Source organism: Mchenga conophoros, linkage group LG4 (assembly GCF_057382185.1).
Source record: "Mchenga conophoros isolate Kocher_MC1m ecotype Shallow Benthic linkage group LG4, M_conophoros_male_GT1.1, whole genome shotgun sequence".
NCBI classification, from domain to species: domain Eukaryota; kingdom Metazoa; phylum Chordata; class Actinopteri; order Cichliformes; family Cichlidae; genus Mchenga; species Mchenga conophoros.
In genome coordinates this window covers 16,652,053-16,794,059 of record NC_140529.1, presented here as the reverse complement: position 1 = coordinate 16,794,059, position 142,007 = coordinate 16,652,053, and the positions used below count along the sequence as shown (strand labels likewise).

Genomic DNA, 142,007 nt, shown 5'->3' with positions numbered 1-142,007 from the left:
AACAGCTACTGTGATGAATGTGAGTGTCTGCTACACACACATAAGATAAATTAATAGTTTAAACATCTAATCACCTGAACCTAATATATCTATATATCCAGTTCTTACTAACTCAAAAATTTAATTACACAAAGTACAAAATTGTAGAAATGTTTAAGTGTATCACAGATTCAGCAAAAATGTGCAAATTTTGCCTACCAAAAGCAGCAGAAACACAAGTGCATGTACAGTCTGTACTCTCGACAGTGAAAGCACGGCACTGCTTCAAACTGTAGGACTGTGTCACATTATTGTACAAATAAACAGTGCTCTGGTTGCTCTTTAATCTCCTTTTCTCTCACTCAGGTATTCGCACTGCCTTGTTGGAATCAGAGTACCATATCTGTCCCACCTGCGAACAATTAGAAGTCTCTCCTGACACCTTGATAGCCAATAAATTTCTCAGACAGGTGAATTGACAGAGTGATAATAATTATATATTATAGATTAAATGTTTGTAATAATGCTTTCTTTTTCAAGGTACAGTTAATGTTGTATTGTTGATCTGTAACGTCACACCAGAAGATTCAGTATTCAGCATTCACTTTGCTCTCCATCCATTTTTCTCCCACCACAGGCTGTCAACAGTTTTAAGAAAGAACAAGGACAAGACAAAAGCTTGAAAAGAAAACCAGCCACATCCCAGTCTCAAAATCTAACTCCAGCCCCCTCTGTCCCTACCCCGCCCCCTCTGCCCATGCAGAGCCAGCCACAGAAACCTCAGCAGTCATCCCAAAGCCAGCAGGTGAGCCTTTTAATAATATGTTTCATCTGGCAGGCAGGAAAAATAAAGAACCTGCAAATAATATAATTACTGTTTTCTTTTCAGGGTAAGACCTTTGGTAGGTCTCTGCAACATTCTGTATTTGCCCAAAGAAGAAACATGCATGTACACATGTCTCATATCCTGATATAAGTCATCTGTTATCCTGATAATGATATAAATCACAGTATAGTGCATTTTCTGTAAATTCAGTGAATATTTTATATAATAACCAAATCAAAAGTACTTTTTAACATATCAATATCAGCCTTATGTTAACCTGTAGCAACACACACTAAATGACCCCACGCAGTCATATAAGAGCTTCTATATATTTTCTATATATTTACAAATATAAGTTGTAATGGTCACTGTTCTTCTTCTGAGATTTATTTTGAGCACCTGATGGCTCTAGCCCCTCGTTTAGGAATGAGAACCCGGATGTTTTTTGGCTGGTCCTTCCTGTGGTGCCGGGGTGACTATTGCAAAGCGTCATCTAAAGGAACAATAGACATTTTAATATCATCACTTGATATATTTTGCCATGTCGCACAGTCCTAATGTACTATATTCCTCTATTGTAAATTATTGGTTTCGTTTATTGGCTTTGATGAAATGTTTCCCAAATTGAGGTGCAGTGATCCAACTTTCTCAGGCCTGATGTTGATACAGACACCTCAGCTTTGGGTATCTACTGAAAAGAAGTTCCAGTACTATTATTAAATTAATAACCTTTCTCACTGTAAAGAAGAGGCAACATTAGACTTGATTTAACATCATCCCTTAACTTTATTTTTTTTAAAGGGACAAATGAAAAGAATATGAAATGCTAAATTCATATTTATGACTAAAATCATTTTTAAAACTCTTGCAGTTTCCTTTAATTTGCAGTCATGATAGTTTCTTCTTACCCGGTTTCTAGTTTTGTGTGTGCACTGTATCGTATAAGGAGTGTAGCACACAAGAAGAAATTGTTGAGAAAACAATGGTAATAAAGTTCACAACAGCATATTAAGTTTTATTGCACTTATGTTAACAAGCAATAAAAAGCTGTCCAAAAGGTATTTAACCTGAGAGACAAAATACAAAGAGAGCAACAGAGCTGATGAGGACTCGATTCAATTAAGATCTATTTGTGGTAAACTTAGAAAGTTACTAAAAACTAAGAAAACTTTGTTTTCTACTGCTGTTGCAAGAGTAAAATACCTCTGTTTTTTCACCATTTGCTGTTAATTTGCTCTATAAATTAACTCGTCTTATGTGTGGCACAGCAATCGTAAAAAAAACATCTAATTTAATTAAATTCTGTAGATCAGCCCAGTAAATTAGCCATCATTACGAATAATCATTTAAGCTTTGGGATTCTGTTTTACAAAGATCTTCCTTAGCATTCATGCTCCCTTGTTTGTTCCACTGGATTTTGATCTCTGGAATGTTTTCTTGGTATACCCCCTGTTCAGGACTCTCTTCTGGATCATCTAAAGACTGCAAATATACCACCACAGTCTCAAGTCTCTGAGGTTCAACCTGCAACTACAGACCCAGCCTCTGAGAATGACACAGCAGGCACATCCCTCCAGCCTCTAGAAAACCAGCTAGAAATATCTGAGAAGTATGTATAATATTACACTGATTTTTACATGGGTATTTCTACATCCACAATGTGGACGATCTTCATAATATTTGAGGATGTTGAAGATGTCCCACTCCAGCCAGACAGCAGTGAAAACACACTTAAAGCTGTTTGGGAGCTCCTAGTGTTGCCTGACAATGAAGTAACGCTCGTTGTCTAACGATAAACTGTGAATTTAACTACTGTATTTCCAACTTAAAATCAAAGGGTTTTAAAATAGCTGGCGCTGCCATTTATAAAAAAGGAGTAATTTCACTGTAGCTACAGCTTTGCAGTGCTGCTAAAGAGGTAAGAATGAGGAGAATTTAAATGATTGCGATCATGTTGTGCTGACTGTGATGTATTTACTCAGTGAGATTGAAGGAAAGATGTGCAGTGACTCAGCAGGTGCTGCCCTGTCTGGAAAGGTTTCAAACAAAGATCCGACTGATCCACCGTCACAGCCCATAACACCGGTGAGGTCATTCATACAGGAACAGTCATTCTCACTCAATAATAACCTTTCTTGTTTGTGTTTTTTAATGAAATCTTGTGGCATTTGTGTCTGTTTAGGATGATGACACTCCAGCAGCAGAGCAGCCTCTGACAGGTAGCGTCAGTCAAGAGAATCAACACTCCTGCTCAGGTGAGTGACTAATAAACAGTATCAGTGTGTGATAATCTATTCCCTACTGTTAACCTTGTGTTTAGACACATGCCAGTAATGTCACTAAAATCAGGAAATAATGAGGGAAAAAAAACACTTTTTCTTTGAATCAACAGGTGCAACCCCAGTATACCCTGAATCCTCAGTCAGCTTGGAGAGGTCGGTAGTGTGTGTTTCTGAGTTAGGGGTTTGTATTTTCCTTTTTCCACTCTTTAAACACTGACATCTTTTACCTTTCATGTACCTTCCTTATAGCTCTTCTTCATCTTTGGTTTGTCTCACTGGAGGAAAGACTGAATCTAATACCCAGCAGCTTTCTACCATCCCCTCCACATCATCCTCCTCTTCATATTCAAATACTCCACCACCTCTTTTTCCCTCCCCACTTTTTCACACGTACTTATCAGCTCAACAGTTGCACAGCACTTACCCTCCTGGATACCCACCTGCCACACCCATCTGGACCCTTCCAGCCCCCCAGGGTACCCCTATCCCATCCCTTTGCTCCTCTACTACCACCTCCTCCCCCATCCCTCGCCTCATTCCCCAGGAGTGGTACAAGTATCAGAGAAAGAAAAAAGAGAGGTGTGTACCTGCTTACAGCATTATGTTTATACTATCCTATAGATGTACATGATGAACTGAACATAATGTATATTTTATATCTTTACATGTCACTTTTTGTCACTCAGGTCACCTCAAAGAGCATCTGGCTACAGACGCTCCTCTTCACATTCAAAGTCTTCTACAACCAAGGCCTCTTGCTCCTACTCTCACTCTTCAAGCCGCTCTGAGTCTCGCTCTCGCTCCAGAAGCAGATCAAGGTATTTTGTGGCCCTTTTACAGAAATGTTATTTACAGTATTTTGCATTTTGCTGTTTTGCACCATCCTGAATTGAAAATCTTCAGGACTGACAGAAACTGACTTGTATACTAAAAACATGCAGGACAAATACAGAGCAAAAAAAACCCAACAGCATTGTTATGTTTAAAAACCTGAAAATTCACATTACATTTGTGGAGTAAATAAATAATATAAAAACATTTAGTACAAATGTAGAGTAGTACAAATGTCATTAAAAATAGTATGTACAGTATAAACCTAAGAGAACAGTAGGAATGATTTCCTGAAGCATTCTTTATGGAAGTGGGGTTGAATTAGTTTGAGGGAAGAAGAGCTCCCCTGCTTCAGTAGTGTAGACTGGAGTGGGTGAGATGGGTTGTTTGTGGTGGAGAGCAGAAGACAATAGCAGTACCACTCATGATGATGGAGATCTTCTATCAGTACCACAGGCTGGTAGAAGATCTCCAACATCAGAGCTTTCTCATAAAGTAGAGTCTGCTCATTCCCTTCCTGTTCACAACATCACTCTTGGTCCTCCAGTCAAGTCTGTCATTCAGGTAAATGCCAGAGTACCTGTAGCTCTCCATTGTTTCCACCTTCTAATAATCACACACACACTCCAACACATACCTCAGGGGTAACTTGCCCAAGGGTACAGACTGAAGGGGCCTTCTTGTTAGTGAGCGACCCACTCCTCCACAACCACCTAATAACACCCACCAACCAATAACCATGTATTTTCCATACAGTGAAAACTGTCTTGTGTTTTCTTTTTTTCTTCTTCTTTAGACACCGCTCTCCCTACTCTCATCAGAGAGACCTGCACACACGCTCTCGCCAGCCTAGCTCTTATACCTACGGTTATAAACGCTCGCGCTCACCTACACCGTCCTCGTCGTCTTCACCTCGAAGGGCTCGTCATTCCAGGTCCAAGTCTCTATTAGGCAGAAAGGACCGCCATCACAGTCGCCATCTTAGCAAGAAGTCATCTTCAAGCAGCAACCACTCCCGGAAGCGGGGAGAACGCTCAGGGAAGGAAGCGGCACGCTCTGAGGACAGTATTTCCAGAAACACGTGCACAAGTCGAGCAAACAGCCTGGAGCTGGACAGGGAGTGCTACCTGCAGTGGAAGAATGAGTACAAAGAGTGGTATGAGAAATATTTCAGCAGCTATCACCAGCTCCACCAGCTGCCTGTTCCCCTACTCAGTCTTCCTCCTCCTCCTCCTCCCCCTCAGTGGGTGAGCACAGACAGAAGCAGAAATCAATCACAAGCCAGCTTAAAGTCTCGCTACCAACCACAAGATAGATGCCCTGTTGAGATGGATGGCTGCTCCCCCTCGTCGGAGTCATCCAGTGACAGTCGCTCTCTCCCATCTCATTCTTCAAGCGAGAGTCGCTCCACGCCATCTCAGTCATGCAGTGACAGCAGTTCCTCTATGTCTTATAAGGCTAATGACAGCCGATCACCTCCATCTCAGTCGTCCAGTGACGGTCGCTCCACGCCATCTGAAGACAGAGCTCAGCCAAGAGCATCTACTGAGAGGTGCAATGAGAAGTCAAGACATAAACAAGTCACGCTTTCAAAGAGTAGCATGGAAATGAAACTGCAAGGACCGAGTACAGACAATAAACCACTGAAAAAACTGGAGGAGTCGAGCCCACTGAAACATGAACAAAAGAAGAAGCAGAAACAACCTGAAGACAGTGGACAGGAGACTTCGCCCCCTCATGCTGAAAGCTCTAGAGATGACAGCAGAAAGGACAAAAGGAGGCACAGCAGTGAACCAAAGGCCTGCAAGCATAGTACGCCAGTACAGAAAGATTCAGACCAAACTGTCCTGAAACAAGACCAACCTGAAAGAAAATTCATAGGAAGCAATTCAGAAGGAGAGGAATGCTGGAAAAGAGGCAAAGATTTAGACTTTAGTGATGGGAAGAGACAGCACAAAGCAAAACCCAACAAAGAGCTAGACGGGACGAGCAAAGAGCGAGAAGAAAACCCTGGAGGCAGCAAAACTCCTGACTCTAGATCAGAGAAGAATAGGAAAAGAAAGAATGAGGATCTGGTGAAGAATGAAAGGGATGGTAGTCTTTCTGGTGAGATGCAAAGTGGCAAACACCTGAAAACGAAAACAGCAGAGAAGCCTGAAAACCGTCTTAGTGAATTCCTGAAACCACTTGACAAAGAGAAGCAAAAAATGGAGAAGAAGTCAGAGAAGAAAACATGGCCTCTGACAGCGAAAGACATCTGGGAGGAAGGGATGAAGGTGAAACCGCAGATGAAGATAAGCATCAACATCAACCTGGATGGCAAAAGGACAGAGGAGAACAATGGAAAACACGAGGTTACAGGGAAGGCGCAGGAAAACATCAATTACCCTGAAAATAGAGAGGAGGCGCAGAGGGTCAACAGAGGTGAACTAAATGAAAAGGAATCCAGTAGAAACCAGGAGGACCGTTCTGAAGACAAACTGATACAAGGTGAGGGAGAAAAAAGACTGACATGGGACAAATTTACCTTCAGAGATGATAAGGGAACGAAGGCAGGAGAGAAGGAAGACACCAGAGAAAGAAAAGACGATGAAGACGAGGGGGAATTAGACTTATGGCACTGTGCGCTCACAGGAGTGGAGGAGAGTGAGACAGGAAAGGGGGAAGAAGAGAGTTTGAGAGAGGACGACAAAGATCAAGAGATGGGAGACTCGCAGAAGGAGCAAGAAAACAGAGAAGCGTGGAGGGACGAGCTAAAGGAAGGTGTCGAGATGATGACGAGGGAGGAAGGTACATTGAGGTTCAGCTCATCAAGGAGCAAAAATGAAGGCCACCAAGATGGACCTAACACCAAGCTGGGTGATGGCAGGTCAGAACATTACTGCTTTCATTTTTTTCTCTTAACTGTCTTCATTTTAATCTTTGTAGCTGCATTTTCCAAGAAATGTTTAGATTAAATAATAATCTTATCTTATCTGATCTGGTAATAAAATATGATTGCGTTTCTCAAAGTCTAGATCAAAGTACATTTTCAGACCTTACCAAGTTGTTACAAGTTGTGGTGACATCGTCATGTCTTTTTTTCTGTCTGAACACAACTGCTGAACCTAAACGTGTGTATTCAGTTTAAACTGTTCCTAAACGAAGAACAACAGTATTTGCTTTCACTGGAAAAAGTGGAAGCAGGTAGAAAACCTGAAATGTATCTGAACAGCCATTTAGATTACTATAGTTTTGGGTTTTTTTACATTAGATAATTAATAAGTAAATTAAGTTCAACACTGTTTTACCTGTAATATAAGAACATAATACCCTGGATTGGTCTTTAACAGTCAGGGAAATATTTTCCTATCAGAGCTGCACAGAATTTGCAGTCTTAATCAATTTATCTTCATTTTTCCCACCAGCTCGGCTGCTATTTGTTTATCACATCTTCACAGCAAGCACCTTGTCTAACATTCACATGCATTCTTGGATCTCAGATTTTCCTCACTGTTAAAACATGCTAGTTTAATTTTCCTCAGGTCTTCAATTGAGTCACTGGCTTGTTACTCGAGTTAGTCTCTGCAGGGTGGCTGCCCACTGCTCCTAACACATAAAACACAGGACGTAATTTTCTCCTCAGGGATCTACAAAGACTAAAGAACAACATCCTAGGATGCAATTAAAGACTAAAGAGATCTAGTGTTGCAGCTGTATATCTTCTTTTATTAGATTACCTGTGATATTTAATCTTGTCTATGTGTGTTGGGCAGCCGTGAAGAAGAGAGTCATCAGAGGAGGACAGTGGTGAAAACGTTGGAGAAATACACCCAAGAAAGATGGACGGAGCTGGTACACGTTCAGGTGTGTATGTCAGCCGAGGTTATATAAGCATCCACCACCTAAGTTCATCCATCCAACCAATGTAGAACCCTACTAACTGCGTGCCTTTGGACTGCGGGGGGAAGCCGGAGAACCGGAATACAAACTCATCATAGTGAGGCCCCGGCCAGATGGTGGATTCACATATAGGATCTTGGTATCAGGCAACCACTGTGCCACCATTCTGTCACTCAATTCAGTTTTATTTATATAGTGCTGAATGACAACAAGAGTTGCCTCAAGGCACTTCATACTATAAGGTAAAGACCCTACAATAGTAGAAAGAAAGCCCTAATTAGATAACCCCCTGTGAACAAGCACTCGGTGGCAGTGAAAAAAAAAGAAACTCAAAAAGGAAAAACTCCCTTTTAACAGTCACCTGTCACAACCAGTTGTGGGTTAAGGGAAGGAGACAGGACAACTGATTACATGAGGAAGAGTGCCAGAGATTAATATTAACTAATGATGCTTAAGCTACTATGACTTACTCCCTTAAAAAAAAAAAAAAGTCATGACATCTGAGTCACATTGTATTTTTACTTTTATTTCCCAGGCACCCCGATCAACATGGGAGAGAGATGATGAGGAGGATGAAGGAAAAGTCAGAGTTCACACTGACCGTGTTTCTTTGACTCTGCCTCAACCGTCAGTGACCAACAAAGCCGAGGGTGACGAGGAACAGCAGGGAGAGAGGGGCAGGGAGAAAGAGAGAGACTCTGCTTGCTCCTGGTCACACAGAAGTGTGGCTCCCTCTAGTGGCAAAGACGGAGCTGTAAGCACCACGTCTGCAGATGCAGGCAGGGAGACGAGGAGAGAGATGGACAGGCAGAGGAACAGAGAGAGGGAGAGGCAACAAGAGAGGAAAAGGTCAAAAGAACAAACAAGAGAGGAAGGAAGCGGGAGAGACGGGGACAAAGAGCAAAAACGCACTGCCTCTCTCCCCACCTCCTCTCAGTTTTACTCCTTCTCAACATCACACAATGCAGATAGGACAGATCTGCAATACGGGGGCAGCCAGGCTAGCAACAAGAGTTCATCCTGTCCCAGCAAGAAATTCACCAGTGCCAGAAACAGGGAAAGCAACACAATAAGCAGGGAACCCAACCTGCCTGAAAAAGATGCACAGAAAACACACAGAGACCCATCATTGAATCTCAGATACAAAGATAAAAACTACAGCCACTACCACAGTAACCACCAAGATTCATCAGGGAGTGATCGAAATAAAGACAGAGCTCCAGGGACACACCACTCCCACAGCCGGGGTAAAGGCAGAGACCTGCTCCCCTTTGAATCTCCTGGATACTCTCAAAGATATTCCCCTCATTTGGGGTTAATGCAGAGCAAAGCTGGAAAAGAAGAGCGTAAACCAAACAAGGCTGAGAAATTCGTCAAAGAAGGCAAAGAGGGGAGAGAAAATCGAGGGATGATGGCTGTGCAGGGAGGAAGTGCCTGGTGGGAGCATGAGGCTGATTATAAAGTGGATGGAGTAGAAAACTGGTTCGGTGGAGGGAAGGATCTGGAGGAAGGGGAGATGCTCAGCAGCCGAAGCAGCAGCGTCGGCTCGTCAGCGAGCCAGGGGAACAGCAAAGACGACAAGAGGACAGAGAAGGAGAGGAAACAAAAAAGGCAGAAAAAAGAGAAAAGGCAGGCGACCCCGGAGCAGCCGCAGGACGGAGAGCTGAAGAAACACAAACACAAGAAGTCCAAGAAAAGAACAGATGGCGCAGAAGAGAGCGGAGGAGAGGGGGCCGACAGGTGGAAACGAAAGGAAAACCACTGATCTCCACTCGGATGTGTCACCTCGACTCTAAAAATGAAGTTAAATTTACTTGAATGATGTTTTATTTTCTCTGACCAACAGGTGCCTGGATTTTGTTTTTTGTTGTTGTTGTTGTTGTTACTTTTGTTTAATTTTTGCTCAAAGATACGTTTTGTATCACGTTAAGATCTTCATAATTCATTTATAGCATTCGCAATCCTTGTATAAAATTGTGAAGAAATGGCACTTTATACAAAATCAAAAAAATGAATGTGACTGAAATCACACGGTGAACCTTAACGCTCTTGAATTATTTTGACTTGAAGGATTTTTGCACTTGTTTACAACTTGCTCAGGACTGCCAGCAGTTACGATTCACATGAATCTGCTATGGATGGAAATCTTACATTTTGAATAGTCAGTCAATAATTTGCCTTGCCTCGCACAGGGGTGCGTTTGGATTACTGAGAAAAAGATTGTGATCATTTAAAATGCACAGCCTACTGTGAATATTTAGGATTGAACCTCTGTGTTGCATTTTGTTTATTTATTATTTCTTTTATGTTTAATCTAAAAACTGCTGGATAGATGAATGATTTAGTAGAAGCAAGTTTAGTTTTTCCTGTTTTGAGGGAAATAAATAATAATTTAAAAAAATCTAAAATCTTGGGTTTCTGTCTGGATGTCTGCTGGTACTACTAGTGAGCACAAGTGGTAACTCCAGGCTTAACATACAGTACATCTACTTCACTGCACTTTGGATTTGACTTTCTATTGCATCTTTACCTTAAAGCTTTATTATTTTTGCAGATAAATTCTATTATAATAGATCAAGCTACCAAGCAACATATAATAAGCAGCAGCTATTTATGTACTATTCTGAAAACACTGCAGGCCAATGTCCCTCAATAATCTTGCTTACGTTTTGGCATTGATCACATACCAATTAAATATAAGGCCAATATTGTTTCTTTTAACCCATAAAGGCAGCTTATGAAGGGAAGAGCAGTGTGTCATGATTTATGAGATGATGAATAGTCATCACTTCTGAACACGTTTTAATGACCATGAAATGATTGTGATTTATACTTTCCACAACAATAAAATTAATAATACAACAAAACACACTTTTCAGCTTTTCGTGTATTTTGAAAATAGATTTGTCGGAGACCTGGAGTGTTATTGTGCACTTTGGGTCAACTTCTGTCGTTTAAATGTGCATAGGCTTTTTTTTTTTTTTTTTTTTTAAACCAGACATGCCAATCAACACAATTTAGTACATACTGCACTTCTATATCAATATTTTACGCAAGCGCAGAGCTGCCACCCAGGCAAAAGAAAAATAGAAGTATATCACGTTATAACGTGAAAAGTTTATTGTTCTAACTTTCATACTAACTTTCATATACTTTATATGTTTGTACAATATACTATCATGTTAGTACAATGTACGTAATTATATTGTTCAAACATGAAAAGTATATTGTATTTGTTTAACTATCTGTATTGTATCCCCAGTTCTCTAATATACTCAGTCCTAGTTAACGTTTCCACCCTGCGGCCTTGGCTGCTAACACAAGATGCTAGGCTGTTATCACTGTGAGCACGCTAGCATGCTAAAATAGCCAAACTGATATTACTCGTCCTTACTTTAAAATATTCTAAATAAAGTTTTCTCTTCCATCACAGTCAAACGTGTCTATTTAATATATTATTATTATTCCTTTTATTACCTCTGGCGAGCTGTGTATGTTGAGCATCCATTATTTCAGCCGCTAAAGGCGGTCAGGTGACTTAAGGCTGGAGCACAGGGCAGGTAGGTTGATTTATGGTTTAAATTCTCCGCTTAAACAGTCCCTGTGAATTAACTTAGTGAATCTGTCAAAGTAAATAATCTGTAAAGAGCTTTGGTGGTCTGTTATTTTTGCTTGGAGATTGTTTAGCTGTTTAAAAGTGAGTCGGTCACATCGGAGCCTTAAGAACAGCTTTATGTAGACAGCCATGTTTCTCTTTAATTATCTACCAGTACAGGAGACTCTGTTTTCTTCCGTTTTTAGTTAAGAGTTTGAGGGAAGTTGGTCTGTCCTATCAGTCATATCAGTCAGTGTAGCACTACCACTGTCAGATCCAGGGCTTAGACTGTTGCAAAACTAGAAACCAGTGGAGCATGGTGGCTCTTTTCAACACAAATGAAATTTAAAGGCTCATATTTATGCAACTCATTAAGTTGTAGAGATATTAAGGTGACTTGTTTGTTTTCTCTAGCTCAGGGGTGGAAAACATTGTTTTAGTTCTTGGGCCACATACAACCTATTTTGTACAAGTAATAATGTTTAAAGGGGGTTGTATCAACTTCTGCAAAATAAAAAAAAACACAATCCCGTCTCCTATTACCTTAAAAATTTGCCAGACAAACAAAAGCATTATTTCTTGTTCAGCGATCGAGTAAGAAAACAGGTGGTGGATATATTTCAAGTAAATTTTGAATCAACTTTTTTAAAAATCTAAATGAATTGAATTAATTGACCATCAAACCACATTTGAAAGGTACAAACATTTCACATGTAGATCTTTTGAAACTAAACATCTGGTATTTCATGTCTTAATGATTCAAACAACTAGTCTCAGTTAGAAATGCTCAGACATTTCCCCTCATGTTGAAATGTTTCATACATTACAATGGGTCACATGGGTCGGGTTAGACAAATCGTTGGGCATGTTCCGGCTCCCACACTCTAAAAACTATTGTTTAAGCTTAACAAAAAAAATTAACGCAACAGTTTCCATTAATCTTTTTGCGTTAAGATAACTTGTGTAGAAATTACGTTGAACCAACAAACTACATTGAGTTAGAGGAATGAACTTTTCCTCTATAAGTAAAGGTAATTTTAATTACCATATACTTAATAATTGGTAACTTAAAAACATGTTTTTGTTTACTCAAAAAATTTATGTTTCTCCAACTTTTTTCCATATTATTCAAAACTGTTTTTTAAGTGTTATGTAATTAATGATAGTAGTTACGAAAACATTTTTTTTAAGTTCATCATTTAAAATATTAAGTAGCTGATTTTCTTCATTATCATCATAATTTTAGCTTTTTCTTGTTTTTATTATTGTACTAGCTTTTAAGAATTGAATGAATTCAACATTTTTAAGCAATTAACTTTTTTTATTGTTTGTACAGTTTGTACAATTTATATTTTACTTTAGGCAATTCAACACCTTATATTTAAACAGTGAAAATAAACCAGAAATCCACTTAGAAAACATTTGTACTAAGTGTTCAGTAAATGTTAACTTTCAGTGTTCAAACTTTCATGCAGTAAACACATTTAGGATTAATTTTACACATACAGGACTCAAAATGGTTAACAATTTTTGAAACAGAGTCAACATGTTTAACATAATGCTGGTTCATTCATCAGCACATCTCTTTGAGGATTAAATGCAGGATAAGTGTTAAGGACAGGGTAGTACAACAACTGTCAAGACACATTTCTTGAATATAACATCTAAAAATAACTAGATAGAAAAAAATTAGTGTCTTCCATTTTTTATCCACATTATCATTTTTTCCCAGTGGACTTCCAAATACAAAGCAACACAATCTGAATAAAATTTCTTAGTGCTCAAAACAAGTGACATCTTTAGAACATACTGTTCTTGAGACTTGTTACTTTTGCACTGGCTCTCAGTCCATCAAGATCAAGCAACAGCTTCTGAAAGACTTCGAAAGTATATTTCAGTTCCTTGCAATAGCTCAGATCGAGAGCATATATTATGCCCATGAGTAACGCACAGCAACTTGGGATATCCGGGCCCTCCAGGATTTTGGAGGGCCCACAGGCTGTATATTTGACACCCCTGAGCTACAGTCTAAGAAAGGTTGGCCAATGTGCATTTAGGTCAGAAAGATTTGTGCTAATTGCTGACCGTTGTGTGGAGCATTATCTGCAATACTTATGTAGAAAATGAAAAGTCACAAGCAAGTTATTAAAACGCAGGAAAAAAAATTGCCCTGCTGGTCTCCGTCCAGGACAGTCTTCTCAAGAGCGACTCCTCCTGGTTAAGTAAAGCATTTGTGCATGTCCTTCAAACAGTTCTGTAAATGTGAGTGTAACATGTTTTCCAGATGTCTTTCTCTTTGGTGTGCAACCTGGCACCTCTGTCCGAATGTTCTAGTGCTTGTAATGTTATCTGAAAATCAAATAGTTGCTCTGCACTTGTGCATTACTGTGCAGAACGCTTCAGCCACCTCTTATTTCCTTATATTTAGTTTCTAAGGAGCCAGACTTTCTTATTTTTTAAGTGCAGTCTTGAGCAATAGTTCTCCAGCTTTCTGAAAGTTTTTCTTTGGACAATGGCTCATTTTTCACTCATTTATTTAACATAAATTCCTGAAGACTACTTTAAAAAATTAGAAGAAGGTTGACTAAGAGAGCTCAGGTTGTGTTGAAGAATAAAAGTGGTCGTACCAAACTCTGTTTTTTTCTTATATACTATATTTAAATGTGATTTCTGCACGTTTTAATAAATCACTAAACCTACTGTTCATTTGAAGCGTGACTCAGGACTTCAGCAGAGTTCTGAAAACATTTATCAAGGCTGTCACAATGAATGATCATTTGCTCTGAAATGTGGATTGAATTATCCCTGGAACAGGACACTCTCTTTGTCTTTGCACCGTTACATGTTGTCTTCTCCCCGCTCCAGTTCCAAGTAGCCAACCTCTCAGCCAGCTGACCAGAGACTCGCTTCCCCTCCACTCATTGGTCTACTTTGCCTACATTACCAGGTAAAGATGCTCACACTGAACACAACAAATACTATTTCCCCCCCCCCCCAACTTTACTTCCTAGTTGCACAACAACCCTCCCTTTAAAAAGCACTTGAATCAAAGCAGGAGCCAAACACAGTTTTATGGAGAACAAAGGCATGCTAACGAAGTCGCTGTTTGGACAGGTTGGTGGTTGTCCGCCATGTTGGGTTTTCTTGTTAGAACAAATATGAAAGACATGCTCAATATGCATGATGTCTATGCTGGCGAGGGCTGTTGTGCTCACCGTATGTGTGTGTGTTGATGGTTGAAGTCTATCCAAGCATTTCTTGCTTCATTAGCTCACTACAAGGAAAGACATGGCAGAGATCCAGGCTCTCTGTCTTTCTTTCCATCTCTTCTGTTTTACCGCTGTGAGAGTAATCACCCAGTGTTGTGCCAAGGCATGCTGGGATTGAACAGTGGAGATCGTGTGGGTGTGGGTGGGGGGTGCCCGACTTGGCTTGAGTCCAAGCTTCTGATGGAGGGATGCAAGGACACCGAGGACGGTCGATAATCTGAAATACTTTCATAAGAGAAGACGTCCTCTTCTGTTGGCTTGTTGTGTGCCGCTGCATGACCTCCAAGGTGGCTGCTGTCATGTGTGCAACATCTGCGTTTGCATTTATTAACCGTCAAACTTCACTGCATCTTTTTTTTCAACCGCCAAATATAAAATGTGCACGTTTGTCTGCAAAAATGGGGGGTGTGAGACTGCATCTGTGCATGAAGAAAGCAGACGCACTGACATATGCAGAGAGAGACACATCAGACAGTGAGAAAGACAAAAACAGAGCAGCATGGTGAGAGAGACAAAAAGACAGACGCACAAGGATTCACACAGACGCAGCAAAAAAGTGGGTGGCAGACTAAGATGTAAGGAAAAAAGGAAAGTGACCGGCGCATAAAGGCTTATAAAAAATGAGACATCAGACACACAGAGAGGTGCTGATGCCAGGCAGACACACAGACAACGCTCCAGGCAGGCAGAAGGACGGACAGACAGACAGACAGGTGGACCCTGTAGCAATCAAGAGCAATATCCTGCTCCTCCTCTCCCAGCGTGGCGTGGATCAGAGCCGAGGTACTCTTTTTTTTTCACATTTATTTCTCAGCAGTCTTGAGTTCTCTGTCGTCCCGCCGTCTGCTGCGCTTCTTTTCTTTTTGTTTTGGCTGTTTTTCTTTGTTTCTTTCTGTCTTTCGTCTGCGCTTCCTGCCCTCCTTTGTGCCCGCGATGAGTGCCGACGTCTCAGGGCGCTGTGCCAGCACTGCCGGATGAAGACCAGGCTGTGCGTACCCGTGTGTGTGTTGGTGTATACAGATTGGCTTGTTTTGGTTCATCGGCAGCTGTAAACACTTGTTTGTGGCGTTACACGGATGTGCCTATTGAGCAGAGAACCCACTGCCAGCCTTCACTTGTAATTAAGACCGAGTCTTTACTAAGCAGAGAAATGCAAATAAATAGTTTTTAGAAACAAAGCGAATCGAAGATGAAGCAAAAAAGTGAAACATTCACTCTTTGCAGTCAGCGTGATGTTATAATTCTTGTAATACTTCATTGCCTCTGCAGTGTGAGGATTTTCCTGGAATTTGCTGTTTTAAATGAACTGCCAAGAAAAATGTTCAGTGTCTTTGTCGAGTTTTATTTTAGTTTTAATATCGTTTTAAGCCTCATAAATAATCTCTATATTTATGGAAGGCAGTAACACAAAATTGCAGCTACTGTGCCAACTAGAAAGGATACATCTCTGAATGTATCCCTGCTAAGTTGTGCTCATTTGCAACTCCATAACTTCCATCATAGGTCCTTTACATGTGGGAAACCAAGCTTTTATAGCCACCCTACCTTTAAAACAGACTTTGGATAAGTCTTCATCTTTGCAGAGAGATTTCGAAGAATCCAAAAAACTAACAGTGTGTAGACCCACAGCGACGACGCTGTGCAGGAAGAATGCTTATTGGTTGAAATGTCAGCTTAAGCAGAAAAGGGAACTTCAGTGGAGTTCAGCGCAAAGAGGAAGACGCACCAAAAAATAATCAAAGATGTAAAAAAAAATTGTTTTTTACGCATCACTGCAACTTTGAATGCATAACTTCTTTGTTCTCTACAGCAGAGGCTGAACCAAGGGGTCAACAACAGACCAAACACGAGCAAAAGTAGCTTACAACATCATAAGAAACATAAAACAAACCACACTCCTAAACAACAAAACGCCTCCTTTCAGTACAACTTGTGGCCCGATAACACAACATTTATTTAACATAAATTTTGAATTAAACATCATTACTGCAGCACACAGACAGTTAATCAAGCCTACAGACAAAACTGACTCCTTTGCTTCATGCTGTGTGTCTTTGTGGATCATATTAGAAATATAAGTCATTAACTTCAAGGATACCTCCAAGTAGAAAAGACCTGTGGGATTCGTCATTATTTGAAACACTTGCCATGTTTAATTTGAACATTGTCACTGAACTCGTCTATATGTGACTAAAAATGAGGAATAAGGTCAGTTTTAACTTAAAAAAAAGTGACTTTTATTTAATAAATACATGGCATGTATCTTATACAGAAGTGGTACACAGATTATAAATATTTTGTGCACTTTGGTAAGACAACAAGGACATCATGTTGACCTACAGATGGGGTTTTTTTAAGGCGTGAGGAAGCAAGTTTCCTATCTTTCAAGGTTGGATGGGGCAAACACGGAGTAAGAGTGTGGGATATTCCTGATACAGGCAAGCGGCTCATACAAATAAGTGTTTTTTTTTTACCTCTCAGCTGTAAATGGATGATGGGCTATTGTTGTCACCCTGTAGGACAATGCATAAACGTATAGGTTTTATAAACTATAATGCCGAAAGTATTTGTTCATCTATCCAAATAATTGAATTCAGGTGTTCAAACCACTTCCATGGCTACAGGTGTATAAACTCATGCACCTAGGCATGCAGACTGCTTCTGCAAACGTCAGTGAATGAATGGGTCGCTCTCAGGAGCTCTATAACAAAGTGGAAGGGCTTTGAAGTGGTAGTGTCATGGACTGAGTCTTTTGACCCAGCATTTTGAGTTTCATGCCTTTTTGTATTATGATGTTCTTTGTGTTGTTTGTATAGTTTAGGCTTCAGTGAGTTCTGTTGATATTGAGTTCTGTTTCCTTATTTAGTTCTTGTCTGTCTAGGTTCCTCCCACGTCTGTGTCTTCCCCATTACGTGGGTTAGGGTGTCGTGTCTTCAGTGTGCGAGTCTGTCAAGTCCCCTGTGTTTAAGTCTCTCTCGCCCTTTGTGTGTCTCAGTGATTTCTTTGTCTCCCTTTCTTTCCCATCGTGTCCCTCTTGTTCTCGCTCCCTCTCTTCCGTGTTCCCGTCTCATCCTCTCCTTAACTATCACCATGTCAAGTCTGTGTGTCTTAGTCCTCGACCTTCCTGTTTTATTTTGACAGTCTCATGTTCCATGTTTATTGTGTTTAATTTTGCTTCCCTGTGGCGTCATCTTCATTTGTATCAGCTATTTCCCTGTGTGTTTACACTTCCCCTGATCACCTCTTGTCTGTATATAGTCTGTGAGTTTTCATTTATTCTTTGTCAGTTTGTCTTTTGAGTTCATGTTATGTTTCCATGCCTCCATGTTTCAAGGTTTTTTATGTTCAGGTTTTATCATGTTCAAGGTTTTATGTTCTTTGTCTCATGTGTTTAGGATTTAGTTTCTCCCAGTTTAGTTCTAGTTAGCTTTGCCTTAGTGTGCATCTGCCTTTTGTTTTGTGCATGTTTCCCAGCCAAAAATAAACGGTTCGCCTTTTGTTAAATTATATTTTTCCTCCTCTTTCCACACGGTCTGCCAGCGCAGACTGTGACAGGTAGGCCATGTAGCGAGGTCATCGGATGCTTAGCACTATGTGCCTCGCCTGAGGCATAGTGCCCTCACACTTCATGTGACCTTCAAATTAGCTCAAGAAAAGTATGTAGAGAGCTTCATGGAATGGGTTTCCATGGTTGAGCAGCTGCATCCAAGCCTTACATCATCAAGGGCAATGCAAAGCATCGGATACTTTGCATTGGATGCAGTGATGTGAAGCATGCTGCCACTGGACTGTAGAGCAGTGGAGACGTGTTCTCTGAATTGAAGAATCGCACTTCTCCATCTGGCAATCTGATGGACGAGTTTGCCAGGAGAACGGTACTCCACCAAGTGTAAGGTTTGGTGGAGGGACGATTATGGTGTTAGAGTTGGATGTCTCGAGAACGGTCTTGGTCTCGAGACCACGTTTACGTGGTCTTGGTCTTGTCTTGGTCTCGACGAACTTTGGTCTTGCCTCAGCCGTGGGGCGATCACGGCTCAAGAGTTGGGAGTTCGCCTTTTAATCAGAAGGTTGCCGGTTCGAGCCCCGGCTTAGACAGTCTTGGTCGTTGTGTCCTTGGGCAAGACACTTCACCCGTTGCCTACTGGTGGTGGTCAGAGGGCCCGGTGGCGCCAGTGTCCGGCAGCCTCGCTTCTGTCAGTGTGCCCCAGGGTGGCTGTGGCTACAATGTAGCTTGCCATCACCAGTGTGTGAATGGGTGGATGACTGGTTGTATAAAGCGCTTTGGGGTCCTTAGGGACTAGTAAAAGCGCTATACAAATACAGGCCATTTACCATTTAGCATACCAAGACATTCTAGACAATTTCATGGTCCCAACTTTGTGTAAACAGTTTGGGGATGGTCCCTTCCTGCACAGTCCATAAAGACATGAATGAGCAAGTTTGGTGTGGAAGAACTTGACTGGCTTGCACAGACTCCTGACCTCAACCCAACAGAACATCTTTGGGATGAATTAGCCTGGAGACCCAGGGTTTCTTATCCAACATCAGTGTCTGACCTCACAAATGTGCTTCTGGTCAAAAATTCCCATAAACACTCTTAAACCTTGTGGAACTCATATCTGCATCCGCTGTGGCGACATCATAATAAGCTCTATAGATTAAGAATGTGATCTCACTCAAGGTCATATGTTTGTAAAGGCTGATATTTTTGACAATATAGTGCAGGATCTAATCTGAAAAGTCTGGCAGAGATAAATATGTATGTTGTTTATATCAATCATACAGTCTGTTAGTCCCTTCCAGAGTAAAGGAAAACAACAAAACCAAAGCATTATGGTACTGTGTTTAAAGTAGCAGAAACTCTCAAGCTGCTCTAATCTACTGTGCGTGATCACGTAATCAAGAAGAAAGCACATCATTCATAATCGGTTTGCTGTTAAGTGAACTTTGTACGAGAAAGAAAGGAATAAGTGGAGCATTGTGGAGGAAACACCGATGATATCTGGGGGGTGAGAGGTTGGTCAGCTGCTCCAAAAAACTGTCAGCAATTCTGTGCCCTTGCACAAGGACTCAGGCTCATTATCACACAAACACACACACAGACAGTGAGTGGGCCCTTTGACTTCTCACAGTTTGCCGCTGATCAACTGGCCTCCAGAAGATAGGAGCACAGAGGGTTTCTTTCAGCTATTACAGGACTTTCCTGTCGGTGAAGCTGTGCTTTTTCCAGTCGCTGGCATCATGTTTGACAGCCTCTAGTGGAGAGTTGCAGCTTAAAAACCCCCAAAACAACTATCACTTAGATGACCCTCTTGTCCTTCACGTGGATTTATGGTGGTGAAAGGTTAAGCATAAATCAAAAATACACATGTGGCTGTCAGGGCGGTTCATTAAAAGTTCTCAATTGATGTGTCTGTACTTTCTATTTTTAGCGGTTAGTCGTGCCTTCCTCTGTCTGTTTAATGAAGGCAGATATTTTGCCGTCAGTAGGGGAATGCATTTGTGCGTAACACTGTGTGCAATTATGCGTACATGCACATTTCTGTGAGTAAAGCCTGTATGCTATTTGTCATTTATAATGTGTCCTGTGCCTCGCTGTGCTTGCGCAAGTGTTTGTGTGTGTTTGTGTGTCTGCGTTCCTGCCTGGCCCCATCTGTGACCAGAGCTGTGTGCAGAATAACAATGAGAGTCTCAGGCTACCCAGACTGTGTGTGTGTGTGTGTGTGTGTGTGTGTGTGTGTGTGTGTGTGTGTGTGTGTGTGTGTGTGTGTGTGTGTGTGTGTGTGTGTGTGTGTGTGTGTTTCTTGGCCGAGAGCTGGTGTTGCCCGGTTGAGTTAAATAAGAGATTTAAATCCCACCTCTTCAGTGCAAAGGTCTCACTTTTGATTCAAGAGTGTGTGATTATGTGAGCAGTGCATGTAGAATACATGTTGTTTTGCATGCTTCATCCCATCAGTAATAAATACCTGCTGAAGTTTTTCAAAGTTGCACAAGTTTGCTTTGTGAAAGAGCTTTTTTATTCATGGTACACTTGCAAACTGGAACTATTTTCCCACCCCTGTTGTGTTAATGCTACTTAACGTCATGTGTTCATGGGCTTTGATATAAACAGAAATGCCGAAAACTGAGCCCAGATATGCAGAGTTACTGAAGCTGCTTTAAAAATGATTGAATATCGTGGTTTAATTAATGAAAATGCTTCTGTTTTGCTCTCAGGATGCCTTCGAATATTCACAGCTCAGTGATGACGAGTGGAAATGCTGAATTTGTTTTATTATAACAAACTAGAACCAGTAGATGCTCAGTGGAGGAATCAAAAAGTTAATGCAAAATGATATCTCCTCATGGTTAAGATATCAGTTGCTTTGGAGCTTTTATTGAATGCTTAAATGTACATTTCTTTTTCCGAGCACACAGGAACAACTTCTTGAGCATATTGACCTAAAAGTTTAGAATAGCCACCGATGTTGATCGCTGCTTGCACTCTTCTAAAGGCAGAATATGGTTTGAAAAATGCACGTGAAAGGAAGAGGAAGAGAGTTGAAAATAGTAGGTGACTGTTTAAATACCTTTAGGTGTGTGTGTGTGTGTAAGGCCCAGCAAGGCGAGGTAATCGGATGAATCAGTCTTTCCTGAAGGAGTGCACACATCATGCATATGTATTAACCCCCCCGTCTTTTGTCACTTTGTTGATTTGTATGTTCAACACACCAGAGGGCAGACTGACAACTGTGCTGTCTAGACACCTTATTTATGGTTTTGTGTGAGTGTGAGAGAGTGAGAGAGGGGCAGTGTGCGCTCTTACAGAGCACAACTCTTTGCTCAGGCTGCTCTTTCCCACATACACAAGTTTTGAGGTACAACGTGTCCTCCTTCCTGATTTTAGAGAGATAGAAGAGATTCAGGCTAGTCTCTGAAGTTTGTGTTGTGAGTTCTCCCTTGTCATCCATTTTTAGGTGCTAGTTTGTGTCTGTCTGTGTGTGTGTGTGTGTGTGTGTGTGTGTGTGTGTGTGTGTGTGTGTGTGTGTGTGTGTGTGTGTGTGTGTGTGTGTGTGTGTATGTTTGATGTGTACATTCCTCTGTACTCCTGATTGGGTGAGTGTGCAGCACTCTGTTTAATTTGTATGTCCATGGCAACACCTCATTATCTTGCGGAGGGGATGAAGTAGGGAGGTTGTGGGAATTATGTAAATTGGCGTGCCGTCTTGTCATCAGAATAAAGATGGTCCAAAAACATTATGACACACACAATCATGTGCTTTCTCTCTCTCTCTCACACACACACACACAATCATGTGCTTTGTCTCTCTCACACACACACACATGCACAGAGGACATTGTTTTTTTATTAAACATTTTTGGTGTGTTTGTATTCAACAGGAATATTTTCTTTTATAATAAAATATACCAGTTTATACTATTTTCCTGACCTTTTTTGTCCTTGGCTGGAATAACACTGGGAGGCAGCGCATATCTAATGTGCATTAATCTACCTTAAACTAAGCTGTCAGGGCAACTCGGTCAGAGTTGGTGTACAGCATAACCAATGCGCAGACCATAAGCCCAGCACCATGCCACTGTTGACCTTGTATGACCTTGAAGCGAAGATCATACCATGCAAGGAGCAGTTCATGGTTGAGGTTAGTCTTTGCTGACACTATTGGCCTTTTTCACTTGTAGCTACTCGGGTCGGCTCAATTCAACTCAGTTTTTAGGGGTTTTCCATTAGGTAATATACCTGGTACCAGGTTTGTTTGTTTTTAAGTAACTCCTCAGCCGGGATTCCAAGCAATCTGAAAATTTGTTCCAAAAATGTGACATCAACAGACTGCATGCAACTGATTGGCCAATCATTGGCGTCACTCGATGAGTCATGAGAGCATCTCCTTCATGAAAAATCAACCCCCCCTTTTTTTGAAACCCACACAAAACCCAACAGTCCTCCCGAGACTGACAAAAAGCCATAGAGTGAGCAGCAGGTATGCCATCCCCCCCAACGTCCTCCATTGTAGTCTTGTGTTTGTATCACAAACATGTGGCCACACTTTCAGCCATGAGGTCTATAATGATTCCTTGCACAGTAAGTTATACTTAATTGTAATAGAATATGACTGAAACCAAGTCAAGTCGAGCTGAGTAGGTAATAGTGGAATAAAAGCGCAAGTGTGCCTCTCCTCCATAGATCTTCTGCTTTCTGGATGTTGACCTCCGGAGTGACCAAATGTTCGGCTAACAGCTGTATGGGATTCACTTTGTTGGTGCAAAAATGCAATTTTTATGCCTGTCAAACTGTCATCTTTGGGTTTTTAAAAATAATTCAACTACAAATATGGGAACCAATTATATGATTTCACAACAGGCTGCCAGTAACAAAGTGCATAAATTACAATTTTACAATTTAAAATACAATTCAGAATTGTTTCTTTGCCAAGTTATCTGTTATGTGTAAACACAGCACTGGTGCAGCCTCTGAGTTAGGTGCCTTTTTCATGCCCGAATGAGTCATAGGTCCGTGTTGAGCAACCTAAGAAACAAAAGCCTCTGAAAATGGTCAAGTACAAGGAGCAGTCAATGTCCAACGAAAACCTTTAAAAGACCTTCAGAAAGCCTTAAAAACAATCACAAGAATTTCTGGATCCTTGGAAGCAAAATATACAGACGTGAGAAGTGACACATCCAAAGGGACGTGTCCACTTTGCGAATGAGGTTTTCACAAGGATCCAGTGTTCAGGCCACATGCCGTGATTAGTCGATTAGTACATTGATCTGTGTCTGATGTTTTAGTATATACAGATGATGGGCCGCTCTGGGCTGTCACTGTATTTGAGGCCTTTATGTTGTTTACCGTTCCAGCCTTTCCTCGCAGATGATGAGCGAGAGGCACCCTGAACAGGTCGACACTCCTTCACAAAGCGACAGACGACTACAACGGTCACACCCACACCTCTTTTATGCCAGTTCAGGATATTTTGCTCAGAATCATGTAGCACTTGAGTGGGCACCATGGTCAGGGCCATTTCTTTTTTTTCTTTATAGCAAACACAGCCACCTCAAAGCGATGCTGAAATTTAACAGCTCATTAATCTTACATGAATCAGTGTGCTTTTTGTAGCATTTCCAAGCGCAAGTGAAAATGAATAACTCCCTCTTCTTCTCCTCTTTCAGTTCAGCAGCTTAAATTGTAAACTTAACAAACCCTCACCTTCATCTCACCCTCTCTCCTCCGTGTCTTATTTTCTGTCGCTTTCAGTCTCCATTTCTAATCTGCACTCATTTTGTCCTCTGTGCTCACTGAGATGTGAAACCCGCACAGTCCCTTCCCCCTGTTATTCTCCCTTCCTCATGCACTGTTTTTTCTTTTTTGCCTCTGTCTCACTCTCGACTGTCATTTCTGGTCTTTTGTTTCTGGTGAAATTACCAACTGCCGTTTGGCATCAAGCCAGAAAGCTGCCAAGATGGAAAAAGAAACACACATAGACGCACACACGTCAGAAAGCTTTTTATTCAATGTACATATCTGCCAGTCAGGTCTCGGTTTATATCAACATTATTCGTGTAAAGCATGAATACCTTTAATATAATGTCCTATTATAAATTCCGATTCTCACAGCTCAGGGTTCACATTCACAGAAATGTTTACTGAATCATAAATAAACACAAATCTCTGACAGGTCTCAGGTTCAGTGTCACAACACCTCCTACACAGTTTCTTTACCAACCAGTCAGGTAGAGGCCTCAGTCAGCACCTCGGGAACGCTCCATCTTGAGCCTGACTGACAGAAACCTCTCTGTCGTCAACCTGGTGACTAATTTTAGCTTACTGTGGAAGTTCTCATCTTCATGTGCTTTTTATATTTAAAAATAATAATAAACAAGCACACAAATGTGTCAGACCAAAATTCATGGAAGTCATTAAAGCACGCTCTCTGCTCGCTTCTGTTCTTCATCAGCATTACAGTTAATCATAAATTGGGGGGTCGTGACTGTAGATTCTTCGGGCTCAAACTGAGCCCAAGCCTGTGCGTGACCCTGCTAACAGACGACATGAGGTTAAAATTAGTGTTTGTAGTGTTTGCAGAGGTCAGAGGAAAACAAAAGCAACTCAAATAATCACTTATTACAATCAAGGTAGAAGAGCATCTCTGAACACACAACTGACCGGCTACAGCAGCAGAAGACCACACAGAAAGTGAAAACTGTTTGCATGGGGTCATCAAAATTGGACAATAGAAGGTTAGAAAAATTTCACCTGGTCTGATGAGTCTCAATTTCTGCTGTGACGTTAAGACGATATGGTCAGCATGGATCTATCGGTGTAGTGGTGTGGGGAATATTTTCTTGGCACACTTTGGGTCCCTTAGTAGCAAGTGAGTGAGTTCAAATGTATGATTATGACTTTATGACTACAGTGTACCCATCTTCTAATAGCTGCTTCTAACAGGATAGCACAGCACGTCACAAACATGTTAAACATACAGAGTGACGGTAAGTGATCTGTACGAGTGGCCTCGACAGTCGCCAAAACTCAATCCAATAGAGCACCTTTGGGATGTGGAGGAGCAGGAGATTTAAATCATGGATGTGCAGCCAACAAATCTAGCAGTTGTGCGATGCGATCATCAAAATCTCAGAGGAACGCTATGAGACAAAGAATTAATGCAGTTCTGAAGGAAAAAATGGGTTCAGTACTAACGATCTGTACCTAATAAAGTGGGTGCATTTTAGATACTGCTCACCATGTGCTGCGATGTTTCCTTCTTACAGCTAGGGATGGGTATCGTTTAGGTTTTATCTGATACCAGTACCAAACCGGTACTTTTGAAACGGTGCTTAAACGGTGCTCGAACCTGTGCTTAAAGAATCAAGAACACAAACTTTGTCCAAAAACCTCTCATGTTTAGCTGTTTTTTGTAAAAAGATAACAATGTTAGCCTTTTCTGCAGCTATAGGGCATATATGGTATCACTCTTGGCTGGAAGCAGTGCTTAAACAATGGAAAAAACACAAACTTTGTCCAAAAACCTCTCATGTTTAGCTGTTTCCCACTTTTTCTTTGGTCATTTTAGCCTTTTTGGCCAGGGTGAAGGGAGTATCTGCCATCAAACAAGAAGACAGCCGCATGTAACTACGACAGTGTTTGCTAGTTCACCTTACATGCATTAATGTAATAACGTGGTTAGCATGCTCAACGTAAATTACACACGAGCAACATTAAGCTACTCACGCAGAGAAGAACGGCTGCTGCTGCATCATCATCCTCATCATTTCTGCTACACTGGCAGGGCTAGGGGCCAGGACTCTAATCTTTGGGTTCATGTTGCTAACTCCGGGACCGATAACAGGCACCACACCCGCAGTAGATGTGCTCGGTGTGAGGTCACCAGGTGTTTTTAATCAGATTTGAGGTGTTACCTCCTTTGACAGTATCACAGTATCACCTTAAATCACTTGTTGCAGGCTGCTGAGTTTGCATCTTTTGCTGTGAAGTACAGCCAGACTTTTGACCGCTTCACCTTGGGCATTTTTAATCTGTAGCTCTGCTCTAAAAGAACGTACGTACCTGGGCCCGCCTACTACGCTTGCAAAGGTAAAATGATTGGCTAGAATCCAATGTGTATGACATCTCAGGAAAAAAAAAAAGCACCGAAATGTGCGCTGCTTTTCGATCTGGTTACTACCGTTTATGTCAGTACCCATCCCTACTTGCAGCAAGACTAAAGAGTAAATTTATGGAGGATGAAACTATTTCAGTGAACTGCTTGCTTGTTTAGGTGATCTTACACGTTTAGAAGATACTGCACTAGTTCAGTGTTGTGCTTCGTTGTTTCAGAACGTGGATACACGTTGTTTGTGCTGAGAATTAATCCATTCTTCATTTCAAAACCTGAGAACGTTAATCATGGTTACATTATTACAATGTAGCCTTTTTTGTCTTTTTTCTTTTTTAAGCCAAATTATTTCAAAATGATTTGTAACAATTATGTTAGATCTGACATTAGATTATAGAAAACCCTGTATATCCACAAGCCTTATGCACAAAGTATATTTGCTGTGTCTGCGTTAGTCTGTTTCCTCTGTCTTTTTCTAATTGCTTAGAATCATGTTTTACCTGTACACTCACAGGGCTAATCATTTCAACTGTCAGACCAACAATGATCTAAATATAGATACTAATAAGTCTTTTAATTAGTCATTTTGAGAAGATAAACAACACCCAGAAAAAATGCCTGTAAATCTTCATCAGAGATCTTTCTCACTTTGAGTGTGTGTGTGTGTGTGTGTAGAGTTTCTGTCTGCATGACTTATTCATAGTGGCATAGAATTACTGTCAGGTCACACACACACACACACACACACACACACACACACACACACACACACACACACACACACACACACACACTCAATGATTCAAACTTCTACATATCCTCCCTCCTCTTCTACACACAAACTTTTATTGTCACACACACACACACACACACACACACACACACACACACACACACACACACAGGGGCCTTCACAGTGTGGAGGATTAATAATGTGAATAATGAGGTTTTCTTGTAAGGCTACTCAAGATGGAGGAAAGGGGGTAAAATAGGACGAGGTGAACTGACGAAGAATGAAAAGAAAAGGCTGGAATGAAATGGGAGATATTGTTCATTACAACCACACTGTATTTATTTATTTTTTTTACTTAATCAAAGCAGTTTCTCATGGATGAGTCATTTCACTTTCAAACCAGTAAACCCACAAGCCTCTTCTCGGTTAAGTTTAAAATAACAATCCTCCATAGAGTGATTCATGAAGGACATTATTTTTTCTGAGAGTTTGAGGAAAAAGGTCAATACCATGTCGGTACAATAAATAAGAAGCTGTAGCCAGGAGTTGGTAAGGGGAAATAACTGGCCTGCTCTCTCTGGAGTAAAAAGTATATCTAACAGAAGCTCTGAAGTTCAGCTGCTAATACTTTGTTTAATCTTCAGTCCAGTTTAGTTCTTTTTGCTTAGACCGCTGGCAACTTCATGTTTAACAGGCAGCTATAAGCTTTGTCTTTCCTCTCCTCTAACGCTTTGCCAGTAAGCAAATAATAAACAGCTGCCAAACTGCTAAGCTGACATGAAAATACAAACTCAGTTGTGATGGAACACACTGAACAGATCAGATATTTGAACTGAGATATTTTACTATTTCATGAGAAGTATGATCTTTTTTTTAAATGGTCTAAAAAAAGTTGGATCGGGGGTAACAAAAGGCTGATACTTAAAGGAAAAGCTGGAGGAGTTCATTGGCAACAGATCAGTAACGTGACTGGGTGTACCAAAGAGCATCTTAGAGAGGTGGAGGTTCACCAATCTGGAAAAAACAGTGTATACAAATTGTGGAATAATTTCTGAATAATGTTCCTCAAGACAAAAAAAGTGAAGACTATGAATATCTCATTATCAACATTACAAGATAAAAGATTCAGAGAATCTGGAGAAATCTCTGTGTGCAAGGGACAAAGCCAAAATCCTCTGTCTTTGAGCCCGCAGACAGTACTGCATTAAAAAAACATGGAAATCACTTCCAGAAATCATTGTCTGTGAACACAGTTCACTGTGCCAGACACAAATGCAGTTTACAGCTCTATCATGCAAAGAAGAAGAAGCCATATGTGAACACGATCCGTCATCGTGTGCTCATCGTGGCTCATTTTAAATGAGCCAAAGCTCATTTAAAATGCACTGAGCCAAAGTGGAAAACTGTTCTGTGGTCAGAGGAATAGAAATTAGAAATTATTTTTGGATAAAAAAACATCAATTTGAGTCACTCAGTCTAAAAGCCTTCATCTCTGATGGTTTGGGGGTACATTAGTGCCTTTGGACCAGGCAACCGGCAGATGGACGCTGAAAGGTTTATACAGGTTTTAGAGCAACATATGCTTCCATCAAGATGGCATCTTGCATATTTCAGCAAGATGATGCTAAACTGTAGACGGCAGCTATAACAGCAGCATGGCTTTGCAGTGGAAGAGTCCAGGTGCCGAACTGGCCTGCCAGCACTCCAGACCTTACCAACAGAAAACATTTGGAGCATCATGCAGACAAAGATGGGACAACAATCCTCTGAAAAGTCCAGCAGCTGGTCTCCTCAGTTCCCAGATGTTTACAGGCTATTGTTAAGAGTAGAGGATGCTACACAGTGGAAAACAATTTTTTTAAGACATGCATGTTCCAGCCATCAATTTCAAACTGAGCTGATTTTTTTTTTCTTAAAATGTTACAATATCTCAGCTCAATTTACATTTTAAGCAGCATCCCAACTTTTTGGGTGGAATTTGGGTCGTAGAGGATATAAAAACTGGCGTTCCCACAAGACAAGGGTTTCTAAGTAAAAGATCACCTGCACTGTGCGTCTGTGTGGGTCAGTGCTGATCACCGGATCCTGGCGGCCGACCATCCGCCTCAGAGCGAAGAGAATAAAAGGAGGAATGAATATTTAAATGAGTTGGTCCATCACGATAAAACTAATCTGCATGGCTAACCAAAGGTCTGCCAATTTAATGGGAGTGTGCGTGTGCGTATGTTTGTGCACCGTCCTGCAGAAATATGATGCACTGCATCTGGAACCTGCTCTGGTGTTGCCATGGTAATGCCCGTCACGCTGACAGGCTCCCGTTGCACACTTAAACACACACATACGCACTTATACACACACACACATACGCACAGTGGTAATGAGAGACCGAGAGACTGGCAGCGTGCCAGGACAGTGTGCACACAGACCCCTCCCCCTCCCTCCCTCACCATGCGCTGGAATATTCTGAGCCCACACACACACACACACACACACACACACACACACTTCGGACTGCTTGGACTGGCCCTGAATGGGGGTTGGAGGAGTGTGCGTAGATGCCAATCATCACAGTGAAAACATTTCTTTATTCTGGGGACTTTTAGAGCTTAAAAAATCGTTGTTGAGGGCTTTATGGTTTTGTAGGGTCCACGAGGTTACATTCTCCAACAGAGCAGTGCATAATAAAGAGCAGAGTTGGATTAGCTTTCTCTAACAGTGTTCAAAGAGTTAAAATCATTTACTCTCATAATGAGCTCTTTGCAGCTCTCTTGTCCCCCCCCTCGCCTTTATCTACTACGTCTGTCACTTCCCCCCCTCCCATCACATCATTCTCCTCTTTGTCATTCACACTTTGAAGTGCAGTTTCACAGACTCGTTTTCTCTCTGTCAGCATTAACAAAAGACCAGCAGTGACTCTATCCGTGACAATGGTTTTCAGCTTAACCTGCATGCCACACACTGAATCGTGCCCTAATAGAGGAACTAAACAATGACTTTACATGACTAGCCAACTCCTTGCATTTAACCCATCCAACTCTTTTTAGCAATTGATTAAAAGTTCCTTTGTTTCCTTTTCTGTAAAAACAAAAATTGTTAAATTTTCAGTGTTAAAGTCGACAACTACAACTACTACAGCAGAGAAGCAAGGGGGTGTTAAAGGAGGAGTTTTGTACTAGGCATGAAAGGAATACTGGCAGTTTCCAGATTAAGACGGAAGTTGGAATTTCTCAATCAGAATTTAAATGTGGAATGTTCCCTCAGCTCGGATTTCCTTGGTTTGTGGGAGCAGCTCTATCAAGTTAAAAATCTAAGATGGTGGCACTGAAGGTAAACAGTAGTAAAACTGTAAACCTTTTAGTCTGTACTGCCACTTTTGGGTATTTGTAACTCACTAAATAAGCCAAATGCAGAGGACTGACCAGGCTGTATCTATGAATGTGCTGTAGCAAACCCACCCCCCAGTTATGCTGTATTGCTAGTCATGCAGCAAGCTAATCTTTGCTAAGAAACAAAACAAATCCTGATTTTTCTAGCTTTTCTCACTTACTATTACAACACATCAAACTTGGGAGTGACATTACTCCTCAGTTCCGACATCCAACTTCTGAGGTATCTAAAATGCAGGATAAGCGTTCACCATTGCTGACCAGGAGCACCACACTCATCATTCACATCGAGGTTTCATCAAAGCTGCTCAGCTCTTGACACCAGCCAGTTTCTCCTCTATACAAGGTGTTCACTAGGAGAATTGACTGTTCATTAATAACATAATATATCTCAGCCGTTGACATTCATTTCACTGCACCTTTGTTTTCATGCAGTTGTGGCTCGGGAGTTGGAGCGGGTCATCTACCAATCAATGTCAAAATGCGCTTGGGTGAGATACTGAGCTCAGTGCGTGATAGATGATGGTTAAAGTGAATGTGTTTGTGAATGAGTGAATCTCTACGATCGTCCTTTGATGTTCTGTAAGAGTAGCAGAATGATGGGGTTAGTAGGAACTCATAGGTTTGTATCTGTAGTTTAAATCTATAAGTTCTGTACTTTCAAGAACTCTAATACAAATTTTAGATATTGATCTAAGCATGTATTCTCTGTGAACCTTGTGAGCACATCAGTGGTTTAAGCTGCATGTTCACAACATCGGTGCTATCACATTCCCAATAAGCTTTCTTAAACCTGAAAATAAACCATAATTATCCTAGTTTGGTCTGATTCCATGATACCATGTCATAATTGGCATTAAACATCTAAGACCTCAGTCGCATAAGCTTAGGGACTGGTTGGCAACCCCCTGACAGCTTCCATGTGCATTGGCTGATCAACTGGCAAGAGGTTGCAAGAGGTTGCAGGCTGTCACTCTTTGAACTCTCTCACAAGAGTGACTGGAGCACCAGAAACCTCGTTATGATTGCTTTGCTCACTATCGGGATGCCGGAGTTCTCTGTAGTCTGCATAGAAGATGACAGCCTGCAACCACTTGGCAACCATTTGGGGAACACTTATTTTTCTCTAGCAACCAGTGGTTGCCTTACAGTCGCTAACCAGGAGTTTTCTACTAGTTCCTGCTGACTGAGCCTGGGCCTGTTGACTGAAGCCTAAGGACAATGGGAACGTCCCTAATTTTAGAAGTAACTGCTAAAGTAAGGAGATTATAGAATTCATTTTAAGAGGAACAAGGCTCTCATAAATTTTGCAAAACATCCAGGTATGTAAAGCACGCACCAGCTTCACTTTCTGCATCAGTTTTACTACAGTGTAAATTTTGTAAAGCATTACTGACTTAATATTGATAGTTAGACATTATGCTGTTTTAAAGTATGCTGAAATTATAAATTAAATATGGGATGCTGGAGTTCTCTGTAGTTTGCATAGAAGATGACAAGCCTGCAACTACTTGGCAACCATTTGGGGAACACTTATTTTTAACGAAATACAAAAATGATTAACCTTTTATTCAGCTCAGCTGTGACATGACTTATAAAATGACACTTAACCTCATTAACAGGTAAATACAGTGTAGTGGTGTCTTTGTCTTTATCTACTTGAGTGGGATTGAGTGATTTATAGACATAGGGCAGGTTGTAAACAGTAAACAGGCCATACAATGCTTTTGTGTTTCCCTTGCTTTCAGTCTGTTTTTTAAGTTTTTTGTGTGCGTATAAAAGGTCCGCAAAGTTCAAGAGCCCTGGACTTTGTATGTGTGTGCAGATGTATATGGCAAAGTTTACAACAGTGTTTGTATCTCGGTCCTGTGTCCCCTCTCTCTGCACAGGAAGCATGTACACCAGATGAATGACAATAAGACGAGTCAATCACTATTTCCTGTGACCACTGATCTGCATGAGTTCCTGCGGCAGTAAAGGACAGAGGCCAGCTTTGGATCAGTGATATGAATATAAATGAGGGGGAATTTAAATAAATGGGATACATTTGAATGTTTTATGCAGTCATCCAGCACACTTATCAGGACTATCTGCATATTTAGGGCCTGGTGATGGATTGTTGGGAAAAATGGAAAATGGAAAGATCGGCTGGAAATAATGTAGAAGTACCTGCTTTTATATATTGCACAATAACCTGTGTCTTGTGTGTTGTGGATGCAAAAGTCTGCAAGGGTAAATGAAAGTCATCTGTGTGAAGCGGCAAAACAGTTTGTGTGTGTGTGTGTGTGTGTGTGTGTGTGTGTGTGTGTGTGTGTGTGTGTGTGTGTGTGTGTGTGTGTGTGTGTGTGTGTGTGTGCGTGAGCGCTCTGAGAGCTTGAAGGGGAGGATGAATGTTCAGGTAATTGGTTGAAGACCAGGTGTAATTTTAGCCTCAACAAATCCATTTCAGAGCTGGTACCCTGCAGGAGAGCCGAGACAGAGAGCGATGAGTAATAGACAGAAAGCCTTACATTGGATGAAGCAAAAATCAGATTTTTTTGAACACTTTGTTCTGGCAGCTCTATGCAATCAGCTCACAGTTCAGAGATCAAGCTAGAAAGAGAGAGGCCTGTAAGGACATGAATCAAAGGTCCCACGCCAGACTTAAAAGTTTTGAAACTGGACTTCTTCTTTTTTTAAAATCTGTATTCAGTTCTTCCAGTCACTCCAGTATTTTACTTTGGATTTATTTCAGCTTAGATAATTCTAATTAAAAAAAAATAATAATAATAAAAGAAAAGTGTCAGTGCAATATGTCAAAGATGTCAAGGTGGTTTTCTGTCATCATTCACATTGTAGCTACTGTAAGTAAGTAAGTAAAATTTTATTTATATAGCACATTTCTAGATAGAGATCACAAAGTGCTTTACAAGATATAACAGATTAAAAAGACAAAAATACAAACAAAGTTAGCAAAAGGCAGTTTTAAAAAGATGTGTTTTTAGCTGTTTTTTAAAAGTAATCAATGAATCAGCGGATCGTAAGTCCTGAGGAAGAGAATTCCACAGTCTGGCGGCCACAGTAGCAAAAGCTCTATCACCCCTAGTTTTCAGTCTCGTATACTGAATGACAAGTAGGCCCTGACTACTCGACCTCAGAGACCTACTAGGGGCATAGGGCTGTAAAAGTTCAATAATATATGGTGGTGCTTGTTGTTGAAGAGCCTTGAAAGTTAAAACCAAAATCTTAAACTGGACTCTAAATTCAACAGGAAGCCAATGTAACTGCATGAGCAACGGTGTTATATGTGAAAATTTAGAAGCTTTCGTCAAAAGTCTTGCTGCAGCATTCTGAACGATCTGCAGACGCTCCAAAGAACCTTTATTTAAACAAGTAAACAGGGAATTGCAATAGTCCAGTCGTGAAGAGATAAAAGCATGAATAACAATCTCCAGTTCGGTATAGGATATAATAGAGCTCAATTTAGAAATATTTCTTAAATGATAAAAGCAAGACCGAACAAGAGATTTAACATGACTATCTAACGTAAGAGCAGGATCAAGGATAATCCCTAAGTTCCTGACAGATGGTTTTACAAACGTTGAAAGAGGACCAAGAGCATTTATTATACTGGGTATATGTCTATCTGGGGCACATAAGAGGACTTCGGTTTTACTTTCATTTAGTTGGAGGAAGTTTTCAGCCATCCAGCCTTTAATGGTTTCCAAGCACACATTTAAAAGCCGCAGCTTAGAAGCCTCTTCCGGTTTAAAAGATATATAGAGTTGGATATCGTCCGCATAACAATGGTAACAAATATCCTCAAAAGGGCTCAGAATGTGCTGGAGAGGGAGTAAATAAACTAAAAACAGTAATGGCCCTAGCACAGAGCCTTGTGGCACACCAAAAGACAGGGACGCAGAAGATGATCTATACTTAGAAACTGCCACAGAAGAATATCGTTCAGAGAGATACGAGGAGAACCATTTCAATGCAGTCCCAGAGACACCAACCCAGTGTTTCAGCCTGTTAAGTAAAATATAGTGGTCAACAGTATCAAAGGCCGACGTAAGATCCAACATTAAGAGAACAGAACATTTACCTGTAGTTTCAACTTCTGCTGCCCTCCGAGTGAAAACACAGTTTCCAGTACAGCTAATTTGTAAGCTGTACAAAAATAGTCTTTTCTATCAGTAAATACAATTTCCCCCAGCTGATCTATCTATCTATCTGTCTATCTGTGTGTATATATATATATAAAAACAATAAAACAAACACAAGTTTCAGAAACAGGATCGTCAGACTGGAATACAAATGTGATTGTAATAGTGACAGCTAGTTTAGGCTATAGTAATAATCTCCTGCATGTCTACATGCACACACTATAGCACTATGAGCACTGCAGCTTAGCAGTATACACGGCTGTACTCGGGACAAGCCTATTACTACTTGACATGCAAATCTCTTTTCTGACCTTCTTCTGTCTGTCAGTCTGGCTCTCTCGCACGCACTCTCACCCCCACCACATAATCTCTCCCTCCTCTCCTCGCGAACTTTACGTCCCCCTGCTTCTCCCTGCTCACTTTCCCTCTTCCTCCCACACATTCACATTTCAGTCCAATTTTCTTTGCCCCATCCTTTCTCTACAGAACAATGGTCTCCCCGTTTGTGCAAGCTCCCTCACTCCTGCAGCTGCAATTGATCACTCTGACTGGTGTGCGTGTGCGCTCAGTCTGGATGTGGCCGAGTTAAATCCCCTAAAAAGGCAAACTGAGCAACTTAGAATCTGTTATAACCCCCATGCCCCCCCAAAAACGTATAACGTATCCATGTATATGAGCAGATTTTGAGGATTGCATATAGTTGTACAGAATTGCATAACTTTATCAAAGCTGCCGTTGTTTACCCAAGCCAATAGGGTCTGTTTCCTGCATTTGAACTTGTGTGTGTGAATGATTAAACCTCGGCCTCTCTGTATACACTGCTCTGTCTGTCAAGGTGACTTCAATGCCTCTTTGAAACTGTTCAAACACACAAGCACACCCTTAGCTGCGTGTTAAAATTATAGCGTCATCATTCATTAACACAACCCTTTTCACTGACACATATCTGATCAACATCGAGTTACGTTATTTTATTCAGTCTTTATTTGCTTTTTTTGTTAAATCTCGCTTTGTTCATCTTATGACTCTCCCTGGCTTACCAGCTTAATGTCATGAATGTTTGTCCCAAACATTAGTTTGACCTAGTTTCTTTTAACTGGCTCGGCCACGTTCGGCCTAATTTGAAGGTTAGAAACAGAGGCGTTTATGAAGGAAAACAAGAAAGAAGTTTTCCTCACCAAACGCTGACATACAGTTTTAGGCGCAGTTTCACTGTTGCTGTTCACTGCCAAAACTTTCAATATGACTGTATTTGCTTAAAATAAAGAAAAAAAGCATGACATTACAGGGCCTGATAGGCCTGTGATTTCTGTGCTTTGTTTGCATGCATGAGTCAAAATGCCCCAGCTTTAATGTCACTACATCCTGTAGTCTCCCAAATTTCCAGCTACTAAAATAGAAACATACTATCAAGCTTGCATTCGCTCTGTGAAAACTTGTTAATTCACTTGAATTCAGTTGTGTTTATATAGCATCAAATAGCAGCAGCAGCAGCAATCAAACGACCCTCTCTGAGCAAGCATTTGGCAACAGCAGGAAGGAAAAACTCCCTTTTAACAGGAAGAACCCTCTAGCCAATTTTCTGTGATCAGTTGGAGGTGAGGAGAAGAAGGCAGGACAAAAAACAAAACGAAACACGTGAAGTTTAAAGGAACTCGTGGTTAAAAAATGTTTTCTGAAATCTTCAACTACAAATTAGAGATTAAACAACTGTGAAAGTGAGTGGTATTTTGTAAGATGTTTAATAGTTCTACAGACAGTCAGTAGCAGTAGAATTACAGTAGTACTACAGCATCAGTAGCAGGAATTCATCGAATAGCCCAGGCTTGGGTAGTTCTTTGGCAACAGCCCACAGCCCAGTGTTCAGACCTTACCCAGTGTTTATATGCAGTATAATCTAATCTTGTTGTCTTTGATAAAATCATTACTTGGCGGTAGGCGAACTCTGCCTCTCACTCTGCCTCGGAGTGAAACACACACAGATAAGGGCAGTAATCTGTGCACAAGGCTGGGGCTTGTTTTTGCCATCGGTGGGTCAATGGTCATTGCTTTGCACGCACGCGCTGCTGGTTTCTCGCGTGCAGCGGCCGCTTTTGTTTCATGGTGAAGCGTTGGCAGATTCCACACTGTATTTGTTTCTCTGCAGTTTGGCCATCTCTCTCCATTCTTTCCGCCACCCCCCCCCCCCCCCTTTAAAAAAAAATTTCTTCCTGTTTCTTTGTTGTTTTCTTGAATACCAAAGAGAAAACACGGAGAGAGAAAGAGATACTGAGATTCTCCACATTCTTTATTTTGTCTGGTCGATAGGTATTTTCACTTTCTATTCTGCTTACAGCTACAAGGAAACACGTAGAGCATTATGTTTCTAAGCTGGCCTATCTTGTGTGAGCTTTCGTGGAATTACAGGTTTTGGTCTGGCATTACATTAAAACAAAACGCAGCTTGTCGCATATCTTAAAAAGATGATGTTAGGCTAATGCGCATATTAATAATTAAGCCATTTATTATATGAGTGCCAAAGATGCTCCGATTCCAGATGATTATCTACTAAAAGAAATTAAGGGTCAGTGCGAGAAATTAACAAAGAAATAACGTGATAACTTTGGGGCAAAAACAAGCAAAGGTGTCAGAAATCTTCCTCAAAATCTTTAAAACATAATTTGAACCTTTCAAAAGTAGCATTTCGTGACATTTAATAGTTTAAATGTCACGAAATGCAAGCAAGTAGTAGCCAGGAATCTGCTGTGCCTTCCGTATAGTTTCAAAATTTTACTGCTAGACTTTGATTTTTTTCTTCTTTTTTTTGTTCCCTGTCTGGATAATAGTTGGTGTCTTTATAATCACATGTATATCTCCATGAATCCTAAATTTAGAATAAATTAATCAGTCAAGCAAAATAAATCCTACACTTTACACTTTGCATCTGTGGTGCGTGTGCCTAGATTTCTCGCTGGATGTTTTATTTGCGGGGAATTCATCGCTTATCGTGGCCTGGTTAACATTTGCATACTTTTTACACCGGAGTTTCTTTTTGTATCAGCTCAATCTGACTGTGTTTTGGCTTCTCAGTCAGAGGAAGTGGTGAATGGGTTTCCTGCCCCTCCTCCAGAAACACACACACACACACGGTGAGATGTGTGTGTGCGCAGAGAGAGAGAGCGAGTGAGAGAGCGACGGGGAAACCAGAGAGCCGAGCGAAAGAAGGTTAGCCAGCCAGCGGCGAGTGAAGAAAATGGCGATCACGCAGGATGAATGCCTCCCCTCGTAGATGCTGCAAACGCGTTGAATTTCTTTAGCCTTACAGTCGGCTTTCCTTTCCACTCTGTTGCACTTTATACTTCAATGAGGTATGGATGTTTTTGTGCTGTTTTCGTGCTCAGACGACCGTTTGTTTGTGTCGAGCTAGCGTAGGTAGTGAGGAGAGCGACGGCGGCTGGTGGAGATAAGTTGAGCAAACGCTGTTGTTTAGTTAGCAATGATTAAGCTGGGGTAGCTTTTCTAACTCCTGGCGTTTGGGACTCGATTTTGCTGAATTTGTAAAAACGTCGACGGAAAAAAATAAATGCTGATGTTTGCCTGTAGATGGCTAAAACATTTCGTAGAGTCTTTCAGGAAAAAAATTGCCTTTGTAGGCGGCTTAACCTTGTGCTAACGCTAACTACTAGTAGCACTTATTAACCCTAGTTTGCCAGCTGTGCGTAAGCATTTGGTTCTGTGGTATTGCTTCTGAACTATTTCTGTTTGTTACAAAAGCTTTTCCATAATTGCTGCATGTGAAATACGACCGTGTAAGTTAACTAGCCGCTTCGTAGCGTTAGCTTTAGCACCTGAGCTAATCTGACGACGCAGGTTACTCGTCGGTAACCGGGACGGGTTGTTTTACATTTTAGGAACTTGCATATTCTGTACAGGTTTCTCCGTGACCTAAATTAACCGAAACGGGATGGTTAGAAATAATTTTGATTTGACATTGTGGGGGGGGAATGGTAAACCTGCAAAGTTGTGCTACAATCGGAACCTTTAACCCCCTCTGTCGGTGGACAGACAAAAGCAGCTGGTTAGCTAATCCAGTGTAGACCTGAGCTCTGCTGGTTTTGCAGTCGTATTCCCCTTGCTTTACAACTGCGACGACGAGACTGCAAACAGCACAGTAGCATTTTATGATTTAACTGAATCGACTGTGATCTGATGCCCTGCCGGGGATGTTGTTTTGAGTTGCACTGGAAAAATACCAGGCTCGAGAGAAGCCATGTTGGTTAAGCTGCAAGTCGGGCAACAGCTGAGATAATGGCCGATCAGGACCCGAGGTGCAACTTTGACCTACAGGCGCGCGCACACCCACACACAATTTGTGTGTTTGTCTTTTTTCACACGTTCTCCAGTGGGGCCACAGCTTCGCGGAGGGAGGGGGGCTGGCCATGCATCGCCTTGTTATGCAGCTCGACCTGCATTTCCACATCAGCTAGTTGAAATGCTTTTCATATGATTAGTGCCAAATAGTCGTTTGAAGTTTGTGGCTTTAATTGAATAATGCTTGCATTTTCAGGGATGACGCAGACCTGTTGTGGTAGCGTCCTAATGTTGTCTTTACAAGCTGTTGCTTTACTGATAATAAACAAATTGTAACACACACAGCACACAAATCCAGGTTAGATTTTATCAGTCGCTGGGGGTTTTATTTTATGGCTATGGCATGCAAGTGATTAGGCTTTTCTTATCTCTCCTCTCTCTTTCATAGATTCGGAATTGGAAGCTGTTGCCACCAAAGAAACTGAAGCATCTTAACAGGTCAGTGTGGCACCTTTAGACACACATTTCATATTCAATTGCAGTAAAGTATATTATAATAGCCCTGCAATAAATACTACATGAGCAAGATCTTTGGATTTTGAAAGCATGGAAAATAAACGGGTGTTCTTTGAATGTGTTTTCTCAGTTTATGGTGCTGTTGAATGGTTTTATGTTGTGTGTAATACCGTTTATACCCTATATAAACACATTAATGGGTGTCTCGAAACAGGGCCTGAAAATGAGGACAGTTCAAAAGCTTAACAGGAGAATTTTTGATCCTGTTCAGGTCTGCCATTTATTTGCCCATTAAACATGTGGAGTGCTCAAGGTTAACTCATGAAAGAAGCTGAAGTAGAAATGCCCATTTATGGTTGTTGTGTTGGTCGCATTTGCACACAAACTGCGACATTGCCACAGCTTCGTACCTTTTACACCAATGTAGATGGGGTGACTACCTGCAGCAGTATTTTGCTGAACTGTAGGTGTCACCACTCAGGCGAAATCTTCACACCAGCACTGGTATAGCAGGCGAAGTGGTGAAATTTGAAAGCAAGAAATTCTTATTTATTTATTTTCCCCCTGAAAACCTCATCTTACCAAAATCTGTAAATCAGCAGTAAAATAACTGTGAAAACAGACACAGTGTAAACTTATGCCGTCTCCCCGACAACAATGAGAGACAACATTTGAGTGGTCTTCTCTGTTATGTTAGTTAAAGTCCACTGTCTGGGTGCATGTGCAGTTGCTGTATTGTCATGTATACTTCAAGAACAACTCTATGTGGTCTGTTTAAAAATAAAATAAATAAATAATAGTAATAAAAATCTTCAGGCATACTCACAGACCCTCATAGTTGCCGTCTGATGACAAAATTGACATCAGTCAGTGTGAACTTGCAAATGGGAACCATAATCAGTGCCTTACTATCCAAAACCTCTTTTTAGGGAACATGAGACATGACATGTTCCCTAAAGGTCGAATGTAGTTTTATAGCCAACTCATCAATATACAGTGGGACGAAATATCATCCTCCTGGATCAAAGGTGCAAAACTGAAGCAGTTGTGCTAGGCCCAAGCACCAGATTACAAATGCTACAGCCATAGCTAATGTATCCTATTAGTCTACCTTTACCATTAGATGTACACACAAAATGCCAAAAAAATCCCTCAAAAACATAATCTCAAACTAGATTTGGTGGCAGCTTTAAATGCTACTTTCATGAAGGTTGTACCCTGTATAACGATATATCGGATGACGATATAAAAACATCTATCGTTTCATTTTACGCTATCGTTTGTTTCGTGGTGTCGCAAAATAAACTGTTTACGGCAATATTTTTTTTCATGGTTTTGATGGTCGCTGTAGTGACTATATTCATTTCTTAAAGTTCTCTCTTTCTCTTATATTTAATATAACCACACTACGGACGGACAAGCGCCTGTTTTTATGGGTTGTCGTTAGCAACAACAACGGTAAAACCATCGCATGTCCGCTTGTTTATTTTCCACATAAACCTTTCACAATAAAGCTCAAGATCCTGTTGAGACTTTTCAAAATAAACTGAATCGCATGGAAAAAGTATTATTGACGAATGAGAAGCAAAAAAAAAAAGAGCCGTCAGGTGCTTAAAAATAAACCTTAGACTCAAACGTTAGAACAGGCTTTTCCCCGCAGCACGCTGTGTAATAAATACTCACAAAGAAAATGGCGATCGTTACAACTTATGTCTAAAAATGCGTAGTGTCATGCATCTGTTAAAACACTCGACTCCAGGTACACGGCGCCCAGCTGGAAACACTTCACCTACCTGAGATTCACAGAATTTACAGAAAATATAAAATTACTTGTGATTTATATCGTTATCGGACGATAGATGTTTTTTATCGGGAAATGAGATTTTGGTCATATCGCACAGCCCTAGCTAGGTGCGTGATTTTTATGTGCCTGTTGAAATGAGACTGAAACATCTGGATTCCAAGATTTATTTATTTATTTATTTAGGACAGTGCATGTTAATGAACATAAATGTAAAAAAAAAAAAAAAAATTACATGAATGTAAACATGCCAGATTATAGCCAAAGGCTAATTTCCATCTGTTGTCCTTAAACATAAAAAAATAGACATAATTCATAAAAATTCATCATTCATTCATAATAAAAACTCCATCACCAAACTTACACATACACACCATTCTGTTCCCAAATAAAACATTAAAACTATACAACTCATACATGATCACACACTTGATTTGTCCATAACCAGTTTTTAACCTTTGCCTTAAACAAATTGAATGTCGAGCATTCTCTAATGGGTTGAGGAAGACTACTCCACAGATGGCCTCCCTTAACAGAGAGGACGTTCTGCCCAAATGCTGTCCGTCTGTGGGGTATAAACAAGTCTCCTCGGCTTGTAGCTCGACTGGTCCTGCCTGAGCTTTCTTTATGCCTAATGAACTGCTTTAGTGGTGGTGGAGCAAGGGAGTGTAAGACTTTATATATTAAACTCACTCTTTTAAGTTTCACTAAGTTATTGAAGTTCAGTAATTTATAATTTTTTAACACATGACATGGTGGTGGGAAGTCGGTTTTTTGTCAAGTAGTTTTAAACTTCTTTTATAAATGTTTTCAATAGTTTTAAGTGTTGTTGGATAAGCAAGTGACCAGGACGTCAAACAATAGTCCATATGAGAGATGATCATTGAGTAAAAATAAGTTTTTGCAACATTCATATTAAAATTATTACGTATATGATTAAAATTTCGATTATTAAATTTAAGTACCTGGGACACTTTATTCTTCAAGAGTCACATAAATAATATTGGGTCTAGAATGACCCCAAGATATTTAAGTTCTGGAGCTAATTCAAGCTCTACTCCATCCAGGAATATGTTTGACTGCTTCAAGTTTAAGGGGCGTTTTGGAAAAATACATACAGACAGTTTTTGAGGTGTTCAACATTAGGCATGAGTCCTCCAGCCAGCTATGCATTAATGCTAAAGCAGCTGTAAGATCTTTTGCCACCTGCTGGACACTAGATTAGGAGGTGTGGCCTCTTAAGTGTACTTATTGCGGGAATTGGGCTGTTTTCACGGTTGCAGTGCATCCGTGCATCCCTGCATGTTTCTTGACACTAAATAAAGGACCTGTATATCTAAACAGACATTGTCTGTTCAGACTGCTGGCCCGAAGTCTTGTATAATGTCAACAGAATCACAGCAAGTGAGTGTAAATGCCTCTCTGTTCACTGACCATCACACAAGTGCTTTTAGCTTTTTCATTATTTTTTTTCCTTTTTAGAAAGCAGCGTTTCAGTGTACAAATGCAAGAGTGACGGTTAGTCGGCTTTCTAGGCACTTCTCTTTGGATGACACAGGTCCTACCTCTGTGTGGTGGGATATTAGCGGGTTGTGCATGGGTGGGTGGGTCAGGGGGACACTGGATTGGCAGCTCCTGCTTATGCAAGCACATGCAGTTCCGTTTGAATTGAATTGGTGGGTCTGGGTTGGTCTAGGCCACATTGTGCTGAGTAAGCTTTGCTGTTTTAAAATCACTAAACGAGAAGCCAGAGTCCCGATGTTTTGTGTGTGGAGAGGTGTTTGTGCAGCTCATTGTGCTGGTCTACATGCAGACACACAATAGAGCTGTGGACCACAACTGGTTTATCAATGCGTCCCAGTGGCCGTGCTTCATGTTTTCTGTTTTTTTTAGGTTGAAGTCTTGATTGGGTGCATCTTGTTTTACATTTACACTGTAAATTCTCCACCCTCCACAATGGTCTCATAGCTTTGTTAGGTGGATTGTTTGGAGATGGTTGCTAAAGCTCGTTGATGATGTTTCACATTTTCCCAGCAGTGAAGCATATTTTCCAGCTGTGTATGTGGGAGTGACTCCTACTGAAGGCATGGAAGTGGAAATAATTCCTCCACTTAAATATAAACTCATTTGAATGAATCTACATGGACCGAAGATCCTGTTAAGCGTCTTTAAAATGGTGTCAACTTTTAACTTGACAACTGAGGTTTGTCAAGGCAGTTTTGCTTCGATGTCCTGAACGATAGCATCAAGTTTACAGCTGGTGTTGGATTTTTCTTTCTAGAAAGGAAAGGAGGAGTATGAACAGTTGATAGTTTTGAGGCTCCGGTGGGGATTACATCCCTCAAGGAAGGACTGAATAAAGACTGTGAAGCACTTTCACTTTAGAGCCCCTTAGTTATGTATGAGCATAACTTGACTGAGAGAGTTTGTATACATGGACATCCCATACAAGTCTGGGATATTTATAAGTCCACCTCACTGCATTTATCCTTTTTTGTATTTGTAATCTTAACACAATGTGTAATTGGTTGTGAGCAGTGTTATTTCCTTTGGATCTGCTGTCTCGCTTCTCTTTATTTTTGACTGTCTGGGTCCCTTATCCAAATTATTCTATAAATATGTTTCACTGTTGTCTAAAAGAGTTTCACAAGCGGTTTAAGAAGTGTTAAAGCGGGAGCGCTCAAAATGAGTCACTGCTGAAATGGCCAAGTTTAGACTGTCATGTTTGGAATTTAATATGGCAGAGCTATGAAGTCCCATGAGGTTGCGACATTGCTACATTGTTGCTGTAGTGGTGGAAGCTCAGGTAGTTGACCATTGGACCTCTGAGCAATAAAGCCACACCTGTAAATGGTCATGAGCGAAAGGACCGAAACGGAGCATTTCATGAATTTGACGCGTGCAGGCTCAGACAGGGTGGCAAAGCCAGTTTTACATAAACAAGCTGTTGAGCTGCATCAGTGAAGTTTGAGTCACACTAGTATAACTTGCATTGTAGGTTATTAGAAACGAGACAGTGTTTTTATAAAACCGCAGGTCTCGTTTTATTTTTAGACTCACTTTGAGCTTTTAAAACTTCCTAACCAAATTCCTTAACTTAATATGTTAGTTAGAAATGATCAGTTTTACTGATTTCACCTATTTCCAAAAAAGGCAATAATTCAGTTTTTCTCATTTTAAACTTAAATATTTGCCTGATTACAATGAAAAACAACCCTTAAATTGAAACTCGCCCTCCCGTTACCAGCAGCTTGATTTAATATCATATTCCTCTCAAGTTACCGTGACCTGAAATGAACCCGGCCTCATTTTGACTGCATGAAACTACAGATTTAAATCAGCTCGGCTGGAAGTGCCACACCGTCCCCCCTCACAAAGCCTCTGCAGTTGGTCTGTTTGTGATGGAGACTTGCTCATTTTCATTCCCTAATTGAGTGATGGTTTTCCTGCAGGGAGCCTCCAGTGTCGAGCCTCTGTGAGAACATACTAATGCAAATTGATGCAAATGATGTCCATGTAAATTAGCCACGCGACCACCTTCTGGCTTTTGTTCTTAAGGGACAGAGAAGTGGGTGTGTGCTCGTATTCATCTCTGTTGTTTTAAGGCTACACATGCACTCAATACTGTCTACTCCAGCTTCACTGCATGACGACTACCATATATTAGGATGCAGTAGTCTAAAGCTAAAATCCAATTTTTGATCTCTTCCTCCTCAAAAACCCAGATATAGTTTGATTATTTTTAGTGTTACAGCTTTATTTGATAGCAGGCGTGAAGGAGTTCACTGTGAGGGCAAGTGGGTGGCAGCAAAATTTGTGCTTTACTGTGAAGCTCACAGGAGTAAAAGTGGCTTTCATCCTTTGAAAACAACTCAATGTAGCACTTCCTCTTATGGTTAACAGAGAAATTCATGAAATGGAGGTTGAATAAGGACATGTAGTAAAAAAAACAAAAAAAACAAAACACTTCCACTGTCTTGTGTACATTTCCGTAGTTAAATAAAACGTGTATCTGTTTTAGTTACTGAATTACAGCTATTGCACTTTGGTACATCTTTTCATCTGACTGCTACTTTTTAATCTCTTGGCTTCCTCCCTTTGTTTTTCTCAATATGGAAAAAATGAAGTGTGTGCTTATTAATGGAATGAGCTCTCCAGCTTATCTTATCCACTTGAAGGGGAAAAAAACCAAAAAAAGACCATATTTAGAGGTCAGATATTTTGGGAGAGCAGTCCTGCTTCAGCAGTCGGCTGACGTGTACGTTACAGTAAAAATTACAGCTTTTTCTGTCTGAAATTGTTTGTGGCACAGAATGAAAATAGCTCTAAAGTGTATCTTGTGGACAAAACAAAGTAAATGTTGATCTTTTCAGACTCAAAAGAATCCTGACATTGTGGTTTTATTATAGCGTATGAAGTCCTTCAAGTCAGAACGAGTCGGACTGGCTTATTCACAGCCTTCCAGTAATTTCTTTATTAAACAAAGTTTAATAAATTCTTCAAACACCTAAAATCATTCCAGTTGTAGTTTGCATATGCTTAACTTTATAAAGATGGAGCAATGACAAAAACAACACGTGACTTTCTGACTAACACGGGAGGATGGTTCTCCTGTAACTGTCCTGATTTATTACAGTTTTACATTAACAGACTCATTAAAGGAAACTGAAAGCACATGGTCAGTGTGCTGAAGTAAGGAAGAGGTGCAATTTATGACACATTAGGGTATTTTCTCAGCAGTTGTTGTGGAAGACTGATCTAACTGAAGAATGCTGCAGTTTTGTTAAAGTCAGAAATAAGATGTTTGTTTTTCTTTTTTTGTTAAATCCTCACTTGGCTCGTGTGTTTCTAGACTATTGGTCAAATAAAATGAACAACATTTAGGAAATGTTTCTGTGGTAATGTGTCAGTCTTTGAATGCAGTCTGTGTTGTCTTTGCTATGTTAATAAAACATCTTGTTCAAACTTTTTGCCTTTTTCTTTCCCTCTTCTTCTGACTGCCTGTTCTTCTTTATCTCCTTCTGATTCGGTGACTTGTCGCGCCTCCTCCCTCTGTCAGCTGTAGCCGTCGGGGGGGATGGGCAATTGTTGGCCCATTCATAAACAGATGCTGTCTATAGGGTCTATGTGTGCTCTCCAGGAGGGCCCCCACCATGCCTCGCCGCTGCTGCTGTTGTTATTGAACCTAGAGCCATCTGCTGAAGCACTTGATGGTTAGAAATAAGTGAAGGAAGGAGGGGGGGGGGAGTGTGGGAGCAGAGAGGAAGGGGTTGTGGGTGAAGATGGGAGCAAACACAAAACCCCCCTCAAAATCCATAAGTCAGTTAACTTGATTAGAAAAGGTTAGAGTAGACAATTGATTTCATTTAAATGTGCTGAAAAGAAAAGTTCAGGAGAAGTCTCACATTTAGGATTTGAAGTTGTCATGTACAAGAGCAATACATGCCGTTCAGACTAGTGTAATTCCACACCAGCCTCTAAAACACTCAACACTGTGTGCATGTCATGAAGATGTTATACAGATCAGATTCTGCTCCCAGCAGTAGCAGTGTTTGCCACAGAATCGGTCTCAGTAGTAGCGCGGCTGGGTGCATGTGCGCCCACACTTTCATACATTAAATAACACCATATAGCCTATACGTGGCAAGAGTAAATAAAGGAGAAGGAACCAGTCACATCTCCAATGAGTGTGTCGTCGTATGGAAAAGCTCCAGCGCCAACGTGTTGGACCGCATCTGGGGAAGGTAGACAGTTTGGTTTGCAGTCTCAGAAAGCTACAGCAGAGCAGTACCAGTTTCTGCTGCAGCTTCTGGTTAGAGCGGCCCAGGCTCCCAGTAGGACGCTACAGTCAGCAACTGCAGTGTAAGACCATGGCATTGGAATACGTCCAACCATGGGACACAAGACTGGAAGGTGGTGGTGGCTGGTTAGCAGTCACTGAACTATCATATCTATCGATCGATCTATCTATCGGCTTGGCTTCACTGTAAATGTGACATACTTTAACTGAAAATCTACCATTTTAAATGTTTGTTTGTTTTTTAGTAAACCTGGTGATTTAATGCTTTTTAAATTATTTTACAGATTTCACTTTTTTTTTTTAAATTTGCGATTAAATCGGAAACGAGGTGCCAAACTATATTGTATATCAATGCATCTGTCTTGTTTGTGTGTGCCCGTCTGTGTAAAGCGGAGGTAAGTGCTGTGCGCTAATCTCATTATTGGATTAGACTGAAGCCTGTAGCTTTCTCCTGCGGCCTAAATGGCACACCCACCAGGGCCAGTGCTGCTTAACTTAACACTCTCTGAGCAGGAAACCAGGATGACTACAAAACTACAACACAAACTATACTAATTAAAAGATGTCCCAACATCAGGGTTTCTATTTTTGATGATTCTTTTGAAGTGATATAAAACTAAGGATGACAGTTTTGTTATTTGTACATTTGGGAACCCGGGATTATAGGTTTTTGTGTAATAAAATAACCCTTTTTTGTGTTAAATAAATCATTGACAGAGAAACAATGTCTTTTGTTGTCCACAGGGAACACACCCACAGAGGGAAGAACAGTGGATGGAAGAGAGAGAGAGACGGAGAGTGTGAAAAGGAAGGAGGATAAGGTACAGGACTGGACAAAAGGTGAGGCGTGGTGTCAGGAATTCTTTCCTTTTTAAAAAAAAATTGATTTCAAAATAAAAATAACCAAAACCAGCTGATAATTTATTTACATTCATTTGTATAAAGGATATCTGTAAAATTACGAGACACTTCCACTGAAAGTATTGCAGTTTCCCACTGCCGGGCCAATTTGTGTTGATTTGATATTGCAGAAGTACGTTCTCTGTTAGGAGCCCATGTGTGATTTATCAGTGCCTGCTTCTTCTGAAAGCTCGCATAGAGCCATTTCTCTGTATTGAGCAATGTGCCATTAAAAAGAAGCAAGCTCTCTGTGCTCAATAGGCAAATTTTTCCTAAGCACCCAATGCAATTATGCGTAGTATGATTGATATTGCATATCAACAGAATTCTACTTCAGGTAGTAGAAAAGGTTCACCATAAACTTAATAGTTTCACAACCCCGAGTGCTGCAGTTCTGTGTGGTTGTGGTTGTCTCCTGTCAGGAGATAATAGAAATAAGCAAATATCAGCTTAGACAAGATCTAACCCACTTGTTGTTCATTTCTAAAATTGTTTCAAAGTTAATAATTAAATTTCAGCCTTATTTCCCCTACATTTCCCTGCCTGCTTTGGGTTCTAAAGGTTTTTCTGTCCTTGCTGTGTAGTGCTTTACTCCAGTGACAGTGCTGGTGTACTTTGACTTGTGACGTCGGTGTGTTTTCCATTTGAATTGCTTTTAGTTTCCACTGACTCCTGTTAGCACGGTTCTACTACTGTTACAAGTAAAACTACTGTCATGGCTACTGTAGGCAGGAAGTTTGATAGTGTCAGTCTCTGACCTTGACTATGTCTTTCAGTGCGTCTCTCTCTATTAGTTTTCACTCCCCTCTGCCATCCTGGATATGTAGTTCCCTCTGTTTCTTGGTATAGTAGATGCAGTACTAAATAATCTAGTTCAGAATTTAAGCTCTGTAATGACATGCTCTGTAAAAGTGCCGCCACTTGTTGTTCCTAAATAAAGGCCATGCGTTGATGACACAGAGAGGGGGGACGTTGCCTTGCTGTAACTGGAGTCTGTAGGAGGACTGGCCCTGACTCGCCAGGTTAATCACCAAATATCAGGGGTGTAACTTCGCTGAAATGACAATATAAATGACATGGTCTTGTGTTATAGTTCTGTGTATGTGTGTTGTGAAGCTAAATATAGATTGTACTATTTTGTAATGGTTAGGGGAAAATAGCTTGGGTAGTGCCTTTATGTAATGTTATGCTAATTAGCCATGTGCTCATGTTGCTTGGGCTAATTGTGTGTAACCCTGTGTTTAGTGGTTTGACTGCGTACCTTAAGCACTTTCCAGTTCTCATGGCAGGCTTTTTACTGCATATATAGATTTTCTTTTTTTTTTTTTTTAAGTATGCCACCCACAACAGTGGTTTTTGGTTCCCCCCCCCAAAAAAAAAATCACCAGTACTGTAACTAAATGTTTTTAACCAGATTTACTGAGGCTTAAATACATTTTGGTTTATAATGCAGCCAAAAATATATAGGCTAACAGTTTTTTTTTGTTTTTTTTTTTAAATTAACTAAATATGAACTAGTCGTGTTTGCATGTCTGGTGGCTCCCAAAGGCCCGTTTTAACTCTGGAAAAACCCTGTGTAATAATCGACATGAAAATGTAACCAGATGCTAGTGCAGTATTGTAATTGGTATGATTAAGCCCATGATTGCTCTTTGGTATATCACAATGGCTGCTGTTGCACCAGATGGACAAAGATCCTACAGTTTCAGAACACTGCAGGAGTTTAGTTTTGAGACACAACTTGGCACAAGATGACAAAGCAAATCATGCCGAGCTTCCAGAAGACTGAAGAAAGTCTCCTCGCTGCCGAGGTTCAAACACAAGCTTGAAAGGGAAAATCAAACACTGTTGACTAATTTTATGCTGTTTGTAGTGTAGATAAAACCTGGGTGTGGGTGGATATGTTAGAGTAAAATCAATTGGATGACTAAATTATGGACAAAATGACTGAGTCATATGCAAAACCTGAAGCTGTTGCTTTTAGTTGGCTGTTGGTCTGACCTTGATGAGAGTGGGTGCCCCTCCAAACTCCTCCCAAAGTTGAAGTACTAGTGGTGGATTGTGACGACTGTCCTTATCTGCTTCTGCACACACTCCTGCTGCACATGGCAATCTCACACACATGTTGTTTTGAAAAAGAGATGGACGAACACGACTCAGTCACATCTGCACTTATTTGCTCAGTCCTTCTCATGCTCACCTCACATCTGTCATGCTTACCTTACGCCAAATGGGAGAATTGAAGCAGGAAAGATGCAGATCGCTCGCTTGCATTCGCTGGGTCTCTAGGCTATTTATTAACAAAGGGCTGTTGGGAGTTGAGAGACAAGGGCATGTGCTCCCAGCACTGGCGTCATCTTGCTTGGACAAGCCCAGAGGAATTGGGAGTGTTTTGAAGAATGTTGCCACGACAACAGGGTCTTCCCTAACAGAAGAGTTTTGAGCTCCAGGAAATTTGGGAGGATTTCACCTGAAAATAATCCTTGAACACAGATTTCAAATGGAAAATAATTTTCCAGGCTGTAATAATGCACTTTGTAGTGTTTATGTTACATCTGCTGTTAAACAAGAAGATGAATGAAATTATCGTTCTGTAATCAAATCTCAGCTCGTTGTATCTGATAATGCAGAGCATGCCTGGGACACTGAACACCACTCAAAGCTCAGGAGTAATGATCTCTATCGACCCTTTTCAGCCATACTAATTCTAAAGAGTGAAAGAGACTTGTGCTCATATCTTAACCTCTCGTGACCCGAGCACTTGTTTGGTTTGCATTTTCATCTCTATTGTATATTTGTGATTGGTTGGACCGCAAATATATAAACTACTATATCTTTAAGTAGGTAGTCTTTGTTTTGGTATGTAGTTGTTGGACACTTAAAAGTATGTCCTCGTATGGGGGGACAATTGCTTTATTTTAGAAGAAAACAATAAGGTCAGCATTGCTTAATAATGTATAAGATGCAGAAAATCCAGAATGTCATGTCCCCACATGAGGATGCACGGTCTCAAGGGGTTGTTGCTTCCAAAGAAAAATATCTGCTGGAGAGATGCATGCCCATCAGCGAGGTCACAGATGATGTCACAGCTCAGATAGCTGCTAGTCTGTCATGTTTGATAAAAGCAAATATCAAATGAGCTATAGGGCTGCCACAAACGATTACTTTGATAGTCGACTAGTCACCGATTATTTTTGCGATTAGTCGACTAATCAGATCATCATCCATTGGACGTACAGCGTACAGCTTATTGCACCAGCAGCATCTGGTCTTATATAACTATCATTAGCTTACAGCTTGAAGTGTTTGTGCTAACTAAAAATAAAGACAAGATGGTAGTTTATTAATTTTTAATGAAATTTGCAGATTGTTTCGGTGAAGTTTAATAAACTCCTTGCTATCTAAAATATAACAGGACACCGGAGTATATTCTCCAGCGTCTCACACTTCTGAAAATCAGCTGTCTGCTTGACAGTTTTAGCTGTGCAAAAACTATAACTTTAATCTCAGCCAAACCGATTTACTCAGGAACAAATAAAATACTAAAGAAAGCCAAACAATAACATTTTTAAGTTATCTAAGTGACTTATATATATGTTTAACCTGACTAGCGAAAGACGGCGGTGGGTTTGAAAACGATTTGCCGGGAGTCCGGTGTTCTCACGGCTCTAGTTAGCCTTGCCCCCGCCTAGCTAACGAGCTAGTGGGTAACAGACGTCTCCGAAAACGTCGGAGCGCTTTTGAAAATATGCGGTGTCTTGATAAACTGAGCAGATATTTGAGGTTTACACAGCTACATTCTCGCCTGAAAATATGTTAAACGTTTATTTTGTGACCCAGAAAGAATAATAAGAGTAAAGTTAAAACTACTAGCTGCCGCCATTGTTGACAACTGCGCTGGGCTGCGCTATGAATTCTGGGACACAGCTTCTTCTTCTTCGGGGTTTAACGGCAGCTGGCATCCTTGTACATGCAGTGCTGCCATCTTCTGTTTCAGTCCGTTATTACACTCTTAAATCCTACTACTCATTCCTGCGTCCTTTGTGATCTTACAAAGCTTCAAACGATGCGTCGACTATTAAATTAGTCGTCGACGATTTTAATAGTCGACATAATCGTGACTAGTCGACTAATCGTGGCAGCCCTAATGAGCTAATGATATACACTGGCAGAATTGCTTAAGTAAAGCCTTTAGTGCATCTCAAGTTATTAACACTAGACAAAGCTATATAGTTGAATCCATCCTGCAATGTATATCTACCTGTGTGTATCTCTCCCGCCACCCTCTTAGTGCAACTATTAATATCTTTTATTTCTGAGGGCCTGTTGTGCTTTACTGGGATACAGATGATGTTTAAAAAATGTGTCCGCTTTTGGCAGCAAAGCACCATGCTTCAAATAGATTTGCAGTTGCATAGCAACAGCAGGACACATGAAGAGGGCCTTTAGTTAAAAGAAATGTTGAGCTGACAGTCGCTCAAGAGTCAAATTAAACGCAGAGCAGTCATCTAAAAAAACTATGCGTTCAGGCTAATAAACGTCTCTAACATGTCAGAAAATGCAGAACTTTGGCGGTGACTTAACGTTTAGGTCTTCCAGAATTTCACAACCAGTTAAACGTTTTACATGTTACAGGAAAACTTTTTTTATTAGTTTTAGATTTATACTATCCCATCTGCAGTTTAACAATTTGGGATTAAACAGAAGACTTTCGAATAGCATCAGATTCATTACCATGTGTTGCTTTTTTTTTTTTTTTTTTTTTTTTTTTTTTTTTTTTAAAGGAAAAAAAAAAGAACAAAAGCAGGCTTTTAAATATTCAGATGTCCCTTGGCTTTAATCCCCTTCTCCTTCATGTTTTAAATGTATTTGCGTTAATTGGTAAATTTTGCTGATCTTCTCCATTCAAGGCCTCATTGTCTCTTTCACATTGTTTAATTTGACTCTGTCTGTGAAGCAGCAAATGTGTTCACTGTGCTCGATTCATGTGCCGCTGAATTGAGGAAGTTACTTATACATGTTAGAAGCTGCAGCTGCATTCCTGGCCCATCAGCCTCAGTGACAGGTCTCTGCCTCTCAAATTTCACTTCTCTTATCTTTTGTTTTCTCCTCCTTACCGTTGAGGGGAAAAAAAGGTTTTCATTGTATTATTCAGTTCCTTCTAATCCTGTATCTTGTCCCTAAACTCTCCTCCCCTCTTAACTTTCTGTCTGTAAGGTGATAGCAGCACTTAAGTTGATGCCAACTCCAGGGGCCCCTACAAAAGCCTTACTCAAATGGAAGCAAATAGGAACAAACTGTACTTGATGTTCTGAGCAGCAGCAGTAACAAAGCTTATACACCTCGGTGATGCTGACGTTTTGTTTTTTGCAGTAAAAATAAAACTGGGTACATTGGGAAAAGGCCATTTTAATAAGTGAAAACTGCAAGTTTAGAAAATTACTTGGCATTAAAGGGTTTGGATTTAGAGGCATGCATATATTCATCTACAGATCTTTTAGATGTAAAGTCAGAAAGTATTACACAATAGTAAAGGCGCCTCACCAGTTTCTCCCAGTAATTATTTGTAACTGGAACCAACTAAGTTTAAACCCAGTCATGATGGTGGTTTTTTATTTTTATTAACATAACACAGACTCAAATGTTGGAATGGTACCAAGATCCCTACTAATGTTACATCTGTTAAATTTGACAGTATAAACATCGGCTGTAGCCACCATGACCTCACCCATTATCTTATAAAGTTGTGTTTTGAAGACTGGAGATAAGTTTCTACTGTTACTATCCTTGTCTTTTGAAAATGGATATGACGAAGAGGAGGGAGGGGTGGGGGGTGGGGGGGGTTCTGACTGCTAAATTAGCAGGTCAGTGTGCGGATTCACAAACATACACCAGGTAATCCTCCTTCCTGTAAAAATACTATAGAACAGTTTTTATATAGGTAGAGTTATGCCTGAATTATGCTTTAGTAGGAAATCGACGCTGTGATATATGATGTATCTGGACACCCCTCTCAATCTTAAGCTGTAAATTTCCACACCAATCGGTCGTTGCGAACTGCGCTGACCTGAAGTACAGTTGCATTTCTCGGGAAGTCCTTATGATTTTATGTGGAGGGTTAAGATGCTTCCGGTTAAATTCCGGATTATGAAGTAGATTTTCCGCTGAAGGATAATTCAGGCATTAGAAACCTTGTTTCTTCTATAAACTTCTATAGCGCTGGGAGTTATTTTGCAATCTCTGGCATCGCCCCCTGGTGACCTTAAAAAAGAATGAAAGGTTGAGCCGCTTTTCACATGTGGAAGCTTCGGGCGTCTTTTATACATTCATCTGGTTACATTATGTTATCTTGAGAATTTATACAACATTAGTCATTGCAGCTATTCGCCTCAACAATGTAGCTGATTTCAAAACTGTGTGAGCTGTCTCAAAGAAAATGGCGAGGTGCATTTCAGAAAAACACAAAGTGCTTTCATACCTTACACAGATAAGTAGGTAGGCTTTGTCAGAGTATATCTAAGCGTGTGTGGACACCAAAAGCTGGGCACATGTTGGCACACATGAACAACACTGTGGATAATCTGATGAAAAGTTGAGTAATTTATATATAAATATATTTATAAATGGATATATAGATAAAATATTGTTCTAGTAGCTCAGTTAGTGATGTTCAATGTCATTAATTTGGATTTCACTGCCTTATAAGGATATAAGCGGTTTTCCCTGCATACCTGCTTTGAAGCAGATGCTTCGGAGTTGACAGAGGTCTTTCCATGTAGGAAGGTTGAGCCAAGACTCTGGGAAGTAAACAGCTCAGTTTGCTGGAAGGATCTTGCACTTTGAGTGCCGTGGCTGCCGGAGGGAGCAGGTCTATTCCACAGTAAAGGCTCTGTATTTCTGCTCTGTCTTGTTTTGTTTAACTTTGTTCTCTCTTTTGGATAGCGCTCTCTCTTTAAAATATTTTTGTGTCACTTTCCTGGGAAAGGAGAAGGGAAAGAGTTTTAGTAATCATGATATCATTGTTGTATGTGTTTTTGATTGGTTCCAGAGGGTGCTTAAGCAGCTTCTGGCAGGGTGTATGTCTAGATGCTGGCTGTGTGCCCAGTTTAAACTAGTGAGCTGAGAGTTAATAAAGGTGGGATTAAGCCTCTAAGTGTTTCTGGTCAGCGTGTTGTCTCAGAACACTGGTTGCTGGTCTGGTTGAATCTTTTTCCTGGTGTGAATTGCTGTAGGATGCATCTTATTTGAAGTTATTCTCGCCACAAAAAGCACCCCAGCTGCCAGTGAATACTTAAATTGTAAAAACGTATTTCCATTGCTTCAATTTTGCCAGCGCATTTGCTCGTGTGCACACATGGGTTTGTTTGTTCTTTTATCATGTTGGCTTGTGAACAGACTGGTTGCTATTTGAACTGGAGATTTATAAATAGACCTGTATACTGCTTGCAGCAGGCAGAAAGCTGACGCACTCTATCCTGCACCAAGAAAAAGGTCAGGAGACTCGCACAAACACTTTACTTATTCCTGTCAAATGCACTGGGCCTTTTTCAATGAAGGTTGCCTATGTCACTCTCCCCTTTGTTGATTTGTGGCTTTATTTGTATCCCCATATCTCAATGTATAGTGTTGCATTTGTCCCTTTACTCGTCCTTTTGCTTTGCTCGAGGTAAGAGGTTTTCCTTGCCTTGGTGTCCTAGTGCAGAGCTGCTTTAAGCTTGTTGTATAACCCTAATCTAGTCTTCCCTGTAGATGTTCACCCTACCCCGCCCTTCACCAAGAGAAGGTGGGTGTGTGTGTGTGTGTGTCTGTGTCTGTCTGCTTATTGCTAGTGGATTTCTGACTAACCTGGCTGACTCCACCTGCTCCATAGTCTCTCGACAGGAGAAAGGATAATGCCATCTTCATATGTTAGTGACACAGAATCCAAACAAAGTAGTCTTCATTCAATCCCTTAAGTAAATACAGTGGCTCAGGGAAAGTGGTAGCCACCATGTTTCCTTTACAGCTGTGCTTGACCAAAACGATACCTCTTGAGGCTTTGACTGTAGGAGCAGTGGATTTCTGGTAGTTATCATGTGCCTTAAGCATGTTGTGGTTTAGTGGTTGGTAGGCATGGGAATCGAGAACAGGTTCTTGTAGAAAACCGGTTCCCAGAAAATAGCGATGCAGTCTAGAGATACGGACACTTATTTTTATTGCACAACAGGACAAGATAAATGATGGAGTGGAAAACTGCATCCCGGACAGAAACGACCGCATTATGCTGCTAACACAAGTTTAGTTCTTTGTAAGCATCTGCCAAGCATGCTAACACTAAGCTAGCCAAAAACCCAGAGAAAGGTCTTAGAGATGTGTCTTCAAGGATTTTTGTTGGTGTATGTGGGGGGTTGGAGCCTCAGGTTTATATTGTTAAATGGTGAATATGAGATGATGTGTTTCAGTAATTTTACAGAGTAACGTGAAAGTAATGTAACGAGTAGTGTAACTAATTGCTTTTGTCTGGGAGTAAATAAATAAAAAAAACTTTTTACTTTCAAGAAAAGTGTTCTGTGTAATATGTGTAAAAATTACTTTTGAGTAATGACTCCATCACTGATCACAAAAAGAAGTAGCTCAACAAACATGCACAAACATTTGACCCACAACATGCAAATATCGTGCATGAATTTCTTTATTGCTGCTTTGCAATGGTGGTTACTCTCAAAAAAGAGCCGATGAGAATCCAATGGCAATCAAAAATAGATATCGATATAAAATCTGAATGACTAATTTATCATATCAATATATTGATAATCGGTTCCCATCCCTACCAGTTGCTGACAGAGTCTTTTTGAAATGATTTAAAATGGATATATCCTGTAGCATTCACACATTTTTCTCTCTCCTCTTCTCTCTTTCTGTTCCTGCAGTGCCAGAGCATACCAAGTCAAGACAGAGTCCTTATTCTACTCAACCTCCCCCCTTTTCCCCTCCCCACACATAGCATACACGCACACGTACAGTCCTCAGCGATGCCAAGGGGGGCTGATCAGCCTGCTGCCCGCTCTGACAAGCCCTGCCTCTTCACCTCAGACCCTTGAGGCTGTGCTCTCTGAGCTCTGACGTTTGACCTCCCCTGTTTCGACCTGGGATCCAGAGGTCACCTGTTCTCCAGTCAGCCCGGGGACGCCCTCCTGCCCAGCCAGGTGTCACAGCCACCAGCGGCACTTATAGGTAACCTGTGAAGAGAAGGAAAAGGGAACAGATGTCACTTGCTTAACACACAAGAACATTGTCTTTTAAATAAAGCAAGAAAACGATTATGCTGTTATATTTAAATGGCACTGAACATTAACATGTAGGTATGTCCTCGCTCATAGCTCCTGATGTCTTAGCTCTTGTTCTGCCAAAGTGAGGATTTGTGAAATTTGTATGAGGCTATACTTGATTCACAGTGGCAGCTGTCCTCATCTGCATCCAAAATGATGGTTCATTTCTAAAAAATGGTTATAATCCAACAAAAATGTATGTTATAAGATTATTTGTTGCTACTTAGAGGTCGGCAGTCATTCTGTTACCAGCGCTAAAAGGAAAAGATCCTGAGTATTATTTTATAAAAAAAAATTGCTTATCTTTGTTAAGATGCCGAATGGGGAGTTTTAATTGGGTTTTTAATTCCTTTGAGCTGGATAACCACCTTTACCTGCTAACTTAGATTCAGAAAACAGCATCTCACCACTAAACCCTCTGCACTTGTCTTACTTTAAGCTCTTACTTTCACGCTCTCGTTTTCTTTTGTCTTTGCTTGTCTCTTTTCTTTTTTTCCTTTTTTTGCCATGACTGTTTCTAACATTTTCTCTGCTCTGTTTTCTGCCCCTCAGCCTTTTTGACAGTCTTTCCTCTGTTTCCAGGCATGGCTCCCATTCGGGATTCCGTCAGCCACTCCCCTAATCAAACAGGTGACTACACATGGTCTTCTTTGATACTCTGTCTTCTGCAATTCAGTCCTCCTTCAAGTACCTTCTTTAGTCTCTGAGCAATCATCAGATGAGTTAGACTCAGTCTGACTTGACCTTGGCTGATAATTTTATTTCTGACATACGAGAGACAGAGAGAGATGAATGAGAGAGAAAGTGGGTGTCAAAGGGTGGAAAAGAAGACTTGGCAAGCAAATGCGATAAGCAGCGAGAGCTGGCAACCATTTTATGTGTGAGAGACTTTTAAGTTGGGACCAAGTGGGCAGCCGTTTGGTTAAAGAGACTCGCACGTTACCAGGTTAGGTTCAGGCATCTGGTGAAGAAACATGGCTAGAAAAGGGCAGCTGCTGTTTTAAATGAAGAATGTTGTAAGCTCTGATTCAGATTGTAAAACGGTGCCTTGTTGAGCCGATGCCGTAGCCTGGTACGTAGCCGTAGTCTGTGGTAGCCTGGTTGTGGCTGTCTAAATAAAATTTTCCTTTGATACTTCTTTGCACAGTAAAGTTACTTTCTGTTGCTTTTCCACTCACATCTGAGACTCAATGGGTGTTTGTACAGAAACCTGTATCGCATTGTTCTATGCAGTCTAATTTTAGAAACATGCCAGGTCTAATTTTATTTTTTTATTATATTTTGGGTGAGAAAAGGGTTTAAAAGTCTGAATAATTTAAGTTGCCACCACTTCATTTCCTTTGCCAACTGCTCCCCTCTTTCTTCCTCCGTATTTCCTTTTTTCACACTTTGTTGCCGTCTCCCCTATTCCCTCCATCACTTCTCTCCTGCTGATGCTCATCCTCCACCTCACTGAATCCAAGTTTTATTGCTTTGGCACGCTTTTGGGTCCTGCTGTGGTTACAAAATGGTGGCAGCTGTGTCCAAGCTCAGCCCTGGCAGTGAGCACATCCAGAACAGTAGGGCAGCTGAAGCTTGGAGGGAAATTAAAATAAATAAAATATATATATATATAGGCAACTTTGAGGGATTTAATTATCCTCAGTTTTTTAAATTTGGTAAATGTTACTAATGTTGTGTTTTTAACTTTATTTTTTCCGTGTTCAAACAATATCTTCTGTTTCCAATCTCTCACCAGGTCTGGATCATCCTGGCTTGGATTCGCAGTATGAGCCTCCCCCCTGGTCGTCTGGCTCTCCCTGCAGCAGTGACGGCAACAGCAACTGGGGCAAAGCCCTAGTAGACGGAAGCACCGACACCCCCAATAACCCTTCTTCAACCAGCTCTTCCGTCTGGCCTCCCTCATCTTTTTCTTGCTCATCCTCTTCTTCCTCTTCTGGCTGTGGATCAGGATCAGACCCCGAGTCGGCATCAGAATGCATGGACGCAGACTCTAGTTCCTCAATCGGCTCAGAGAGGAATCTTGCTGCTACAACAGTGATGATGATGTCAGCAAATGCTTCTTCGTCATCTGCAACTTCTTCCCCCACCTCTTCTTTGGGGAATGCTGCCATGATGGTCAGCGTTTCAATGAACGGAGATGGCAATGGCAACAGTCATCAGGTGGTTGGCGCAGGTATGGAAACCATCAGCAGTGCAAATAATGGAAATAACATGTCTGAGCCCTCACAGTACTCCATGGCTGGGTCCAACAGTATTGGCAGCAATAACATGAGCAACCACAACAACAAGCTTGTCAATAACGGTGGTGTATGGGGCACCCCTTCAGGCAGCAATGTGATCCCCACTGGCGGAAGCACCCCCTGCATCAATGGAGGGTTAAACCCAAACACTTTAAACCCAAATGCCAACCATGGTGCCTGGCCACAAAATTCAATCCCAAATCCAGCATCCCAGGGCCAACGGCCTCCACAGGCTCAGGGGATAGGTTCCAAACTAGGTATGGCTCCCCAGCAGGCCCCCTTGCTGGGCTGGGGCGGCATGGCAGCTCCAGACAACAGCAGTATGATGCAAGACACCGAGGTGAATAATGGTACATTAAGCAGCAACAGTGGAAATGGTGGCCTAAAGCCTACCAACCTTAACACTGAATCCAATGGACCAAATAACACTATCACAATGAATACTACTACTACTACTACTAATGCCACAATGACCTCTAGTCCACCAAACTCTACCGCCTCACCCCAACTCAGCGGGGATTGTTCTTGGGGTTCCATTGGAGGAGGGACCGGGGGTCCGCTGGCCAATGGAAACCCCTCGTCAGCACCCCAGCACCCCCAAGGAGAACTGGGGGGCAGTGGGGCATTCGGTACGCCTTGGGGCGCAGCTACCTACCCTGTAGACAAGGGCCCCCCAAATGCAGACACTGTGAACCCCCAAATCCCCTCTACTGCTGCTTATAAGAGTAATAATAACCACAATAACACTGGGGCCCCACGCTGGGACCAGGGGCCCTCCAACACCCCAAACCAGCCTCAGAGCAACTTGTCCTGTGGCATTGGCTCAAATCAAATCCTTGGCTCTACAGGCCAAACAGCAGGAAATGGAAACCAAACGACGATGGGGCCCCCAGCAGCAATACCTCGCCCCTGGGGGAGCAGTGCGTCCTTGTCCTCATCGTCGTCTTCCACAACGCCTAGTAACAACCCTTCAGATGCTGGAAGTCACAAAGGAAGCTCTTCTAACAATGGCTGGAAAAGCCTGGAGGATGACGCCATGGGAATGGGAGGAGCAGTGGGAGGCAGTGGAAGCCATGGCTTGGGGAGTGTCACAGGAGGCTGGGGTCGCTCTGGGGGAAGCGAGGGAAGCGGTGAGAGCTCCGGAGGCCGTTCTAGCTCAGACAGAGAGAGCATCCAGACAAAGGGGGGAAGGAGCAGAAAAAGTCCCAATCCTGCATCAGTACTATCACTTCTGGTCCGGGCTGAAGTGGACCCGAGGGTCCTGTCCAACACTGGATGGGGACAGACGCCCATACGGCAGAACACTGCCTGGGATGTCAATTCTCCAAATAACAATCAGAACCAGGGCACCAGGGGAGATGAAAGAAAGCTTAGCAGTGGAAGCTCCGGCTGGGGCAAAACGACACCGGCAGCTCCCTCCCAGACATCTGGAGGTAATTTGCATGAATTTTTAAAATAAAAATAAATAAATAAATCTTATTAAGAATAAAATTAGATAATACAAGGACAGAAAGTGATGCATCTTTCCTGTATTTGCAGGCTGGGGTGGTGGGCCAGGCAGCTCAGGCATAGATACAGGAAGTTCTGGCAGGGGAGAGCAGAAACCAACTTCTGGCTGGGACAGCAAAAGCCCACTGAATGGAGGAGCTGGGCATAGCGGCTGGGATGATGGAGCCAGCTGCAAGGGTAATAACAGCAGCAGCAACACCTGGAGCAACAACATTAACAAAGATGACAGGTAATTGATCAAATTAAATAAATATACAAGAAAGAGAGCGAGGGAGCTTCAAAGCTTGGCATATTTTTAAAGGCTTCAGGTAAACCCATGTTTTTGTTTTAGATCCAGTACCTGGAGTAATACCTCCAAACCACAGCAGGGCTGGGGTTCCAGCAGTGCAAATGTAAGTGACACCTGGGGTGCCAGTGGAGAAACCACCAGACCAAGCTCCAACAGCCACTGGGGAGAGCCCCAAAAAGGCGCAGGCTCAGTAGGTTGGGATAGCGACAGTGACCGGTCTGGTTCTGGATGTTGGAGCGAGCCGAGCCGTACCAACACCAGCAGCAGTAACACCTGGGTGGGGAGCGGTGGATCAAATACTCCAGACGTGAGCACTCCAAATCCAGGCTCCACCTGGGGAGAGCCAGTCCTCAAACCCAAACCTCAGAGTACCACTCAGGGCTGGGCTGAGCCATCGAAGAACAACACTGCAGCCCAGAACTGGGGTGAGCCCAATCCTAAGCCCTCTAACGAGTGGGGAAAAGGTCCTGAATCCAACATGTCCAGAGGCAGTCAAGGTCAAAACAAGCCCACAGGTAGTTATCGCATCTAATGCTAACTTTGGAAGAGACTTGACGCTGTTTAGAAAAGACTTTTCAGTGGGAGGACCAGAAGTTGATTACTCACTCATTTATTCGTATCACAGGCTGGCTGGGAGGCCCCATGCCCACAGTAGGTCAGAAGGAGGAAGTGTCGACTGGGTGGGAAGAGCCTTCTCCAGAGTCCATCCGCCGAAAAATGGAGATCGATGATGGAACTGCAGCTTGGGGAGACCCAGGTAGACACTCACTTTACAGCAAGTTTGCCCAACCCGCTGGGTTCAAGGCTATAATTGATGACTAATTACTTTTGATTTTTAGATTTATATTTCACCTTTTAAAAGTGTTTAACTTCTCTTGTTTGTGATCAGTCTTTTCATCAAACCTCACATCTAACTGTAGTTTTTCTGTTTTTGACACTATCCTAACCTGGACCTAAAAGCTCAAGTAAAAACACAAAATCCAAGTAAGAAAGTTGTTTGTTTGTTTTTTACTGTAATAACCATAAGCATGTTTATCTGTTTTTATGACTTGAAATTCAAATATAAACAGTAAATTTCAACAACTTGTGTACAAATTTTGCAAATAACAAAATTCAATGCAACTATTTGCATTAAATTGCAGGCAGTGTCTCAGGCATTTGTTGTTGTGTACAACTATTTACAAAACAACCAGGTGTCAAAAAAACATGCCACACAAGTTATTTGTGCCACTCCAAAAGAAACATTTCCCATCCAGTTCCAGGGTGTGTCTTATCTTCAATCTGCCTTTGGTGGCTTTTTGGCAAGCATCTGTGACATTTAGTAGTCGCCTCATTGTTTTGACGCACAACAAAATCAAACAAGTAGACTACACACCAAGCACAGAACATGCACACTAACTGTACACTCCAGACACTCAAAATGTCACAAATCTCACATTTCAACACTCGAAATCGATATGGCTCTTTTGCTCCCACACCTTTCTCTTCTTCCTAAACAACCAAATGCCATGTTGTTGCCATGGGAATTATTTGCCGCAAGTCTGGTTTTACTTGGTCTGTCAGCACAATTTAAACTGATTTATAGTTTCAAGTCTGCACTTTTGACACAAGTTGAAACGGAGACTTTAGCTTTGTTTCCACTTAAAAAAATAAAATAATAAATGCAGCTGATAAAATTGTATTTATTTTCCCTCCTAGGCAAATACAGCGGTGGGTCTGTCAACATGTGGAACAGGACTGGTCAACCAGACCAGGAAGCTGTGGGCCCCTCCCCTCAGCACCAGTCCCACCCAACCCACATGTCAATGCAGCATGTTAACCAGGACAAAAGCTCCGGTTCTGGTAGGTTGGATAATGTTTGCACACCATATGAATACTCACGCACAGTTGTGGCTTTTACATTCCTGACTGTGAGAACAGGAAAGGACTGTGCATAGAAGAATGCATGCACGTGCCCAGACAACATTAAAACAGGTGGAAACATCGGTACACCACAGACTCGCACTTTTTCATTGTGTCGTCTATTCACACAAAAATGTGGTTTGCCAGGTTACAGCATATATTATTAATCACATATTCCACTTTATTTTAGCCAGAGTGGAAACTTATCATCAAAATGTGCAAATTCTTGCACAGATTGTCTTTGAGTTTTTAAAAAAATATATTAATGTGATTTAACACCTACGTCAGGAGCCTGGGGCAGTATTTAAAATGGTAGAAGTGCAAACCTCGTCATGGAGTCTGTAAGAGAGGAACAAGGCTAACCCAGACTCTCATTAAGATGGATAGAAGAAGTCCTAAAAGGGTTGAGAAAGTGCAAGCAAAGCCAGTGTAAATACACGCGCTCACAAATATATACAAAGGCATACACCAATTTACACAGAAGCATGGCTGGAGACCAAACACGTACAGTCATTCCCTCCCATTTTCCCTACAGTGTTGTCTGTGTTGAAGGCTTTTTGAAAAGCCAGTTGAGTCATCCCTTTGGAATGCTAAGAGCATCGATTTTTCTCTTCTCTCATTCGCCTTTTTTTTCCCCTTCCCTCCCCCCTCCTCCTCTTCTTGTTCACCCGCCAATTGTGCTTGCTATAGAAACGCAGGCTTTTGATGGGTTTCAGGAAAAGAGAGTTAGAGAGACCGTGAGTAGCACAGGAGATGGTCTGCTGACTTGGAAATAGGACAGGTTCCAATGTGAGATGGGAAAACTAAAACGAGTAGGAGAGCTATTCTATGGAAGGGGCCGGAGGAGGAGAAAAGGAGGGGGCTGTTTAGGGTTATTCAAGGTTTCTGGTTTAGTGAGCTAACTGGAGGCGCTAAGTGGATGTCTGGAAAGGGTGGGACCCTCTCCCTAGCTACTGCATTGAGAAAATTAATTTATGGGTCTTGATTCATCTTAATTTCAGTTATTACCTAGTGAAGTAAAAAGTCTGGGTCACTTAAAGGAAATGATCAATAAATGTAGCTAAATTAGACTTTCATGGTGTTGCAAAATGTACGTGTAATCAAACAAAAACAGATGCTCAGGCTTATTCATACACACTTGCAAACACACACTGGTTAAAATTTCCTCTGAGTCCTTGTATCAGCTGATGCACTCAAGTGGACAGGGATGGAGTGATAGATTGGGGGTTATTGATTGGCAGTTTGTGTGTATTTGTGTGATGTGCTTGTTTGTGGCTACATGTATCTACCTGTTTGTGTCAGTCTGTCCTCTTGTGTGTGTATACGTGCATATGTGATGAACAAGCCAAGTCAGATGCAGGACATCAGTGCCAGAGGCCACCCCATGATCTGTCCTATTTTTACAGGGAGGTATCCCTGGCATCTCCCCAAACGTCTCCTGTGCAGGGAGAAAGTAACGGGCCTGGGTGGTCGGCTGTAACAAGAGCCTTTTGAACTCATACGTGCCCTTTCTTGAGCATGCATTCTGTTACATTTCAAAGGGTATAATGTCCTGCAATGACACGTGCATATCCACAAGCGTGGAAGAAAAACACTGCTTACATAAGTGAGTGGATATAGGGTTCCCCAGGGAGTGTTGCTCTAAGCTCTGGTCTCCAGTTTCAGCTAAGTGGGGAGAAATCTATATGAATTGCAACATTATCGTACATTTGGAAAACAGGTTGGGTCTTGCCACCTTTAATGTGATGCAGCCCACTTTCCCACTGGCCTAACATTGGAATTGTACAAATGTTAAATAGTGTTTAAGTACATCAAGTAGATTGAACCACAGAAACTGTACCCTCATAGTGATCATCTCATTTGTTCCTTCAGGTTGGGGTGAGCCATACCCCCAACAGAAGGAATCCGCATCATGGGGGGAGCCTAGTGCTGCTCCGCCTGTGACTGTGGACAACGGGACGTCTGCCTGGGGAAAGCCCAATGACAAGAGCTACAGTTGGGGTGACGGCAGGGATAGCAGGGAGTCTGGGTCAGGATGGGGCAGTCAGCATAAGTCTGGTATGTGCACAAAGCAAACCCTACAAACATCTGATTGCAACATCTGTAGATAATAAGCAGTCTGGTGTGACTAAAGTGTGGCAGAAAAGAGGTGAATTTACTTGCTAGTAATCTATTTCTACATCTCCCTCCCTTCATGATAGCTCCAGGTCCCAAGCGCATGGACACATGGTGTAGTGACGAGATGGGAAATAGCTGGGACCAGGAAGAGGAAGTGGAGATCGGCATGTGGAGCAACAATCAACAGGACAGCAGATCCCATGACCAAGTCACCTGGAACTACAAGCATAAAAGCTCTACTAAGGTACATTTATCTCATCTTTGCACTTTTTTCTATTTGAAATGAGGCCATTTAATAAAGGGATGGAGTCTTCTTTATTTATTAGAAGTTTTTAAAGCCGTCCTAACAGTGCTCCCCTCTGTCCACTCTGTTTCAGATGAACAAACCAGTCAACAAACAGGATGATCCCTGGATGAAACCCTTCATCGGCCAGTTCAGCAGCATGAACTTCTCTGTAAATATTATTAATCATTCAGTTAAATATTCCCTGTGTTTGTGTCCCTCTAGCACACACGGAGCTATTGATAACTTTCTTAATGAAAGTAGTGTTTCGGAAGCAAAAACAGAAGCTGTAAGTACAGAGGAAAGCTTTCTATTCACTATGAGACACTCGTTAAGTTAGTTTTCCACCAGATGACTAGGGCTGTGCGATATGACCAAAATCTCATATCCCGATATAACAATTCTATCGTCCCGATAACGATATAAATCACAAAAATGTAACATTTTCTGTAAATTCTGTGAATCTCGGGCAGCTCGACTTGTGGGAAGTGTTTCCAGCTGGGCGTCATGTAGCTGGAGTCGAGTGTTTTAACCGATGCATGAAACTATACATTTTTAGACATAAGTTGTAAAGGCCGCTGTTTTCTTTGTGATTATTTATTACACAGCCTGTTCTAACGTTTGAGTTTAAGGTTTATTTTTTAGCACCTGGCGGCTCTTTTTTAATTCTCATCCGTAAATAATCTGCTCTTTCACATGATTCAGTTTATTTTGAAAAGTCTCAACAGGATCTTGAGCTTTATTGTGAAAGATTTATGTGGAACATAAACAAGCGGACACGCGATGCTGTTACCGTTGTTGTTGCTAACCACAACGCATAAAAACAGGCGCTTGTCCGTCCGTAGTGTGGTTATATAAAATACAGAGAAAGAAAGAACTTAAATGAATAGAGCCACTACAGTGACCATCAAAACGATGAAAAAATATTGCCGTAAACAGTTTATTTTGCGACACCACGAAACAAACGATAGCGTAAAATGAAACAATAGACGCTTTTATATCGTCATCCGATATATATCGTTACATCGAACAGCCCTACAGATGACTCATGTCTACGTTAAAGCATGCTGAAGTGTTTGGTTTTTCAAATGTAATAAGCCCTGATTCAAAGAATGCAAGATTTATGCTGTTCCGTCTCCGTAATCACATTTTCTTGGCTTCGTTCTTGCAGAGGGACTCCCCTGATGACTCCATTAAGACTGGAGCAGGGATGGTGCAGGACAAGCGTATGGACATGGGCAGTATTGGGGACTTCAATGGAGTTATGGGGAAGAATTCTGGGTCTCGGCACCACCTCCACAAGGACTCCACCATGGATCGCAGTTCTTACTATGACAAGGTATGGAGAAGCATGAGCGGAGTTACATGTACAAGGTGTATTCTTTCCGGAGCTGTGCTGTATATGCAGGCTTGAGGTAAATAACTGATTCTCATAAAGGGCAATGTCTTAGTCTGCTGTTATGGTGGGGTAGGTGTAGAATGAAGTGTGCCTCTGGCTGTACAGTGCCTCACAGTGGGGGTTTTAATGCAGTGCAGCTTGCTGGTCTAAAACTAGTGTTTTATTTCACTCTTTCCTCATCATGTTGTATCATTATCACTAGAAGCAAGCACATGTCAGTACAAACTGTTCCGGCTCAGTTTGGCTTGCTGCGTTTCCTTTAGCACAGTGTGCTCCTTCTTATTAACTCTTATTTCATCCTGCTATCTCGTTTCTACCATCACGTCCTTATTTTTAGCTTCTCATTCTTCTCGTACCTCTTTTGCTCCCCACACTGTCCACTCCCTGCAATTATTTCCTTCATTTCCACACATTTGATTCTTTCCTCGACCTTCAACTTGTCTTTGGTTTTGAAAAAAAAAAATTAACTTTCTTCTTTTTCTTCCCTCTTTGTGCTTCTTTTGCTGCTGGTGTGCTTCCTGTCCCTGTGTGCTTACCGTCCATCTGCTGTGCACCTGGCCTTGCTTCTGCAGCTTTCACCCTCTGCTTACGATATCCCAGCTTCTGATGAACTCTCCTCCAATCAAAGCATGAGCCTTTCCCCCTCCAATTCTGCTCAGTCTGTCTCTTGTCTCAATTCTGGGCCGTCTGCTTCCCACTCTAGTTCTGGGGCTGCTGGGCAGGTGAGTGGAGAAGAATGAAGAGAGAGTTGTCTTGAGACGTTAGAAATTCCCTGTTTGATATGAAGATTTTTCACTTGATGCGAAGAAAGAATTAAATCAGTGATTTTTCCCCTGCTCACATGGGTAATACCAAAGCTTTGCCATTATTTTTAGGTAGGGGCAAGACTACCGGTGGCAGTCTTCCCTTTGAGCAGCAAAGAATACAAAGCTGTGTTTCCACCAGAAAAGTGTACACAGAGCACTGCTGGGGGGTTAATGATGCTCTGTTCTCCCGCAGTACTGCTTATGGTGTGGGACAGCTGTGTGATGAAGTCCTAACCTAAGACATCAGAGAGAGAGAGATGATTGGGGGGTGATCAAACTTTTTCAGGCAGTTATGGTTAAGAAAATGCCGACAGCAGGCTGCTTTATTAGTAACTTTAACGATATTAGCCTGTTTAGAAATTATGTTTATCCACAGCATGGGCTCTATTTATGCCTGGAATAATTCAACAACCGTGGTAATAGTGGTGGAGAATTCCCACTTTAACTCTGCTCCAGAGAAACTGATGTTGGCTCTGAGCCTCATCCATAAAAATAGCTCTCTTTTTGTAATGGTGTGCCCTCTAGTGGACGTCATGGGATATTCAAATGGTGGGGGAGGTTTTTTGTTTGTTTTCTTTCTTATGGCAAGTTTTGACTGCACACAAGCGTCTAACCTTGTGTGGTTCATTCTCATTGTTTGTCAGGGTTGTTTCTACACTGTTTTACATTTTTCTTCTTTGTTGTTTTGTCTCCCCCCCCCGATTAGAATGTAAACCCAATGTTGGGCGGCAACACCGTAGCACAGGGCCGAGGTGGCCCCCAGTCCCAGCCCCCTCCTCAACCCAGTCTTCGTAATCAAGTGCCTCCACCCATCCTGCCCGCTCAGGTACCCCACATAAAAATAAAACGCACAAAAGGTCACACTCAGAGTGAGTTCTTGTCTCTGTTACTCCTGATTGTTTTCCAACACTCAGTCCCAAATTGTTGTTGTTGTTCAGGTTCCTTCATCCCTGTTGAAGTACCCGGGAGGCAATGGCGGTCTGAACCCTCTGTTTGGCCCTCAGCAGATGGCTGTTCTCAACCAGCTGTCACAGCTAAACCAGATCAACCAGATCAACCAATTACAGGTGAATACCGGCGGAAAAGAAGTGTATAGCTTTAGATTTTTATTTCTAGTTTTTACATGAAAACAACATGACAGAAATGGAGCCATAATTCCTAACTGTAACATTAACAACACGATGGGTTTACATTATTCTATTTCTCTGCAGCGTCTTCTCCTCCAGCAGCAACAGCAGAAGGTTCAAAGCCAGAGACCCATGCCTATGGGACGTCAGACTGAACAGGTGTGTGTCTGAGTGCTACTAAATTGCACTCGTTGTCCCAGTGGTCTTAGCTCCTTGGTTGCTTTCTCTAACCGTGCACCTTGTGTCCTTAGACACGTCCAATTGGTTCCTCTCCATCACCGATGCAGCCACCACGACACATGGACCCCTCGCTGCTGAAGCCGGCCGCGCCCCTCAAGCCGTACCTGGATAACTACATGTCCCACAGCACCCCTGAGATGCTGAAGGATGCTGCCACTCTTGGATCCTTCAGCAACTTCCCTTTAAGTAAGTCAACTGCTACTGCTGTTATTACAGATTAGGCACCCTAATCATAAACTAGTTTGACTGGGTGGAGAAGTGAGGTGATACTTTTTATTTGACACTTAAGACCTCAGATTTGTAAGAAGATGATCATGAGCAGGATAGATCTTGGGGATTACATTTTAGTTTTACCTTTTAAAATATGCAGAGAGTTCTTGATTATCTGTTGACATGTACTCTTCTGTCCTGTTTCTCAGACTTGAATTCTAACCTGAATGTACCCCTGGACATGGGTGTTGGTGGTGGTAGTGGTGGTGGAGTGAGCTATAAAGAGCCACCCCAGTCCAGACTGAAGAAACTTTGGGCTACCGACCCTCCGGAGCAGACCAGCAAACCTGGTACAGACAAAGCATTTAGTTTGTCACACTGCATGCTGTGGTATTGTTTGGCTTTCTGGGGGAGGTATCCATGAGGTGTTTACTATGTAAACAGTGAAAAAATATTGGTCTTTAAAGTGACTAAAGCATCCCCACACTTTTTCTCACTGCATACTTTAAACTCTGGCTTTAATGGTTTATATGTTTGTGTTTGTCCCACAGGTGCTATGTCGTCTGGGCTGCGTCTGGAGGACTCCTCCTTCTATGACTTAATTTCTCCTGGCCCCTCTCCCCTGAGTCCTCCCGGCCAATCAATGGGCTCGGTGGGCGATGGCTGGCCACCTCGTGCCAACTCCCCCCCGCCCCATGGAAACACTGTCACCTGGCCCCCAGGTACAGACGCCTTTAAATCCACCAGAATCCCCGAAGTGTTTGCGTTGAACCCTGCTGATGTCTGCCTGTGTTTTTTGTTCTCAGAGTTCCGGCCCGGGGAGCCTTGGAAAGGTTACCCCAACATTGACCCTGAGACTGACCCATATGTGACCCCCGGCAGTGTCATCAACAACCTCTCCATCAACACCGTCCGCGACACAGACCACCTCAGGGACAGGAACAACGGTAGGCCACGCACATGCCAGATCCCTCCCAATAACTGTAATGGTAGCACAGACCCACACTGACCCCTCCTGCTGATGTTTCCAGGGCCATCCTCATCACTGAACACCACGATGCCTTCTAACAGTGCCTGGTCATCCATTCGTGCCTCCAGCCACAGCGGTTCCCTCACCAGTACAGCACAAAGCACTTCAGGTGTGTAGTTTGGCTCTGCTTTAGTGAAGTTTAAATGTTTTCTTTACCTTATTTATTTATTTATTGTAAACTTGAAAATCTTTGTTAAACGGGTTTTGTTTTTCTGCTCTCGCCTTGCAGCCAGACCCAGTGAGTCAAAGTGGTCTCCCGGCAGCAGTGTGTCAAACTCCTCCCTAGCTCATGAGCTTTGGAAGGTCCCCCTGCCTCCCAAGGCGCTGTCTGTGGCGGCCCCCTCCAGACCACCGCCTGGCCTCACCAGCCAGAAGCCCAGCCCTGCCTCCTCTGGCTGGGATGGCTCTGCCCTGAGGCTGGGGGGCTGGAGCACCGCTGAGTCCAGATACACACCTGGTAAGAGAAGCACACCCTTTAACCTTAATTCCATGCTGCAAAATGAGCAGAACAGACTTTGGGGTTGTTGTTTTTTTTGTTTTTTTTGTTTTCAAAAGATTTCAAGACTGTATAGAGAAGCTTGCGATAAATTTTAAAATGCACGGCTCCTCTCCTGTGCAGCCTCAACTTGACCACAAAACCAGCTTTAGCATCCTATCCCAGCTGATGATTGACTCTATGGTGTATGTATTGACAGGTTCCAGTTGGGGTGACAGCAGCAGCTCAGGGAGAACCCAGTGGCTCGTTCTGAAAAATCTCACACCTCAGGTAGTTGTACTTTCATTCTGTTAACGTTATCACAATCATTACTTCCATGTTTTTTCACATATTTTTCACCTCTTATCACTTCCCGTGTTTAACTCAACTTTTCTTTCCCCTTCTTCCAGATTGACGGCTCTACATTGAGGACTCTGTGTATGCAGCACGGCCCTCTGATCACATTCCACCTCAACCTGCCACATGGTAACGCTGTGGTATGCTACAGCTCCAAGGATGAGGCCGCTAAGGCCCAGAAGAGCCTGCACATGTAAGACCATCACACGCAAATATGGGCACTTCTTACTTTTATTTATTCAGCTTCTCTTAGAGCAGATGACCTTGAATAAAAACAGGCTGTTGATGCCAAATTAACTTGTCATAGACAGATTAATCACAGATTTGTTTGACACTCAGTCAGATGTCCCCTTTACAGATAACACATGCATTCTTCCAGGCATATAACACCCCCCCCCCCCCCCAAAAAAAAAAAACTCCCAAAATTAAGTGGGGAATTGCAGTAGTGGACAGTTGGCTGTTTAAATGGATGGAAAAACAGCCATATGATGTTGTGTACAGACAAAAAGTCTCACTCTTGTCTAACCTGCTCTGTTTCTACAGGTGTGTTTTGGGGAACACTACTATTCTGGCTGAGTTTGCCAGCGAGGAGGAAATCAGCCGTTTCTTTGCACAAGGGCAGTCAATGGCCACTCCCTCCTCTGGCTGGCAGACCCTCGGCTCCTCTCAGAGCAGAATGGATCAGTCTCACCCCTTTCCAAGCCGCGCTTCTGAACCCAACCAGTGGAACAGCAGCGACCTTCACAGCTCATCCCTCTGGGGTGGGCCCAACTATTCCAGTAGCCTGTGGGGGACTCCCAGTGGCACCGAGGCAGGGAGGATCAGCAGCCCTTCTCCAATCACCTCCTTCCTCCCAGTGGATCACCTGACAGGGGGCGGGGACTCCATGTGAGCTGCCCGCCAGTGAAACGGGCTCGGGGAAGGGTCAGTAGAGAATTATCAATAATCAGCAGAATAGAGACACAAATGTAGTTCTATAAATGCAATGGCACTAGTTGGACTCCTTCTCATTTACAAGATATTCAACAAAACGGGGTCTCCCCTGTGGAAAACAAGTTACGTTTCTCTCTCTGCACATATGTCCACTTTGTTTTAGCCCAAAAACATATCAGTCGGAATACTTGAATCATGCAGGCCAATTCTATAATGTGAACGGATGGATATTTGCCTCCAGGTAGTGCTCTTTCAGACCGAAAAAAAGCTTCAATCGAGCTCATTATTATTATATGTATTTTTTGTTTCTTTCGTCATGTTTATTTGAATTCCAATTCTTTTTAACATTTTATTTTTTTGTTTTACTTTTTTTTTTTTTTTGCATTTGTTTGCTGACAATGTTGGAGTATGAGCTTTTTTTAACTTTGCACTGAATGTGTTGTTTTTTTCTCAGTATAATCTGCAATATAGAGGGAGCAGCCAGTTTTTTCCAGTGTAGCTGTTTACTCATTGAGGTCCTTACTGTGTGTGTTTGTGAGAATTACTGTGTGTGTGCGCGCGAGCTGTGAATGAGTACGTGTGCGCTCCTCTCTGCCTTGGCACGCCTACCTTACTGCGTTGTCGTGGAGTTCAAGATCAACAGATAGTTAAAGAATTAAACCTGACTTAGGATGATTATCTGGTGATAGTTCAAGTGACATTAAAAGTATTGCACCAATTTTGTTTTAAAACTAAAGAAAGTTGAGCTCTGCAGTGCAAAGGACTGTAGCCGCAGCTGGGACTAGTAAGCCCCGCCCATCCTAATATAGGGAGGCGGGGGCTATCTAGCAAGCCCCTCCCCCCCCTTTCTCATTAGCCCCCTGGCAGGCAGGTTTTAGTGGGGGGGAGGGGGGGAACAGCACTTTCAGAATAGGCTTTCAATGTTTTGGAGGTGCCACACTGCAACCTCTTGTTTACAAGACTTGGGAGGCAGAAAGTGTGTTCATTCTTCATTTTAAAGAGAAGATGGAATAAAATTTTTAAAAAAAAATGCACAAAAAAAATTTCAAAACGCTTTAAAAAAAAAAAAAGATAAAAATTTTTAAAAACAGAAAAAGTTAAAAAAAACAAACAAAAACAACTCTTACTGAGGATGAAGACGATGCTTTGTAACTCTGGGAATTCGGATCAGTGTTTTTTGGCCATGGCGTTGGTTATTTTGAACTATTCCTCTTTTTGTCTGCTAAATAACCAGCAATGGTTCTCAGGAAATCAAGCCAGTTTTCCCCCCTTGTAGTTTGAATTAAAGAAAAAAACTACTACTCCTTGTAGGAAAGGAAAATACAACTTCTAGCACTGAAAACTATGTAAAGGTCTGTAAGTTTTCGTTTTTGTTCTCTCTCTCTCTGCCAAATAACTGCTTTAAGCTGGAGAAGCTCAACACACTGCTTTCAATATGCTGTCTTTTGACGGAGGGAGGTGAGGTGTGCGGGGAGGGGGAGGTCGAGGACACTCCCGGCATTCCTTCTCCTCCTACTCTTCCTCCTCCTCCACTCCACTGATGTTTAAAAAAAAAAAAAAAATCAAGAGTGGGGATCGTTTAATGCGTGAGCGCGTGACTGTGAGCGGGGAAATCGTCGTGTCTCGTCAGACTTATAAACCAAGAGAAAGGCGACTCTGTATCTATGCATACTGTAGCCTCTCGCATTCACATGGCCTACTGAGAGGCGTTTATTTTTTTTCTCCCTCTTCGACCATGTGTCACAATGTTTTAGCTGTTTAACAAACATTACTCGCTTTTCCTTTTTTTTTTTTTTTTTTAATTTCTCTCATTGCCACAAATGGTGTTTTGAAAAAAAAAAAAATGGAACGAAGAGAAAAACAAAAATCAGAAAAAAAAACAACTCTCGTTTTGGTTGAAGAAAATATTTTAACAGTAAAAAAAGTCGTCCACATTTCATTGCCTTGATCCTAATTGTGTCCGAAGATGCAACAACAAGTCAAGTGGCTTCTACCTGTTTACAAAATGAATATGATTGTATTGTACTGTTTTATTTTCTTTCCTTTGGGGCAAAGGGGGGGAAGGTGGGGTACTCATCTGAAGTTCCTGACGTACGTGTGTGTGAGTGAATGTGAATTGTGGAGGTTTTGTGTGAGAACAGCGTGAATGTAAAATCCACCAGTGGCGTTTTTCTTCACAACAAGAGAATAACAGATTTATCTACCAGTGATTGTTTAGTTACTTTGATGCACAATTTGTTTGTTAGGGTCATGGGGGGAGAGAAGTGTCAGAGGGGTGCATGAACGACGAGTCAGCATTAGCGAAGCCATGGACCTTAATTATCTTTTCTTCATCGTGTTTGTGCGTGTCGTCCCCCCCCCCCCCCCCCCCCCAGTTCTCCTCTCTCATGTAGGTTTTTATTTCAGAAGTACTAGAAGCTTTAGGTTTTTATTTTTTAAGCTTAGCCCGTGAATATTTAACAACTTCAAAGCAAACGCAGTGAGACAGAACCTTGAGTATTAGCCAGACTTGACAGTGATGTGTGCCAGTATTGAACCGCGCTCTACCAAATAATTCAATCATACAAAAAAATTAGTTTACTTAATTCCAGATCTCTTTGCTTATAAATATATATAAATACATACTTACATATATCTCTTATTTGTATTTGTTGTCGTTGTGTTGAACAGTTGTTATCAAGTGGAACATCTGAGCTTTTTTTGTTGTTGTTGTTGTTAGTTTTAGTCTGACACGTTGAACTGAGGAGACTTGGATTTTGCACTTGGGTGGATTCTAGAGGAAAAAGGCCGAAAGCAAAGCTGAGACAGATTTTTAGATTTTCAGGTCTCTCTGATGGAGAAGGTGCGCCTGTGAGTATTCGACAGGGTAAAGTGTGTGCGTGCGCACGCACGCGTGTGTGTGTGTGTGTGTACTGTGATTTGAGAAGATGGTGCTTTATTGGTCTCCCTTGGTTGGTGCACCTCCGGCTCTGAGCTGGGCCTGAATGTAGCTGAAACGGTTTGTAAAAGTATAAAAGACAGCGCAGCCTCAAACGTGCATGAGGGGCAACAAAAAAAATTTGTAAATTTTTTTTTTTTTTGAGAAATTGAGCAGCAGTCACTGTTGCCGTGGTGTCGCTTGACTGAAACGAGGCTAGGAGGGGACGGGACTCGCGATTGGCTGCTTCTTCCTGGCTTTTCAGGGATAAAGGGTTGCACTTTTGCCTCCTCGCCGGCTTATCCAGGATCAGCTCCTCCTCTCCAACTCCTAAGCTTAACTACAGGGAGAGGAGACTCATAACTGACAGGAGGTCGGAGGCGGGGGGGAGGGGAGGGTGGGCTCTCAACTGTCTATATTCCCTTACTGCTCAATGACATTACTTTACACTTTGTTCATTCTGATTTTTGGCAGCGCTGTCGTTCCTGGCGCTGATTTGAGAGCAGCTTTGTCCATCCTCAGTATCCTTTTTTCTTTTAACTATTACCGGGACAAAGGCTGACCCCAGATCAGCAGCTCAGGTGGCAGCATTGCTGTGCTGTTAGAGAAGGGACAAGCAACGTCTGGAAAACGCCTCTCAATAATGTCGTTACTGTTTTGGTTCCATAATCGTGTTTGTATCTACTGTCAGCCTGCGTGAGACTGTTTGTGTGTGTGTGAGTGAGTGAATACATCATCATGCCAAATCGAGGGAGGGAAGGAAAGGGATAAATCCTTTTTTGTTGTTGTTTGGTTGTAGTTGTGTACGTGTGCATACGTGTACTTAAAAAGCTGGACAATATTAAATGCTTGAAGATTATAAAAAATAAAAAATTTAAAAAGTCATTTGCAAAAGGATGATGTGAGGAAAACCTTTTTAGTAAAGTGAAAACCACCACGAGCAATGTACAATCCCCAGGGCTGCCAAGCAGCTTCCCGACAGGGCCAGACGAGGGGAAGGAAAGGAAAAGGAAGTAGCGGGCAGGAGGGAAGCTGGCTGGTGATACTCTACTACTTTTTAATGTTTAAGAAAAAAAAATGTGACTTTTTTGTGTTTCTCTTGACTTAAATATCCTGTGAGTAAATGCTATATTATATCATAACACACCTGACGGCTCCTACAGTCGATCAAAAAGCGCTAAGGCTTATTTTTTTGACAGGAAAAACAGAAAAAAAACAAACAAAAAAACAAACAAAAAAGAAAAAAGAAAAAATACAAAAACTGTGAGAATCTGCTGTCTTTTTTTTTTGTCGTTTTACATTTAGTATGAACACATAAACAAACCCTGAAAAGCTTTAGTCTAACCAGCACAAAGATGTGGGCGGGTGGGGAGGGAAGGGTGGGTTTATCGGGGAAAGGGTGGGTGTCGCTCAGAGAGACTATGCAGTGGAGTGTTTGAACCCAGGCTTACATGTCCACCTTGGGTTTTTCTTCTTTTTTTCCCCTGTCTTTAAATAAAACAAAAACAAAAAAAATTCCCAAAAAAATGAGTAAAAACCGCTGAAATGGGATTCCCACTAATATTCCTCAAACGTGTCGTGCCATCGTTAAATTGTACAGCTAGTACAGCTACTAATAATAACAATACAAACTGAAAAACCTTTATTACCTAGCAAACGGCGGGCCAGTTGTAGCAGGAGGAGGACAGGTTAAGATTTGCAAAAGTCCATTTTTGTCGATTTTTCTCGCAGCTCGAGCGAGGCCGGTGAAACTGCAAATTTTACACGACTACAGTGCTTTTTTTTTCTTTTTATAGAGATTCTATCAATCCAGTGTGTAGTTGGATCACCTGTAAACCTATTATGCACATCGCTTTGGGAGACTGTTGAAACTATATATAAAATATATATATGAGAATATAATCGTACAGTGTCTATAATCAACGAGGGGGGCGTCTTCCTCTCTTGCAAACAAAACCAGGAAGTACCTTTTTATTTTCAAATGTCTTCCTCGGGTCATCAAAGGATTTTATCTTTAAACTTCGGTGGAATCTGCACTTTTTGAAGGACAATCTTTATTTGTATGGGTATAAAAATTGACAAAATAAACGAAGTCGCCTGATATTAATGGTATAAAAAACCAACTCCAGTGTGCTCTAATAATGAATGTCTCCTCTGATGCTGTCTACTTGTTTGGTTTCATTTTAATCCTTTTATTCTCCTTCCTTTTGTTGCTTGGTTTGTTCTGTATTTTTTTTCCTCTTTATTTCTTTCTGGATTTTACTGCTCTTAAGAGAATCTGTACTAAGGTGTAGAGTAGTGAGTAGTAGGTCTTCTGTTGGCTGTACTCGTATACTGAATTACTGTTTGTAACCCGCTGGCTTCTGCAGCCAGCATACAAAGCTGTATAACTTGGGTACAACCCTCAATAAAAGACTAATACACAGCGGCCGCCTCCCAGAGTCTTTATTTCTCTCCGTGTGACTGAAAACTTCTGCTTCGTGCTCCCAACAGCATCTCTGGCTTCAGAAGACGCAGGCATGCTGCTGTAAATGAGGGAGCAGCTGAAAGTAGCTGCTGCTTTTGTTTGCTTGGACAATCTCTCAAGACAAGGTGATGTTTCCTGTGACATCAGGATTTTAAAGCCCTCTGAATGCTTTGGTTACTCAAAGAAAAGCTTTTAATTTGGTCTGGTTTATAGAAATCTGTCTTAAATTGAAAGAACTCAGTTTCGGTAAACTCCCACGCTGGGTTTGCTAATTTTATTATTGTGTAAATGTGTTAGTTGTGAGTTTATTTTTGACCCTTTAAACCAAAGTATCATATTTTATACGCAAGTTTTTGAGACTTCTACATTTATTTTTTTCCCTTTTAAAAAAAAAAAAAAAAAGTTGCACCACAAAAACATACCTGATGTAACAAATATGATAAAATTGCATATTTTTTTTACTTCATATTTTATTAATTTTTCATCGGGAGGTTCACAAAGCACACAATAGAATTTTCTCGCAATTATTTAATTGGCCAGGTTTTAAAGGGTTACATTTTATTTTTTTTGTAAAGGTGCATTTAGGTCGGGTACTGAAATAAAAACACTTCAGTCCCAGCTGTGTGAACATCCTGCAACAATGGCACCTCATTCTTCATGTGTGGACACAAGATTAAAACTCAAGAACTGTCTTTATTGTAGTTTTGTCCTCATCTTACGAGGTAAAGAGTGAGGGAACATGAAGCTTACCTTTAAATCAGTGCACTAACAGGGTTATTGCATAGAACAGGGGTCTCCAACTCCAGTCCTCAACAGCTACTGTCCTGCAGTTTTTAAATGCATCCGTACTCCAATGCAGCTGAATCAAATGGTTGATTAACATTTTCAGCATGTCATCGGGTTTGATAACAAGCCAGTTATTTTATTCAGGTGTGCAGACAGTAGCTCTCGAGGACCGGAGTTGGAGACCCCTGGCCTGGAGAAAACAGATTTATCTGAGCTGCTGGTGGATGGAGCTGAAGTTAATCTTCTGGTTCTGCAGATGAAAGCTCTTTGTATGTTTAAAGTATTTACTGATTAATGATGTGGAGCTAGTTTAGCTTTATATACAGTCTAGAAACCACAGGCTTATATGCTTAAGCTGTATTTTTGGGAGCTTTTTTCCTTTGACAGGTCAGTAGTGGATGCAGGTGGTGTGTGAACCTCCCAGCATCAAGCTTCGGTCTACCTCCAACCCAAAGTAGATGAGAAATGAAAATAGATGGATAGTTATAGCAAATCCCAGCCAGTGGAAACAAACTAAAAGAAGTGCAGCTGAATCTGGGTCCTTTTTACTGGACCCAAAGCGGAGTAACAGCAGACACGAAAGTGTACAATGTGTCTTTATTGATCTATTAATGACAAATTGTACATGGGACCACAGGGCGGAGCTGAAATGAGAACAAAGCAAACCAGTGATATAATCTTGTTTAATATTAATTTTTTTTTTTTTATCTCCAAGCTCTCCTGAACATGTTCATTTAAATACAGTCAAACACGAGACAGCTGAAGCCAACGTCGCCATAATGGACACAAGAGTTGAAGTAGGAAACTGTTTGGTGCTCATCTGCTTCACGAGAACTTCCTGTTGGGTGGGTGGAGGTGACCCTATCTGGGCACAAAGGAATATAAATTGAGCACCGACACAACGTGTGACCAAAGACAGAAAACGGGGCCTGATGGTGACTTGCCTCTGGTGTGCTACAGAGCATATTACTCATAAACGTCTTTCTTGTCTGCGATGTACTGTACGATCTCCTCAGGAGTCATCAACTTCTCTGCTTCTGCATCTGGGATCTCAAAGCCTGCGGCACAAACAAGTTACTGGTTACGGCGTGTGCTAAAGAAGCCATGTGACATGCATCGATAATGCTGGACGAATAAGCAGCTTTCTGCACAGATGGTCACAAACATCTCGCTGGTACTACGTCCTCAACTGTAGGTCACACATATTAAAAGCTGTTAGTCTATTATCTTCATTGATCAAAATAAGAAAAAGTCCTCTGATTCTGATTTAATTCTTCTCTCTCAAAGCACTAACAGCACGCCTCATTCACACTCCAACAAACACACTGAAGTTTCGGTTTCAGTATCGTGCCCAAAGATGCTTCGGATCAAACCACCAACCTACTAATTAGCAGAATGCCTGCTCCATCTCCTGATCCACAGCCACCCCTGTTTAAAATTTACCTCCCAAACAGATTATATAAATCAGCTGAATTATTACAAGTCAAAAAGTAAAAAGCAACAAACTGCAACCTTCATTAACCTTCTCAATCAATTTTCAAGATAAATCCAATAAATACTGTAGAATGAGGTGTACTACAGTGTTTCTACCACAGGATATAATCGGAGCATATCCTGCTTTATGTGGGACGTCCACACAGAGTGTCGCATTTACCCTCTGAAGACAAACTTGACAGCACTTTGACACTGCAGACGCTCAACAGGCAGGAAGACTGCAAGACTGATGTTTCATATCCACATACTCCCACTGTGGCTGTACAACAGCAGTCACAATCTGCACTTTAGGCATCGTAGGAGTCAGAAACATCTCTTTTGCTGACTTAATGCCTAAAGCCACAGTTTGGAATAGTTTTCTATGCAGTATAAAGAGGTTTGCTCTCACCAAACTCATCTTCCATGGCCATGATGATCTCCACCTGGTCCAAGCTGTCCAAACCCAAATCTTTCATGAAGTGAGAGCTCGTCTGCAGCTGTGGAACAGAAACCAACCCGAGCGTTAGAAATCCAAGCTTACTTATACAGAAACTTACAAACACTACAGGCATTTCAGGGTGCTTTAAAATAAAAACAAAACCAAATCTACATGAGGAATGATAGTATTAATTTTAGATTGTTTTTCCAAGTTAAAAATCTAATTGTTATTAAATTCAATACATTAAAATCAGTAAACTTTTCAAAAACAATTTCCATGAGCCATTCTGGACAGGGATGAGTCACGATTGCCTAATTTCACCTCACAGATGCCTGCGAATGTATTCTATTCATACATGTTTCAGCTAGAATTCACTGAAGGTCTCTTGTTGTTCTCACCTTCTCTGGGTTGATCTTGTCGTAGAGCTTGAGTACATACATGACTCGTTCTTTGATGGTTTCTAGAGTGAGGGGGGGCAGGTCTCCGTACTGTCGGCACAGCACACCCACCGAGGGGATCTAAGGAAGAAGAAGAAGGAGGAAGAGTTTTAGTGCAGAAGGGAGTGGGGGGTTGTGATCATGCAGCCTGTACATTAGCTTGCCTTAAGTGAGTGTGTATTACATACAGTGTGAAAAGATGCAATATCTTCCAGTACACTGCAACAGTACAGATGTAAAGGCTGGAAAAGGTTTATCCAAGTTTCAAAATAAAACTTAAATCTTACGGAACTTTGACCAAGAAGAAATCTGTGCTGGTCCTGAAGCTTTTAATGTGTGGCTGATTTTATTATCTCGTCTGTAATTACTGCGTTATGGTTTCATTTGACTAAATTTGCAATTAAACGCATTTATCAGCGCATTAGTGTTCACTTACAACTCTGCACACAGCTCGCTAAAACACCTGTAACATTTTTTCTGTGTTATACAAACACACTTATCGTAATACACAATAACATCCGCACTACAACAGTCTTTTACCTTTCTGCACATTAGTACCCGATGTTTAGCCAGAATCAGCCGTGCAATGCCAAGATAAAGAATGAAGTCTGTCAATGAAATCACCGACTTTGCTAACTAGCTAGCTAACCAACAGGGCAAACATGGCTGTCCCGTTTTTAAAATCAAACGCCTCCGTGTTTCGTGTTTCTCTGCCACAACAACACAGAGTCGTTCAAAGCGAAATAAGCTGCTCGTGTGACACCGTGAACTCTCAGCGGGCTAGGCTGGCTCCGCAGGTCTGAAAGACATCGGTAGGTCACAGCGGCTAGGCCGCGATGGTTCAATGTTACCGGAGACTCACCCGGCTCTGGACGAGCCACCGCGTCCCCCGGCTGTCTGCTGCGAAGGAGAGAGGTCGGTGGACGGCCACCGCCTGGACGGCAGTGACTCTTAATGCGAGGTTACTGGAGCAAAGCCTCAACGAGGGCCGAGCAAAGGAGCGGACACACTGCTGCAGGACACGAGCCGCCATGACGGAAAGCAGTTACTGAAAGCTGCCAGCGTGCGAGGCGAAGAAGAAGAAAAGCGGGTCAAGGGCTCCGTGTTGCGCATGCGCACAGTGCAAACCTTGTGTTTATTTCTAATTTGTCGCTTTATCTGCGCTTTTTTAAAACTGTTTAAACATTTCTCACCACGAGCACATGGGCATTGAGAAACTGCCAATGACTTTGATTTAACTGGAAAGTAAAAATGAACTTTCACATTCATAAAACAAGACGTTGATTGTGCATATGAAACAAAAACAAGTATAGAAGATGTTGCTTTCAGCTCTTTAGGTGTACAATAAGAGCTCCTGTTAAAATGAAGTTATAAAGTCTACACAAATTAGACAATAAAAATGGACAAAGACAAACTTTTATTCTCAGTTTCTCTGGATTAAGCTGTGTTTTTCCCTTTTTCTCTGCCTCCTCTGGTAGCTTTGACTGCTTGATTGCTAGATCCAGGTAGCAGTAATGTCTCCAGGGTTTCAGGCAGATTACACTTCAGTTAGTAAGAGCGACAGTCTTTTTCATCCTCCTGTTTCTTCTGCATCCGTCCCACCTGCCTGAATAACATATCCTCTGAAAAAACCCTCGAGTGTCCACAATCACACCAAAGTGCTCTTCCTCTCTCTAAAGGTTCCAGCTGCTTAAAAAAACTCTTGTTTTTAACTTTGCCCATCAGTGCTGCACAGCGCAGGTAGCTTTTCATGCGACCACTTCAGTTAAACCCAGCTCAACCCTCTCAGTGTCTTTAGTCTCATTGGAGATACTCCAGAGTCTTTATCACAATCCTCCACGGCGTGGAGCTGTTTCACAGAGGAGCCGTCTTACTGTTTGTCTCAGGGTTCATTAAACAAAAAACACAACAAAACTTACATATGGATATGTATATCTATAATAAAATAATAATACATTTTGTAAGTTGTTGTTTTTTTTTGACAAAGAACCAATATGTGGCTCCCTATTTTTAAAAATGTCAGACAAGATTAGTCCATATCATTAAAAAAAAGAAGAATAACAGCAAAAAAAAAAAGAAAATCCCTGACACTATCACAAAATATACAGACAATTATTCCAGGGTTTATAAAAGCTTTACTTATTATTATTATTATTATTATTATTATTATTATTATTAATAATAATAATTTCTTTTTTATTTTTTATTTTTTATTTTTTATTTTTTTAGCTTTACACGCGCACATTTATTATGTCTGTTTTTTGTTCGATATCTGATATTTTAAATAAAGTTATTTGATGGCGTCACGTCCGGGCTTGCGCAGAAGACAAGAAGAAGGAGAAGGAGCTTCCCATAGAGAAAATCCGTATCGATGCTTTAGATCGTATCGCAGAATAATAAACGCCGTTTGATAGTTCAGCGGGTTTCCAGCCATGGAGTTGTCTGAAATACTGTACAACAAAGCGGAGTACATTGAGACGGTACTGTGTGGAATTTTAATCACCGCTGCTTAAGCTAACGTAGCCTGCTATCTGTCCAAGCAGAAAGTGAACGGGGCGTTGGGCGGATAGCAGAGACGGTTGTTTGTACTCATTTATGTGGACAGACACAGACACGATCGTTCACACGATTATAAACAGTGGTTGTTGTTTTATTTCAGGCTTCTGGCAACAAAGTGAGCAGACAGTCGGTACTATGTGGGAGTCAAAACATAGTCTTGAACGGCAAAGTAAGGAAAACACACACCTGGAAACGACACTGTGAATAGAAAGTGTCCAGCTGTGCTAAAGCTTTGGATGTTCTCTCTTGCAGACTATTGTTATGAATGACTGCATCATCAGGGGGGACCTGGCTAACGTCAGGGTGGGCAGACACTGCGTGGTGAAAAGCCGGAGTGTTATTCGACCACCTTTCAAAAAGTTCAGCAAAGGGTAAAGTATCTTTGACACACGTTCAGGCCAGCCATGTGCTTTTGTGTTCTAGATAAAGATGCTTTGAGATTGTTTTTAGTTATTGTCACTCAAAATATATTTAAAGTCACTGTACAAATGAATAAAGGAGAGAATATGCTAAGTAGAAAAGCATATTGTCTCATCACTGCCCTGTCCCCCTCTGCAGGGTGGCTTTCTTCCCGCTGCACATTGGAGACCACGTCTTCATTGAGGAAGACTGCGTGGTCAATGCAGCACAGATTGGTTCCTACGTCCACATTGGGAAGAACTGTGTCATAGTGAGTGAAATAAAATCTCACACACGCACACAGCTAGCTCCTCGGCAGTGAAAGGACATTGCTGTGAAGGGGTGGGGCGGGGGGTATAGACAGAAAGCATGTCTTTATTGCCTGTGGTGAACCAGTCACATGGCAGTCATGCAACCTTCTGCTGGCAGTCGAGGGCTGAATTAATAAACAAAAAAACACAAGCTGGCATTTTTTTTCCCAAACTGTTGATTTGGATCACAGAAATGGGGACTTCACTTAATCACAAATTAGTCATTATGTGTATATATATGTATGTGTGTGTGTGTGTGTATATATACACACATATACATATATGTATATATATGAAAGTGCATGACTTTGTGATGTTTGATGATGTTTCAATTTCTTTTTCCCATTATGTGTGCAGGGTCGCCGTTGTGTGCTAAAGGATTGCTGCAAGATCTTAGACAACACCGTGCTTCCTCCTGAGACAGTGGTGCCACCTTTCACCGTTTTCTCTGGATGCCCAGGTGAGCAAAACGCACACAACTAATCAATAGACCAGCATCTTTCTACTTTTCTGTCTTCGTTCTCCTCAATGTCTGGTCTTTACCTGCGTTTGTCTCGCTCTCTCTCAGGTCTGTTTTCAGGAGAGCTCCCAGAGTGTACACAGGACCTCATGATTGATGTAACCAAGAGTTACTACCAGAAGTTCATGCCCCTCAGCCAGATATGAGTCGCACTCTTAAACTCTCAGCCAGGACCTCTTCCTTTGTTCAGCCAGCCGCACGTTGGGGGCTCTCATCAGACTCTTAAGAGCTCACCTTTTATCTGTCATCGACCCGAGGCCTTGAGTTTAATTTCCCAAGAAAAAAAACATCACGTGTTAAAGTCAGATTCAGTTGCACAAAGCTACCATGTGTTGGCATCTCCAAATTTCTGAGAAATAAAATGAAATCCCGTTAGATGTCATTCTGATGCTTTGCCCTGTCCACTGCATCACGGAGAAAAACTCGTGGACCCCCTGTGTGGCCTCTGATCGTTGCCGTCTTTACCCGATGGCTCTCTGAGAGCAGCTGCAGATGAGGATGAAGAGGTGGAGGAGCTACGAAGGATGCAAGAACATGGCTTTTAATATTGAACACCCACGGACCAAACCGTAGCAACACTAGTCCTTTGAGGATGTAGGCTGAATGTGCGTATCACTCATATCAGCAGAAGACACATTAATTTTACTATGGCTGTAATTTTCTTCATTGTTTGCTTTTTTTTGTCCCTTGCTGGACATTGTAAACTGTTCAAGTATTTAATATTGTTTTTATGTTTGGGGGATGGCCCTCATTGCTCCGCTTCTGCCGTTTTCTGTGAGACAAAGTCAGAAATAGTGAAGCATATGAATAAATGTAAATGACTGAAAACCCTACAAACGTCTCAAAGGTGTTAACTTTATCTGGGATCATTTACTTTGGATTATACGATGATAGTTTTTTACCACAGTAATGTTATTTATTTACTGATGTTCCTGAGAATGTGCAATCTGCTGATTTAGAATCTGCAAAGGTTTCCTGCTGATCATCTATTAACAGGGGTGTCAAACTTAAGGCCTGGGTGCCAGGATTGGCCCAGCAAACACTCTAATCTGGCCCACTTGACTGCTTTGGAAATGCAAAGGAGAGTATACATTTTACACTGTATTTTTTTTTATCAGTTTTACAGCTTTCTTTCATATTACAACAACATAATTAAGTAATAAATGGTTACATTACAGACAAGTTCCTCTTTTTCAGTTTATAATATAAAAACTTTTTTTTTTTAGTTTTACATTTAAAAAAGGCCTTTTTTGTCATGTATGAAAACTGAGACACACTGTTGAATATTGCCTTATTTTTCTTATATTAAGATATCTCACAAATTAAATGTGAAGTTTTTAGGTTTTCACTAGTTTAGCTCACTCAGGATCGTCTCTATATGACGTAATCATTTATTTGATGTCACTGATCTAGTAGAAATGTTTGTTCTACCGCTGTCCTCTGGCTGCCCGTAGTGGTTTGCATCCAGTGGCTTTTTAGGTGTGAAGTTTCAGGGACGCCTCTGGTCATTATTGCTTTATTAAAACAAGAAAGCAGGAAGAGAATCAGGAAATGACCCAGCGTGGACTTTAACCCCGGTAGCTGCATATTTCTCACAACATGCAAGTCATCTGCTCAACCTGGTGAGCTAAATGACAAGTTAGTCAAATGTCAGCAGCTTTGTTAACAGAAACATTTCTAAGTCTCCAAACTGTTAATACTGTTAACCTGCTCCTCATTTATGCTTGAGAAGAAAAAAACAGTTTCGATACTTTGCTTATTTACTGACGAAGTTACAGAACTGCAAACTGACAGGGAAATGTAGACGTGAAGATCATCTGAAGCAGAAGAGCTGTGCTGCTGTGAAACGTGACTAAAACAGAACACACTGTTTAGAACAGGAAATGGCACCAAGAGGCCTTACTGCCTGTTTTTAACGGTTATATTTTGTCTTTATTCCCATTTTACAGCATCTTCTTTCTGAAAACGCTGTCCTTATTTTTAAAATGAAACAGCCGATCCGATTGCGATTCAATGGTTTTATTTCCTTTACAATGTGAACCACATATATCATACCAACAATTAAATGTTCAGTATATAGATTAGCCATTTATTACCTTTTTAAACAAATAAGAAACAGCTGATGATAGTGTTGGCTCCAGAGACTTTGTGGCATGAGTCACCCTGATGAAACAATGCGGATGAAGGCTGCGACTGGCTCAGGGAAGAAACAGAAAACAGGGTGACCCCAAGCTGATCTGAGGAGGGGGAGCGGGGGTCAACTCCGCAGGTTTAACAGTGGGACTGCAAAGACGGCACAATCCTGCTCTTATCAAACTCTTCAATCAAACCTTTGGGAAGAAGACATCCTTTGATAGGCTCAATCTTTAAGTGCTTTTCCTGTCAGCACACACACACACTTCCCTGTAACTGACATGACGTGGAACAGAAACAGCAGGCGGGTGAAGCTACTAGTTTGTAGCCGAACACCTCGTTTCGTTTCAGAAACAATACTGCCGAAGTGTTAGACACAGAACAGCGAGCCAAAGCGTCTAAGAGAAGAAAACTAGAACATTTTGAAATGCATTCCTCTGCTTTAATGAAGAGCGTGTGGGCAAGCAGACCAGTCAGTCCTCAGGAGCTACACCACCTAAAACAAAATAAATTTAAATACTTTTTTTTGTTTGCCAAAGTTGAAACTCAGAGGTTTAACTGCACACGACCTGAAATGTGACTTTACGGCACATTTGTCTGTTTAAGAATCAAGGTTGGGTCCTATGTTAAGATTATTCACTGAATCAGTGATGGCTGAAGCAGCTCAGCTTACCAGACACTTAAACCCCACCTCCCCTCCGCCCTCTGCAGGCAAAGCTGAGGTGTTCAATACCAAGCTTACATTTTGAGTCTCAGCGGTTTCACAGATCCAGGACTTTGACAGATCGCCAAACATCACCCGGGTTCTTTTTCCTACTGAAAAGCCTGAAATCATAGGAACATAAAAGGCAACCTAGAGCACAAAAAAGAAAACGCAAAATGAAATCTGTGACCAGAATTTAAGTTAAAAAAAACAAAATAAAAAACCAAACTGGCATGCTTTATACAACTAAATAAAGGCCACTTCACAGGCCATAAAATGTGAAAGGGAGAGAACTGGAGTCAACATGAGGAACAAACGGAGAAGAAAGCAGGAAACATTAACACCACACTGGTCACTTCCTGTGCGTAATACAGGTAGAACAGCGCGCTGTAATACTGAGACAACTCAAGATTTCTTTAATCATTTACACCCACAAACATGCTCAGGTTTAGCTCTGATAACATCACGTTAACATCCTAAAACAAACCGATTCCTATTGCTTTGTTTTACCCCGTTTATTGACTCATGTGCCATTAATGTCTCCTGCTCTGCTCCCTCACTGAATGTTGGAAGTAAACAACCATTGTAGGAATGAAACTCAACCCCATGTTACTTCGTTCTGTACCAAGTTTAAAAAAACAAAACAAAAAAACGAACCCATCCACATTTTATTAATGCACACACCCCTTTCACAAAATACAGACAGCATCCATCTTCCCATCCGACACGCTGGCCCAGTTACCTCGTGTGCGCCAGGTGGCATGTTTGGTGGTTGTTTTTGAGCGTGCCACCACTTCTAAAGCCTAAAAAATTAAGTTCGGCTTTTTCTTCCAATATCTTACACCATATGTCAAACAGTCTCTGCGACGTGTTCAAATAATTTTGAAGAAGTGACAAAAATCAAGTGAGTGCGAGAGCTCCTGTTTTATTTCTAAGCATCCCCACACTTAAACCTCTATTCCACAAAAGCGGCGCCGAGCCAGTTTTTCCTGGGAAACTGCCCACGTTTTTAATCAAGTTAGAGGGCTAAATGTTATCGAGCATCTTGAAAAGCACGGTGGACACTGAATCTGACGACTGCCATCAGCATGAGTGGTTCTAATTTTGATGAGCGGTGCTGTGGCGCCTGGCTGAAATGCATGATTACATCAGCGCCGCTATTTGTAGAAAAGAGGTGAATGTAGTGTGTGGACAACTCATAAGTGTGCACGTTTAGGGCCGGACAAAGGTACAGCTGGAATAAAAATGGAAGAGCCGATTTATTTGCATGAGTCAGAAGTGAAAACTAAGTGCAAAAAAATCCTTATTGCAACTCATCAGAATCATCCCACGACGACGGGAAAACAGCAGCTGCTTTCATAATAAGACCAGAGCAGAGGGGGTAAGGGGCTGTTGGAGAAGCTGCATAAACAAAGAGAATACAATTCCTTTTCCATTATCCTCAACAGCAACAACAACAGGAAAAAAAAAGTGGAAAAAGAACGGAAAATTAACTTGGCTATAGCTGCTGCAAACAGTGGCAACAAACCTAGAATTTTAACACTGGTGGTTGAAAAACTACAAACAAAGAAAAGGTGACGGCCTGAAGTACAAATCGAGCCACCGTAGAAGCAGAGCACTTAGCAGAGAATAAAGTCTGAATGGATGTCCAAACACTGACAGCCTGCTGCTGTTGTAGTTAGACGCCGTCAACCTAGTAGCCAGACAAACTGAACTGCTTACAAAGTGGCAGATGAGGCAGCGTGATGCCACAAACACACACCCGTACTCCTACTAGGCGATTTAGCTCCACCACTGACAGGCTACGCCAACTAAGAGCTGCAATGATGAAGTAACAAAAAGGGGGGTGGGGTTAACGCAGGGGTGACTCGGGTCCAACGTTTGGCGAGCGACACAATCCACTGAGTGAAGCGATTTGATCATGGCCCTCACTTCCTTATTAAGGTGGCGGGTGAGGATGAGTGAGGTTAAGGGAGGGAAGGGCACAAATGTGTCAAAGATCAAAGTGGCTTTTACTTGTCGAGCAGCACGGAGCATTATTGCCCCTCTCAAGAACTGTGTGGATCCCAGGATAAGTCGGGAACTTTCTTCGTTGTCTCCTTTCCAGGGCGGTGTTTGAGGAATGTGCGAAGTGGCTTCCTGGTCACGTGCACACACTCACGCCCACTCGTTAAGTGTTCTTGATTGTAGATCGATGATTTGTAGTATACGAGCTGGGAAAGGAGACAAGGACTAGAATTCGAGAGCTTTCAGTCCTCGTTTTCATCTTCAGCCGAAGCATCCGAGTGCGCGTGACTGTACATCTGCACATGTCCCACACGAGCCCATCCATCCCCCCGCCCCCTCTCCTAGCCTTGGCTTTGAAGGCTAACCCACCCACCATCCCCTCGCCTCGCATGTAGGCAGGGGCAGATCAAATCATCCTGTTGCGTTTGTGCGTTGGGGAGTCTGTGATGACATCACTACATTGGGTGGAGTTTCGTTTCCTGGTTCCTCCCCCCCCTCCGGCAGAGGCGGCGCCAGTAGAGTCCAGATGCAGCGCCATCTCCTCTGAGATGAAAGTGTTTAGGTCGACGTCTTGGAGCCCGTTACGCCTGCTGCGGCACACCGGCCCAGAGCCGGAAGAAGCACCTCCGCTCGCACCACCTCCGTTGCTGCTACTCCCACTGACATGCGTAGGAGAACCCGGAGCACCGGAGCGGACGCTGATGCTCGCCATGGCACCACTCAGACCTGAAGAAGGAGACAAAAGAACAGGAAGTTTAGCAGCAGGTAGACGTCTACATCTCATTTACAGCCTCTGATAAGAAGAAAGCTTCCATTAGGCCATTAAAAAAATGATAATAATATATATTTTTTAAAAATTCAACTTTGTTTATCTTTTAAATGGTTGATGGACAAACTCATTTTTCATAAAAGCCAAAAAAAAAAACAAAACCATCAGCATCTGTTCCCGTCAAAAGAAAGCTCTAACTATTAGCTCCTGATTACGCAGCTATTTCAGGAGAAAGTGACAGCACTGAGTAATATTGCCATTTTCTCATTTCCAATGCAACAAATGAAATAATTTCAGGCTGAATTCATCTATTTAAAAAGGAATGAAACACTCAGCACATTGTTCATGTTAAAAAAAACCCACCAATAGCGCATGATCCAATCTGACAGAGATATACAAAAAGAGAAGGCTTGCAGTTAATCACCATTTCCCTAATTTCAACCAAGTTAAAGTTAATCTATCAGGCCTGATGATCACAGCAAAATACAAACAGGTGACAAACTGTGATGAACTGAAATGTCAGACTTCCGTTTCTGTAATCTGACCCAGTCTGAACTCAGATGCACCCACAATGTGACGCTCGTCAAGTTCTGAGTATTTATTTGTGGTACAGCACAGCAAAAACTACCAGCATATTCAAATGGAACTTAATTATAGAAAGGTGAGTAATAGGAAACAATCTGTCTTTCGATTAGTCAAATAGTGTCTTGCAAACACAAATGACAGGAATTGACCTGGAAAAAAAAAAGAAAAAAAGAAAAAAGGAAGAGAAAAAAAAGAGTGCTTTCACAAAAATACCCTTATCTCTGAGCCACATGTAGCAGAAGGACAAGCCTCCAATCTCTCACAGGCATAAACACAGAAGGCCTCTCATGAACACATGAGAGGCCTTAAACACAGCACTGTAATGCTCAGACATGACAGACCTGTTTAAAAGGTCTCCTATGAAAGTCCTCATCTCACAGTCACTGTGGAACATTAACCATTTATCTATCAAACTTAGGAACCAGGAGGTCACACACATACGTTTACGAGCATAAATAACACACACAAGTTATTTAACATTGTAGCTACCACTGAGGGGGTGTAAGTCAATTCTGATTCTTTGGTATGGAGTTGGCATTCGAGTCAGCCTTGCACTTAAATGTCCTCACCATGCAGTGCTATGGCCTCCCTGAAGGGCTGGAGGTCCGCTTCTACAGATGAGCCAGTCTCTGCTGGTGAGTTAGCGCGGCTGGGGGCCACCATGGCCAGCCGAGGGTTGGCCCTGCTACTTCTGTGCGGTGGTGCTTTGCCGCATAAAAAGCTGATCAGATCCTCCCTGCGGATGGTTCTCCGGCGCTTTTTCACCCAGGCCAACATGTCCTGTAATCCAATGCACATTATAAAAATCTGAGAATTTATGCTTCAAAAGGAAGCATGTACTGAAACCCTACAGCACAACCTGACGCACATCTCCCGAGAAATTTAACTACACGGCAGGTTGAAGCAGGCGGCGACTGTTGAGATTGTTCAGTACGGTTACATTTCCAGCTACTTTTTCCATTGCGTTTTTGAACTTATCAGTAAGAATAACACTCATCTCAACATAAGGAATATTAATCACAGCATCAATATAAGGACTCACAAATGTCTGTAAATTCCTGGAGGGAGATAGTCAATTCCCTCAGGTCTACTCCAACAGTTTCAACAAAGAAGTGGAAAAAATACAGGGACAAATGTTTACTCTTTGTTTAACAATGAAAAGGGACCCAGGAGGGTTAAAGTCCCAACATTTTAATTTCTCTCTATCATGTGTGCCACTGCAAAAACACTGGCAGTAAACAGCATGGTAATTAACACATAATGCACCAGTAAAAGCATAAATGTCAGCAAAGACGTTGGTCACTCAGAGTAGGGAAGGCTGCGTCACAGGCTCTACAGTCAGGCATCTGTTATCAACAAACACCGATCCAGTCTTTTTTTTTTTTTTTTGTAATATCCTTCATTGACCCTGTCGTGCATAGCTAATTTTTGTTTCCTAAACGACAGTCTATGACAGGAAACTGTAAAGTCACAATTAGTCACAAGCAGAGGAACAAGACCCACCTTATTACGACGTTGGTGTCCTATCTGGATGCCCCGATCGAAGCTTCTCTGATGGGCCTCGACACTCTCTGTGAGAGTGAAAGACAACAACAGCTGTTCACGATTATATATAACAAAGCCAACCAAATATGGACCTCTATTTAACATTTCTCATGTTGTACGCTATTTATTACGTATTTAGAAGTGGAGATGCTCTACTAAGAGACAGGCTTTGTTTCACTAGTGAATATCTGACATTGTGCTGTGTGTTTTTGGTCCCTTAAACCATGTGACAAGCTGATTAACACGGAGTTGATCAGCGATAATAACCACTTCTGTTTACCTTTTCATGTGGGGGGACAGATCAAAAACTTTTCCCAAAACTAACAAAGTTACAGCCAGAGTCTACACCGCTGGCTTAACGCACAGACACAACAGGAAGTGTAGAACCTGGTAGTCAAGGAACAAGGATGGAGGAGGATGTGGTTGGTTACCTTTGTAAAGGTTGGTGACTGCTGTAGCAGCGTTCTGAAATGGCACCCACAATGACAGGCCCTGCTGATGGCATACTCTGTCTGAAGGTGAGAGAGGAATAATAAAAATGAAAAAAACACTTGTAATTTAAAGCAAATACCATGGTGCCATACTAGTGGTGGTCAAATGACAGCAAAGGGGCTGAAGTTGAGGATCATTTTCATTCGCCATTTTGTCTTGCATCTACAACTGCAAGGGGGACAGGGTTTGGCATAAAAATAACTGGCAGTCAGCGCTAGATGGCCAGCTTGGCAGCAGCTTGTTTAGCAGGAGAGTGCCGACACACGAACTTAACTGCCCTCTCAGCAGTTAAGTTGCAGAGCCCAGTCAAACACACACACTGGTAAAGACTTAAGCCAAACTCCTGTTTCTACGTGCCGGGGATTTATCCCGACCGATAAGAGCCAAGCTACAGCAGATTGTAGACAAACCAATATTATCCTCGCCATCTTGTGATTATAACGTTTCGCATCGGCTCAACTCGCCAGCTAGTCGGCTGTTTAAAAAACAAAACAAAGCCAGTGGACACGTATGTGCGGGCTCTTATTTCAACGCGTTTGGGGGGACAACGTCTGCAACCAATCGATACCGGTGTAGCAGATGTTAACACTGACAGCACACAGCAGACTGTCATCTGGGAATGTCGCGTAGCTACGATTGTTGTTGCCATCGCCATTTTGTAACTAGCCTGGCTAACCTGACGATAGCGGCTGTCAAACTTTAGTGTCAAAGTATTCGCGTTAACTCGAACTACCTCATCGCTTCGTCGATGTGGCCACTGCTATTTGGTGCTCGGCGTAACTACACAACGCCAGGTTATATCTCACAATTCTTTGTCACCAGCTAGCCCGGACTAGCTAGAAAAAAAATGTAGCATTGCAAAATTCACCTGTAAACGATAGTTTCCCCAGTACCCGGCTAGACGAGGAGTTTCCTAAAGAGCTAGCTACACTGCCGTTAATGTTAGTTTATAGGGCTCGGTGTACAGTCAGGCTGCTAACAAACAAGCCAAGGGGGGATGCAGGCACCGTTAGACGGACAAGCAAAAAGGAGAGCGCTGGGCTGGACCTTTGTATAACTGTGCCACGGCAGTGGCGGAGTTCTGGAAGAGATGCCACAGTTTATCCTGCTCGTTGTCGACGTCCTCCTCGCTCGGCTCCCTCTGCTCCGCTTCGGCCAAACACTGTCGCTCCCATTTTGAGAACCAGTGCTCGGGTCCGTGTTCCTGTATCTCCGAGTCGCCGTCTTCCTTCTTCTCCTCCATTTAATACGCCAAAAACTCGAGGGAAATTCGATTTTTAGCTTGAAAAGATGGCCGTTTCGACGCCGTCTAAAGAGTTATATGAGGGGAAATCATGAGTACTTTTATGTTTTTGTTATTTTTTTCTTCTTTTCTATTTCGTACTACGATACTGCGTCGCCACCTACTCCTGCCATCATAAACCTAGCTAACTATTTTTCCTAGTTGCCGACGTCGGGATATATGCACCACAGACTATCCTGTTATGCACTTCCTCCCGCCCCATTACTCTACATGTCAGCGACAAATGGCCACATGAACGCTGCAGGGTGGGCTCTGGGTCTGTGCACGCAGTTTAATTGGCTTTCAGACACGTCCCTCACACCGCTGACACAAAAGAAGCTCAGTGAAAATTCACTTTAAGTGCTCGCTGGCAAATTTATTAAGCTAGCAAGAGACACGGAGCTCAGAGAGCAAACACATTATATTATATTATATTATATTATATTATATTATATTATATTATATTATATTATATTATATTATATTATATCATTTCTATAGCATTAGATATAGCGAATTATCACCTATTAATCTAGGCATAACTTACAGACTTATAATATATGAACTGCTGCATTGTAAGTATATTAAAAATATATACGTCAACAACAAAAAATAGACTTTTCTAAACCCATGAGCGTTCAAGTTCATTAGACGAAGCCGAGTGTAGGACTGACATATGTCCACTAGATGGCGCCATGTCATGAAACTCTTCTTCAGACCTGCTGCTCTGAGAAGAACCAGCTACATGAAAAAAAAAGAATGTACGATTAGTGGAACCCGTATTGTCCCACACAGTTATATATGCATTAAAAGTATTGTTGCTTTTTGACAATGTTCTTGACAATGTAATAGTTTGTAATATATGTTGGTACATCAGGAGGACATGATTGACGACAGAAGACAAAGTTAAAGAGCCAAGGCTGAGGGGGTTTGGGATGCCTTGGATAGAAGATGTTGGAGGAAAAGAGAAAAAACCTCAGAGAAGATTTGTGGATGTTGTGAAGGATGATATGCAGAAGGTTGGTGCATATCATATCTGTCACAACGGAAGATGGGTGGAGGAGAATGATGGGGGTTACAGGTGAGATGGAGCCCCCTAAAGCAAGCAGCCAAAAGAAGAAGAAGAAAAAGATACTTGTTAATAGTAAAATCTGGAAATTAATCCAAAATGTGCATTTAAAATGCACAAAAAACAACCACAAAATGTGGTTGTTTTTAAAGTGCTTTATAAATAAAGTTGATGATGATGATGATGATTTACTTTATTAACGCGTTCCTGACCAGGCAGGCGATCAGCTCTTAAGTAAATAACATGGTCTTAGAGCAGGAGGGCAGCAGTTTTACTATAGTATTGTATTTTCCAATTAGTTTTTGACTTTTCTTTTAAATTCAATTTAGTTCACGTCGGCTGATTTTCCTGTTTCAGTTTATTTTTTATTGTTTGAAAATGTTACGTTGTAGTTTAGTTTTTACTAGTTTCAGTGTTAGTTTTAGTCTTTTTTCATTACTATTGCATGAAGGGCAACTGCCAGGCACAACCTAGGAAAATCTGACTCATTTGACCCACTGTTGCAGGCATCAAGAGTCTGAATAAACAAAGAGTCTTTATTATTATTAGTAGTATTGTTGTTGTTGTTATAATCAAACTATAAATTAAACCTCATTTTTTTAAATTTGATTTTAGTTACTTTTTTTCAAAAGTTTATTTTATACTTTTAGTTAACTGTCACTGGAATCGAGTTTACTTTGGACTTCTTATTATAATAACCTTTGAAGGCAGTAGATTTTATTTGGTGGATATGATATTATATTCTAAATACATTGCGCAGTTGTTGTTTTTCCATTTCAGTTTTTTTTTATTGTCCTGTTTTAGTTAAATCTCGAGTAATATAGTGCATCCAAGCATGAAAGTGCACGCAAGTTCTTGAAAACCCAAGTCCATAAAGTTAACACACTGGTGAATGAAACTGATAACCAGGTAAACACACATTAAAATACAAAATTGAATAAATAAAATAACTGGCAATGACTCGAGCTGTCCATGGTGTGATATTAAAAGTTAATTTAACACAGCTGTGCAGGCACAATAGTTGGAAAATAAATATTCGTGTTCACTGTAAAATAAAAGTCCCGCTTGTGTAAATGGGTTCCTGTCTTTAATGCCAGTGGAAACCACGTGGTTTTACAGTTTTATTGGCTGAATCATGTTGTGTTTCCATACAATGTTTCTGAAAGCACGGGTTTTTTTTTTTTAAGTAAATCTGTTCAGAACTGCTCAATGAAAACTTTTGGTTTTGTCACCTTGTTGGGTAAAACGTCACACACACGCTATTACCACGTATTTACACAGTTTAGCCCCACAGCTCAGCGATTTCTCCCATTCAAATCAATGTCACGCCACGTACAGCCATTAAACCAATCCCACTCGTGTAATAATTGTCGTTAGCTCTTATATTTCCTCTCCCTTTAATACACACACGACCCGACCTGTGTGATTTCGCGTGGATGGAGAAGCTGGCTCGGGGATGGGCCCGTGTTTGGATCTCCATGCGGATGTGACATTTCAGAGAAAAGCGCGACCGCCATTTTGAGATTTACCTCAGACATCACAAACCAAACGGGAGGAGCGGGTTGAGGGAGCCGCACAGCTCAGGCTAGCGTTGTATGACCGGGCACATTCTTCACGAGAAGCGAGGGGAATAGCTAGAAATGCAACGAGCTGCTGCAGCGTTTCGTCGTCTGTCGTGTTAGGGCGGTTTGGAGGATTTTGGTTTATGTCGGGCCGCGCAAACTCTCGTCTCCGCGAACTTCTAAATTAACGTTAACATCAGTGCTATTCCGTATTGGGAAGCTGGTTTGAATGGATAGCTTTTTCCTCCGCTCTCCCCCAGACGAGGGACAATCGGAGGAGCACACAGACTGGGGATATCGCAGGCAAAGTTGTTGAATGTGTGTGTGTATAGCAAATGAGCCTTTGTTTTCATTGTCGTACCTTTAATACCATTTGGCTGCCTAGTGTCAGGTAGCTTAGCGCTAGCTTGAAACAGGGTATTTGTACCTGACGGTGCAGGTCGTGCTCAGAGTTCTCTTATTGCCCCACATTTCCCGGGGTAGACCCGGATTGATTTAGCTAATTTCAGCGGGCCTCCGATTTCGGAGTCCCCCCGCCCTCCCCTAATTACATCCATCGCAACCCCTGCCGTCAACCAGCGACTCGCACCCACCAAAGGCGCCGAGATTGGGCGAATAGCGAGCAAATACGTCCGCGTTTCTCTACCCGCTCCCCCGCCGACCTCCCCTCCTCACTCCCCGGCGCTGACAGCGGACAAGGCCGAGTTTGCAACAGAGCAGGCCCGGCCGCCAAGGCTCGACCTGTCCCCACCTCCGCATCCCACTACACCTCACCAGCAGTCCAGAACCCGGTTCCCCACCGAGTCGACCCTGGACAAGGTCGAGGGCAACAGAGAAAACAGGGAACACCGCATCACACCTACAACAACAACACCGCCACCTGCCAACATGAACCACCATCACCACACGCAGCAGCAGCAGCAACAGAAAGCCGGCGAGCAGCAGCTCAGTGAACCGGAGGACATGGAGATGGAAGGTAAGTAATGGCCCCGAGTAAAGTGAACGGACTTTTTATTAATCTTTTTTTTTAACCAGGTTTGTGCCATAAGTTAACATTTGCACGAGAAATGCACGGAATTTTATCCGCATTAACTGAGCCCAACATCTCGGTAAACACGGAGGCCTGCAGCTAGCAGAGATAGCCGGTTGGTTTTTTTTTTTTGCTGATTGTGCGTCCGATGCAGCATATTTGTATTCAGCTGACCTCATTTTGCGTTACAAGCAAACCGAGTCCTTAACGATCTTCGTTTGCTTGCGATATTCAGCTGTTTGCAGGTTTATCCAGAACCGGTGGCATTTTCCCCGCACATTGTCGCAGATTAGCCGCATAAATCATTCATTCTGATCGGCAACCGTATCTCCAAATAAACAGTTCATCGGCTTGTTGCTTCGAGATTGCCAAATCACCGCCGTCTAGAATCCGCTTGCACTCACAGAATTCCGGGCCCGATGCTTGTTGGTGGCCCAAGTGTTTGTAAACAGTCTGCTTAGTGTTGCAATTAACACGGATCCAACGCTAAGGTAAATTAATCTCTCTGCTCTGACTTGGCTGTGTGGGCTTTTGGGGTGATTTTGACAGCTATCGCTAGCTGCGTTCATCACTTCTCCCGCGAATAAAGTAGTGATATATATGTTTTTATTTTTTACTGATAACGTTAAACTTTAGTCTGTTAGTTGTTGTTCGACAAGTGACGTTGGTTCAGCCTCTAACAGTGAGAGCGTGTGCGTTAGCATCGTGTGATTGCTCGTACATTAAATGCTGGTTTCTAAATGGCTAAAGAGATCGGTTGACCATTTGGGTAAAAATATGTTAGGTGTGTCTCCAAAGTTTGACATGTTACCATATTGTAACAGAGTATCTGCTTCACTAACATCCACTTTGCGCGTTACGCCTTGTAAAACGCGAAGAACGGTGCTAGCGCGGCTGCTAATATTGAGCTAGTCAATTAGCTCCAAGGCGCACCTCGTTACGTTCTTTCTCTAGCTAGCATGCTAGCTAGCTAGCCAACTAGTACACGGAGGGGGTGTGTGGCGTTCCAAAATGGTGGCTTGTATTTTGCATCGTTAAGATTTTGCCTTTTGCCCGAGAGCCGGGCCTTGCATTTTTTTCTCCGTGCTTTTAGCTTGTGTCTAAATTTTATCTCACGGTTATAATTTAGCAGCTGAGGGTAAAACGATTCCTCTAACAGTAAATCTACATCAATAGCTGGTACTTCTTGACTCCAGCTAATGTTGGCTAATAAAGGCCTTGAGGTGAATCTGTGGCTAGTGTTTGCTAAGGTGGCTAACGGGAACGCAGATGCGTCAATCCTGTGTTAGCTAACACACTACATTTTTAGCTATCCCTGCTGAAATTATAACAATGTGGAACACCAAGCGTACATTATCCCGTTTTATGTTAATTTATATCCTGGTATTTAGTGTCGTTACGTGAAACGTGGAGCAACGCTGGCAAGTAACGGTAGTTGCCGCTGCGGTAAGCCAGGCCCGCACAGAGGCAGCGCGGGGATTTGCTGCTTCATTGTATGGAAGACCAAAAGGCATGGAGCTCGCCATTTTTAATGATCTGTTTTTTTTTCTTGTTCTTTTTTTTTCGTTTTTGGGGTTCAGTTTGGAGTCCGAGGCGGTCATTTAAGCAGTCTGCACACACAACACCAGCACTACCAGCATTTTTATTAAGTTTACAATGATGTCAACTTGGGGCTGAGTATGGACCAGTGGGCACTTTCACTGCGTCATTCAGACCTTTTAGTTTTACTATGTTTTCACACGCTTTTGCTTGTTATTTGGGAGCACGTATTATACAAATGACCTTAAGCAGTTACATGCATGCTGTGGAGTAAATAAAGAAATGACCAGGCACAACATTTCCATTGTTTGATGATTCATTGTAACACTAATCACTAGTAGCAGGTGCATTTAGCGGACTTCCCCACCCCCTCTCCTATCATACCTTATCCTTAGGTGCACTGAAGCCTTACAAGGACAGTGAAGACAAGTTGACATAACAAACTGCTCACTTTTTCTGGTGCTTCTGACTTCTCTCAGAAGCAACACACACACACACACTCCCACACTCCATTTCCGATATGGTATGAGGCGCCATGCAGTTGCAGCCCCACCATCACTCATTTGGCAAAGCTAAATCATTTTGCCTCTTTTTGTGTTTTTGTTTTTTTGTGTGTCTCCGCACTCTAATTTAAAAGCAGGGCTGTTGCTGTCACATAGCTGGCCAAGCTTTTATATGGGTCCCTCTAAAAATTAATATTGAACAATCTTAATGCCTTTATATTCAAAAGGTTCTAAGAAATACAAGACTAAGGGGTACAATTGGCACCTTGGTGAGGACTTAGTATTGTTTATGGGCATTTAGGGCCAGTTTGCTCAAAGTACAGGAACACAGCTTAGTGTGGCCTGATGCAGCAAACTGCATTGTAGCCTCCTAGTGCCAAGTCACTGTAACAAGATCAACCATGCAGTTATAACCTTTTTGGTGTGGGTTAACCACACATCTGGAGTGTTTTTTCCATTTGCTCAGCATAAAGTTTGTATATTAGAGGAGAAGATTGAGTGTGATTATTGACAAACTTTCATTTGCTGCTTTTAGTCCAAAGGATTTCAGCTTCATAAGATTAGAAAAGATTAGCATTTTTTTTCTCTAAAAACTTTTCACTTGAGGGTTACTGCAGCTATAGTGAGACTTAAGCTAAATCACAGGGGTTCATTTTTATTCTCTTTATAGTTTAAGCCAGTCGGGGTAAGCTCTGCAGTCTTGCTCTTTGTGGATTTTTGTCCCATAAGTAAAACACCCAGCTCTTACTGTTGCAGTTTTTGGTGACAGATCTGTTAATAAATACATTTCAGCATAGGTTGACACAGTGGGCGGGACAAAAGGTTGTCATGGAGCTGACTGACGGAGCCCAATAGCATGGTGTAATCTGCTTGGGTAAATGAGGTCAGTCTCCTGGAGGATTCGGTCAGCAGCGTTACCTGTAGACCGACACAGAGGAGTGCCACACGCAAAACTTTGCGCAAGAGACGAGGTGACAAAGCAACCCATTTTGGGACATCACAGGATCCGGCCAGATTTCACTCACTCCTTGAAGTCGATTCAGCGCGCATCTGATTCCCTCATCGGCGTGTTTTGGTAAATTAGACTGTGCGTCGAGCTGCCGAGCTGGGATAATTATTGTCCCCTGTACGCGTGTGTTTTGTCTGAATGATGACTTGCTGCTTAATCCTGCATTGTATCCGTAATTACCCAGCCTACTGTTGGTGTCGCTGGGCCTTTGTTATGCTCATACACACGTATACACACTCACACATTCGCTCTCTGTTGCTCTCACTCTGTCATACACAGACTGAGAAAGGAGGCTTAAAATCCCGTGTCAGCGGGGTTTTCCCATTAAAGTGAAGAAAAAAGTAAAAGAAGGATCCCCCACTATATATATATATATATATATATATATATATATATATATATATATATATATATATATATATATATATATATATATTAGGGGTGCAATGATATTCGTATCGATATTGAACCATTCGATACAGTGCTTTCGGTTCGGTACGCATATGTATCGAACAATACAACATTTGTAATTTATTTTATCAATTTTCCTTCTGACGATGCTGTCTGTGTTGAGCGCTCAGTGAATCTGTGTTCGACTACTCCGCCTAGGCTGCACTGTCGAGCGCAGATCCACTGAGCGCTCAACACAGACAGCATCGTCAGAGGGAAGAGCGCAGGGCAAGCTAGCGAGACAGAAGTTAAGCTCTCCTTGCAACATGGACCTCCCCCACCCTCATTCAGATCTGGCGTTTGGAATTATTTTGGTTTTCATGTGACGTATGACCCTGAAGGTAAGCAAGTCATGGACTAAAGTAAAACAGTATGTTGGATGTGCCATGCAATGCTCAATTACATTGGTGTGAACTAGTGTGTTAGCGCAGTTAGCTCGTTAACGTGTTGGCCGTCTAGCCCCATGCACGGAGTGATCGGCGGTAGCTCGTTAACGGAGATTTGCCGTGTTGTGGCGTTAAGGTCATTTCAACGAGATTAACCTGAAAGCACTAGCGGGAACACAACGAATATGACTGCACATTTACGCCGACATCATCGTAGTGCAAAGACAAGTGGAAGCAGACAAAAAAAAGCAAGCATGCTACTAACTTTAGCCGAGTCATTTAGACAGCTGTTAGCACATGATTCTCCTTATGCTGCTGAGAATATAGCCCAGAAGAAGCGGATAGTATAGCTTTTATTTTGGAAAGAGCCATTTCTCTGTAATAAACTCTCTTTTCCAAAGATGAGTGATTCCTCAATCAGATACAGGGCTTGCAATATCGCTAGCCCGACATCCCGGAGCTAGCGATTTTTTCAGTCGGGCTACCAAAATCTATCTCAAAATGAACATATAAAAGTACTTGCCACGCTTTATTAATCCTAGAGGGATTTTCGATTGCACGTTCCTGACCTTTTGACACCTGCAAGTTGGGAATGCAGTTTTCAGCCACATTTACCCCAAGTAAAGAGGAAAAAAAAGGGGGTGTCTAACATGTTAATCTATCCAGGAACGCCATATCCATGCAGTCTTATTATGTTGCTTATCTCTCCCTGTGTAGCTGGGGATACAGATGATCCTCCAAGAATCCCCGCCAACCCAGTGATCAATGGTAACGTGGCCATGGCAGACGGACACAACAATACAGAGGAGGACATGGAGGATGGTGAGGATTATGTGCAGCTCTGCAAACGCTTTAGTTTCTTTGAAGCTTTTCGAGTAGAAGAAACTGTAGGTCGTCTGGTTGAAATTACACCTGAAGTTAATGTCTTTATATGTAGTAACTCAAATGCTGACAGCTTGTCAGTGGGAAAACATAAAGACTCTTGTCCATGTTATTTATTGGCAGTGTATGAATTAAATTTAAACGGTATTTTCTCTAACTTAATGTAATTGTAAGCTCTCTTACTTCTGCCAGTTTTCAGAAGTTGTTTGAAGTAACTTGTAATTATGTCTTTTACGTTCTTTAGCGTGAGTTAAACATAACTTATGAGGTTAATAAAAATCAAATGGTGCCGCAGCACTGTGCTGCACCACTGTTGCATCATAGTGGGCAGTTTAGGCTAACCCCTGCTCGACTGCAGCAACCGTCTACTGCCAAAACATGTGGGGTGGAACTCTGTCTCGTATTTCTGTTGTCGGATTGCAGGTGTCCAGGAATAATGACAGTTCTGACCCCAATTATTTGGATCACTGGGCAAATAAAGCAGAAGTGCTGTATCGAATTAAAAGTTCTCAGTGAATCAGAGGGAATCTGTTACACACCAAATCTTCTCCTCCCCCTCTTAACGCGTCACCCTCCCGTCTTCTCACAGACACTAGCTGGCGGTCGGAGGCGACCTTCCGGTTCGTGGTGGAGCGCTTCAGCCGCCTGAGCGAGTCAGTGCTCAGCCCGTCCTGCTTTGTCCGGAACCTTCCCTGGAAGATAATGGTGATGCCGCGCTTCTATCCTGACCGACCACACCAGAAGAGCGTGGGCTTCTTCCTGCAGTGTAATGCAGAGTCAGATTCCACGTACGTAAGAGGGGTTTGGGATGTGGGCCTTTTGATATAAGCTGTGATTATCAACTCACTTTATGCTCTCTTGGAAATTCTGCTGCTTTGAAAGTTCCAGTAGGTTTTTCTACTGTAAGTCGGGATCAGTGGTGCTGTGAAGAACTTCCTGCAGATGTTTTATCCACTACACCGCTTCGAGGGATGTAGTTTACCTAGAGCCCCGAATTGAAATGTGCCAAAGCTGCAGTAAAAACTCTCAAGTATCTCATGTGATATATGATGTTCTGAGTGAATGAAGTGAAAGTGAGGTTTTAGTGTGTAGCCAGGAGGCCTGACGCACAGTGGTTGTGGTCGTCTCTGGTACCTGGCAGGACCGCAGCAGCTCGGCGCAGTTATCCCATACTGTGAGACTGCAGTGGAAATGCTTTTTATTGCTGTTTTGTAAAATGCAGCTGCTAATGGGAAAACATATTTGTTAAGACTGCACACAGTCAAGTTTGGAGCCGGTGAAATTAGATTAGAACTGGATTTATGTTTTTAATTTAGTGAAAGGTAAAGAGGCAATCCTGCTGCATCGTTTCTGTGCTTTTCGACGTCCTATTAGACAGTCAAAGCTTCTTCCATAGTTTTTCAGCGGCATCTTTCTCTTTCCCAGTTTGCTTAATAGCTGGGACTAGCAAAGCTCTGGTATTTAATGTTAACTTAACTACACAATTAGACCAATTTTAAATACTCTGCTCTTTTTCTTCACTCATGTCCTATACAGTAGGATACCTGCCAGAGCAGCAGGCAGCCTGCTGTTTGAAGGTTTACACCTATGACATCTTTGTTGTTTTTTTTACTGGTGTTGTCAAAATACTTTAAAACATCAGAGCAAATTATTCCTCAAGAAAAAGACGCAGGTTTTGCTCCATTTCACTGTCTGTGTTATAGCTGCAAAAATCCAAACAACATGGCGCAATCATAACTGCTCCTGTAGGTGCATTGATGTAAAGGGGGGCTTGCTTTGATTACTGGAGCACAGTTGGATTGGGAACCTTCTTTCATCATTGCCACACAGTGGTTGTTGAATTATTGTTATCGAGTCGTCGAGACGATTCATATTCGCTGATCGTGGCAGGCTAAAGCCTTCACCACTTTCCCGTCGCTCCCTGTGTGAAGTAGCAGGAGTTGAAACCTGCACAGCTTTCGTGCTCCGACATTACAGCCCAGCCGTCCTGTGTTGCGGTTGGGTATTGCTGCATTAACGGGGTCACAGCTGCTGGTTTTAACCACTGCTCTGGTGGCAACCTAGCTTTTGTTTTCTGTGCCTCTCTTGAGACAAACAGCTGCCAGTTCCCACAATGAAATGTCATTTTTCACAATCGAATGTCACTTTTTTTTGCCCTTTTCTTTCTTTTTTTTTTGTGCAACTCAGCTGCGTAACTTCATTTAGAAAATGTGCTGTCAGCCCTATTTCCCTGGTGGGGGTTGTTGGTTTTTAAATACCCTTGTGTGTTTGGGTTTATATTTTCTCTTCTTAATATATCTTTGGTGTGTAAACTGAAAGCTTTGGGAGGGCACAGATGTAAATGTGAGGCTTATAGATTGATTCAGTTTGTAATGCCACTCTGAGAGATGCATAGATGCTGTTGGTGATTTGGGTATATCTTGGTTAATGGTGTGGAAGGATGTAAAATTAGCATCTGATGCTTTATCCTGTTACCGTGCACAACACTGTTTTATGTTTTTCAGTAGCTGAAGTGGAACAGTGTTGGATGGCTTACTTGGCTCATAAGTTTGCACAGGTTGCTGGTCCTGCTCTCCTATGTTTTAACGTCGTAGCCTACGCAGTCTTCTAAATGTGCCGATTTCAGTGCCGCCAAAATGTTCCTGAGGAAATAATACAACTTTTAAACAGTTCTTTAGTATTCAGGTGTCGTGTCTTTGGTGTTTCAGGTCATGGTCTTGCCACGCACAGGCCATGCTAAAGATCATTAACCACAAAGACGACGAGAAGTCATTCAGCCGCAGGATCAGTCACCTGTTCTTCCACAAAGAGAACGATTGGGGTTTCTCCAACTTTATGTCCTGGAGTGTAAGTACACAAACCTGTCAGAAATTAATGTACTGTTACTTTTGTCAAAGAAACAGTGGAATATTTTTGCTGTGAGTGTTGGTGGGGTTCTTTTTTTCTTCTCGCTCAGCAGTTACCACTTTGTTAACCTTCTGTTTGGGCCTGGTTGTATTCTTTCATTACTACAAATTGCTATTCTTAAAAAGATTAACTGTTTTGCAATGATGCATTTCAGGATGTGACCGATCCAGAGAGGGGCTTCATCGACGACGACAAAGTTACATTCGAAGTCTACGTCCAGGCGGATGCCCCACACGGAGTGGCGTATGTTGTGTTCTATTTGAGTCGTTTATTTTTGTCTTTATAAACTATTTCCCATGTGCATTTTCTCTGTTCTGTTCAGGGTTTATGACTTATAACTAACTGAAGTTTTTGGTCTCTGTAACCAGCTGGGATTCAAAGAAACACACAGGCTATGTTGGACTTAAGAACCAAGGAGCGACCTGCTACATGAACAGCCTGCTACAGACACTCTTCTTCACCAACCAGCTACGACGGGTAAGGTTTTGTTTTGTGGCTTCTAATGACTGTGTGTGGCTGTGGCTGTTTTTCTTATCTGTTATAGGGTTCTTAACATAATAGATTTGATTATTTAAAATACCTTTAAACCCTCTGATTCTCAGCACCACTTTCAATACGGTCATAAAGCTTTTAATTTTTCATCCAAGTAAGAATAAGCAGGTTGTAATGTGACATGAGGCACACAAAGCTCTTAATTCTTGATATAGTAGTTCCACCTTTCAGGTGCTTGGTTAAATGAGTGGATCTTGTATATCGGCTTTCTTGTGTTTATTTCCCCCAAATGCGAAATATTTCCAATAGACACGACTGCTGTTTTCTTTAGCCAACAAGCTCAGTTGTTAAGCTCTGCACGTGCCAACTTTCTACTGCCAAGAAAATGCTACTGACCCAGGGCGAATGACCCTGGTGGAAATGAGCATTGAAACAGTTTCAAATATCATCGTCTACATATTGAAAAATATATATATTTTTATGACATGCATATTTATTTATTTGTAACGTTCTACTATAGTTGCTGCTTTTGTTTCATTGCTCCCATGCTGGCTCTTTTAATTCTACGATCAAAGTGCTTTTTGAAATTTTCCAGTAGCATATCTGGAGTTTAAATATAGTAAATGTTTTCACAAAAATAGTCCAGTCAGCCTAAGATGATTAGTTTTATATAAAAGTTGTAATCCTGGAGCATCCTTATCCTTCCCAGGCGGTCTACATGATGCCCACAGAAGGAGATGACTCCTCTAAGAGCGTCCCCCTGGCACTGCAGAGGGTTTTCTACGAGCTGCAACACAGCGACAAACCGGTTGGCACCAAGAAGCTCACGAAGTCCTTTGGGTAAGTTAGGACTTGCTTAGAATATTATATGTGTTGTAAGCAAAACTATTAGATCCTTGCATGCTTGACATGTGGGTCAACCATCAGAATTTCACAATAAGCGTTGTGACGGTTGGTTGTATTCTCTCACTTGGTGTTTGTGTTTTTACGTGCAGGTGGGAAACACTAGATAGCTTCATGCAACATGATGTGCAGGAGCTGTGCAGAGTGGTGAGTTTCCTATACACGTTTAAAAAGGTCCTGTATGCACGGTGAACAACAGCTGACAGTATTTACTGTTTGTGTGTGTGTGTGTGTGTGTGTGTGTGTGTGCGCGCGCGCGCACTGCAGCTCCTGGACAACGTAGAGAACAAAATGAAAGGCACTTGTGTTGAGGGAACAATCCCAAAGCTCTTCAGAGGAAAGATGGTGGTATGTCATCTCTCTTTCTCCGTCTCTTCCTCCTCTTAGCTGACTCGCCCTTTTAGTTATGGTCATATTTTGCATATCTTTTGTACAATATTGTTCTTATGAGGGGAAATTTATAGTGTTTATTTTGCTCAGTAATGTCTCTGCAGCACGTCTCGCACAGTAGATTCTGTAAACACAGCGACATGATGTAGGCTAACACAGCACAGGATGTAGCCTGGAACAAGGCCAGTTTAAGAATAGACTGAGGGTAAATCAAGACGTGACCCGATGAGAAATAATGTTTCTGACTCGCCTCTCATATCGTATAGTCTGACTCTGCGTGTGTGTGTGTGTGTGTGTGTCACTCTGCAGTCATATATCCAGTGTAAGCATGTGGACTACAGGTCTGAGCGGATAGAGGACTACTATGACATCCAGCTTAGCATAAAAGGAAAGAAGAACAGTGAGTAGCATAAATGTGGTGTTTTATTGATCAGTGGCACATTTGTCCTGCATGATCATGATTTTCACACACACATATCAAAGCGGCGATTTTCTAAATATAATCTTTGCTTCTTTCCAGTCTTTGAGTCATTCAAAGATTATGTGGCAACCGAGCAGTTAGATGGAGACAACAAATATGACGCAGGAGAACACGGGCTGCAGGTGAAGTATTTCTGCAATTTGTTGGCTCTTGTTGCTTTCATGCTGTTGGTATTGAAGCAAAGTGGACTAAAATTTTAGTTTTTATGTCATTGTGAAAAAATATTTGGTGTTCCAAAAATTAGACGTGTTCAAATGGATCAGTAGGTTTCCGGTTTTTCTTGCCAAGCTACAGAAATATGTAGCTCTAAAAATAAGATCTGGAGCTTGTTTACCTGCCTTGTTTTGATATGGTTTAAATGAGCAGCCTAAAGCTGAAAGGGTTTATAATGGCAGGATTAATGTCAATGGGATGTCCTCACCAGATGACTGACTCATTTTTGTTTTGCGTCGCAGGAAGCAGAAAAGGGAGTGAAGTTCCTCACCTTCCCTCCGATCCTCCATCTGCAGCTGATGAGGTTCATGTACGACCCACAGACCGACCAAAACATCAAGATCAATGACAGGTAAGGAAAAAAAACAAGCTGATGCTTTAAAAATAGTTTTTGAAGTAAGGTTACTTGTGAATTACTGTGCAGAACGCACCCTGATAACTCCCCGTCACACAATGAGACGGTAACTGTGCTGCTCGAATGTAATTTTAGAGAAGGTCTGCTCCATTGTAGCATAGGTTAAAGGAGGAATGTCACTTGAGCTTTACACTCGTGAAAAGCTTGCCCTGACCTCGCTTATTCAGACGGTGAGAAAGGAACCAAGATTGTTTTCTGTGCCATCAATCTGTGTACAGTTAATGGTGTTAAAAATAGAATCCAGCAGAAATAATGTGACACTTGTAGCAAACGCTACCATTTAGAAGTGCTAACTTTCTGCTGTGCCATTTCGATGAGCTCTGACTCATCCTTGTGATGATGCTACAGCCAACTGGCATCCTGAGGGCTTTGTATACGTACATGGAGACACGGGTGTGGGTGTGGAATGACAGTAGTTTTGAATATGCTCAAGTTTACTCTTGATTTCTTCCATTTTTATGCTACTTTTTGGCTGATATTTGACCCTTTTTGTATTAATCTACACATTGTTTTTTCACATTATTTGTTTTTTATTTCTACCTTTCCATTTTTTTAAATACTGCTGCTTACCTCATCCTTTTTTCTTTTTTTTTTTCCTTCTCAATTTCTTTGTCTCTAACGCCTCGCCATCTTTCTGTGCTCATTAGATTTGAGTTTCCAGACCAGTTACCTCTGGACGAGTTCCTCCAGAAGCCAGACTCAAAGGACCCAGCCAACTACATCCTCCACGCTGTGCTAGTCCACAGCGGGGACAACCATGGCGGTCACTACGTCGTCTATCTTAACCCCAAAGGAGACGGCAAAGTGAGTGTCAAGGATCCAATAGTGAGAACAATTTTTTTTCTGCACTTTTCACCAAAAATGCTCAAATTTACAAAAAAACAAAAAGGAGTTTATGTTGTGGAGGAATTCAGAGCTATGTTATCTTACCTCTTGACCTTAAGTGTTTATTAATTACATACAGCTGCATGCATTAAGATCCAAGGGTTGAGAGTCAGAATAAGTGCCTCCCAGGTCTGCAGTGATTATTATACTGAAAATGACAGAACACACAAGCTTCCTGACAGGTGAGACGATATCACCTAATGTAAGAAAAGGGATGTTTCACAATTTAGATGTTTAGTGGAATAAACGCTGTCAGAAAAGATGTGTTAGTGTAAAGAGTCGGATGTAAACACGAGCTCTCAGCTCAGACTCTTAATCTCATACTCATCGAGTAAACCCCTCTGATATACACACATCAGTGTGATGTTACATTAATTCTGCATTTAGGTTTGTGTGACAATGATTGTCTTAAGTGCTCTCTGGTTTTTCTCTTTTTTCCCCTCCACTCCAATCCTTGGTGGTTGCCCCACCCCTATCTCGCCTCTGCTCCTCATCCTCCTCTGGCTTCCTCTGGCTGGGACCCCATCCTGCAATCACCATCTGTCTCCGTCTATCATTCTGTCTCTTTCTGCAGTGGTGCAAGTTTGATGATGACGTAGTGTCACGATGCACCAAGGAGGAGGCCATAGAACACAACTACGGCGGACACGACGATGACCTCTCCGTCCGCCACTGCACCAACGCGTACATGTTGGTCTACATCCGTGAGTCCAAGCTCAGTAAGTAAACATCCGTCCTTCTTCACTCGTCATTTAAAAAACATCGGTATGAGAAACTTTCCCAGCAACACATGAAGGGTTCCTCTGAGCTGATGAGTGCAAATAAAATTCCTGTTTCACATGGAGGTGACTGTAGTGAATAATACTGTTGTACTAAATTATCACTTCTGCCGTTTTACCCACACTCAGGCGAGGTGCTCCAGCCGATGACCGACGTGGACATCCCCCAGCAACTGGTGGAGCGTCTGCAGGAGGAGAAGAGGGTGGAGGCACAGAAGAGGAAGGAACGCCAAGAGGCTCACCTCTACATGCAGGTCCAGGTAGGGAATCGGAGGTTATTTAAGCGCTCTGTGGTGCTTTGATACTTTGCGATCAAAATACTTGGGTGGCTGAATAATTTAGTATACAGCACATGAGAAACCTACAGTGTAGGAAGTACAGGAGAAAATTGAAGCTGTGTTTGTGGATTTCAGGTAGAGCCACATTTGTGTCGAAACACCACACCTAGCAGCTTGTGCCGTTTTACGCCATCATACTGTAATCTGGATGGTTTGGTGTTTATTGCTTAAAGTGTGTAAAGGTGCAGGACTTCGTACGGTACTTCTCGGATTATTTATTCATATTAATCAGTATATTTGTTCTGTTGAAGCTCGAACTTGAACCCAATAAAGTCGACCTCCATAAGAGGCCTGACAGAAACAGCTTAGTTCGTGAGAAGCTATGCAAAGTATAACATCGTGCACCTTTAGACGGGGCAGATATGTTTCATAGGTGGATGAATGCTGGATTTCAGTGCGATAAGAATGAACTGTTTTGCCTTTTTGAAAACGAGTAGATGACGTTTAGACATTTATGTTGGATCGGATCGTCGGGCTAACGACGGGCTGGAAAACGGAAGCTTCTTCTTTCTGTCAAGCAAAGTGTTCGAGTGTTTTGTTGGACTCGGTGTAACCTACAAGTGGCACGCACAACTGCAGGTCTTCTCGCTCTGGTTTGGCGGTCTCTGTGTGGTTGAGATGGGGAGAAGAGCAGTCAGTGATAATGAGGAAATGGCTTGTTAAATGATAAAGGTTTACCCTTTTCAGCACTGACTTACTTACTTGTTCGAGTATTAAGGCAGCACAAAGGCTAATTACGCTCATTATTTTCCTCTGAAGAGGTGATAAGCGTAACATTTAAAGGCTGTAATGAGGCTGTGTGAAACTTTGCTTTGCACTTTGCCTGTAAGCCATCAGAACTGACACCTCATTGAAAGTCTTAGCAGTGGAGCACCCCTCTAAACAGAAAGCTCTACATAATTATGATTTCGTGTGTGTGTGTGTGTGTGTGTGTGTGTGTGTGTGTGTGTGTGTGTGTGTTAGCTACTGACTGCTGCAGTGAAATGTCACCACCAGTGTGGATACAAAGAATGAAGCTCTTGCTTTGTCGAGATCTAGAGATAACTTGGGTGTGGGGGAGTGAGTTTTCATTGCATGAAGTCTTTAGTCTCTTATTTTTCACACTTTGGTTCTTGGTCCAGTTATACTAATGCTGTTCATCTTCCTTCTCTGGGCAGATGGTGACCGAGGACCAGTTTTGCGGTCATCAGGGCAACGACATGTACGACGAGGAGAAAGTGAAGTACACGGTCTTCAAGGTCCTGAAGAGCTCCACGCTGCAAGAGTTTGTCCAGAACCTCTCCCAGACCATGGTGAGGCATCTGTGGGACTGTATGCTCTTTGATGGTGATGGATATTTGGATGAAATTTCTAACTTTTTTTTTTTAAATTAAAGAATAAAATAAACCATTTAAGATTAACTGCGAAGAGTTTTAGTTTGTAGATTTCAAGATGCATGAAATGTTTAGTCAGTAAACTTATCTTTCATCAAAGTAACTTGTGCTCGGTGGAAGTTTAATATTTGTGAAAGAAACCGCATTCACGCACATGCTGTGTCTCAGGTTCACGCTCGGACCCCAGGCTGAAAGAGAGGGCTTGTTAGCTTGTCAACAGTGCGGAGCACACATGTACACACACTTGCTTAAATTCTGGCTCCCTGCGGTTGATCAGTAAATACCAGTTGGAAATTTTAGTCTTGATGTCTTTTTCTCAACACGTTTCTGCTTTTCCCACATCTTATACGCAAATTGAAACTGTATTGATGTGCCGCAGGGTTTTCCACAGGACCAGATGAGGCTCTGGCCCATGCAGGCCCGTAGCAACGGAACCAAGCGACCTGCCATGCTCGACTACGAGGCCGATTGCAACAAGTCGGTAGGTGTTTGCACCTGTGGCACACATCTTCAAAAATTCCTGTATGCTTTAGCCAGTTTTTTTTGCATTAAAATAATGAAAGAAAGCTGCCAGTGAACCAGAACAACTGTGCTAAGATCAGTTCAAAAATATGCAGGATTTAGAGCACGGGTTCTAGAAGGAACTATCACTCCCTGAATTATTTTTTTTATGAATCATTATCTAAATTGAGTTTAATTTGAATCCCTGGATAACTACTCCATGTATAGAATCACCTGTCAAATCTCTCTTTTTAAAAAAATAAATAAAATAAAAAAATCCTCAGTTTGTTTACAAGTCTTTTTTTTCTTTACAAGTTTTCCGTATAATGCAACAGTTTTATGTCACTTTAATTCCTGGGACCACTCCTGAGTTTATGACTCAGTTAAATGTAACATAAGAAACTTTTTTTTAAAGATTGGAACATTTTTGTGTTTCAGATGATCGACTTGAGTGACAATGAGAACCCCTGGACAATATTTTTGGAGACTGTAGATCCAGAGATGGCAGCCAGTGGGGCCACGTTACCCAAGTTTGATAAAGACCGTAAGTTCTCCATCCATTGGCGCTCATCATCAGACTTTGAGTCTTAGCACTTTCTTTTCTCTAAACTTTTAAAATATCATTTTTGTAGAAAACATGTTCTTCAGGTGTCAGTCTTTGATTCCACTTACATAGCTGCCTGTGTTGGTACCGTGTAGATAAGAATAATCGACACAATGCCTTAGAGGTCACAGTCATAAACGTAGAGTACTAGTTACTCAGTAACATAGTTACTGATCGGTTTGAATGTTGATGGGTTTGTTCTGAGTGTTTATGATTATTAACACTGTGTTTAGCTGCTGATTAAAGGCTCTGGCATGCTACTGTTTGTAGTGCGATGTTGTAGCTGCCTGCTGCCACTTGGGGTCAACGTCAGAGACATGCGAGACATGTAGTTTACGTGGTGTTGGTGATCCTTGTGGTTTGTGAAAAACAACTTTCATAGTAGAACTAAGTGAACCCGAAGGCTGCAAACGCTTGGACGTATCTCTTTGTTTCTCAGTTCGCTCAATCTTTCCCTTTGCATAGCTGGAGAACTGCACCAACAGACACAAATGCAGAACCATAAGTGGCGTTTTGTGCTTTGTTTAGTGTTTCAGTTGAACAATATTTATGCAAATTGAAGCTATACTGCTCCTCAACCACTTCTTTGGCAGGCGTGTTGTATAGCTGCTGATTTCACCTTGCCCTGTTTTGTTTTTCTCTTCTAGATGATGTCATGTTGTTCTTGAAGATGTATGACCCCAAAACCAGAAGCTTAAATTATTGTGGACATATCTACACACCTATATCCTGCAAAATAAGTAAGCGTGACTCTGTTATAACCTCAGTACCCTGTCATAAGGTGCAGTGTGTGAATTCTTCGTCTGCAGTGAACGTAAAGATTTTGAGATTTTTCTCTGCTTCTCTTTTTTCCCTCTAACCAGGAGACCTGCTGCCAGTCATGTGTGAGAGAGCAGGATTTCAGCAGGAAACTAGCCTTATCCTCTATGAGGTGATCTATTCTGTGACGCCCAGTCGCTGACACACTCCTGTCTTTTTCTCACTTGCTCCCTCACACTCTCACATTCTCAGGCTCCTCTATCTGGCACAGAAGCTGTGTTAGGCTCTCATGTGCACACTCTGTCATATGTAGGCCTTGGTACATACATACATCTGCCACAAAAATAAATACTATCTTGCACTTAGCAGATAAATTGACTGCATAACCCCCGATGCTTGGTGTGTTACAGGAAGTAAAGCCCAATCTAACAGAGCGGATACAGGACTATGATGTCTCTCTGGACAAGGCCCTGGACGAGCTCATGGACGGGGACATCATTGTCTTCCAGAAGTAAGTTGTTTTGGGGGGTTTTGGCACTTGTGCTTTGAGAAATCTGCCAAATTGATATCTTCCCGAGGTCGACACGCTTCAAGTTGCCTTCGTTTTAAATGTCTCTCTTTGATGACGCTCTGGTTGAGAAATTGTTGCAGAACTTGTTAGCTTTACTTGTTATGTCTGTGCCCTCATTTACTTCTTGACCTGCGCTTTCTGTCCTTGACCTCTACCTTCACTTCACTCACACTTCCCTCTGTCACACTGATCTCTGTTTTCCCGTCATTACAACACAACCCGTACCTCAAACTGTCTTTCCAACCTTTCTCCAACACCACAGGGACGACCCAGAGAACGACAGCAGCGAGCTGCCTACGGCCAAGGACTACTTCCGGGATCTCTACCACCGGGTGGACGTCATTTTCTGCGACAAGACCATCCACAACGACCCCGGCTTTGTGGTCACACTGTCGAACCGCATGAACTATTTTCAGGTACGATCGGTTGAGGTTCTTTGGATGAATATTGATTAACTCTTATTATTTTTAAAAAATACTCATGTGAAGCTGCCGAGTCATTATACGAAGACTGATTTTTATTTTTTGCTGCTACTGTTAATCCGGGAGTGGATTTCTGCTGCCCCCCACCCCCTCCACCTGCTAGCATTAAATTTGATTGACAGGTGAAATCTGACAGGCCCGTCATGAACTGTCTGTTTTTGTGTTTGTCAGGTGGCTAAGACTGTAGCGCAGAGGTTGAACACAGATCCCATGCTACTGCAGTTCTTCAAGTCACAGGGGTAGGAGGCTTGTCTCATCCACACACACACACACACACTGCATTCTTCGTAAATGTAGTAACAATAACAGTGCATAATAGTGATTGTCATTCTTTCTTTTTTCTTCTTAAGCCGTTGTTCTCACTGTAAGCCAAAATATGGCCTTTATAGTCAGGAAAAATGCAGTTAAGGGCTTTGAAACAACACTGAACATGAAGTCAACTACAAGGGAGAGCACTTTAGTTCTTGCTTTGCACATAACTGAGTAATTATGCTTTTGCTGTAGCGTAATTATCCCTTTTTTGTGGTTTTGACAAAAAAAAGGTTATACTAAACAAAGGCTTTTCCTGCATAGAGGGACTGTGACAAAATGTTTCTGACCGGTTTCGTTATTTTTGGTGTTTTATTTACTGAAGCGTGTTATGCTGCTTCTTAATCTGATGGTCAGAAAGAATAGGAAACCACATGGATTTGGGCCAAATAACTGACTCATCACCTTCACTGTACATAGATCGATCTCGCCGACGTGCGTAGTCATCTCCCAGAAGGCTCATTTGGAGCCAGGAAAATCTGCTAAAGACGGCCTGTAGTTTAATGAATAATGCAGTGTTGTTTCAAGGCTGTTTTTTCCTAAATAACTCAAAATCCTGTAATTCTGTTTGACATGTAGAAAGGAACGTGTAGACCGCGTTTGAATAGTGTTGTGACTCGTAGCTTTTGTCAGGTTTGCCTTTGATTTGATTACTTGCAGTTGTCAGTAGAAATGTTGCATAACCTGTCCCCCCTCCACCTGTCTTCTGTTGTTTTTCCTCCTACTCTTCCCTCTCCCTCTGTGCTTCTTTTTTTTCGTCTTGCTCTGCTGTTCACCTCCACCTCTGCTTCTTTGCTTCTTTTCCTCCCACTTTTCTTTCTCTTCTCCTTCCACCCTTCTTCCCTCCCCTTTGTTGTCCTCCCCCCCTGCCTGGTGGTGTGGTGGCCAGGTACAGGGACGGTCCAGGGAATCCTCTCAGACACAACTATGAGGGAACGCTGCGGGACCTGCTGCAATTCTTCAAGCCTCGGCAGCCCAAGAAACTCTACTACCAGCAGGTAGGACTGGTTTGTCTACTTTTTCTGTGTCAGGATTTCAAGTTTGTCTTTGTTCTCTCTTTCGAGTAAGATAACTGGTGTTTCCCCTGAAAAGGAGCTCAGTGTTTCATAGTGCCGGTAATAATTCTGGTAATCTTAAATGTCTTTTTGTCTTTCCTCCGTTATAAAATATAAAATGATGTCTGACAGAAAACAAAGTCATTGGGGTAAAAATGTTTTCTGACTACCTGAACTTTTAACACACAAACGGTTGTGAGAAAGTTTTTATTTATTTCAAATTTTTCCTGCAAACCAGGAACGAGTTACATCCTCAGGTGGATGACTTATCTCAGTGTCTTGTTCATGAGCGACAGGGATTTGTATCTTGATCTACGTCCCTACTCTCACCTACGTCACGAGCTTTGGGTAGTGACCAAAAGAATTAGATCATAGATACAAAAGGCAGAATTTGCTTTCTCTGAAGGTTGGCTAATTTCTCCCTGAGAGAAAGGGTGAGGGGTTCAGCTATTTGAAAGGGACCGGGTATAGAGCCGCTGCTCCTCCATGTTGAAAGGAGCTAGTTGAGGTGGTTCAGGCATCTGACTGTGATGTCTGCTGGTTGAGGTGTTCATGTTACCCTGGCCCCATGGTAGACGCACGACACACGGGGGAGACCACATTTCTCAACTGGCCTGGGAACGCTTTTGAGTTCCCCTGGATGAGCTGGAGGAGGTGGCTGGGGGAGAGGGAGGTCTTGGTTTCTCTGCTTAGGCTGCTGGCCCAGTGACCCGGCCCCAGATTAGCAGAAGAAAATCGAAGGCCACATCCTACGAGTCCACAAAAGGAGTAACTTTGTTTTTATCTCTCTCTTTTTCTCTATTATGTATTCTCAGTTAAAGATGAAGATAACAGACTTTGAGAACAGGAGGAGTTTTAAATCCATATGGCTCAACAGCCAGTTCAGAGAGGAGGTACGACACTCAAAAAACCCCAAAAACCTTTACATAAGGAAAAATGTTTCTGTGATTCAACCATAGACATGAAACTGTTTCTTGTGTTGCAGGAGATTACTCTTTACCCTGACAAGCACGGCTGTGTGCGGGACCTTTTGGAAGAATGTAAAAAGGCTGTGGAGCTGTCTGAAAATGGCTCTGAGAAGCTCAGGTATCCATCTGTGTTTGGCTTGCTTGTCTTCCTCTCAGTGGTTGCAATCAGAACTTTTTGACAGCTGCTCCAGCTGTTCTGCCGTACGGGGAGTTTGCATCTGATGGTAAACTGAGTTAAAATTAAAAAATCGAGCACACTATGGTCCGTTTTAGCTTTTTGAACATTATCTTTGACACTGGGCAAATCACTAGAGATTGAGTGCTTGTTGTTGTGGCCTAGACTGTCTGTAGTGAAGTTTATCACTTTAGTTTTCCACTCATCTTGATCCAGGTAACATTTTGGCTTTTGTTTAACCCCTTTGATTTGTTTTTTTAATCTAATCCTAACCACGTGCGAAATGTGTGCTGCTTCTCCTTTTTTTTAAACACTTTTCACAAAATTATAGTCTGACAATTACAACCCTCACAGCAACCGCGGCCTGCACAGCCCCATTTCATTCTGTAAACCTGCTCTCTGTGACTGCACTGGCACCTTTCCCTTTAGTTTGGTTGAATTTCTTGTTTTCCCTGGTGTGATGTCAGAATCAGATTTTGCTGCATTTGAGAAGCTCCTGCAGAGCGTTAATGCCTCCTCCCTCGTTCTCCCTCTGCAGGCTGTTAGAGATAGTAAGCTATAAAATCATCGGAGTTCACCAGGAGGACGAGCTGCTAGAATGTTTATCTCCTGCTGCCAGCCGCACCTTCAGAATAGAGGTGAGTGTTTATGCGAGGCGTTGCCTGTGCAGCGCGTTTCACTGTGTCGTTTATTTTATGTTAGCCGCTTAACTTCCACTTAACACGCCGTCAGGCCGACACTGTATTTTTGCCCTCACAGCCAGTCAGTTAGCAGTAGAAGTATTACTTCTTCATGCTTGTTAAAGGTTAAATACCAAGCTTCTGGCTCAGTTTTCTCTGTAGCTCTTGCGTCATTACAGCGCGTTAAAAACTTTGACCACCAGGTGTCGGTAAAAACAGTGTGTTTATTTTTACATTTTATAGTCAGTGGTTTGATCTGAGCTTATTTTCTTCCTTCATCTCTCTTGTGCTGCTTGGCTTTTTCAGGAGATTCCTTTGGACCAGGTGGACTTGGATAAGGACACTGAAATGCTAATTCCTGTTGCTCACTTCCATAAGGAGGTCTTTGGCACCTTTGGGATTCCCTTCTTGCTCAAGATCAGACAGGTGTGTTTTTTTTTGTTTACTTGTACCACATAATGTGGGGATTATTATTTATTTTATTTCTTCTTGACTCACTGCCATCCTATTCTCCTTTGTGCAGGGTGAGTCGTTTCGGGAGGTGATGAGGAGGATCCAGACCATGCTGGACATCCAGGAGAAAGAGTTTGAGAAGGTAGGTCGTCGTTGGTTTGCTTCTTCTTAAACAGCGTTCTCCTGATGCTGAAATAATTAAAGTGTTAACAAGGGGGGTAGTTAACCACCAGATGTCTGTCTCTGTGTGTTTTCAGTTCAAGTTTGCAATTGTGATGATGGGTCGGCATCAGTACATCAATGAGGATGAGTACGAGGTCAACCTGAAGGACTTTGAACCACAGCCAGGTATTTACTGCCTGCGGCGCTACTGGGAGCGATACCAGTGTAACTGCTGCTGATACTGATACTGCGCCGATTGAACGACACCAGGCTAGAGCCAAACACAAAAATAAAACAAAAGCATGAAACTGTGACAGTGCCTCGTCATGCACCACTTCAATGTCACGGCTGCTCATATTTATACAAGTTTATCCACCTAATAATGAACTTTAAAGACCTTTTATGTACACTCACTGGCCACCTTGTTAGGTACACCTTGTGTTAGTACTGGGTCGGATCTGCTTTTGCCATCAGAGTTGTCGTCATTCTTTATGGCACAGATTCAACAAGGTGCTAGAGATATTCCTCAGATACATTGACATGACAGCTTCACACAGCTGCTGCAGATTTATGGGCTGCACATCCGTGATGTGAATCTCCCGTTCCACCACATCCCAAAGGTGCTCTACTGGACTGAGATCTGGTGACTGTGGGAGTTATTTGAGTAAAGTGAACTCATCGTCACATTCAATAAAGTAGTTGGAGGTGATTTGAGTTTTGTGACATAATTTGCTGTCCTGCTGGAAGTAGCCATTAGAAGACGAGTGCATGGTTATAAACATGGTCGGCAGCAATACTTGGCGAGGCTGTGGTGTTTAAATGATGCTAATTTGGTACTAATATCCCCCACACCACTAAACCCCCACCAACAGCCTGAAGTGTAGATAAAAGGCAGAATGGATCCATGCTTTCATTCTGTTTTTGCCACATTATACCATCTGAATGTCACAGCAGAAATCAACTTCAGACAAGACGGTTTGATCTTTTGTGGTCCAAATTTTGCAAACCTTTACAAATTGTAGTCTCAGTTTCCTGTTCTTAGCTGACAGGAGTGCCATCTGGGCTGGTCTTCTGCTGCTGTAGCCCATCTGTTTCAGGCTATGACAATCAGAGATGCTCTTCTGTAACCTTGGATGTAACGAGTGCTTATTTGAGAGAGAACTGCTTCCCTGTTTACTTTTTCGGACCGTCCTCTGTAAACCCCAGCGATGGTTGTGTGGGAAAATCCCACCAAATCAACAGTTTCTGAAGCACTCAGTCTGAAACCAACAACCATGCTACATTTTCTTCCCTGATTTTGAATTTGAACCTCAGCAGGTCACCTTCATCATGTCTGCATGGCAAAATGCACTGAGTTGCTGTCATGTGATTGACTGATTAGATCTGTGTGTGCGTGTGTGCGTGCGTGTGCGCGTGTGTGGGAACAAACAGTTACACAGGTGTACCTAACAAAGCGGCTGGCATGTGTATTTCTAGTATTTACCACACTGCCTTTCTAGTGATTCCTTTACAAGTGTGACACGGCACCTCTGGTGTTTTGTTCACTGCAGCAGTGATTGGTTCTTATTTGTAATGTAACTGCATCAAAATGGCCAAAAGCTCCCCTGCAGTCGATAGTTTTGATGTGTGTAGCCCAACCCAGTCACCAGAATCATTAAAACTGGACTTTATTTTCTTCACGTTCCTAATATTGGCCGGTGTGTCAGCGACACCCGAGATTAATGTCGATGTCACGCGGGCTACAGAAATACTCCCACTGCTCCTGTTACTGTTCATGTGATTTCTGTACTGCAGGTGGCGCTGTCACTTCTCCTAATGGCCTCTCTGATGTGTCCTCCTGTGTAGGTAACATGTCCCACCCGCGCCCCTGGCTAGGGTTGGATCATTTCAACAAAGCTCCAAAGAGAGGTCGCTACACCTACCTGGAGAAAGCAATCAAGATCCACAACTAAAGCAGCCCCCACCCCCACCTTCTCCCCTGGTCCTCCTCATCCTCTCCTGCTCCGCCTTCATCCCTACCTACTTTAACAAACCATAACCACAGACTGTAACCAACAACCGTGTGTGTGTGTGTGATTGTGCGTGAGAAAGACTGAGAGAGTGTGTGTGTGTGTTCATCACTTCACCCCGCCTGGACACCTCTACAGCTCTACACCGGCACTATGTCTTCAGTGATTGGGATCTTGCTGCAGCTGATGGATTATTCAACCACAAAATAAACCGCACCAACCACTGACTGTTTATTTTGTTGTACATTTTATTTCTTTTCCCTTTCCCCCCCCTTTTTTAAAAATCGTCTCCCTCCACGTTTGAGGCTGTTCGGTTATTTTTTCTGGCTTGTCTGCCTGTTGACTGCTTTTTGTTGCCTGTTCAGAAATGGGAGACGTGTAATTGGATTTTATGGTTTAAAAAAAAAAATTAGGAGGAATCACGACACAGTATAGCATATATAATATGTATGCTATATATAAATATTTTCATATATAAATATGAACTTCTAGGCTTAGTTTTCACTTCCACCTCATTTACAGCTTTTTTTTTTTTCCCCCCTTCACAATTTTTGGGGGGTTGTTTTTAAATAAAGTTGTTCAAAGGGGCGTCACACTGCTGTGCGGAGAGGTCAATGAGTGTGCTGTTTGGAGGACTGACTTGCAGAAATGATGGAGACATGCAGTCGTTTTAAAATTATTAATAATTTTTGCAAAAGCAGCTGCGGGCTGGCGTCCACCCTGAAGTTCTCTGGTTTGCTCTTATGATGAGGTTTCCTTATATTTTCTGCTCCCATCCCTACAGAGCAACAAAAATCAGTATTTCCAAGTTTACGCTCAAGTTCTCTTTTCCACTTAGTTTGGTTGGAGGAAAAAATAAATTTTTTTTTGTCTCTTTCTGCAAACCTTGTATTATTAAAAACAAAAAAATCTGCAAAACAGAATCTGTTTAAAATAAATGGGGAAAAATACGATTTGTCTGTATTTCCTCTTGAACGTTGGAAATTAACCTTAGAAGTTTCTCAGGTCTGGCAAAAGTAGTTGTTTTTTTTTTTCCTGATTGTGAGTTGCTAGGTAACATTCACGCACACACAGACACGCACAGATATGTGTTACCTCCCTGATGACTTCCTTTTTAGTTTTTTGGGGGGTTGCTAAAGGTTTGTGTCCCCCCCCCCCCCTCCTCTCAGTCATTCCTCTTGTAAAACACACACACACATACGCAAGCTGCAACCTCTCTTCTTTCTTGATTGAATCTGTCGCCCCCTGGTGGTTGGGAGCAGTAACTGCGCTGTGCTTGGTAGGGAGCTGCAGACACTTAGAGCCCCACTGGTTTGAGGATTGTTTGGAGACAAAAAACCAGCATTGTAAGAAACACTTTAAGCCCTATGAATTTCTTTTTTCCTTTGTTAATTTCAGGTTTTGTTTTCTTCTTTCTTTTAAAGCACAGATGGAATGCACCCCTAATAGCGCATAGCTGGCTCTGTACAGACAACATTTAAGAATTGTATATTTAAAAATATGAACGTGTAAAATTTAAGAGAAACACACGCCTTTGTTGTTGGGTACAGAAGGAGCCAGGTGTTCATATTTCTTGTGTGTAGGTTTCTTTTTTGTTCGTTTGTTTTGCGTTCCTGATGTACCATTGACAGGTTTTTCCCCCTCTGTTACATTTGGATTGTTTTTCTTTTAAAAACTAACTGCATTGGTTTGTCTTGTTAAGAAGTGCAGTACAGAGATGACCTGCAGAATCACACCTTAATTTGATCTTTTCCACTTTAAAATCCTCAGTGTAGCAGCAGTGTACGACAACTATTCCTGTATATTGCCTTTTTGCTGGAAAATGTATGTTGAATAAAAATTTTCTATAAAAACAAATAGACGCACCGCTGCTGCTTATCCGTGCCAGTGTGCGACCTGCGATTCCCGGTATTTGCCAAAAAATTACTGCAGAAATTTAAGCTGTTATAAATGACTTGTTGACCTCAAATCTGTCAAAAAATAGCTATACCATATATCACGAAGAATATCAAGTAATGTAGAGCCAGAAATGACAAGTGACTTTTACATATCATTTATTTATCTGGGTAAAAAGTGTCATTAACATTTAAAAGTGTTTTTCAAGATCGATCTAGCCAAGAGGGCAGCAGAAATTGTAAAATAAATAAATAACCTCACACTTCTATGAACTTACTTGAAGTGACCAAAAAGAACTGGACTGATAACAATATAAGTACAATCACCCAAAGTCATAAAGATACTTCAAAAATAGGTAATTTCTTTATTTAGGAAAGGAGACTGCAACACAGATTAATACTCACTTATCATTCATGCACACATCACATCCCACAAGAATCATCCCCACCAGACTCACATCACTCATCTGACATTAAACTGCCCACCTTACTGACTGGATGATGTCACAAGATGGTGGGCTGGCTCAAAATAATAGAAGGTTGAATATTAAATGAACAGTATATTAACTGATATAAACTTACAAACACCTGTATCAGAACTCAAATAGAATTATCCGAACTTAGGGGCCTTTTATACAGGTAAGCAGGTGTGTCTTTGGATAATGGCAAGTATTATGTATGACATCAGAATCAGAATCAGAAAGGGTTTTATTGCCAAATGTTGAGCAGGTTTACAACATTAGGAAATTGCTGCGGTGCTTCAGTGCAAACATACTGTCATAAATTACGCTTAAATAGACATGAAAAAATAAAAGTAAGAATAAGAATTAAAAGTGCTACATAGAAAGATATATACATGATATATACATGAGTGCAGGTGGTGATCAGTGCCAAACATGGAATGATGCAGTGAACACAGCGTAGGGTCATGTGTTAGTGGTGGGAACAGTCGTAAGTTTATTGTTCATGTGTCCAACAGCAGAGGGGAAGAAACTGTTCTTATGGCGAGAGGTTCTGGTGCGAATGGACCGGAGCCTCCTGCCTGAGGGGAGCAGGTCAAACAGACTGTGTCCAGGGTGAGAAGGGTCAGCTAAGATCCGAGCTGCACGCCGCAATGTCCTGGAGGTGTACAGGTCCTGCAGAGATGGGAGTCTGCAGCCAATCACCTTCTCAGCAGAGCGCACAACACGCTGCAGTCTCTGTTTGTCCCTGATAGTGGCTCCAGCGTACCACACGGTGATGAAGGAGGTGAGGATGGACTCGATGATTGCAGTGTAGAATTGCATCATCGTCCGTGTTGGCAGGTTGAATTTCTTCAGCTGCCTCAGGAAGTACATCCTCTGCTGGGCTTTCTTGATGACGGAGGTGATGGTGGGCTCCCACTTCAGGTCCTGAGTGATGGTGGTATGAAGCGGAATGAGTCCACAGAGGTGATGGGGGTGTCAGTCAGGATGATGGGGGGAGTGGGGCTGTGTGCTTCCTGAAGTCCACAATAATCTCCACTGTCTTCTGGGCATCCAGCACCAGGTTGTTGTGGCTGCACCAGGACACCAGACGTTCAACCTCCCTCCTGTAGGCAGACTCATCCCCGTCCGAGATGAGTCCAATAACGGTGGTGTCATCTGCAAACTTGATTAGCTTGACAGACTGGTGGGTGGAGGTGCAGCAGTTGGTGTACAGGGAGAAGAGCAGAGGAGAAAGAACACAGCCCTGAGGTGAGCCGGTGCTGATGGTCCGGGAGTCCGAGACATTCTTTCCCAGCCTCACGTGCTGCTTCCTGTCCGTCAGGAAGTCAGTGATCCACCGGCAGATGGGATCAGGCACATTCATCTGGGAAAGCTTGCCTCGGAGATGGTCTGGAAGGATGGTGTTGAAGGCAGAGCTGAAGTCCACAAACAGGATCCTGGCGTAGGTTCCTGGGGAGTCCAAATGCTGCAGGATGAAGTGTAGGGCCATGTTGATGGCGTCATCTACAGATCTGTTGGCTCTATATGCAAACTGCAGGGGGTCCAGAAGGGGGGCCGTGAGGGTCCTGAGATGGGAGAGAACCAGGCGCTCAAATGACTTCATGACCACAGATGTCAGAGCCACGGGTCTGTAGTCATTTAGTCCAGTGATCCTAGGTTTCTTGGGGACAGGGATTATGGTGGAGGACTTGAAGCAGGCAGGCACATGACATGCCTGCAGTGAGGAGTTGAAAATGCCAGAAAACACTGGGGCCAGCTCGTTTGCACAGTGTCTGAGGGTGGCAGGAGACACACCGTCTGGGCCGGGAGCTTTTCGAGCATTCAGACTCTTAGACTGCTTCCTCACACCTGCTTCATGAATATGAAGAGTTGTGGTGGGAGGAGGTGGTGTGAAATCCTCTTTTGTGTGGGGTGAGGAGGGGGGTGTTGCAGGTGAACAGTTTGAAGGTGGTGATGGCTCTATGGAGGGGGGAGAGGTGGGGGAATGAGTGTCCAAAGTGCCTCTATTGTTGGGGCCGTTGGAGGTGTGAAGGCTGCCTGATGGCTCGTCAAAACGGCAGTAGAAGTCGTTGAGGGTGTTGGCCAAGAGCAAGTCGTCAGTGGAGTGGGGGGTTTTAGGCTTGTAGTTTGTGATATTCCTAAAACCTTTCCACACAGAGGCCGAGTCATTCTCTGAGATCTCCTGCTGCATCTTCTCAGAGTGCTGATGTTTAGCAATGTCCACTTCTTTAGTGAACCTGTACTTGGCCTCTCTGTAGCAGTCCCTGTCTCCGCTTCTGAACGCCTTTCTCTTTTCCAGCCACAGCTTTTTGAGTTTAGGAGTAAACCAGGGTTTGTCATTGTTATAACTCACCCTGGTGCGTGATGGCACAATGCTGTCCTCACAGAAGTGGATATATGACATGTATCCTGAAATAAGATAAACTAACAAGAAAACTTCTGTTTACCTTTATTAGCCACTTGGCTTTGATAGTAAACAGTAGACAGACAGTAGACACTGGTGTGGCTTATTTAATGTTTTGTTTTGCGTTCAGCACAATATTAATTATTATTATAAATTATATATATAAATATATATATAAATTGGAAGAGCTGTATTGTTGATTTTGTCTGCTATTCTCAATGTATGATGAATTATAATGACTGTTTGTTAGCAATTTGCATACTCTCTCTCACTATATAGAACATTTATCTGGTTAAATTCAGTATGGTTCCAACAACAGTGAGTGAGTTCAGTGCATTGATGTGACATACGATAAAGTAGATAAAACACATTTGTGTCGGCCTTGGCTCATAGTTCTTGTCTTTAAATGAACTTTGTGTGTGTTTCAGGTCCTGCACTCTCAAAGACTGAATGAACCAGCATTGCAGCCATGGGTCACTGTGAGCATCACAGGGGAGGTTGAAGCCGCCCACTGCACCTGTCGCAGAGACCTGCACCCACGTCACTGCTCTTCTGTTTAATGTAGAAGCAACAGTGTTGATCTGTGGCACAAGGACTGTTGCAGATGAACCTGCATATTAGGTTTTGCTGGGTAATGTGACCAAGATACAGCCAGTGGTTGGCTATAAGATAGACTTCTCCTCTTCAGCTGCCCAAAAAAAGGCTCTCAATCAAAACATAAACAGACCATCCGTATTGAAAGGTTAAAGGAGCCGTCCTCAAAAAAGAAAAATCCCACCTGCTACTGTGGAGGAGTTGTCACTGCTATAATGCCATCATGTTTTATCTAGGGGTCTAGATTTATGCCTGTAGTGCACTGCCGTGTAAATAATTTGCATTTACTGAATATGTACCACTGTTGAATAAAGAAACAAACTAATTTTGCCTTTTTTTTTTTTATTAAAACCACTTTATAGAACATCACATCAGTTACAGTGTAGAATCCATGTCATTTATAGTTTACAAATGACAAAATGTTTACATAAAATCATGACAGTGTTTACATGATATCACCCACTACTAACATTACTTTATTTACTGTATCTTTTGAAAAACATAACGGTATTTATACAGCAAAAGACTTAAGAATATTTAACAGGAGCAGGTTTCATTTTTCCCTGGTTTTATTATCACACTGTTCACCACAACGCAGCAAACCTTCACCATCTTATCCAGGAGGGTCACCTCTTCACCCTCACATGGAAGAAGTAATCTGATTGGCATGCTGGTATGTTTGAAGCAGGTCCCTTGTGTAGCGCTGGAACCCAGTCATGATGTTTCATCCATTTCATAGGCTGGTTTGCTGCAATAATGCCAAATAATTAGCAACTCTATAAATAGAAGGTAGTTCTGCAAAATCACTCAGTAGGATGTTTGTTCTAATTTGCTATGAGCTCAGAGTGCATAGAAAATAAAACTAATAGGCTATAAAGAGTGATATGAACATATTTAGAATGTCTGGAGCACCAACAGATATTTGGAGATGGAAGAGAACTGGATATCAGCTCGTCTCACAGCTGCTATCCAGGCTAGACGCCTTCGTTTGCTAACATCGATACACGAGCTGCCTCATGTTGCTTCCACCCCCGTGACATCACGCTCCAGCTTCAAACATACCAACAAGTTTTGTGTGCGCGCGCGCGTGTCACCCACACACACACACACACACCCAACACGGGCTTGGAGTGCAGAGAATTTGCTCTCGGAGTTGACGTTAAGATAAAGATATAAAAAGAAAGAGGTCTCACTCTTCCAAACATCTTTGCCCGGCTGCAGAACTGTCGTACTCAATCTGTACTGAGAGAGAACAAAGGTGGGGGGGGTGTCAAACTTTTATGCTCTCTTAAGTTTGAGACTTAATGCTTAATGACGAAATTGTCGCTACTCCGACCCGAGCGGACCCTGGCGGACTCACAGACTCAGAAAGTAACAGCTGGCTTGAGAGAGACATCTGACTGCAGTCAGACAGTTAATGACAGCTGCTGAAACTGTCCAATCAGAGAGTTAGAGAGAAACATCTGACTGCAGTCGACAGTAAATGACAGCTGCTGAAACTGTCCAATCAGAGAGTTAGAGAGAGAGAGAGCAAGCTGCGGAGCGAGTCACCAGTTCGTGAATTGCGCATCTTACTGTATGGACTTGTTAAAAAGATGGACATTCAGGAGTTTCTGTATTTCTGCCTTGTTCTTGTAACTGCGTCTGCGAAAGGACATGAAAACGGTAAGAAGACTCATGCTTAGTAACTGCATTCATTTAGCGATCGGAGAAATTTAAAATAAAAAAACACGGATACGATTTTCGGCAAAATTTATACAGTGGTGTAAATTTGAATGTTTTAAATGTGTCATTTTAATTCAGAATATAAAAGATCGTAGAGGAAAATGTGGTATCTGGATTACTCAAAAGACAGCTTTTGTTTGTTTGTTTTATTAGTCCTTTATTTATCTAGGTAAAAAACTAATTTTGAATAAAAATCTAATTTCCAAGAGGGCACATAAGTACATAACATAAGCCTATTGGGTCGGATTTTTGCATTGAGTCTTCTTTCCGACGTGTGTGAGTTCATCTCACACACACACCGGATGCAAAGCACTTCCCACAAGCAATGGACACCTATTGGGGGCGCTATTTCTCCTATTTCTCTTGACCAGAACTGAAGAAACTCTGTACTTCAAACATGATGATTAAACACACAACAGTCAAGCCCATAATTATTCATACCCATGGCAAATTTTTAGTTAAAGTTACTTTTATTCAACCAGCAAGTTTTGTTTTGACTGGAAATGACATAGGTGTCTGCCGAAAGAAAATAAGACAATGTACAAGACGTATTATTGTGGAAAAAAACATTTCTCAGCTCTCACTGAGGACCTGCAGCTGTGCATTGTGGCTGCTCACAAGTCAGGAAAGGGCTACAAGGCCATATCTAAATGTTTTCAAGTTCCAGTGGCTACAGTACAAAGTATTATTAAAAAATACAAGATGTTCCGCACCAGGGAAAATCTCAGACGATTTGGTTGGAAGCCAAAAGTGACACCTGTGCTGGCCAAAATAAAAATCATAAATTTTATTTTCAGCTAAATTTATACAGTGCTGTTAATCTATGTTACAAATGTGTAATTTTAAAATTTATAAATCCAGAATATAAAAGATACATACTGGATTACTCAGATTATTGGATACGACCTCTTTCTGGAGTGAAAGAGGAAGTTTTTGCCTTTCCAACCTACGGGTGGTGGTACTTCTGTGGACCAAAACGAAGTAAAGTCTGTACTACTTAAATTCACGGTTTAACATTTCTTTTCAACCACAATGAAAACTGTACGTCAGAAAAGGCAGCATAGGTAAGAACAAACTATAACAGCTAATCAACCACAACTTTAAATATGTTTGATTTTATAGTTTCCAACGTTTCTCAGCTCTCTTTAGTGTTTTAGGGAGAAAAGAGAGGACAGTGGTTCTTCTTCTTACTTTTATTATTATCACTATTATTATTATTATTATTATTATTATTATTATTATTATTATTATTAATAATAATAATAATATTATTATTATTAGTTGTTGTAGTATTGGTAGTAGTAATAACAAAAGTATATACAACCGGACAATTTAACTGTGAATTAATGAGTTTACTGTATCAGTCCTGTGTATTTCCACTATAGAAAAATACTTTCTGTCAGAGGAAGGATTAAACGCGTCCCTTCCCTTGGCCAGCGGAAACAAACAAACAAACAAACAAACAAACAAACAAACAAACAAACAAACAAACAAACAAACAAACAAACAAACAAACAAACAAACAAACAAACAAGCCCTCTGCACTCAAGTCTGCTGTGTCCTGAATGAGGGAGAACCACAGACACAAATGTCATATTGCAAATTTATACCACTGAGGCATGCTGGGTAACCAGGTGACTGAGAAAAAATAAAGTGAAATTACATCAAACTGAAAAACGCAAAAAGCATCTTTTTAAGGACTAACTCTGCTGCTCTTCAAGAGTAGATTTAATTTGTGATGACAAATTGAATCGTTTTTTTAAATATTGTTTTATGTTAAAACTGGGATTAACTTGGATCTACTTTTTTACTTTTGAAAAACGTCTTTTAGACATTGGAGGTTACGTACATGTGTTTTAGGACTTTTGACTTATTGAAACATAAGAATTAAAATATGCTTCATCCTTCAGGGCGGGGAGTTGTCACAGTTTTGGTCCCAGAAGGAAGAGATGCCATCTTACCCTGCTCCCTCAGCACCAAGCTGAGCCTTCAACATGAGGTCTTTGACTGGAAGAAAGATGGTCAGAAGGAGGTGTTCCTGTACTCTGCTGGCGACGAATACAATAACGGACGTCCGGGACAAGATGAGCAGTTCAAAGGTCGGGTCTCACATTTCTCAGAAGAGTTGAAGCTTGGTAACGCCTCCATAGTCATCAGAAACACCAAGCTGGTCGACAGTGGAGAATACTCCTGTATTATTCCACATCTTCACCCAAAGCAACAACGTTTCAACATTAAACTCATCGTTGGTGAGTTTTTCATTTTTGAAAACATCCTGAAAACACAACTAAGATCGCTGCTTTACTCACTCCAATAATGTAATAACAGAGTTCTGCATTTATGCTGAGGTGGCTCTCACTGTTAGATTGTACAGATGTAACCACGAAGCAAACAGCAGGAGATAAGCTGATGATGCAGAGTGAAAACGTGTTGTTGTTGCCTTTCAGAACGTGTCTTTAAGGACCGATCAGGTGACGTCACAGGTGAGTGATGATGTCATTAATATCCGCAACGTGTGCTGCAGCTCTGCAGGCCTGAGCATCATTTGAGAAATGTTGATACTGAACAGCATAAACAGTTCAGTAAATCAGAGTCTGTGATGCTCTGCATTTAAGTACAGATCAGGAGAAACAGTGTTGAACCCTGTTTTTGATCTATAACCCCAATGTGTGTAAAATGTGAATAAAAATAAAATACCACGACTTTCAGGTCTCATTAAATGATATTTCATTCAGAATAGAACATAGAAAATATATCAGATGTTTAAACTGACAAAAAATTATATTTTAGGAAAAGAAAAAGGGGTCTTTTTTAATTTGATGGCAGCAACATGTCTCCAAAATGGAAGTACAGCGTCAGGTTCACCTTGTGCAGCATTCTCTCTTCTTTTAACAGCGGTCCATAAACATCTGGGAGCTGAGGAGAGCATGTGCTGGACTTTGTGACAGGCATGATGGTGAAACATCTGCACCGCATGTTGCCAAGTTCAGTATTCAGACTCTGCCACTATGAAGCCATGTTTCTTTTAATAGATCCAGTGTGCAGTTTAGCATGATCTTGGGGAAGTACAGTATAAGAGGCCTGTGACTGGACAATATTGAAGTCCCTTGCCCACAGAGATTTCTTCAGATTTTCTGGAACTGCCATCAAATTCAAAATGATCAAATCTGGGTTCTGCTGGGAATGAAATATGGATTTGTGAGATCTGCAAATCAGAACAGCTCACAGTTAGCAGCAACATGAAGAATCTGAACAGGTTGTTGTGTGGCCTTGTCTCTCTGTGACACATGAATTTGAAGCTTTATTCAGAGTTCTGTGTGTAAATGAGTGAATGGTGCACAGCCTCTGGGTGCAGAGTTGTAGCACACAGTGCAGATGTAAACATCAGTGACATCGTCAGCCTGTTGATTTCTCCAGATCTGTCTTTAGTCTGAGACACTGTGGGTTACGGTCATGTGATAACACTCACCTGTAACAGTACTGTAACTGCAGTATACAGGGAGTGCAGAATTATTAGGCAAATGAGTATTTTGTCCACATCATCCTCTTCATGCATGTTGTCTTACTCCAAGCTGTATAGGCTCGAAAGCCTACTACCAATTAAGCATATTAGGTGATGTGCATCTCTGTAATGAGAAGGGGTGTGGTCTAATGACATCAACACCCTATATCAGGTGTGCATAATTATTAGGCAACGTCCTTTCCTTTGGCAAAATGGGTCAAAAGAAGGACTTGACAGGCTCTGAAAAGTCAAAAATAGTGAGATATCTTGCAGAGGGATGCAGCAGTCTCAAAATTGCAAAGCTTTGAAGCCTGATCATCGAACAATCAAGCGTTTCATTCAAAATAGTCAACAGGGTCGCAAGAAGCGTGTGGAAAAACCAAGGCGCAAAATAACTGCCCATGAACTGAGAAAAGTCAAGCGTGCAGCTGCCAAGATGCCACTTGCCACCAGTTTGGCCATATTTCAGAGCTGCAACATCACTGGAGTGCCCAAAAGCACAAGGTGTGCAATACTCAGAGACATGGCCAAGATAAGAAAGGCTGAAAGACGACCACCACTGAACAAGACACACAAGCTGAAACGTCAAGACTGGGCCAAGAAATATCTCAAGACTGGTTTTTCTAAGGTTTTATGGACTGATGAAATGAGAGTGAGTCTTGATGGGCCAGATGGATGGGCCCGTGGCTGGATTGGTAAAGGGCAGAGAGCTCCAGTCCGACTCAGACGCCAGCAAGGTGGAGGTGGAGTACTGGTTTGGGCTGGTATCATCAAAGATGAGCTTGTGGGGCCTTTTCGGGTTGAGGATGGAGTCAAGCTCAACTCCCAGTCCTACTGCCAGTTTCTGGAAGACACCTTCTTCAAGCAGTGGTACAGGAAGAAGTCTGCATCCTTCAAGAAAAACATGATTTTCATGCAGGACAATGCTCCATCACACGCGTCCAAGTACTCCACAGCGTGGCTGGCAAGAAAGGGTATAAAAGAAGAAAAACTAATGACATGGCCTCCTTGTTCACCTGATCTGAACCCCATTGAGAACCTGTGGTCCATCATCAAATGTGAGATTTACAAGGAGGGGAAACAGTACACCTCTCTGAACAGTGTCTGGGAGGCTGTGGTTGCTGCTGCACGCAATGTTGATGGTGAACAGATCAAAACACTGACAGAATCCATGGATGGCAGGCTTTTGAGTGTCCTTGCAAAGAAAGGTGGCTATATTGGTCGCTGATTTGTTTTTGTTTTGTTTTTGAATGTCAGAAATGTATATTTGTGAATGTGGAGATGTTATATTGGTTTCACTGGTAAAAATAAATAATTGAAATGGGTATATATTTGTTTTTTGTTAAGTTGCCTAATAATTATGCACAGTAATAGTCACCTGCACACACAGATATCCCACTAAAATAGCTAAAACTAAAAACTACTTCCAAAAACATTCAGCTTTGATATTAATGAGTGTTTTGGGTTCATTGAGAACATGGTTGTTGTTCAATAATAAAATTATTCCTCAAAAATACAACTTGCCTAATAATTCTGCACTCTCTGTACTGTAGTACTGTTGTTTAATTTACTTTGGATAGTTTTTTATGGTGATTAATTTAAGGAAAATGTCATTTTCAATAACAATAACATTACAGAGTATATAATATAACAGTATATTAGTCTCCGTGACCTTGTGCTGCAGCTGTAGCTTCATGCTGTGCTCACAGGTGCAGCTCCAAAGCCTTTTGTTGGGATCCTGAACATCACGGAGGACGGGGCGCTGCTGAAGTGTGAGGTTCCAGGTGCTTTTCCAAAGCCTTTGGTGGAGTGGAAGGACAGCGATGGAAACATCCTTCCCGCTGAGGAGCCGCAGGTGTCGTACAGAGGAGACCGCTACTACGTCACCCTCCTCATCGCTGTGACCAAGACAGACACCAACGTCTTCCGCTGTGTAGCCACACAGCAGGAGATCAGCCATGTGACTGATGATGAGATCTACGTGCCTCACTGTGGTAAGATTTCTTCTTCTGTTCTCATTCTTGGTGGAATTTTCAGGTTTTAAATAGACGCTGTTTAACAGTAGTTCTGTCTACTGTTCTGTGCTGTATTAACTTTTTGTTTAACGTGTTTCAGAGAAAACAGCTGAGCTGAAGTCCTGCTGTGGAGTGGCTGTGGTTGTAGCAGCATTTTGTGGTGGAGCTCTGAGTACTGCAGTTCTGTTTGTAGTTATAAAGTACATTAGAAGATGGCAGAGAGGTGAGAATAATGATGGATTTCATATTCAGCATTAATTTTGACATACAGTATGTGTGAGGTGTAAAATTCTCAGTATTTTATGGATGAATCTTTTGGTTTAATCATCATAATGCTCTGGATTGGCTGCAGTTCTTTTTTTTACAGCAGGTATTTCTAGGCATATTTATCTAATTTGTCAAGCTAAAAAGAGAAGGAGTGATTCTTTAAAAAAAACCCAAAAAACTCTGAGTTATCTATTTGCCGCAGAGGTACAAGAAGACATTTAAGGTGATGTTAGTGCTGAACGATTGTCTCCACACTCTGACCATCTTATCGTCCTGCTGTATGATCACTAATGCTGTGTCCCATCAGCACCAGGGGCAGGTCAGTGGGTGGGTGATGGGCTTAACATGCAATTCAATTCAATTTTATTTATATAGCGCCAAATCACAACAACAGTCGCCTCAAGGCGCTTTATATTGTACAGTAGATCCTACAATATGACCCCCTATGAGCAAGCACTTTGGCGACAGTGGGAAGGAAAAACTCTCTTTTAACAGGAAGAAACCTCCAGCAGAACCAGGCTGAGGGAGGGGCGGGGCCATCTGCTGCGACCGGTTGGGGTCAGTCAGTAAAGCAGCAATGGACACTCTCACAGTGAACTACTGTGGGTCTCACCTGGTTTGTGATCATCTCCAAGTGTTAAACTCCAAAAGCTCAGGGACTCAAACCACAGACAGAAAACAGTAAACCATGAGAGACTTTGGGCTGTGGATTCACCACACAGTGCCTTAAAATCAGCAGAACGTGAACCTGTAACACTCAAAGGCAGCTTATGAGTCTTCATCCAAGAGAACCAGACTGTACATAATTTAAAAAGCTTTAAAAGGTGGAGACAAAATCAGCTGCTTTTCGTTCTTACAGCTCAGCTGCTCAGTTTGTATGAGCCAGAAGCCGCTCAAAGCTGTTAAACTGCTGTGATTGTATTTTAACTTGAACACATTCTTGATCAGATTCTCTTTTTATTTTTGCCTTACTTTGTTGTTGGTTTTTTTGTTGAGTAAGTTTGTTTGTGGAGAGTTTGTCTGTATTTGTAAACATGACTTTAAAAAGATTCCAAGCAATAAAAATGGTGACTTTCAGAATTATGTTGGTGCTGTTAAAGCTGATAATGCTAATGACCAGATTTGGGGAGTAACGGAATACATGTACCACCGTTACGTATTTAAAATACAAAATATGAGTAACTGTATTCTGTTACAGTTACCGTTTAAAAAGGTGGTATTCAGAATACAGTTACTTTGTTGAAATAAATGATTACACGGCGGTACTTTCCTGTTTAATATTGAGTCGGGTCAGGACTGTTTGGGTTTTGTTTGACAGCTATGCTCTGTTGTTCCAGGCGGTAGCATGGCAACCGTGGTTATGTGTTATGTGTCTGTGAGCGCGAGGAGGGAGAAAAAGGCGAGTGGAAAAGTAGAGTTGTCATTGAGCAGAAACGGGAGCTGGGAGCATGTAAATATAATAATAACCACTGCAGCCAAGAAGAGTGCCTGACGAGCCCAGTTGTAAGTAAGCTATTAAGACTCGACTGTACACCGTGTTCGTGTTTTCCTCCGAAACAATAAGTTCCGTTGGAGCAGCCTTTCAACGCCTCTCTCTGTCTCTCGCTAGCAAACTTGACCCAGACAACAAAGTAAAGCAACTTTTTCAGCTACAGCCCTACACGGAACCCGACGTATTAGTCAGAGGTCCCTTTACTACGGTTGGGACCTTCAGTAACAGTAATAAATCACACAGCAATAGTACATTCACGTAGTTGTAAAAAGCATGATAATATATTAAGTAATCCAAAGTATTCAGAATACGTTACTGTCATTGAGTAGCGTAACGGAATACATTACAGAATACATTTTGGGGCATGTATTCTGTAATCTGTAGTGGAATAAATTTTAAAAGTAACCTTCCCAACACTGCTAATGACATACTTATACTATGCTACTATACTACTTATACATACTTAATTGCAATGCTACAATCAAAATGCTGATTATATTTTACCATGTGTTTAATCATTATTATGTTTTGACTACTGAATTAATAGAAAAGATCAAATTCATGACATGAAAAATTTGTATCGCAGTTTTTAAATAAAAAGCACCCAAACATCCTACTTGTGTGGCTGTTATGTTTGTGTAGCTCAGATATTGATCATCACAGCAGATAAAGATGAAGGATTTGCTTCTGTCTGTTTTCTTTTTGTTCCACTGATGATTTTCTTGTTAAGGATGATTCTCCAGTAACAGCTTTACTTCTTGCATGTCACAGGCACTGGTCCATTTTAGTTCTTTTCAGCTAAGATGAGATATAAGTTCAGGATCAAAAACAAGTCAGAAAAGGAAGATTAACATCAACATTTTAAACCTCGTGGCTTTATTCCTTTGCGTCTTTCTTGTTAATCTAATTACAAGATGCAGTTACCACATAGTCCACCAGAGGGCGACCACCTGCATTCTGTGAACCAGCAGTGCAGTAGTTAAGGACTCATATTGAATTGTACTAAGCTGATCTAACAGCTGCTTTTGGAAACTTGAAGGATGCACAGATATGGCAAACAAAGTCAGTAATGGAAAAAAAATACACCTATTCATGTACGGAGAAGCACCTGGTAGCGTTCTGTTCCCTGCCCTGTGATTGGTGGAGGAATTCTGAAAGGAAGTTAGGTGTGTGGGGACAGAAGCTGAGAAGAAGAGCGGTATTACCTGATCCGTACAGATTAATAAAAAGCCTCTCATCTGCTTGACGACAGTGATTTATTCACACGTTCCTTAAAACCAGGTAATTGGGATGCTATATAACTATCAATAGCTCAGTAGCTTTATGTCATGGAGCATGTCCGATATTTGAAATCAAAAAGGGGATAAGACAAGGATGTGCTGTTTGTCTGGGCTCATCTATGGTAAATTGTCTGGTTCTCATATAGCGCTTTTTGTTTTTTACTGTATCTGAGCACTCAAAGCACTTTATAGAACTAACAAGTTATTTTGGTGTCATGGTGTTTTAAAGCTTAAATGGGTAAAGTCCTTTCCTTATAGCAAACAGTCATTCTGGTTCATTATGCCTCATGTAATATTTTTAAATTCTGGAGGAATAGACTTTTAAGTACGCTTTGACTTTGAATCTCATAGATTGCCAACCACTTTCTCTGACTTTCATCAACAGGTTTTTGTCTACTGGAAATTGATTTATAGGCACAATTTCACACCACATAATGCAGCAGTAACAAAATATTTGTATTGCGTCACTTCCCACCTCTGTACTTAAGAGAATCAAGTACAGAGCAGGCTCTTCTGTGTTTTCATGGCAGCATGGAAAACACTTATGCTTACTCCAAGCACCGCTGCGAGTTTGGCCGTCAGTGTCTGTTTTCAGATTCGCCTGCTGAGCTGCTGGTGGACATCCACCCGGACCCAAGCCTGGCCCTCAACTTCAGCCAGAAGAGCCACTGGGACCTGGCCACGCAGACAGGTGTGGAGATGTCAGAGCACGAGGTGAGCCTCACTCCCAAGAGATCATGGGATAATTATCAACTAAATGATCAAAATCAAATAATAAAATAATTATTACAGAAAACGTTAAAAACAAAATTGTATGAATCTGAAGGGTTTTGATGCATGCAGACTGAAATGACTTATGTCAGTCTGAAATTACCTGCCACTTAAGTAACTTATTACTTAAACTTCATTCCAAAAAGTTTGAATAGAGATACAAGACTAGAATATGTGACCGTGATCTGCCAGAACTTCCCAGTCCCAGTTTCTTATGTGGGCCCTTGGGAGAATTAATTGCCTGCCCCATCATAGACTGTGAGCCTGAGGAGCCATGCTGATGGTTTTCTTTCATTTTTACTGCAGCGTTTCTTTGTAGTTTGTAGAGATGGAGATGTTTTATTTTTCTGAAGACATCTCAGGCTATTGATGAGTTTTAGAAATTATTTATGAGTCGTGGACACTGTCAGATCAGCCGCCTTTACACAGAGAAATGTGAATACTCTAGAGTTATGGGCAAGGATAGCTCAGTAGGTACAGTGGTGGTCCTATGATTGGAAGGTTGGGGGTTCGAATCCACTGAACGGCTCCCCCGAGGTACCCCTGAGCAAGGTGCTGTCTCTACGCACTGCTCTTTGGGTGCCCAGTGGCTTCCCACTCCTTCTCTGAGTGAATGAGTTAAATGCAGAGAGGGATTTTCCCTCGGGGATCAATACATTATTCATTATTATTATCTTGGTCCCTCATTTATTGCAGCAGGGGTTCTCAGAATAACTAGCCCCTGGTCACGCACTTTATACACTTTTTTCCACACACACACACACATGAACATTGGTCACAGTTCTCACAATTGATTCTCAAAGTGCAAACCTTTGTAGATTGCAAAACGTAAAAGTATTATTATGCCGCGGTTTGTCTTCATCTGCCCGCCACTTTCGTGCGCCTTTTTCCCTCGCGGTGCAGGTGTCTATTTCCGAATGAGGCTCATAGTTATGGGTGTTTTTGTGCTGTTTTTTCTATTGGACGTGATGGTTATCAAAACCAAACGTGATAAATTTGGCAAGCGCAGGAGACACGACACGGAGGAGATTTGTCAATCAGGCTGCAGAATGCAATGCTGTACGGTGCAATAAAAAATCAGCGAAAAAGCAAAGCAGTGACGGATGAACAGCGGGACCACTGTGTGCTGTTTATTAATAAACAATAAAATATATTCCTAAATGACAACATGCATAAAAGCAGAACGGTATTTGTACGTCAGTGGGAAAATAGCGGTGGCTTGCCGGGTCAGTGAAAACTTTCAAAAGAGAAATGAATGAACTTACCAGGTTGCCCGATCTCTTCACATATCTTCCTCCAAGCTCGGTCCTTTTTATTCCTGTCTCGGTACTGAAAGCAGCTGGTGTCGTACAGCTCCGAGTTGTTTGCTACGGCATTGATTAGCCTTCCCCTCCATTGAAGTATGAAAGGCTTTGGCTGGACCTGCCCCTTTGACCTAGGTAACAGCCACGTCACCAGGCTCCTGATTGGTTGTCGCGGTGCGATTTGACGCTGGAGTTCAGATTTTTTCCAACTCGAGCGGTAGACGCGAAACGCGTGTATGCACAAAATGCAACACAAAAACTGACGCGCGTGGTTTTATTATTCGCGCGTCAAACGCGCCAGACGCGCTACACTGACGCGCGTTTCACGCGTTTTGGCGTTTTCGCGATGCAAATCTGCTTCCGAATTTTCGCGGGACCCGCAGTCGCGCGTCATCGCGCCTTTCCATTGACATTACATGTAAACCTGACGCTCTATTCGCGTCCATCGCGTTCGGTGTGAATACACCGTTGATCCGCAACTTGTAATACCACTCACTGATACTCACTTTTAGATGCATATGAATAAAAGAAGGAGTGATATAAAAGTGACATGCTGAATGCTGCCTGTCTAAATGAGAGCCGTTAACTTGCTGCTTGGTTTTTACAGTAAAAAGGGGCTCGTTTGTCTATTGTACAGGCCTGTCTCTTTACTACCTCAATTCTCAAAAGTTCTTGAAAAACTGTTTAAAAACAGACTGGAAAAATTTATAGATAAACATAAACTACTCACTGAGAGTCAGTACGGATTCAGATCAAGCAGATCAACATCATCGGCACTATTAGATTCAATAGAATACATCACAAATTCCATAGACAAAAAGCAATATGTGGCTGGGTTATTCATAGACTTGACAAAGGCATTTGACACTATAGATCATGATATATTAATAAGAAAACTGGAACGTTATGGTGTCAGAGAGGTAGCTTTAGATTGGGTCCGGAGTTATTTAAGTGACAGAAAGCAGTTTGTGAAAATAAATGGTGGTTGCTCCTTATGTATGGACATTGCTTGTGGTGTACCCCAAGGGTCAGTTTTGGGTCCAAAATTCTTCAACTTGTACATTAATAACATCTGTAAAGTGTCCAAAGTATTAAAAATGGTTCTCTTTGCTGACGATACAAACATTTTTTGCTCTGGTGATGATCTGCAGAATTTATTGGAGGATATGACTAATGAAATAAGTAAAGTGAAGTTCTGGCTTGATAAAAACAAATTATCATTAAATTTGAATAAATCTAAACTGATGTTATTTGGAAATAGTAGTTTAAATACAAATGCAAAGATTCAAATAAATGGTGTTGATATTGAAAGAGTCAGTGAAAATAAATTTCTGGGGGTAATAATAGATGAAAAACTTAACTGGAGAGCTCACGTAAGATATATTCATTCCAAAGTATCACGAAGCATTGCAGTACTAAACAAGGCAAAACAGGTATTCGACAGAACATCACTTCATATTCTCTACTGTTCACTGGTTTCACCATACTTAAGCTATTGTGCAGAGGTCTGGGGCAATAACTATAAAACCACATTACATTCACTTTTTACTCTTCAAAAAAAAGCAATTCGAATCATCCACAATGCAGGTTATAGGGAACATACAAACTCACTATTTTTGCAGTCTGAAATATTGAAAATTGACGATATAGTGAAATTCCAAACAGCACAAATTCTATTCAAAGCAAAAAATAAAGAACTGCCAGGTAATATTCAGAGTATGTTTTTTTTGAAAGAAGGAAGTTATAATTTAAGGGGTTTTTGTAACTTCAAAACAATGAAGGTACGTACTACAAGAAAAGGCTTTTGTGTTTCTGTTCATGGAGTGAAACTATGGAACAAACTGAATATGGAATTAAAGCAATGTCCAAACATAAAACTGTTCAAAAAGAGTTATAAAAATATGATCTTCTCGATCTATAAAGAAAAGGAAAATATTTAAATTAAGTGAATGTCTCTATTTAGAAACAAACAAACAAACAAAAAATTCATGATGTGATATTATAGTATAGTATATCAGAAATCTGTTCACTATTTTTATTACAAATTATATCAGTAAGGAAGCTGACTAAATATTCACTGATAATTTATGGCAAAGGGGTGGGATTAAATAAGTGTATACTTCTTCCCACTCCCTTTCAACATGTAAATTAATCAGAATGTTTTTTTGTATGTAATTTGTATAGTATTTTTTTTCTCTCTTATTTCTTTTCTAAATGTACTTGTATATTGTTCACATGTTGAAATAAATTACCAATCAATCAATCAATCAATCAATCAATCAATCAATCAATCAATCAATCAATCAATTTTCTTAACATTTAGTCTTGTTCAAATGATCTAAAGCTCATCTAAAATAAAAGCACCCTGCTCTAGCTTTTCTTTGAAGTGTGAGTCCACACAAGGATGTGAAGCATTAAGCACAACAAGGAAAGTGAGTGAATCAGCTGTGTGATGCATGCTTGGATGAGTTAGTATGCATTAGAGTCAGGCCAGCTCCTTATGTCCTCAAAGCCACAGTTGCCCCTTGACGACAACTAGGCAGCTAGACTTCTTCACCTCCGCCCAATAGTTATGTGACCTACAAATACAAGCCGAGGAGGGTCACCGCACTGTCCATACATTTGTGTTTTATTCTGATGGTTAAAAACTACCAAATGAAAACACCTGAAAATTAAGATCTATCAATATTATAAAGTATGGATAAATATTATCTGTGATTTTGCTTTTTAAAACTACATTTCTTCACTTTCACTGATGACTTGACTTTTCATAGATGTCTGTAGAGTTTTAGCAGCAAATCAGATGATATTGCTTATGAAGGCATTGTGTGGTAGCATGTCTGTTTTGTGCTCAGGTGTGCTCTGTGTGGTCACACTTGTGCTTCTGAAATCACTTTCTTTTGTTCGTGAAATTGAACATGAACTGATGTTATTTCATAATGCCGATTCTTCTCTCATTAAACTTGATTTTGTTAAAGAAAACAGTGGAAATCATCTGCAGTTTTTTAATCACCAAGTTCAAAACTTTTTGATCTTTGCAATGTAAAGAGCAAAATTATGAAGATGGCATTGAGTCACTGCTTTGTGTTTCCTTTGTTAAAGTCTGCATGTAATATCCATCTTTAAATTCAACAGGAAAAACCCAAGTTACAAAATGTTATAGTGTCAGTCACTCCTTATTTCTTTGGAATTTTCTAGAAAAATTGGAAATGGATGCAGTTATTTACTGAAACAGCCAAACATACATTTGTGCTCAGAGCAATTAGTATACTGAATAATTAGATGCTCTGATATGTTATCATTGTATTGAAGTTTTGTAATGACATTTTTTGTACATGTATATGTGGGTTGATATGAAGTCACTTGATTTATAACTTGGTGAACCAAAGAGAATTGTCCATTGATAATAAATTGTGGATAATAAAGTTATTCTAAATAAAAACAAATGTGGGGTGGCTCAAGATTTTTGCACAGTACTGTAGGCTTCTGTTGGAATCTTGCATTTCTTCCTGTATTGTGCTACCAGTGTATCTGTTTATGTCTGTGTACAGGAAAATTATGCCTAAATCTCAAAATTAGGTCTTTCCTTGTGCAAGAGCTCCTTCATGAAAAGGTAGGACTACAACTGGATTTATTTATTTATTTTTAAGTGGGCTGTAAGAATACAGGAACATTAACTTGGCTCTTTTAATAAGCCAGGAGTCAAACAGACAAATACATTAGATCAAATCTACAAATACACTTATTTTAACCCTGTTTTCAAACATCAAAATGAATAAAGCAAGTAAAATGTGGCACCACTATTATATAAAACATCAACTTACTTACCTCATTTTAATGGACAAATTGTTGTCCATAAAGATATATGGACAAAAGAAGGTACACCTCCCCCTGGTGGGTGTATCTGGTATTGCAAGTGAAAAGTTTTGCATTTGTAATTCAGTTTAAAAATGCATTTAAAAAAGAAAAGTAAGTAAGAAAGCTGTGACATTTAAAAATGATTAATTTTATGAGCCACTTGTGATCCTGAATTCTCAGCAGTTTTTTTTCTGTAATTTCTGTG

General features: G+C 41.7%; 7 protein-coding genes across 20 annotated transcripts in view; 5 read left to right on the top strand and 2 right to left on the bottom strand.

The window, feature by feature from the left end:
• LOC146575824 (uncharacterized) overlaps positions 1-10,859 on the top strand; it is a 21,706-nt gene extending 10,847 nt beyond the window's left edge. The window contains exons 8-19 of one of the 2 annotated variants that reach the window (XM_085270718.1): positions 1-19; positions 346-449; positions 617-784; positions 2,263-2,414; positions 2,788-2,890; positions 2,988-3,060; positions 3,198-3,240; positions 3,337-3,666; positions 3,774-3,905; positions 4,715-6,787; positions 7,674-7,764; positions 8,336-10,859. The exon at positions 1-19 is cut by the window's left edge and continues 151 nt beyond it. In XM_085270718.1, coding sequence (XP_085126844.1) covers positions 1-19; positions 346-449; positions 617-784; positions 2,263-2,414; positions 2,788-2,890; positions 2,988-3,060; positions 3,198-3,240; positions 3,337-3,666; positions 3,774-3,905; positions 4,715-6,787; positions 7,674-7,764; positions 8,336-9,565 — 4,518 coding nt within the window. In that variant the 3' untranslated portion in view covers positions 9,566-10,859. The remainder of the gene's footprint in view (positions 20-345; positions 450-616; positions 785-2,262; positions 2,415-2,787; positions 2,891-2,987; positions 3,061-3,197; positions 3,241-3,336; positions 3,667-3,773; positions 3,906-4,714; positions 6,788-7,673; positions 7,765-8,335) is intronic. The other variant, XM_085270717.1, reaches the window with a different exon arrangement.
• Positions 10,860-37,670: 26,811 nt separating this feature from the next.
• LOC146575823 (trinucleotide repeat-containing gene 6A protein-like) lies at positions 37,671-76,311 on the top strand. Of its 8 annotated transcripts, none has more exons than XM_085270707.1 (28): positions 37,671-37,881; positions 39,273-39,322; positions 47,686-47,781; positions 56,751-57,054; positions 57,732-57,779; positions 58,888-60,825; positions 60,932-61,130; positions 61,233-61,705; positions 61,816-61,947; positions 62,151-62,174; positions 62,889-63,032; positions 64,965-65,150; positions 65,294-65,454; positions 65,588-65,782; positions 66,665-66,832; positions 67,465-67,614; positions 68,405-68,524; positions 68,637-68,765; positions 68,910-68,984; positions 69,077-69,251; positions 69,485-69,625; positions 69,827-69,997; positions 70,082-70,222; positions 70,307-70,414; positions 70,535-70,762; positions 71,001-71,071; positions 71,191-71,330; positions 71,681-76,311. In XM_085270707.1, exons 5-28 carry the CDS (start codon positions 57,734-57,736, stop codon positions 72,027-72,029), a joined length of 5,664 nt encoding a protein of 1,887 aa, XP_085126833.1. In that variant the 5' UTR covers positions 37,671-37,881; positions 39,273-39,322; positions 47,686-47,781; positions 56,751-57,054; positions 57,732-57,733; the 3' UTR covers positions 72,030-76,311. The 8 variants fall into 8 exon arrangements, with proteins under 8 accessions (XP_085126833.1, XP_085126839.1, XP_085126841.1 ...); XM_085270709.1 differs by having other exon boundaries at positions 37,672-37,881; positions 65,588-65,665; XM_085270713.1 differs by lacking the exon at positions 57,732-57,779.
• Positions 76,312-78,823: 2,512 nt separating this feature from the next.
• ndufab1b (NADH:ubiquinone oxidoreductase subunit AB1b) lies at positions 78,824-81,671 on the bottom strand. The gene is made up of 5 exons (XM_085270716.1): positions 81,452-81,671; positions 80,551-80,670; positions 80,123-80,210; positions 79,185-79,298; positions 78,824-79,101 (listed from the first exon to the last, which is right to left on the bottom strand). The coding sequence occupies exons 1-4, from the start codon at positions 81,620-81,622 to the stop codon at positions 79,207-79,209; spliced, it is 471 nt and encodes a 156-aa protein (XP_085126842.1). The 5' UTR covers positions 81,623-81,671; the 3' UTR covers positions 78,824-79,101; positions 79,185-79,206.
• Positions 81,672-82,893: 1,222 nt separating this feature from the next.
• Positions 82,894-85,215, top strand: dctn5 (dynactin 5). The gene is made up of 6 exons (XM_085270706.1): positions 82,894-83,069; positions 83,249-83,317; positions 83,401-83,519; positions 83,707-83,818; positions 84,216-84,318; positions 84,427-85,215. The coding sequence occupies exons 1-6, from the start codon at positions 83,022-83,024 to the stop codon at positions 84,522-84,524; spliced, it is 549 nt and encodes a 182-aa protein (XP_085126832.1). The 5' UTR covers positions 82,894-83,021; the 3' UTR covers positions 84,525-85,215.
• Positions 85,216-86,381: 1,166 nt separating this feature from the next.
• On the bottom strand, positions 86,382-94,118 carry hapstr1a (HUWE1 associated protein modifying stress responses a). The gene is made up of 5 exons (XM_085270704.1): positions 93,660-94,118; positions 92,552-92,632; positions 92,079-92,146; positions 91,145-91,355; positions 86,382-89,947 (listed from the first exon to the last, which is right to left on the bottom strand). Exons 1-5 carry the CDS (start codon positions 93,853-93,855, stop codon positions 89,628-89,630), a joined length of 876 nt encoding a protein of 291 aa, XP_085126830.1. The 5' UTR covers positions 93,856-94,118; the 3' UTR covers positions 86,382-89,627.
• Positions 94,119-97,019: 2,901 nt separating this feature from the next.
• usp7 (ubiquitin specific peptidase 7 (herpes virus-associated)) lies at positions 97,020-122,085 on the top strand. 5 transcript variants are annotated; one of them, XM_085270703.1, is made up of 31 exons: positions 97,020-97,501; positions 102,160-102,264; positions 102,914-103,112; positions 105,033-105,171; positions 105,386-105,474; positions 105,600-105,708; positions 106,433-106,563; positions 106,719-106,773; positions 106,894-106,974; positions 107,326-107,416; positions 107,537-107,619; positions 107,953-108,062; positions 108,773-108,950; positions 109,585-109,729; positions 109,919-110,049; positions 111,285-111,419; positions 111,880-111,981; positions 112,440-112,545; positions 113,253-113,345; positions 113,469-113,536; positions 113,775-113,875; positions 114,198-114,351; positions 114,589-114,656; positions 115,616-115,724; positions 116,597-116,674; positions 116,767-116,867; positions 117,463-117,562; positions 117,911-118,030; positions 118,128-118,199; positions 118,315-118,405; positions 120,065-122,085. In XM_085270703.1, the coding sequence occupies exons 1-31, from the start codon at positions 97,414-97,416 to the stop codon at positions 120,169-120,171; spliced, it is 3,339 nt and encodes a 1,112-aa protein (XP_085126829.1). In that variant the 5' UTR covers positions 97,020-97,413; the 3' UTR covers positions 120,172-122,085. The 5 variants fall into 5 exon arrangements, with proteins under 5 accessions (XP_085126829.1, XP_085126826.1, XP_085126824.1 ...); XM_085270700.1 differs by having other exon boundaries at positions 97,265-97,501; positions 108,773-108,929; XM_085270698.1 differs by having other exon boundaries at positions 97,265-97,501; positions 115,622-115,724.
• Positions 122,086-127,135: 5,050 nt separating this feature from the next.
• On the top strand, positions 127,136-136,581 carry LOC146575818 (butyrophilin-like protein 10). Of its 2 annotated transcripts, XM_085270696.1 has the most exons (5): positions 127,136-127,253; positions 129,224-129,562; positions 129,761-129,796; positions 132,525-132,809; positions 132,931-136,581. In XM_085270696.1, exons 1-5 carry the CDS (start codon positions 127,184-127,186, stop codon positions 133,086-133,088), a joined length of 888 nt encoding a protein of 295 aa, XP_085126822.1. In that variant the 5' UTR covers positions 127,136-127,183; the 3' UTR covers positions 133,089-136,581. The 2 variants fall into 2 exon arrangements, with proteins under 2 accessions (XP_085126822.1, XP_085126823.1); XM_085270697.1 differs by lacking the exon at positions 129,761-129,796.
• Positions 136,582-142,007: the final 5,426 nt, after the last annotated feature.

Excerpts from the sequence above, each read along its gene's own strand:
- LOC146575823 (XM_085270707.1), top strand. The coding sequence starts at position 57,734 with ATGGCTCCCATTCGGGATTCCGTCAGCCACTCCCCTAATCAAACAG. Across the intron at positions 60,826-60,931 it reads TCCCTCCCAGACATCTGGAG|GCTGGGGTGGTGGGCCAGGC; the intron begins GTAATTTGCATG and ends CTGTATTTGCAG. Across the intron at positions 71,331-71,680 it reads GCCCAGAAGAGCCTGCACAT|GTGTGTTTTGGGGAACACTA; the intron begins GTAAGACCATCA and ends CTGTTTCTACAG.
- LOC146575818 (XM_085270696.1), top strand. The coding sequence starts at position 127,184 with ATGGACATTCAGGAGTTTCTGTATTTCTGCCTTGTTCTTGTAACTGCG. Across the intron at positions 129,797-132,524 it reads CCGATCAGGTGACGTCACAG|GTGCAGCTCCAAAGCCTTTT; the intron begins GTGAGTGATGAT and ends CTGTGCTCACAG. Across the intron at positions 132,810-132,930 it reads GATCTACGTGCCTCACTGTG|AGAAAACAGCTGAGCTGAAG; the intron begins GTAAGATTTCTT and ends AACGTGTTTCAG.
- usp7 (XM_085270703.1), top strand. The coding sequence starts at position 97,414 with ATGAACCACCATCACCACACGCAGCAGCAGCAGCAACAGAAAGCCGGC. Across the intron at positions 110,050-111,284 it reads ACCTCTACATGCAGGTCCAG|ATGGTGACCGAGGACCAGTT; the intron begins GTAGGGAATCGG and ends TTCTCTGGGCAG. Across the intron at positions 111,420-111,879 it reads AGAACCTCTCCCAGACCATG|GGTTTTCCACAGGACCAGAT; the intron begins GTGAGGCATCTG and ends GATGTGCCGCAG.
- dctn5 (XM_085270706.1), top strand. The coding sequence starts at position 83,022 with ATGGAGTTGTCTGAAATACTGTACAACAAAGCGGAGTACATTGAGACG. Across the intron at positions 83,318-83,400 it reads ACATAGTCTTGAACGGCAAA|ACTATTGTTATGAATGACTG; the intron begins GTAAGGAAAACA and ends TCTCTCTTGCAG. Across the intron at positions 83,819-84,215 it reads TTGGGAAGAACTGTGTCATA|GGTCGCCGTTGTGTGCTAAA; the intron begins GTGAGTGAAATA and ends TTATGTGTGCAG.
- hapstr1a (XM_085270704.1), bottom strand. The coding sequence starts at position 93,855 with ATGGAGGAGAAGAAGGAAGACGGCGACTCGGAGATACAGGAACACGGA. Across the intron at positions 92,633-93,659 it reads CGTGGCACAGTTATACAAAG|ACAGAGTATGCCATCAGCAG; the intron begins GTCCAGCCCAGC and ends TCTCACCTTCAG. Across the intron at positions 89,948-91,144 it reads GGAGGCCATAGCACTGCATG|GTCTGAGTGGTGCCATGGCG; the intron begins GTGAGGACATTT and ends CTCCTTCTTCAG.
- ndufab1b (XM_085270716.1), bottom strand. The coding sequence starts at position 81,622 with ATGGCGGCTCGTGTCCTGCAGCAGTGTGTCCGCTCCTTTGCTCGGCCC. Across the intron at positions 80,211-80,550 it reads ACAAGATCAACCCAGAGAAG|CTGCAGACGAGCTCTCACTT; the intron begins GTGAGAACAACA and ends TCTGTTCCACAG. Across the intron at positions 79,299-80,122 it reads GGCCATGGAAGATGAGTTTG|GCTTTGAGATCCCAGATGCA; the intron begins GTGAGAGCAAAC and ends TTTGTGCCGCAG.